We start from the raw sequence: 105,128 nt of genomic DNA, 5'->3' as shown, positions 1-105,128 counted from the left end.
ACCACAGATTTCTCTTAGATGCAATGTGAGCTGTAACAACCTGTTTCTGGAGCTGAATACACAAGACCTCAGTTTTCCGCTTAAAAAGATGCAATGAAGTTGGGGAGAAAGTTTTGAAAAATGACCAAAGAGAAAACAGTAGGCTCAGACAAGATACAGAAAAATATAAGAACACATTTTTATTTTGGTCTAAGCAAAGACCAAAGCTCTCGGCATGTCTCCACTACAACCCTCAGGATGTCAGGCCAGAGGTGATGCTGAGCAGTGCCCACTTCGTTGTCTGGAGTCTGTTCCCAGTGGTGGGGCTAGCGTCACCCCTTCACTGAACCATCACAGAGACTAGGCAGCTCTGGGAGGTGCTCCGAGTCGCAGCCCGCCTGGGGCAATGCGGTGCTGGATCGGACCAAACGCTCAGCACAACCCCTCGCAGAGCTGCAGCACCCACTGCCTCACGCAGCTCTCACTTCTCCAGATGAACTCAACATCCTGTTTAGCACTTCATTTTGTGCACAGCCAATTGGTTTTCACTGAGGAAATAAGCTCTCCCTGTTCAGCATGACACATACATAAATACATATACACATACACACACGTGCATGTGCGCAGGCAGACATCAGTCGTTTAAAGTCCTGTGGGTGTCTTCTTTCATATTTCCACCTTGTGGCTTGAGGAAGCCAGGAAATGTAAAAAGCAGTCAAAATGTTAGGAGGAAAAACAGATAGAAATGCCTTTTCCACAGAAAATGTGGAGCAGCTCCCAGACTGACTGGCCCAGACCTGCCAGCTCACTTTGCGCCTTGCTTTCCTCCTCCTCCTCCTCTACTGTGGCTTCTCAGGGGTTTCCATGCCACAAGCGCCAGCCAGGCACTTTGCTGAATCAGAACCACTGCTGCCAAAGACACTTTCTGCCCATAAATTCAGACTTTTACCAGTGCTTATTACAGCTATTAAATCCACTTATTGTAGCATCACGCCTCTCTTATTAAGATTTTATTCAGCATTTCCAATGGAAAGCCTTACTCTCAAAGAGTTATAAAACTGCTTGTATAAAGTTGATTACCACTGAAATTCAGAATCCAGCTTCTTGGCTTACAGCTATGTTTCTTTCTTGTTTACTTGATCTCTGTTTGCAAAAGCTGATGTAAATTGGTTTGGCAAGTTTGTTTAATTCCAGGGATAAACAATTCCTGACTTAAGAGGCATTTTTTTCCGGTGCACAGAAAGTGATGGAATTAAATTATACTAAGTTACCCGACTACAACATCAAAAAATTACCATGGATATCTTTCTTTTTCTTTTAAATGTTATTTTTTACCTAGGAATGCAACTAATTTAACCATTCATGTTGTTTTTAAACACTGAGTATTTTTGGAACAGTGTACAGTGCTTAATGGGAAGGTAATCACAGGAGGTTAAAGACTTTAAAAATACATAGCAGCACCTCAGTGCCAACAACCCATATCACTTCAACGAACTGTGCAGTATGTGTTGGCATGATTTATGTAGCAATTTTAAAAGAATCTGTAGTGTTTGTTTATTACCACATCATGATTGATGGGTTCCTAAGTGCACGGCGACACAATCAGCTGAGCTATTACAGTTGGGAGTTTGATAATTTGTGAGTTACAGCCATTACAGCATGTCATTTCAGTCAATTGCCAGAAGTTGTTAGGGTATCAGTGACCTCAGAGAAACCGCGCTGAGACGAGACCCGCTGCTGACAGTGTCACTGTCGGACCACTTCTCCTGCATGGTCACACTGCTGGCCGGCTTCCCTGGCTCTCCTACTCTCCCATTCCCTGACCCTCCTTGGTAAAGAAAATACACCCCCTGCTTCGGGACAGGCAACTGTATAGACAAAGCCACCACGTACCCCAGAAACACACCCTTCACTGGGAGCCACTGGAACAACCTCAGCTCCTTCCTGGAAAAAGCATCCCAGGCTTAAGTTTACATACAATACCTCTAAGTCTTCACTAGACTTAGGCATTTATTTGCAACACAAAAAAATTGACTATGGAAGAAACTGTATTTATCTTTTATTGGTTTTTTTTTTACAAAAATAAACAATTTGAGAAACAAAAGCACATTTTTTTTCCTGACTGTACAAACTACAAAACAGTATGACATTGGTCACTTTAGCATTTACTTTATTGCTTTCACTGAAAGCAAATTCTCTAGACACACCATGCCTGTAAGATGCATTTTGTATAGAATTAAGGCTAGCATTCATTTGACATTATTAAGGTCATTTACTTCATTCATTCTAAGAATTAGCAAGCGGTGCCTTAGAAAACCAAGGATTTGATCATAAAAAATACTAATAACTGCAAGATAGTCATTAAACTAGTACTGTTCCACCAGCTGGATTGCTTTGCCAGTCTGTCAAAGATGTGGCTTCCTGAACAATTCAAACTCAATTCAACAAAAGTCTTAAGCACAGGCTTAATTGTAAGCATATGCTTAGGCCTATCCCTATTCAGCAAAGCACTCGGCACTTGGGTCCAAGTCCCTACCCTTTCAGTGGGACTATTCATATGCTTATGTGATTTGCTAGACCTACATAATGATTCGCTCTTTTAAATTAAAAATTAAACTCTATGATAACATTGGAAGCAAAAATGAAAATTAGCTACAGTCTTGCAATTCTAAACATAACCAATTCCTTCCTTTTGACAAATACGCTGGCACTGCATATTTGATAGCTTTAACACAAGTGCTGATTGTCTTCAGTAACGTTTGCTATTCAGCTTACAAACTGATATGCTTCAGTTGCTCTGTTGTGATTGTACGTGCCCATATAAATATCAGCGTGGAGGATACAGACTTCCCATAGAAATGATCAACTTTCATCCCTGTACACACATGTATAGGTCAGAAACATTATGCTAACCTTGGTTAGAAAAGCCAGAGCTGCCAGCTGATTTATAACCAAAATTATATCCTAACAGTGTATCATATCTTGTATTTTGCTTTGTTCTAAAAAAAAAAATCACATTTTCAAAATGTTGTTTTATTGCACATTCATCCTGGTCATGCAGGTTATTTCTTTAAAGTTTTGTTTGGCACTCTATAGATTAGAATGAGTAATAGTGCAATTATCTCTCCAGCCACAGCCTCCTTCTACCTAACAGCTGCCTATATTTATACACAAACAGCTCTTGTCACTCACATGTCAGACTGAGCCACTTTAGGTGTCAGTCTGTCACCTTCACATATGTTATCTTGTCAGGATCAGGCATGATATGATTTGAGGCCATCTTGAAGAAGACAAGTTGCCGACCTGCACCGAATAGGAGAAGGGGTGGGGGGGAGGGGAAAAAAAAATTAGAAGTGATGAGCAAAAGGTTGCCTACCTTAAAATATTGACATTTCATATTCTTCTTCAACCTACGCATTCTTCAGGCAACCCAAGACTGAACTCTCTCTTAATGTCAACTGGTACAAACCTGAAATGCTTTTGTCTAAATTGACACTGAATTTGCCCTGGTTTCAGTACCTTTATCTAATTATGGTCAAGATATGGCTGTGCACAGCTAATACAGTAAATGAAGGAAAGGTCTGAAGACACAAAATTCACATGATCTTTAAAAAAGTATTTAAAGACTCTCCCACTGATAAAAACAGGCTTGAGTTCAGGGCTTAAATGAAGGACATTAATTTGATTGTACAGGAACAGAATCACCTTTGCATGCTTGAATCTTTACAAAACTGATCAGTGCGATGTATGTTAAACACAACTTTCTCTGAAATAGCTCTTGCTGGTCACTTTGTAGCTCTGGGTTTTAAACAAGCTGGAACAAGGTTTCAACTCCTCATACGAAAAGCACCAGCAAGGGCTAACAGCCTATGGCACGTGCCATATACACATCCGAGGGCAGTGGGGCCTGGATTTGGTAAGGTTTCCCTCACCAGCTTTTGCGGGAGCCACAGCACAGTTCTTGTATCTCTCCATCCTTACTGACCTGGCATCTTATTCACACCCCTGCCTCTTGCTGAGTACCTGCCGTCACACAGACCTGCACTGTCTTGTCTTTCCTTGAAGCAGAGGCCACAGAGATCCTTCCCACATCTGATTAACCTCTGCCTTCCCTCTCTCTAAACTTTAGAAAATCAAATGCTATTTACTCCCAGCCTGCCTCTCTAGGGGGCTCCCATAACACTATTTTCTTAAAAAGTATCATATGGCAAACAGGATGCCTCAACTACTGAGCAAATTTCCATGCTGCGGGTTTCAGGGACTCAAATGCTCATGCATCAGAAATGACACAGTAAAGGGAGTCATAAATAAGACTAGAACCATTGCTACTACATCTCATTTGCTTTTAATATTGTAACCTGAGACAGGAGCTGCTCTAAACTTCCCATGAATTTCCCTGTGCTATAATAATTGCTTTTTTAGTATATTAATTAACTTCAATAGTCTGACTACAGGTAGTCTGACATGATGGCCTAGTAGTCACAGGTTAGCCACAGGCAAGGTTAATATAAATTAGTTTTTTCTAGGTTCCATGAAAGTCTCTGTTCACACCTTCCAGAAGCACATAAAAGACAGAAAGCCGTAGCAGTAACTGCCTAAAACACTCTGAAACATATGAACCATCTGTAGTTTCTACTTGTTTGTGATGCTTTCAGAGCTGAGGACCTGGCTAGGCATGTATGTAAGCCTGGCTGTGGTGTGTATTTATGTTGCTCAGCTAAGCACAACTAAAGCACCCAACTGCACACAAGGTAGATTTTGACTTTAAGGTTAAGGCATGTTGTGATCGCAGGTGTACAGACAGAAAGCTGAGCCTCCAAGACCAAATAACTTGCCACACTGAAGTCTGTGGCAGTGCAAGGACTTCAATCAGCTTTCCCAAGCTGTGGCTAGCATCAGCCACCCTTCCTCTCAAAGACAGGAGCAGAAAATGGCAATCGCAGGCAGGGGAGCAGCCCTGTGCGCGGGGAGACGACACACAGCAGTCACGGGATGGGAAAGGGCACGTGTCTACAACCAGCCACCACAGAAGAAAAACTCAGCCTGACTCCAGTGGGGGTTTTATCTCTGGGGAAGATTACGAAAGGAGGTGGACTTGGTCCACTGCTCTTAGAGGCACAAACACATCTTTTTTCTTTACCCTTCAGGGGTTGCAGCATGCTCAGGGGAACACTGCTGGATGAGCTGCAGGGTCCAGCCGCAGGGGCATGCAGCTCCCCTGGGCACACGAGGAAGGGGTGCAGGGTTGTGAGCCGGCTGGGGCACCCAGCTCTTTGAACCCCTCAGCCACTCCAGAGATGCAACTACTGGAGATTTGTAGCAGAGACTTGTAACATTTTTGTTTCTCAGATTGCTCTGGAGTTGCTTGAAAGTCTGGTGCAGAAGCAGCAAGCCAGGGCCAATTCTCTGCTTGATGTCAATCGGCACCGACTGCCTGCCTTCAGGGGAACCACACTGGGACTGCCAGGCCCACAGGCCTTTTGGAAAATGTATTTCTCTTTTCAACGAGTGTATTCTTTTAGACAAGAAAATGAGTTGTGGTAGCAAATGGGATTTTCCCCTGGAACTACTGCTATTTCTACTTCTACATCTACCTGGTTTTAAACCCTCCCTTCTCGCTGTCCTTTAGCCAAAGCCCTACTGCTAGAAGCACAGTGTTCCCACCAGCGACAGGGCATCTCTGACACCAGCCGGGAAGTCCCAGCTAGACGCACAGGAGAACCTGTTTGGTTTTGTGTCAAATTGCAACAACCATATGGCTTGGAAAGATTTATTTAAATCCAGATGTTGGACCATGTCCTGCACATTTAACTGCGGAAACAGGTCACTGGCTTTTGCTGTTGTTTCTGCTGCTTTTAAAATAAAGTTTCAGATCCCGCAGCTTGGAGACCTATGGTCCATATGCTGTAGCCCCCTGACGTCAGCTCCTCTGAGCCTGTCCGCAGGTTCCTGCTCCCCTGGCAGCTGGCAAAGGGAAGCCCCACCAAAACCAAAACTGCCTCAGCTGGAGCTTCAGAAACTATCCCACCTCTAGCTGTTGCTGGTGGCTCCCACAGCCCATCACAGCACACTCCCCAAACTGCATTAAAACACTTAAAGCAGCCAGAATACATGACTGCTGCTGCTTCTGTTCTGCAGCATCCACGACCTACCTGTCCAAGTTGTCTCGTTAGTTAGGACGAAAGCTTTGCACTGGGAGTAGCTGTCACAGATCTCAATGGCTTCGTTGACGTCAAACACGGAGAGAAGACAGCCCTTATGATGGTAAGATGGCCAGCATCTGTAGTTCTCATCGGGAATAAAAGCTTCAGGCACCCGTCTGTACTCTGCAAATAACCAGAGCAAAGCAATTGTTTTGAATGCTCCAGCAAACTGCCTGTTTTTAACAAGCAAGGTTTATTATAACAACTTAGAGGCAGGATATATGATGGAAAAGGTGACGGCCTAGACTGTACCAGCCCTGGTTTACTCCCAAACGTGTTTATAGCTCTGCACCTTACTTTTCTTTTCCTTTCCTCCTTTCTTCTTCTCACCTTTTTTTCCAGAAAGCGCCTGTAAATAAACAGTCTGTGCACAAAACCCTTTCCCCTTCCCCACTGCGTAGGCGAGGCTTTGGTTTTATTAGGAGTTTTACAGGAAGAATGTCCCATTGAATAAACAGCATCCACTTGAATGAACTGACTCACTGTCCTAGTTCTTAACAGTGAGTGGGATTGTCGGGGTGAGACCTGACCAGGCGTTCCCAGCCCTCCCTCCCCCTCAGAAGAGCATGCTATTTTCCTCCAGCTCCTTTAGAGATGGAAGAAAAGACAGGCTTTTAATTAAGCAAACTTTTTTTGCTTCCTCAGATTAGCACAAAAGGGGAGTCGCTTGATGGGCCTCCGAAGAGAAGACAAAAAAAAAGTAGCGGGAGCATGTCAGCGCGGTCCTCGCCCAGCGCCTCCGCGCTGCCCTGCCGATTACTCCTCTCCCTTGGCTGCCGTTCAGTCTCACTTGCCTTTATGAGCTGCCTCTTGTTCTCTGTTCACAGCTCCTCTCACTTTCCCAGCCGCTGACAGGGGGTTCTCTAATGAATGCATCAGCAAATTCGACTAATCATTTATAAACATTTCTATTTAGCATCCAGACGCACAAATTGATGGTTCCCCCCTGTCTCTCCCTGCCACATCCTTTTCAAAAAAATAAATAACATTCTATATTTCTTCTAATTGTAACTATTATGGAAACCAGACCTGCCGGCCCTGACTCACAGCCTATTCTTAAGTCACTTTGGTTCAGACATTTTCTGCCTGACATTGCAGATTCAGCCTGCTAATATTTCAGGCAGCACATTGTATGAACACCACCAAGTCAGAGGCGAGTGCGTCTACTACTCTAAACCGCCAGTATTTCAACTGGGAAAAGAAGTACACACCCACAAGTGCTCATTCACTCCACACAGTCTGAAATAGTGGGAAATGAATGCAGTGAATGCATTTTTCTTTAAGCCTAGCTCATTAAAAGCATCATAAGAAACATTCACAAACAAGAGGCAAAATCAGAGCTGATCATGTCCCACTTAAATCAAAAGCAAAAAAGTTTTCATGAATTCAGAAAACACAGACTCACTCTGACAAAGAAAAAACAAAACAAAACAAAAAGACAGTTTACATTTCACATGGTCATGTCTCCATGAAAAATACATATGTATTTTTCTGAAGAAAAGTCACAGCATCAATCAAACTGCTACTGGCTGGATTTTTTTTTTTTTAATTTCTGTATAAACTGTAGAGTGTAACAATAGCTGAATGTAACTGAACAATATTCTCTTATCTATATTGTACCTCACACCCAAGGTCAGTAAAATGGTATGTGCAAATGGAATGCAAAAAAATTAATTCACGATTGTCAGCATCATATACAACTATCTGTTTCAGTGTGCGTGCCACGTTGACTGGATATAAAACATGACTACTCATAACTTCTCTGCATGGCTACAGAAGCGCCACCTAACACAGCACTGTGCCAGAGCCCACACCACAGAGGACGTTCACAGAGTGAGGGCACTTGCTGCAGCACAAGAAGATGAAGCATCTGCCTGATTCTCCACGTCAGCAGGGAGCGTGCCCCAACCCCTGGACTTTCCCGAGTGTGCTCTCAGAGCCTGCAGGGCTCCAGGCCAGGCCCGAGAAGGAGCTGCAGAATCCCTCAGTATGCCGTCAGGGCACTAAGCCGAGCAGACCCACGTCACATAGTGTATTTTTCTCCATGCAAGACAGAAGCCCATCTGGAAGGCCCTTAATTTGGATTATTGTTCAATTTTTAAACTCTTCTCTGCAGATATGCCTTTTAATATGCCTATAGCACTTTCCTTCTTCTCAACACTGTCAGGGGTTAGGCTCTCAGCTGACATAAACAAATTTCAAAAGAGCAGCAGTGATTTATGTGACCTCAGGCTCTATGAGAGGTAGGAGATAAAGTTCTCCCTTGCCATTGACTTTTTTCAAGGTGACTGAGCCTGGTAAATCATTTGGGCAGCTCGGACACATTTATGGATGGAGTTGGGCCAGCAATAACTGTGATGGTGAGGTCCTGGCTTGCGAGTGCAAGAGAGGATGGAAACCTCCACGCCAGTACTTAGGGTGGTCTCATCATGCAGCAAAGCCCTGTGGCTGTCCTCACCCTCCTTGCTGCTCCCTGCCAGCTCCTACACAAGGGAAGCCACCACCATCTGCAACGACTCATGGGAACAGGGTAGTGTGACAGGTACACAGCAGCATGACTTACAAACAAAGAGCATTTTCCTTGGCTGGGAGATCACCAAGCACCAGACAGGTGAAAATACAGCCACTGGAGTCTAAGTAAAAGCACAGAGTCACACAGGCTGCACAAAGGCACCTTCTGGCAGCTCCCTCAAACTGGCACAGATTGCTCAATACCTGCAGTCTGGGGATTGGAGCATCCTGCCTACGCTGCCTGTGGGGAGGGGAGTGGGATGCAGTGAGGGGGAAAGGCAGGAAGGCAGCCCCTCTCCGCATTTGCATGGCAGGCAGCAGGGGCGGCTGCATGGGAGTGCCCTCCCCCAGGAGCATCCCAATGGGCAGGTGGCCACAAGAAGCAGAGAGCAGGACACACGATGGCCCCACACCCTGGCTCATGCTCCCAAACCAGCCAGGTGTTCCCGCCGCCCCGGGAAGCCTACACAGGATCTCCCGTTAAACTATTACAGTCAGAACTGATCAGAAACTCACTGCAACACCAACCAAGCGCTGGTCTGAGGAAACCACACTTCTCTCCAAAACTCACTTTATCTCGAGCAGAGCAAGATAGCTGCCTTACCCGTCCACATGACAAAGGCAAATATCCCTGGAATCTCTTGTTTACACAGCGACAAATTAGGGAGCTGACCCCTTAGCCCTTATTTGTAGAAGCTGTGAAGACATGCACTCCTCTCACGTGAACTAGAAGGATGCTCCTGAGAGATGCCCCTCTATCAAGATGTGCCCCAGCAGTGACATTAGCCCCAGCCCACAAGAGAGCTGGGCTTCCCCTACACCTTTAAATGATCATCTTGATCACTACAGTTCAGTTACTTGCTCCATTAAGCAATACTCCACTGGTTTAAAGACAGCTCCAGCTCAGGTTTTCGCCCTGCCAAGACCTGAAACTTGCTTAAATGGAGTCCGTGGAATTTGAAGGCTCACAGCAGTAAATCACATCATAAAAAGGTCAAAGTTCTGGTCAATTTCCAGACTAATGGTGTTTAAAACCAATAAATACTTGCCTAATACTATAAATGCAGTCATAAATTTACACTTTTGCGTACATACACATAGCTTGACACACAGTACATGAAGTCTAATCAAGGTAATGGCAAGAAATAGATCAGAGAAATGCAAGACGCTCCTACCAGTATCACAATGGAAAAAGAATCCTTTTCTCCATCTATTGGTCTTGCGAGGATTGAAGCAAATAAATGCAATGCAGTAAACCTGATCTTGATGTCACTTACAACAGATTTACTCCAGCTTCACATATGAGAGCTGATTCACTGCTCAGTTATACAAATAAACCCTATTAGGAAACATTTTTCCTGCCCTGTAAACATTTTGAAACTTCAAAATATCTTGCTATGCTGAATCTGGGCAATCCTCAAAAGTTTTGAGATATTTTTAATAGTTTTAAAATATTTTTACAAGTTTGTTCTGGTCAATCAAAACATGCTGTTTCCATCAGGCCAAAGTCTTCTCAGAAGTTTCTTACAGTGCTAGCCAGCCCCCACAACGGCCACAGTGATCTACAAACTGAGCACCTTCTTGTGACAGGTAAGAGAGGCATCTTTAAAAGCAATCTGCAGCATCACAGACCAGTGCAACAGCTATAACAGAAAGCCAATGCTTTAAAATCTTATTCTAAATTGTTTCCATCAAAAATCACCTGCGTTGTCCCAAAGCCGACTACAATCTATAAACATACTCATTTACACTGTACTAGACTGAATCATATAAAGAACTCCACAAGTATATAATAAACTATGTGAAACCGCCTGTGGTTTCCCCCTTTTAGCTTGTTTGAGTCACCCTGAATCTGACTTTAATCAGTCCTAATGACCATTTATTTCAGCCACAGCAGCCAGATTGCATTTTTACTACCAACTACAGCTACTCATTGGAAATTTGCCCAGTTCTCTTTTCTAGTTATCACCTGCCAATACACCGTGGGTCAATGACAGAGACACAGTAATGTTCATCATGGAGAGAGAAATCATGCTGCTCCTTTTCCTCCCTCCTCTTTACCTCCACTCTTGAGAGGAACACTGGCAGTCGCCTCTGGATTTGCTTTTAATTACTTTGCTTACAAGTAAGCAGAAAGAGCCTAATCTTGCCAATCTCAGCAAAAAGTGGTATTGAGCAGTGTTTTGATCTACAAACAGTCCCCACCGATTGCCAGGGAGCTTATGGAGAACATAATCAGATCCTAAATAGACAATAATACACTTATGTTTTTAGTATGCTTCATTTTATGCTGAAATTTTCCTCATGCTTCAATACCTCACATTTAAACATGCTTCTGACAATGAGCCTCGCAAAACCGTATGTGCAGTTGCGCTACGGAAAGCTATTTTTTGGTATGTCTGAGAAAATGACATGCTAGGCGTATCCCGTGTGTCTCTGCTTTCAATCATTTCTGACGAATCCCAACTGTTTGGAAGGACAGACAGGCCTGGCAGGACACGGGTTTGCCGTCAGACCAGGAGATAGCCCTGCTTCTCTGGTGAGTATTTCAGTCCTTTGGCTCTTTCCCGCGTGCAGGCTGGAAGCGAAGTAAGGCTTGCCGCTTTTTATATGCTTCTATTGTGCTTACAGTAGAGCCATATTTAAATCGGTATGCAGGCTGTCACCGAAACACAAATAAATAAGGAGAAGAACGACATGTTCCCTTACATTTTATTCCCATTAACATGACACAGCTGGAGTGTTTTTCCTGCCTCGTGCCCCACGTCCCAGGGCCGCTCACCGGGCTGTGGAATTGCTCTGCACCCGTGGCCACCTCTGTGCTGCACACCAATTCACTGAAGGCAATGAGCCCAAATTAGTGCCACAGATGCCTGTAAGCTGCATCTGGCCCACTCGCTCATAAAAACAATGATGCTGATGATGGATGAGCCAAAAGGTGTCTAGGGACACGTGTGCAGGGTATTTATGCTTAAAGACAGATGCCTACAGGATTTGTAAAAGACAGTCAGTGACTTCTTTAGTGTTCTTCAAAGGAGCTGAGGATCAAACCCACCAGCAAAAAGCATTTTGCTGTACGTTGCCAAGTCAGACCTGTAGAAGTTTAGCAACAGCAAAACACGTTGCTCAGTAAATAGTGTATATGGTTTGCACGACAGTGGAGACACGTTTGAGCAACCACCAACTGGTCAGTATCCAGCTATACAGCCCCACTGTATTTCCAGTGCTGTATGGGTGCAAAGCAACCTGCTCCTCTATCCCTCTGTGTGCTGGGACTGCCCAGCTGCTGCTGCGAAAGCCCTCTGTGCAAGGCAGGGCGTAGAGGGAGCCTTTCTGCCCATGCTCGCAACCCTGTGCACCTTTCCCCCTCAGCTGGCCACCAAGCAGCCTGAACGTCCCTGGGAAAGAAACACAGAACACACGAGTGCCAGACAAAGCACGAATATGGGCTTCAAGGACCGGGCTGGAGGATATTCCTCCAAGCACCTTCAGCAGCATACTTTTAGCCTTCACATTGTGGCCTGCCATAGGATACACAAACTGCCTCAAACAATATTCCAGCAACCTTGCAAAATTTCTCTCTTGCATATACACACGTGTGTGAACACCACCCCCCCCACACCACCCCGATTTCAGTAATTCTTGGGTGGATTTACAATTTCCTAAGCAGGTTGCTATAGTGATCCTGCAGAATATTTTTTTCAAAACACTGTTGTACTGTAAATGTTTACATACAGCATAATCCTGCCAAATTGCCTTAAGACAAAGGAAAACACAAAGTGTCTTTGCTTTATGTCCAGCCTTGCAGCTTTTTTAGCACTGAGAATGTACTTTCAACTAACAACAGCAGCTAATTATGCCTTTCTGTGGGCTTGCACACCCTCAGGCCTAATAATGGGTCATCTATTAGCTTTAATGAATAACAAAGCTATCCGATTTACTAGTGTTAGCTGATTTCACGCATTTCTGAGTAAATTCTGAGTTAACTGAAGGGCTGGGGCTTAGCTCAAGGGCCAGACACCCAGTTGGTACAAATCAGTGTCACTTGATTGTAGTAATAAAAATGTTGATACTAGGGCAGGACTTTACTGATGAACACCAGTAGATTTTTTTTATAGTCCTCTTAATCTGGATAATTAATGGAACGATTTAATCATTTTTAGATAACATACGTCAGAAGAAATACATGGTTCCTGTTTAGTTCACATTCTTCTGGATTCCAGCAAGAGAGACCAACAGTCAATGGAATATAAAAGTATTTGTTCATGGTGTTGTTTTAAACACTGTAATGTTCCTATATCAACATTAACAGTAGTGTGATTTATGATTACAGAACACATACATAGCTATCAAATGTCTCCCGCGCCTCTACTCTGTTTCTAAGATACTAAAGCAAAGTCCAGAGCATAATATAATTTACAGCACTATAAAATCTTTTACAACTGAAGCACAGTGAAAGCTTAATATCCAAGACCTTCTGTAATATGACTATGTCATCTTGTTAAATTTTATTCATGGGAACACTAGGGTTGACAAGAACTTTCTTCATGTCACTTCCCTACTGATTATCAATATTGCCTTTCTGCACACTTCATGGTGCTCATAGGAGGAGGTCTTCCTTTCAAAAACATAGGTCCAAATAGATAACAGACTGTTTCCTGAAAATTTACGTTTTAGCTATGGCCTTAGATAACTTGTCCAAGATGATGATCTCTTCTTCCCTAGTATGAATTTACAATGCTCTCTCCAAGACAATGTATAATTCAAAGCATTTAGACCTAAGACATATTCTGAAGACTGTTACCTGAACCTTCTGTGGTTTCCTTTCCCAAAAAAAGAAAAACCAAAATCTTGCAATTCTTGGATCTGGATTCTCTTCTAGTTCTGCTTTTAGGATTTCAAAATAGATCACACACCAGAAAGGCCTTATTTTGTCACAACCCTTTAGATGTCAGAGGAGACTGGCATAGTTAATTCTTGTCATTTCTACTGTTTGAGAGAGCAAAAGTCCTGGGAGCCAAGTCACCTTGTGAGATTTCCATCATCTGCAGTAAAATCGATGCGAACTTGTGCCTGCTCAATCTCAGCACACCACCCTATGAACACAAAGCTCTGATTAACTCTGATCGAGCCTGAGAAGCAAACCATCATCTCTAGTTTTATCTTAACCTAGCACTCTCCTTGAACTTTCATTATGCTGTAGGGTAAGGCAGAAAAGATTTTTTAAAATCCCATAGTCTTAAAAATGTTTCTTTGCTTTCAGAGTAACACAGTGTCATCCTAGACCCCAAACAGGGCTAGAGCAGCATCTCAGCTGACAGCCTGGGAAAGTATCAAGTTGTGCCTTTTCACCCTTCTCTCTTCATCTCCTACCCACCAAGAGTTATACAAAATATTTGTCTGCTCAGCTGTTCAGCCCTGATTTCAGAGGTCAGGACACCAGCTCAGCTGGGAACATCCTGACAGCAGAAGAGGTTGATCACTTGGACACCAGTCCCTTTCAGCACCACTGTCACCCCCTCCTGCAACTTCACTGTACCACAGAGGTATTTCCCATTCCATAATCTCTGGTTAATTTCTAATTAATACTTTCTAATTCCATAATCTTTGGACTGAGAATATTAAAAATTAATTCTAGCATGGTATTACCAGACAAATACCAGTTGAGGAAGGAATATTCGGAATAAAAGTGATATGAATGGGTAGGTAGGCAGATTTGCACCCTCACAATATGACTTCTTCATACTTTTCTGGCAAGGAAAGGGAGCCTTAAAATAGAAATAAATTACAACACCTTTTCTGTTTGGTTAAAGTAGCCTTGGAACAAACAAGAAACAGGCCTGCACGTCTTAAAGGTGTGGCAGCTAAGTCTGAAAACACATCTCATCTAAGTGTAATTCCCACCAAGATATCTGATTCCTCAGGCTTGCCATTGGTTGAGAACATTTTCCTATCAAGTAATTCAATATCACACTCATGGTCCTTAATGTAGACTGGCAAAACATGTTACGCAAAGCATCTACAGATTTTCAACATCTTTGTTCATGCTGTAGAGTGCCTAAGTCCATGAGCACTGTCCTACAAATAAAAAGGGCTCCTTGCACCAGAAGGGTGTTACTAACCATGAACATGGGTAGTGGATTCTGTGTTATATTATCCAGAACTCTACGGAATTAAACTAACACAAAAAAGTGTAATTATTACAGTAGCCAAATATACATGGAGCTCTGCTCCATATTAGTAGAAACCTGCACTGTTACATTTACTACCACTGTCCTAAGTTTCCCTCCCTGAGATTCTTTATAAACATGACAGCCCTCTAAAATACAAAACTTCATCTTGTCTTGATATGGCAGTTAAATCTGGAATCAACCAGCATCACAGAAAAACTTCAGCCCTCCTGGCACTTCTTCAACAAAGGACGTGTTTGTACTATTGATTGTACTGCTGAAAATAATTTTGCTGTGTTGACAGGCATCACTCAGCACAGATTGTGATGAAAAGCTGAAAATTAGAAAGTTAAATGAACACCTGCAACAATTTTCCTGCCAATTTTACAACAAAATAAATATTGAATTATTCTGATAAGTGGGTCAAATTCATCCCTGGTGTCATGGCCCTTTGAGGTTAACAGCACTACGACAGGAATGAATTTGGCTCCCATGTCTCTTTCACAGAGCAAATGCTTCACTGAACTTTCAAACCCCCTGTGCCAACATTCATCTTCATTTAGAACCCATCTTTCCCTCTTTACTGAGCTTTTGCAGCAAAGCCATAATTTTCCTATCAACTTGCAGTCAATTATGTTGACAGTTTGACATGAATACTGTACATACACAAAAATAATTTGCAAAACAGCTTTTTCAATTGTTAGACTTAACAGTCATTTCCATCATACATAATCTTCTTTGACATGTATAATTCCACCAACTATCCTTCCGGGAAGAATACGCATCCCTCCGTATCATAGCTGCTTAAATAGCATTTTACATACCTGTGGTGCTGCAGAGATTTTATGAAAAAGATACTATTATACAGCTTCATTTTCATCCCACCTTTTTTTTTTCTTTTTTATTCTATTGCTAGCAGACAGCTCAGGGACACCTTATTTTTCTTTTGCAAAGCAAGCAAAAAATTTATTTTTTCAATCTAGAAGTGCTTATGTAGCAAGAAATAAGTAAGTCCCAGGAAATCCAGAGAGGGCTACAGCGTCTTGATTAGATTGTCTGCAACTCACGTTTGGGGAGGTTCTGACACTCCAACAGCAGAGAAGTGTGTAGATGTGATGAAAAACATTTTCTGCACATCTGCTACAGAGAGCAATGCTCCATTGGATTTCCTTATCCCTATTACAGCCTGCGCACACCTATGGACGCGCAACTACCTCATTTAGTAAGGAGGGCTTCAGAAGGCTCCCAGGAAAGAATAAGCAGATAACAGATAATCACATGCATTATTTCAAGGGCCACTGAACCCAGTCTTTTGTCTGTTTGCCCTTTCAAACCTCAAAACAAAAACAAAATCTCTGATTTTAAGTTTTGAGAAAGACCACTTTACCAGCTTTCGGCATCCGGGTTGTGTTCTGTAGGTACTCTCCACTCTTATACAGATTCAAAACTCTCTCTAGCTGAGCAGCTGTCTCATCTATTCCCCAGTGAAGTTCTCCTTTAAAAGCACAGGAAAAGAATGAGTTAGATGAGGAGCACATGACAAAACAAGGTTGCATTCAAATAAAGCCCTGAGCATCAGAGCCCAGCGGCGCCCTGCTCTGCAACGGTTGTTGTGATGTGGACATGAAGTCCACGAGTTACTACAAATTGGGTTTCATACCTGCCATGAGCCAGGCATGTCAAAGGCTGGCTTGTCCAGCTGGGAAACCCTGGCAGAAAACACTGCAGTGAGCTCCCAACAAGAGACAAACTTTAGCCAATATAGGGAACTCCAAAGCCTTTGCTTGTTACTTAGCTATAGCCCAGCACTCCTTGTTGAATACACACAGTACAAGGTATAAAACTCCTAGAACAATGCTCCAAAACCCCTCAAATCAAATTTACAGGCACATGCAACTACTCTTATCCCAAAGGCCCCACCTTGGTAATTAGTAAAGATCTATGATAATGTCACTTGCCTCTGACTTCTGAGGTATTAAGCACCACTGGTACCATTGGCAATGGGGAAGTATTCTGTTTTAATCATTAAAATTCCCCCCGCCAGAGGCAGGGGTTCCTCCAGATCCTGCAAGGAATTGCATTCTGATGCAGTTCACTGCAGTGCTGAGGTGTTAGGAGGAAGTAAATACGTCTGTGAAGCCTAGATAAAAATCTCAAAGTGGGATTTCTCTGGTACATGAGGCCATTCTTGCCTTCTCTGTATTGTGGAAACTTTATCCTGGATAGAAACAAAATCTGGTTCTATTGCAGTGAACATAAAAGCAGCATCCTCCTCATCCCAGACATGATAGTCACCTTAAAAAGGAAATACTTAGCATTACCATGTTTATTGCAATTACCTGTTGCATTGACTATCTTATCCAGTAATGGTCTCAGCGAGGATGGAGCACTGTGTGGAAGAAGATACGTAAAAAAGAACCTGCAATGGAAAAGTAACCCATATTGAAAAATTTAAAAAACAATTTACAAATGTCTGGTAACTACTGAACAACATAACGAATAAAATTCCTATTGCTTATAAATCACTGACCCATTCAGGAAATATAATGATATTCTATAGTCAAATAAATACATAGCTGAGACTATTCACACAGCTGTCTGGCATACCTAGACCACGCTGTTATACACAAGGCTGCCTTGTAACTACATGTAAATGTTCCATTAATACAGAAATTTGCTGTGAAGCCCTATGGATTGTGACTATTTGCAAAGTTGTCTGTACTTCAACAAACTAAAAGGATGCCATCAAGTCTTGGGGTTTTTTTCAAAGCTTGAAAGTGCATAAATCAAATTTCTGCTAATTTCAAATAATTTACTATTATTTTATTTTCTGCAGTTTTCTTAAGACTTTCAAATGAATTGCCAGGAAAAAGCCGCCTTCTATTGTTTTAATGTCACTGCAATTCAGAATGCCTTCTCTGTTCTCATCATTTATCTAAATTCAAGATGCATTCATGTAGATAGTCACTGATGGATGTATATTCTCCATTTTAACATTTTTAATTACAGAAGAAAAAAAATATGCCTTTACCATCACTTTAAGTACACTTAATTTTCACACTGTTCCTTTAAATTTCTATTACTCTGCCAATATTATAACCTATTGCAAACTCAGTGTCATAGCAACCTAAGATGGAGATGGACAGTTCAGGATCTGACAATATAAAGAGAACTATCAGACATAAATATTAGGTAATGAGCAGAACAGGAACACAATTGGGAAATTGCCCTGCTTTACATCTAACCTGCAAAGCAAAGTAAATGCTTTTTCATAAACAGAGACCATATGGTCAAACATAAACCTCCAGGGACTCATGCTGAGGAGGGAGACTAGCAGACGTCTTACATAAGCACAAATTAAAAAATTAAGTTACTGATAGCAAAACTTGATCAGACACATGTATTATCGGGCTGACGTATTCTGCTTACACAATGAATGTTTCCCTGAAATTGTAACTCCCTTTTTCATCCCTTACAAAAATAGTATTTATGATTTTCCCAAGAGAGATTATCCCCAGGTAGGTTTTCTTAGCAATGACTATGAAACAGCCAGTATAAATACATACAGAAGTCTGAAGAGCAGCATCACATCTGTAATGAATATTTTGTCTGGTAAATTTTACCTCACTTTTTTTGCTTCGAGATTATCTACAAAGCAGAGTCTGACTGATTGTGAATAGTTCTTTGCAAAAATTCAGTAGCTAAATTTACTTTGCTAAATGATGGATGGATGAGAGTCATAGACGTTACTGTTTTTGCACGGCTATAGAAATAGATGACTTGTTTTAATGCAAACACCCACATGTGAAATTCTGACATGTAGAGACACTGGCATCTGCACAGCTTAATTGCAGGAACATTTGCTGTTCATTGATTCCAGGGCCAGTGGCATGCCTTGTGATCTGTATTAACACACATTGTCAGATCCTTTTACATTTGTTCCTACAGCCTTGTTTTTCCTTTCTTTTTTCTTTTTCAGAACTATCTGATCTTAATTTAAGAACTGTCAATGATGAAGAATTCATCTCAGCCATTGGTTAATAGTTCAAAATATTAATTATTCTTGCTTTTAAAACTGTCTGGTGCTTTGAAAATTGTTCCTCCAAACATTTGGAGGAAAACCCATAGAGACACATTTGTGACAGAAGTCAAATGAAAGTCAAGATGGGTCAGTTCTTATAGAGTTTTTTCCAAAATGTTTTCTCTCATTTAATTATTTACCTCATAAGCAAACCAGCTAGATAGGCTAATTATGCTTTCAAGGCTAGGGCCTGCTATATTTTAAAATTACAAGGGGTTTATGCATTGTTTGACATATTGCTGCTTTTAACTTCTAAACAGCACCAGCAACCCTTTACCGAGGGCGATCTCTACTCCTACACAGTGCATCCACAAAAATATGAAATTTAGTAGCCTACTCTTAATGAAGTGAGGATTTAGCCTTCCAAGACAAGTGCACAGAGTTTGTTGCAAAAGCCCTACCTAGCATGGGTGGTCGCAGCCTACTATAGCATGAATCAGCTGTTGAACAAAAACTCACTGTCTCTATCGAATTAAGCAAAAGCAGGGTCTGAAAGCACTGAGGCACTGTGCGTGTGCTACACACTGGTGCGTGGTTCCAAGGCAATATTAAGAACTGTAATAGAAAAAGATTGCTTCCTTCAGTGAGACCAGCAACCTGCCGCAAGCCCACCACACCACAGACATATCCCCACTTACGACCAAGATGGATGAGTGCCTATTAAAGGTTTCTTAGCCAGACAAGTAAAACAGTCTTAACCAAAAGCTAGCAAGCTAAGCAAGATCTTTAAGCCAAGCAAATGGAAACGGAAAATTTTGCAGGACACACTCAAAGCTGCACTGCACAACTGCAGATGGCTGTCATGTGGTGCAGCCCATTTCAGTGTGGTCAGCTAATGCAACACATATGCTGGTGAGCACCCTGGGACCAAAGCAGAAGACTCTCTTTGGAGCAGCCTCTCCTCGCTGTGGTCTGGCAGGCAGTGAATGGCATGATACTTGAAAGGGAAGTCTAAGAAATAAGCACACCATTATGGCATTGCTTTGAGATCCTCCATCCTCCTATCTGGATCAGACAAGGCGGCCGCCTGCCCCAGTGGCACCCATCAGCCGAAGCAGCGGTGGTCAGCCGAAGCAGCGGTGGCAGGAGGAGCACGGCATTGAGCATCAGCTACTGCCTCCCTGGAAAGCAGTGACATGGCTCTCCCAGCATCCCACACAGCCCTCGGAGGGGAGTGATGGCCAACGAGGGAGAGCTGACACCACAAACACAAAGCCATCGCCCAGAAGGACTCCACTGTAAGTTCGAAGAAACCATTAAAATCAAATTTGGAAGATGGACGTGTCTGTTATAACCCTACCACGGCAGGCTCTGGTGAGGCAGGGAGCATTGAGCCACAGTGCAGGATGAGAGTTGAGCTCTAACTCTGCGTCCAAAGCCAGCCTTTTGCTCAGCCAGTGGTGAAAAACATGAGATGACTCCTCTTAACTCACACCAAAGAAGAGCTGCCTGAATCGTCTCATCACAGAGCCAGTGGGCCCGCATCTCCACAGGCACCTCTGTTTCACTACTGTGAAACTCTCTACTTGTGTGAAGAATTCAGTGGGATTAAGCCAATGTAAAATTAGACTGAGTGGTGAATCACACTCAAAGCATGCAAAACATTTCCAAAGTTATAAATGCTGTTATTTTCACAAATGAAATAATTATTCATGGCTTCACTTACTCTTGGTTAACAGTTCTGAGACAATATGTACTCGTTGATGTGAGTAACTATAAAGGGTGCTGGAGACTTTTTGTGCCCACTTTCAGTTCTCTTTTACCTTATTTGACCAGGTACCTGTAGGCGTTGTAGAGATTCCTCTTTTCGTTCATACTCTGACACCGTCCCTCAACCGAACAGGGCAGGGTGAAGTTCCTCGCGGGGAATTCCATGAAGCAGTCACTGTTACTGGTGCAAGAGCTCTCCTCAATGCTGGCATCATCCAGATCCGTCACCTTCAGTTCCCCATCCACAATCACAAACTGCCGAGGGCGAAAATCCAGTAATGTCACAGAGCCAAGCGGAGAGTGAGCCAAATAATGCAGAAGCCGAACTAAGCTGAGACATATCTGAAATGCAAAAACGCAGGTACCTTGCATTATTTTCTCAGCACAAAGTATATAAATGAAACCACTTTAGCTGAAGATATGTTCATAAATACATGACTTAATGTGTTATAACTTATTCTTAAAACTGAATCCTGCAACTAAGGTATTTTTCATAGGATTAACATAGTTGATTGCAAAACCCTTAGAGACTTGAAACAAAAATAAGCTTCTTTACCAGTGCTTTCCCACACTATTCTTGAAGCAAAGCTCATTGCTCTTGAAGCAAAGCTCTTGCTTTTAATAGAAATAAAAGCATTAAGTTTTAATAACACATTACGCACAGGCCTTGACCACGCAGCCTGATTCTGCTCTTTTACAAACTCCAGGTCTGGAAGTTCTGGCCCAACTGCTCTGCGCCCACGCCTGGAGCTCCAACAGCAGACAGTGTCTGTATTGCCTCTGTACTGATCCCACCTTTTGACTACTTTTATAATTTTTTTTTCCACTGGTTCCTCTTACATTTGCCTTTTTCCAGAGGAGAAAGAAGCAAATTCCCAGAAAGAGGAGCTCCACAGTTCCTCTGTAACTCTTTGCTGTGCCTCAGGGTAAGTGTATATGTCCGTCTACCCTGGTGGACCTTCATGTGGCACTTGGAGGCTGGGGTGGGAGCTCTGTGCTGACGCTGCACTTTTCAATTGCAGGTTAGAAACTTGAGTAACTATTACTAGGCAGCAAACTCGATGAATGTTGAACTCAGCCCCCTTACCAAAGTACTGTTTTCAATTTGTGCATTCCTTTAGAGTCCACTATGTAATGTATTAATGTAAATGTAGCATTAATATGAACACAGTTAAATGCTGGAATTTTTATTCTATGTATTAAATTAATAACAGGTCTTATTCAGTCTAGCAAGCTTTTTATTGTTTATACATAATCTTTGTTTTCTGTTAAAACACACTGTTAAGGCCACGTGCATTGAAGTAGTCAAATCCAGACTCAGTCTCGGGGCATAAATGGTATACTCAGGGAAGAACCTAAGTGCGTCCTTCATAAGAAAGCTGAGCATGTCTGAAGTTATCCCTCACAGACCCTTCGCCTATAGGACATTAGGACTACCTTGCACTTCTATAATCATTTCCTTTCTTGACCAGACTAGAACATATCCTACTTAATGGATACTACAGTTCACATGGAGGTGCCTGTAGGTGCCGATGAACACAGGCCCAGTTATGGGACGCCAGAGTTGACCACCCTTCCTTCCTCTGGAAGGATACAGGATTCGTGTATGTGCCATCCCACAATATGCTGTATATAAAAGGCACATCCTGCCCAAACTAACCTATAGTACACGTATCTTCAATTGCCAATGAACCCAGAATTTAGGTTGAATAAAAACATAGGTTGTCATCTGAAATTATTGCCTTTTCTCAAATGCCAACAAGCCCCTGCTCCTGTGCTGGAAACTTCTGTGACAACCCCAATGGGCTGCTCCCTCTGGGCCTGCTGTCAGGCTGGGACTGCAAACGTCCCTGGACCACAAGCTTTAAGCACACAGATGAAGGCTTTGCTCAGTATCACACACCTCTGCTGAGCATAGTAGTGCTGATCCGGGGAGCAAGCTTACTGCCAAGTCCTTCAACACAAGGAAATTATTATTTGTAGGAATAAGATCAAATATTTACGCATCTGATTTCAGGACTGGACCACAAACAAGTCTCACTTGTCAAGAAGATATGATTTTACTTCCTCCTTCTTCTCAGCGTTGGTTGCATCCTAGACAAGCTGATGAGCATGACATTATCTAAGACCTCATTACAGCAGTCACAGGAATGTTTCATAGGTAATTCCACCTCTGTAAATCAGCTCAGCACCTTCATCCAATTCTTCTTCATCTCCCCTTGCAATTGCTCACTCAGAAATATCCATGCTGGAAGGAAACTTCCCTGTTTATTACCCATAATCTATCTCTTGGTCATTTACTTTGTATGCAGTTGCCATCACAGTCCGTTATTTGCATTCCCTGGGTGAGACGTGCTGAAGACAGGTCCTGTATTTCGGGAGCTGTGACAAATACCGTTCTACTGCTTATTAAGACTGTACTTCTTTCAGGAAAAGGGAGCTGAAGCTTAGCAGCAGGAACATACTTGCTCCATCTATATTAGTAAAATAAACTCTGCCAAGGAACATTCCTGGGCACAGAAACTTGATCCCACACGCACACTTGCTAGCATGGTCTCTGGCCCGGGTCTGACCGGGGCCAAGGCTGTTCTCCTGCACAATCCCCAGACGCAATCCAGAAGGCAGCACGGCCCAGGAATCATTTCCAATGGGCATCCTGTGTGCAGCCTGCCACCTTCAGAGCGTGCAAGAATTCTATAGCACAGATGTGGGCTGCAACTTGCTGGTTCGTCTCTGAGATCAGTCAGGCACACTTTTAATTTTCTGGTACAGATGTAGCTATGCAATCCAAAGTGGTTTAGATGAACACTGCTGCTGCCTTGCAACGTCTTAGGGAGTTAACCTCAGCCAACAACACATCCCAATATACACTGAGTGATACAGCGCTGTCTTGATCAAAGCATTGCTGCAGTCTGGCTTCATTTTGGACAAATTAAGTGTGACCTTGGTAAATTGCCAATGCCGTGGTCAACCCAGGTTTGAGATTGGTGTACATTTAGTAACAGATGAACAGAGCATGAAGCAGTAGAAAACAATTCTAAAACCAACCTATGATAAGGATCAGGAGAGAAACCTAACATCCTTCTATTGTTTAAATCCCAGTTGCAGAGCACAATGCTCAACGTCAAAAAACCTGTGCCTTAAGCTTCCACAAGTAAGAAATGTTTGAAGATATCATGTAAAGAGCATATAACCAGCTACAATGACAGACAAAATCGTACAGTATCGTAAACACCTGCAGAAAGGGAGCGCCAAATGTTGTTTCTAAACCAAGGTGTAATCATATGCAAAGCAAATGTTTAATAAATGTGAATTGCACTGCATAGTACATAACCCCTGGTTCATGCTTGATGCTATTTTGTATTCATCACTCTCTTAGAAGTCCTTTTAAAACAGTTGTTACTCACTCGAAATCTGTCTTCCCAGGAAGTCTGTAAAAGCTGAATCATCTCTAAAGGCGAGCCTAGTTCAGTGATGGTCGTCAGTGTGTCTGGAATGTCATTGCTATCTTGGTAGCAATAGCCATAGAGCTGAAAAAAAATCATGACCAGGCAATATCAGTGTAATGTATCTCAGCATGCTTTTACATTTCTCTGTGGATGAGGTGCAAAGTAAGCATTTCTTATAAGGCTCTGAGCTCTACACATTGTATGTCGCCATCAATAGCTTTTGTGTCCTCTCATTTGAGGAACACTCCCTTGAAACTCCCAAATTAGCTAGCAGAGCCTCTTGTGGGCATCATACAGCACAAGGCCAGTGAGGTGCCCCCTGCATAACCTTCTGTACAGGATCTTATCTCAGTTAATGTTGTATTGGGTTTGTATGGCAAGGTAGTGGGGGGGCTTACAGGGGTGGCTTCTGTGAGAAGCTGCTAGAAGCTTCCCCCATATCTGATCGAGCGAATGCCAGCTGGCTCCAAGACAGACCCACCGCTGGCCAAGGCTGAGCCCATCGGCCATGGTGGTAGCGCTTCTGGGATAACATATTTAAGAAGGGGGGAAAAAAAAGCCTGTACAACACAGCAGCAGTCAGAAGAGAGGAGTGAGAATATGTGAGAGAAACTGCTCCCACGCTGGAGCAGTTCATGAAGAACTGCAGCCATGGAAAGGACTCAGGTTGGAGAAGTTCATGGAGGACTGTCTCCCATGGGAGGGACCCCATGCTGGAGCAGGACAAGAGTGTGAGGAGTCCTCCCCCTGAGAAGGAAGGAGCAGCAGAAACAATGTGTAATGAACTGACCACAACCCCCATTCCTTTTGCCCCTGCACCGCTTGGGGTGAGGAGGTAGAGAAATCAGGAGTGAAGTTGAGCCTGGGAAGAAGGGAAGTGTGGGGGGAAGGTGTTTTTAAGATTTGGGTTTATTTCTCATTATCCTACTCTGATTTGATTGGTAATAAATTAATTTTTCCCCAAGTTGAGTCTGTTTTGTCCATGATGGTAACTGCTGAGTAATCTCACTGCCTTTGTCTTGACTCACAAGCCTTTTGTTATATTTTCTCTCCCCTGTCCAGCTGAGGAGGGGAGTGACAGAGCAGCTTTGGTGGGCACTTGGCATCCAGCCAGGGTCAATCCACCACAAATGTTTAAGAAAAAAAAAAAAATTTAAAATATCCATGAATGCAGAAACAGAATTCTATCTGAGAAAAATTAGTTTAGCCTACGCAATACCTGGCTAAATAAGACTGATTTTCTGCTTAAAAGACATCACAAAATAGCTTTTAGTGACATTGCCCATAGGACTACTGTTTGTGCATTGAGTGGCAATGTGTATTTCAATGACAGGGGAGCTTGAAAAGCAATTGAAATGCCCAAACTCATCTTTTTCCAGCCAGAAATTGCCTCTCAGTATACTTGATAGACTTTTGTGTGCAGTATCATTGAAGAAGGGCAAATACTCCAAAATACTATCTGCCAGTAGCTTCTTCAATTCAAAAGCATTTAAATGGCAATTTCAGACACGCTGCAGCTCCTTCTTGTATTTGCTTTCCAAGGACATTTGAATGATTAATTTCCACTTGCACAAATAATTTCAGAAGAAGAATATTTAAAGACTGTGGAGAAGAGATATCTTGCTTTATATGGAGCGGGACAATGTCTGACAGGGCTGGAGGACAGACTTTTACAAACTCCCTGCCAAGCCCTGGCAGAGAGGCAGTTAAATGAGCCTGATAAGGATCTGATTGCAACTTTCCAGCCAGAACAGCATGCACATGAAATAAAATTAAATGTAATCTCTGCCCCCAGTCAAATAAACAATACAGTTAAAGGGGCTGTGTGAAAATGGAGCATTAAAAAATGCTTTGCTGCTACTCCTCTACTGCCTTGTCCTGAGTCATCTGACTTTTCAAACCTCTTTCAGTTCGAAAAAGCTCAGGGAAGATGATAGGGGTCTCCTCTGAGCTGAGGGGACTCGGACAAGGCCCTGCAGAAGCAGCCAGGCTGATGCAGACCTTTTGGGGACCAACCCCAATTCACCAGGAGAGCAGAGAGCCAGACCAGCAAGTGCCATCGCTGGAGGGAGCGGGGTGAGGCTGAACACAAACCGCTGCAAGCAAATTGGAGTATCAAGCACATTCTTACAGCTTGTGACCCTCCCAGACAGAAAAGCAAAGACCAGGCTAAAGTCAGCAAATGCAGGATTTGTTATGAACCGTTCTGCTAGCTCTGACTGTAGCTGTCTACATTTAAAGGAAAAAAGGGTGCCAAAAAATGTAAAAGAAGTAAACAGTTTTTCTTTTTGGTGTAAAAATGGCACTGTATTTCAAAACAGCTGCTTAATCATGGACATTAACCTAAACAACAAAAAAAAAAAGAGCTGGAAGATTTTATTTTAAAACATGCTGAAAAGGTTTTGGAATTGATGCACAACAGAGAATTTGTGATAGATGCCAGTATGAACATTTAAAGTAGGAAAAGGGACCTTTCTCTTTACTGCCACTACCATGACAAAGATTGCAACAGCAATCATTTCTTAATCTAGAGCCATTCAGGCTATACTTGGGTTTGTTCCTTATGGTCTGTGGCACCGTTTTTGTGCAGCTTATTGACAGGAGTTAAGTCTTTGTATGCTGCAAACTATCTTAGAGGATCACATCAGCACAATTCTGTTTAAGCCTTCTGAACTAACAAAAAAATAATTTAAATGAAAAGATTTAATACAATATATATATATTTTCTCGGAGACAAGCTGGATTCTGCAGTTCTTACTAGGTATTTTACATCTCCCTTGTGTGGGGGCAGACTAAGGAGGCAGGATGAAGCTCAGTAGTTTTGAAAACCCCCACTTCTCAGTGTCAAAATCTAACATCTGTTTCTGTATCATCTGCAGAGTTCAGCTCTTCTCTTTAGCACAGTAATACTATCCATTGGGGGAAAAGCCGTAAGGGAAATTAGCAAGCAATCCAGACTGGGAAATAACAGTATCACAGTAACTGTTGGTTCACAGTAACACGGAATACAGAAAAGCTATCAGTCTTCCTTAGACGTTCTCAACGTTTGTGAAAAACATTCCAGGAACAGAAATACAGAAGATGAACAACAATTACACATTCATTTCATTAGAAAAACATAATATATACATATCTGTACATATAAAATACTGAGAAATTAGTCTTATTGTCTATTTATGTGCACATGAACAGAGAAGTAGAAATGAATTATAGTATCTATTTGTGTCTTATTTTTTCTCAATCCATGAATGCCAGTAGTAATAATAATGATTTAGATTTGTTCTCAGCGAGCTGGAACTTTGCTCCTAAGTAATTCTTTCATTTTAGTATCCAATTTGTACCTTGGCAAAAGCCTTCACTGCCCGAGTATCTGAGTATTCGGTGTATATTTTACTATATTAATACCCATTTAATCACTTCAGTCATTGTGGAAGCTTAAATGACCTGATCCAGTTTTGGTTTCATATTAAATTGCTCTTTATTCTCACAAGAAAATTTTCCTGCATGAGTACTGCTGAACTTAATCAATCTCACAAGCTGAAAAACACAGTACTGAGCAAGTTAGTGTAGGTCTAACTCAAAAAATATATAATCTAACCTGAGCTCTTTATTGCTTTTACTTAAGTGAAACCTCTCCAGATGCAGTGTTATTACATAATTATATAGAGTTATAAAAGCACAGAAGTCTGAGATATAAAGGATTTATTGGGCTGCATTTATACTTTTCTAAACGAACTCCTGAAACTAAATGCAAAAATGTACATGTAATTACATGGCCATATTTGTATGTGCAATTACCATGATTACAAACTGGGCAAGTCCCAACAGCCAGTTAAGCATCTAAAATGGTTACATTCATCCCCTCCTGATGAACCCAGCATACAGATGTTACAAAATGCAGAACATATATAGATGCAAAATATTCAAAGACACTAATTTTTAGGCCTTTCGTTTCGGAAGCCAACTTATTAAGACACATGTACAGAGGTATTACCCAAAATACTTTTTTTCCCCTTCCTTTTGTTTTTGTCCAATCCATTTTAAGGTCTGAAATGAGACAAAATGGTTTGTATTCCCAGACAGTGAAGTAAGAAACAGATAGCTGGATGCATACAATAACAAGAAAAATAACCACACGGGGAAACTGAATATAGCTGGAAGCAAAAGATGAGCCAAAATATCTCCTCTATCTGAAATTCTATTAGGTTGGACATCATTCTCAGCTTCACAAAGCTACACTTTAGATATATTCAAGAGTGATGGTTTTCATACGCCTTTTCAGCATGGTTCCAATTAAATGAATGGAAAGAAATACAATCCCACATCTTTTTGGTATCTCGAGTCACTGCATTTAAATGCCACCCCAATATATTTTTGCGTAGAATCTAATAGCAAACAGTCACAACACTGGGATGACTTTCTGTCTGTTTAGAAGAACGTATGCCAGATATGAAATGTTGACTTGTTCTCACATCGTGTGCCGTAATTCATTTCGAGTAGCCCTGTTTACCGAATCCTTCCCTCACTGGATTTTCTCAGTCATAAAGGCTGTGTCCTGCGTTAGTCTTTACGCACCCAAAACTCCCACTGACTTCAATAGTTTCTGGCACGCTGGGCATACAGGGTCAGCCCCTGAAAAAGTTATATTGCTTTGTGGGAGCCCATGTCCCTACAGCCGGTCAGTTCACCTCCCTTTACAACTCCCTTTTACTACAAATTATGGGGACAGAGGTGCCCCTTTCAGAGGAGCTGGGGCAGGGGGAGGGCAAAAGCAGAGGTCAGCCCCTACACAAAAGCCGACAAGCTTACTGAATAAAAACACAAAATAAAGGAGCTTATTAAGCTGTCATCAGCAGGGTAAGTCTGTGCAAACAACAAGCCCTCCTGCATTAGCGTAGGAACCCTAGCTGGACTTTTAGAAAAATAAATGTCAAGCCAGAACCTCTGCCGAAGTGTTACATTTCATTTATAGAGGTTGCTCAGTCAGGATCGGTAGGACTGGCCACCTTCCCCAAGCGGGGCTCCGGCCACTGTTGCCAACCAGGGCTCTGCCAGCTCAGCTCTGCCCCGCTGCCGGGCTGCAGCAGGATTGCTGCCCCGGCTACTGGAGGGCAAAACTCTCTGTACAGAGCATGTGATTTCCCTAAAAATTACAACACGTGGTGAATCTTTTTTCTTTGCCTTGTTAGTTTTTAGCCCTTAATGTTCACAATCTTCAGATTTTCTCTACAACCACAGAAGCTGGAAATTTCCCCCTTTTTTCTTTAATGAACATGAGATTTCCATTACTTCAGGAACAGGAACTTCAAGAACACTATTACCAGCCGTAATACAAGTGACAGGCTCAACTGCATTATACCAGAAGTAATTTCTACAAATCTAATCCTCTTCTCTTTTAATTTGGACTTGCCCAAATTTACTACAATAAGACCTAACTGCTGCCCACAACAGAAAAGAGCAATTAAAAAAAATCATCTCACTTTTATGAAGAGCAACAGTAGTCAGCTCTTGCCACAGACCTTCTTTTCAAAAATACACGGACACAGGGTTACTTAATCAAAACTGGTTGTGTCGAGACTGTATTTGCTAGTGACTTGGTGCCCAGGGGAAGTAAAAAGCTCCCACGGATATTGGTAGCCATTTGATGAGCCATTTGGTTGAGCTGCTACATGTCCCAACCAGAACAGCACATTTTAGAAGCTCTTGCTACTTTATTGCTATCAAAGCGAATGTAGTATTTTTTATGCAACCAATCCTTGGATTCACCTTTCGTTCCTGGAGCACTGGGACAGTCCCTGCAAGAGCAGGAACTCCCAGCACTGCCGGATACATCTATGATTTACCAATACATGATTTGAGACATTTATGTCAGTCTAAGATCTATTCATCCCTCAGGTTTTAAATATTCCCCTTCATTGCTGATTGTAGATACATATATAAATATACACCCATATACATACAAGCACATATATATGTATATATTTGTATATGTCTGTTTCTATATATAATATATACACATGATATTTGCATCTATATTTTAATATGTTGTTTAATATATTTTAAAATATATTAAAATATCTTTTATATATTGCCACACCTACTCGGTCTAAAAACATCTGCAAACCTGCAACACGTATCTCCCTGGAAAAAGGATGAGTTCCCTGAAAGGCCTAAACTTAGTAAATATTGATCCAATGTCAGTCTTCCTGCTACAGGATATATAGAGACAGTGCATGAGAAGTGAATTGATTTTCCTCATTGAAATCTAACAATCAAGCTCTGCCAAGTGCCCAGCCTCATAGGAAAAAGACTTTCACACAGGGCATCCCCAGCACCACACAGAACCTCTTAAGAACGGGACCAAAACTGTGTGCTGACAGCAGTGGGGCAGGATTTCCTCTGCTGCTGGATACTGGAATCAAGAGCAAGCAGTGAGTAATTCAAATGTTAAACTCTAAATTCACACTCTGCCTAGGCTTTTATTTATAAATGCATTATTATGATTAGCACTAAACTCCAGAAGAGCTAGAAGGTACAAAAATCTCATACCCGGCAGCATGTTACTAAACATGGAAGTTCATTAATAAAAAAATTGGAATGTATTATTTAGAAACACACATATCTATATCTAACCATGTCTGTAGGTATATCCACAGAGGTCCACAGAAATCTCCATATATTTTATATGTATGTGTATACACATCCATACATACCTGCCATTATGACATATTGGCTATAATCTTATGATTTAGTAACATTATCTCCCTTTTACTCTCCCTGCTTTCTTTACACTTTGAAGTGGAAAATTCTTCTACTAAAAACATTTACAGCACTTTGAATTTGCATTGCGCTGCACAAGCTCAAGGCCCAACCCTGCAAATATTTAGTCACACAAGTAGCCTACTCTTACAAAGCCTTCCAGTGAAGACAAATAGATCACTCATAACCATGATTTCAAGGGAAATGGGCTGGTATCACTGGAGGCTCAGTTCATTATCTTGTAAATAGCCAGACCAGAAGCTCCCCTGACCTCCATCCACAGCCACTGCATTCAGTTCCACTGCACCACAAGTTTAACCCTTCGTTATGATGTGATTTTGCATTACAAAACTATCAAATAACCTCTGTGCATCACGTTTGAGAAAGCTTGACTTGGATTCATTACACCCATCTGTATAACTCTTCTTTCTTAGGTATGAGTCATATCACTTTGCACTTTATCACGGTGAGCTTTAAAATAAGCTTGGAATCTACCTGCAGCTACATAGTCCAAGAACAAAGCAACTCTTTCCAAACTATGTTGTTCCAAATTTGGCCTAAACCGATACAAAACACCCATGTTTGATGTCTACTACCTAAACTGAGTGGCTCAGCCAAGTGTGACGAAAAATAACAACTCCTTTAAAATTAGTCTAGTGTCAATATTAGTATTAGCATAGTGTCTGTGAGAACTAGTTCTTGTCAAGTTTTTCATGGCCATCATAGAAATGAAAAATTGCAAAGGCATCTATCTGAACCATCAGATGACTGTGTTGGCACAAAAATCCATGAAAAAGACCATTAAAAAACCCAGCTTGCATATCTGGCACAGACCTCTGACTTCATAAACCAGGGCTGCAATACTTCCAAGCAGGGTTCCAGCTCACACCTGAATCCACCAATGCTCTCTGTGTCCATGCAGTGAGCAGAGGGCTGGAGGAGCAGAACTCTGCCAGCCCTGGTGTGCCCTTCCAGGGGTCACCTCCTGCATCCTTGGCCAACCACCACAGCCCTACCTGCCCTTCCCAAAATACAGCTGCAACCAGAAGAGAGCAGATGTGCAAAAGGGCCACAAGGATCTGTTGCAAGAATAGAATAGCATAGCATAGGAATAGCACAGCATAGGAATAGCAGAGCATAGAATATTTCAATTGGAAGGGACCTACAGCAATCACCTAGTCTAACTTCCTGACCACTTCAGGGCTGACCAAAAGTTAAAGCACGTTATTAAGGGCATTGTCCAAATGCCTCTTAAACACTGACGGGCTTGGGGCATTGACCACCTCCCTAGGAAGTCTGTTCCAGTGTTTGAGCACCTTCTCGGTAAAAAAATGCTTCCTAATGTCAAGTTTGAACTTCCCCTGGTGCAGCACTGAACCATTCCCGCAGATCCTGTCACTGGATACCATGAAGAGGTTTACCTAGATACCCCACATTTGGGGGGGGGGGGGGGAGTGAAAAGAGAAGCTCTAAAAACCACATGCTTTCCCTTGCAATTCTGAATTGCAGAATTTATTTCCAGGCCAGGATATTCACAGGGTGGATTGGCCTTGTCCACTCATTGTCGCCCCTCTGAAAAAGGCAAGCTGCAAGGGAGAACTTGATCAGTGGTGTGGTGACCACTGATCTCCCTGAGCCACTGCGCAGAAGGAGCAGCGCTGGGCTCCCCTGAAGGAAACTGGATGAGGTTGCAAGTCATCAGCTCCCATAAAGGAGGCAGAAATTCAAACCAGAGTCTTCTGGAATGATTTACATGGCACATAAAACTGAGAAGCAATCATAGAAATCATTCAACAAATGATTGGGATTAGTTTTATGAATGCTGCTTTCAAAAGGATGGACGATGTAGCCCTTTTAACTTACGTGATGGCACATGCCTTAACGGGAAGCTGTTCCTGCCAACAGCTTTGCAAGTTGAACACCCTCTGCCATCCCATGAAATTCAATGGGAAAAACTGTTATTTGGTGACTTCAGCATCAAGACGTACAGCTTGCCTTCCAGTGACATGAACAGTTAAGAGTTGGTTTGCAATTGTATCAGCTCTGTGCTTCCAGCAGCTCCGGAGCTCTTGTTAACAGATCCTTTCTTCACTCTTAAAAGTGCAGTATAACATCTGGGCCTTTTGGGAAGCAGTCTCGCAATAAAGAAGCACTTTGTGTAATTCTTCTTTCCTCGCCAAACCGCATCTGTCTGCTCTCTCTGCCCTTCTCCACTCCACCCGGAGCTCCTTGGGGCTGTGGGGACATCTGTTAGCAGCAGTGAGCTGTCTCCACCGAGCCATCAGTAGGTGGCACTGCCTGCTTTTTTCTCTCCACCCACATAAGTGTCCAGTGCTGACACCCTATATCGACCAACAACAATTTTGAAAGATGCTCAATTGACTTAGACACCTCATCTCCTGCAAGGTGTGTCTATGGGAACGTCAAGCACTGGAGTGACCTGGACAAATATGCAGCTCCATCTCTGCTTGCCGGGCAGCGGCGGTGGCAGCTTTTCCAGAGAAAGGAGGTGGCGAGCAAGGAGTGCAAACCTCTCCTGCTGCCCCAACAGGATTTGGCAGGCTCACCTGCCCAGGACATGAAGCTTCTAATGCCAGTTAAACAGATGGTGTCAAGCTTGGTCTTGTACTGTGTGTGGTGGCCTCATTCATCTTTAGCCAGCCTGTCCCAAGAGCAGCTCAAATGAGCTATGTCAGAGAAGTATTAGAAAAAAATCCCAGTCTAAAATGACCGTCCTATTTGCAGCAACCCCCTAGAGATGACTGCATGTGGAGCGCATGGTCAGACCCCAGGCAGCCCCAGCCTAGAAGGTTAATTCTCATTAGACACTTGGTTTTGGAAGGTTTGCTCCCAAGAGCTGTGAACCTCTGCTGTCCCATCCAAAATTCAGAACAACAAATTCTCCCTGTAGTCACCCACCAGCTGGTATCAGCAATCACAGTGGTCTTCTCAGGCCAGCAGTTCTCAAAGTTGTCACGGTCAAACTCCAGCCAACTGCAGATCAAGGCTTGCTGCTGGGAATCCTGCACCATCGCCACCACAAAGGGGATTTAATGCCCACCCGCTGGCAACAGGGAAGAGGTCCCTGAGTAGCTGTTTCCACCATGGCTTGATCTCCCCTTCCCCCCTCCTTTCTGTGAAAACAACAGTGGATTCACACAAGAAGGATGGGGAAGGACCAGACCTTCAAGAGTCCATCCGCTCCCTACGCAAATGTATTTGCATTGGAAATTAATTGTATATTGACTTTCTTCAGACTTGGAAAGACTGTCTACTTCCACTTGGAATAAGCAAACTGTATACAAAGCTTCACTATTTTAATTATCACATTAAAATTAAAACTGCCCTATCTTGCTGGCTGTGCATATGTATAGGGAAACCATCGGGGTAAAGCGTCTGTTAATTATCACATGTAAAGAAAAGAAAATCGTATTTAAAAATAGGTATTTAAAAATATCATGACCTGCTACACATCTTAAGTCTCTTGAACTTGTCAACAGCAAGTGATGTATTATTTTCAGTACTATTTTATTCAATTAATTTGCTAAGTGATAAATATTTTCACTGTAATCATGACCATTTAAAACAAATCAATAAAACAAAAAAGCTAGTGCCAACTGAATCAATTAATGTAGAAACTGCTTTGCCAGCACAACTTGGATGGTGACTTTTTCAGTGCTGATGCCATCCCAGTATTTCATCTGCGTTATTTCATCTGCATGTTTTAACTTTACACTAAAGCTAAATAAGCCAAATGAAACGGCCTTGTCTGGGCAGTCAGCAAACCGCTGGTTCTGTTAGCAGCTGGTGTCTTCCACTGGCTTCAGACAAAGCCAACCCTCTTCCTTCAGCTTTTGTGGTTGTTTTTAAGAAAGCAGTAGCTCCTTCTTAAATGAATCACTGTGAACTCGCACTAGCAGTGCTGGTAAATAGCTGTCACAGAAATAAGCTTGCACTTTTCCAAACGTCTGCAGTTTCAAAGCTTCCCTCCCTCCTCTTCAGCTTCAGCAATGCAAAAGGAAGAAAGAATGCCTCCAAAGAACCGCTTATGCCCATGAATGGCAACACCCTTCATTCTGATACTCCAGGGCTATAATTACAGTATTACAGTAAATCAAACATTGCCTTTGTGTCTTTACAATCGCGCTCATTGTTTGAAATTAACTGCAAATGGTTTGATTTTCTTTTCTTCCTCAAATACGGGCAGGGAGGAATTAAAGCACACTAAATCATCTTCCCCGCTAAAATGCACGGAAAGCCAGGATTCAGACAGCAGCATTTGAACTTTGTGAGAAAAGAAACCACAGCACGGAGGGAAAGGAAGAGATCAGGCACCGCATTTGACACAGAGCGACTGCAGAGCAATTAGCGGGCCGCTAAATCCTCTGTTACAATAAATCAGTGACCCAGTTCCCCCTCTTCCCCGGTGCCCTTCATTATAAAATCAGCTTTAATGAACTAGCCCACTCTTCCCCGCTCCAAAGCAGAGATTTCCACCGCAGCCTGCACCTGCCCTGCCCAGCGGCTGCCGCGCCAGGGAGCCCGGGGCAGGCCCGGCGAGCTGCGGCGGCCACTGCGGGGTCACGGGGGGCCACGGCCCAGCGCTGGCACTCCGGCGGGCGTGCGAGTGATGGGCAGAGCACGGGAATAAAAAGTAGGAAGGCAAGTTGCCTTCTCCTCTGCGCTGGCTAACGCGAAAGCACTCTCCCTCTTGCCGGTTTTCCACGTTTCTTTCGACAGACTTGATTCGCCACATCTGCCGGAGCTGACACATCTGGCGCTCTCCCCAGGCGGAGGGCACAGTGGATATGTCAACATGTTGTCTGAAAGCAGTGGTACTTTCTGGAAAGAGCTCTTTTCCCCTCTATCAAATATTGTACAATAATCAAGTCTTTTAAAAGGATGGCTTAAAAAAAAAAAAAAAAAAAAAAAAAAGCTGATTTTGACAAGAGACAGGCCAGAATGGGAACTGCTGAGACAGTAAAGAACAAGCCTGTTATCTTACAAGCTACACTTCAGGCTGTCAGCTGCCAGAGATTTACAGGAAAACCCCCTTTCCTAGGACTGAACCCACACGAAACTTTATTTCCAGCAAAAGAAACTCATGAACGCGCTCACCCCGAACAGCCCCTGCCCGCGATGCCCGGGAAGGGGGGGCCGGGCGCGGAGGAGGGCGAGGCAGCCGTCGGGAGGAGGGCGGCCACCGCGCCCCGGCCCACGGCGCCCTGTGTGGACGCGGCCGCGGGCCCCGCGGCGTGGGGAGGCGGAGGAAGACCTCCCGCCTGACTCGGGCAGTCCCGGTCCCCCTCCGTCGCCGGGAGGGGAGCTGAGGGGACGCCGCCGGCCCCAGCCGGGGGGGTGCCGGGTCCCGCCGCGGCGCGGAGGGAAAAGCATCGCCCGTCTCCGTACCCCAAACCCTCCCGGCTCCCCAGTTCCCGCCCCGGGCCAGGGCTGCTGCAGGCTGCCCGCCAGCCCTGCCCTCCCCCAGCACCCTGCAGGGTGGCAGGGGGGTGCCAGGTCCTTCGGGCTATTTATAGCAGCCGGCTCGTATTTGGGTATGCCTGGAGCCGCTGGGGAGGCGGGGGTGTGTGAAGGAGCGAAAAAAGAGGTAAGGAGCAAAGGCAGAAAAGCTCCCGGCCTTTGCTGGCCCAGCAGATGTTGTGTCGTGCCTTTGGCATCTGTTGGCAGTACACTGGTCCGAGTGCTCCAGTGAAAGCTGAAGCGCCTGTCAAAGGCCAGAGGAGGGGGAGATGTTGGCTTCTGAACCGATCTCCTCTCCCACGGCAGCAAACCCTGGACAGTGATTTCTAAGCCCTGGTCTGGCTTCCGCTGAAAACAAGCTAAAAATCAGTCTTGAGGTCGGTAGATCCCATTCCCTTTAAGATTTTAATAGAGGCATAATCAATAAATTTCACACTGCCCGCTGGTGCCCATTTTCTGCACCGGTTTCACCACTCCAGCATGACACCAGAGACCTATTCCTGGCCCATGCAGCAGCCCCGACTGTGCCTAGATAAAGCCTGTCAGGTCGATTTGTACAGTCTCCTCTCAAGGTAATGTCTTACCAAAAGTTTAGCCCTCACTCACGCCGTAGTAACCTCGCCTCGTGCCTCTCTAGAATGAAACACCTTAAACAAAAAAGGTGGGTGATGTGCAGGGGCTCAGGGCTCTTCTGGTCCTGGCCAGGCAGCTCTGCCAGAGGCTGATGGAGCCAGAGGGCAGACAAAAGAAAACTCGATGACAAAATCGGAACGAAACGGGAAACGTGTTTCTGATTTAAGTGTAATCTATTTTTAAATTGGGTGGCATGTAAATATGAAGCCCTAATTAACACCCGGGATTTTTGCCCATGAGAGTATTCTCTGGGCGTGTTTCCTCTCCTCCCGATGCTTGTGGAAGCGCCTGGTCCAGCCCCGGCCCTCCTCGCGGAGGGACACCCCACGTCTCGCCTTCACTTCCCCCTCCGGAGCCCACCCGACATCACAAAACGGGAGGGGGGGGGGGGAATCGCTGCGGCTCCCCCAAGCTTTGCTGCAGAGGGAGCGGTGCTGCAGGCAGCTGCCGCAGCGCTGCCCGCCCGCGGCCAGCGTTCCCCCTGCCCGCACACGCGGAAACACCGCGGCGGCCGCTCGGGACCCCTCACAGGCAACGCGGCCCCCTTCCATTTTGTGAGGAGGGTTAATCCGAATGAATGCCAGATTAATCTCTCCAGAGCGGAAAACCACACGCGAGTAACACAGGAAAGAAACACTAGTGTCTACCAGAATGACCCGCAACTTGAAAAACACACGCTTCGAGCTCAACCTGGCCAACTCGCTTCCACTGAGCAAGAAAAACAATCTTGGTAGAAAAAAAAAAAATCCCCTCTGCGTTTCCAACTGTAGGGTGTATTTCCTGCTGTCAACTCAATCAGTAACGATGGCTGCACCCGAGCACGGGTTTCCCAAAGAGAATTCATCACAGCAACAGAGGCGCAATCAACATCCTTACTAGGAGCCCAGCTTTTTGCAGTCTCCTAGGTGGTGTTCTCCTCGCGTATTATAGACCGGGCACCTCACAGGAAAGAATATGGAAAGGGAAAAGAAGGAAGGAAGCAAGCAAGCAAGCAAGCTTGGGTAATATCTATTTTCTTGTCGTGGATAAATCATGACTACCCTTTCTTTGAACAGTATATGAAACTCGAGAGCTTTGATCGTTGGGATCTGAAGTTCTCGTGGGGGAGCTGGTACTCCTGTTGCTGCCGCTGCTGAAGAAACACAAACCTCCTTTACTCGACTCAGTTCAAAAAGCACCTACTGTGAGACCGTCTGGTCCAACGTTCATTTTTTATTCTACTGCAACGCTCACGCTATGCGAAACGCAATAGGAATTTCCATACCCGCATTTACATCCAAATGGACCCGTTGAGATTCATGCTGATGCGTAACAGTCCGACTATGCAGCCCTGCTGGCAAGTGCCGCGCTGCCGGCGCGCTGACTAACGAGCCCAACACCCAGTCTGTCCCAGCTGGTCGCCCCGTGGGCCGATCCGTGGGCCAGAGCTGCGTGGATCCAGCAGGGCGCCGGCCAAGAGGCTGCGCCCGCCGGGAGCCCCGCAGAGGCTGCCAGGGGTGCCCCCTCCGCCTCCTCCTCGCCAGGGGTGCGCGGGGCGACCGGCCCTTGCGTTCAGGACGGCCTTTACCTCCCCCACTCGGGGAGTGCTCTCGAATCTCCGAGTCCTTCCTCTGCCCCCTCCCCACCTCGGTATTCATTTTCTTGAGGAGGAGGAGCAGCCGGAACGCCAGCCGCACGGCCGGCCGCGGCGGGAGGATGCCGGGGAGGCGGCGGGGGGACGCGCCGCACCCCGCGCCCTTCCCCGGGCCGGCGCGCCCCGCCGGGGCGAAACACTTGCCGGCGGGGGACCGGCGCCCACCGACGCGCCTCCAGCCTTCCCCGCGGACCCGCCGCGGGGCGGGGAGGCGAGGAGCCGCCGCACCCGCAGGGGCGTCGGTCCCAGCAACCGCCTGCCCCCTGCCGCGGCTCCCCATGGGCCGTGGGGGGACGGTAGACCCCCGGGGGCTCCGCGGCCCGTCCCCGTCCCGCCGGGGAGCGCCTACCACCCCCCCCCCCAGTCCCTCGTCCCGCTCCCCGCGGCCGCTGGGGCCGGCGGGCGGTAGCACCGACAGGTTGCGGGCAGCGGGGCCGAGTAGGCGGCGGGGGAGCAGCGCGTCGCGTCCGGCCGCGCAGGAGCCGCGTACCTGCAGGACGTTGGCGTGGCGCAGCCGCTGCAGCAGGATCATCTCCTTGACGATCTTGTAGGCGGCCAGGCGGTAGCAGTCCCCCAGGGCGGAGAACTGCCGCACGCAGCGGGCGATGTCGTGCCCGCCGAAATCCACCGCCTTCAGCGCCACGGCCAGCGTGCGGTTAAGGACCGCCTTGTAGACAGCCTTGGTGTACCCCGAGCCCAAGTACTGCACGCCGCTGACATTGCGGATGTCGCGACAGCCCAGCAGCGGCGGCTCCAGCGAGAGCTCGGCCGAGGCGCCGGCCCGCGGCCCCGCCGCCGCCGCTCGGCCCCGCGGCCCCGGCGGCCGCGGCTGCTCCGCCGAGGTGCGCGGCGGCGCCAGGTCCATCAGGCGCCGCTCCCGCGGCCGCAGCGCCCGCCGCCCCGCCGCCGCCGCCCGGTGCTGCCGGTAGCGCAGCACCTCCTCGTAGCGCTCCCGGATCTGCCGCGCCAGCGCGGCCCGGCCGCCGCCGCCCTCCTCCGCCGGCGGGTAGAGGGGGGCGCCGGGCGGGGAGGGGGGCGGCGGGCGCTCGGAGCCGGGGATGAAGAGGACGTTGAGCAGGGTGCCCAGGAGGAAGGCGAGGCAGCAGCCAGCCGCCACCGCCGTCTTCCTGCGCCTCATCTCCACTTCGCTGCCGGCTTGTCCAGCCTTTCGGGCTTCGCTCCTCTCGCCCCTTCCCCGGGATCCAGCTCCGAGGCTGCTTTTTTTTTTTTTTTCCTTTCCCCCCCACCCCCTTCTTTTTTTTTTTTTTTCCCCCCCTCCGGGTTGTGCCGCCGGCAGAGCGGCCCCGGGCGCTCAGCCGGAGCTCAGCCCCTCACGGCGCGCCCGCATGACACTTGCCTCCCTGCTTTTAAGCCTCTGAAGCACTTATTATTAGCGGGACGCGGAGGAGGGCGGGGGGGCGGGGGGGATCCCCGGCTCGCTACCCCCGCCGACGCGCACTGATTGACAGCCCGGCCCTTCCCGCGGCCCGGCCGAGCAGCAGGGGGGCCTGGGAAACGTAGTCCCCCGCGGAAGCCCCGGCGGCCGCCGGCGAGCCCGGCAGCCGGGACTACATCTCCCAGGCTCGGCCGAGGCCCCGCGGGGAAGGCGCGGCGGGGGGGCGGGACGGGGCGGAGCGGGCGGGCCGACCCCCCCCTCCCCGGACACCCCCACACCCCCCTCCCCGACGGACGCCGCGGCCCCGTCGCCGCCGGGAGCTGCTGGGCAGGGCGGGCCCCGGGCGCTGCCGCCGGGCGAGGCGGGAGCTGCGCGGCCGCGGCCCTTCCCACGCGTGTCCGCGCGGCGCGGTGGCAGCGGTTTGTGCGGGATGCTCGTGTCACCGACCCTGTCAGCCGCGGAGGGCGGGGGGCACAAGCACCCCCCTACCCACAGAGCCACACAAAGGAGGGGGGTTCGATGCCTTTTCCCCACCTCCTTCCTCTCCTCCAAAATAAAGCGAAACGAGGCGGCTGCAGCCAAGAGCTGCGGGTTCATGATTTGGGGTGAAAACTGCATCGTTGGGGTCTGGGTCGCGCCCTCCCCCCCCCCCCCCCCCCCCGCCGCGGCACAATGCGGGCGCGGAGGAGGGCTGGGGTGCGTGTCACCCACACGAGACTACAGCCACAAATCACGGTCTCGGCATGGGGTAGCCCCTGCCCTGTTGGAAACGTGAATTGCAGGGGTGAGTGCTAATGACATGGTTATCCATCAAGCCCACATTACGATGCTGTTAGCAACTAATTAACAAATACAATCAGCCCGCGAAACTTCCACAAAGGAAAGACCATCAACAAGAGAAAAGCCGTAAAGAGCCAGGCGAGGCAAAGTTCACCACAATGGAAGCGGGAAATCATTTCCAATAAGGGAAAGGGACGAGCCATTTAGGTAATACACATCGGACATACTGGGGGGGGAAGAGGAAAAAAAAGGGAGGGGGTGAAAGAAAAAAGAAATCGGCGACTGCTGCCGGCAGCCAGCCTGCTGGGATCGCCGGCGTTTCCTCCAGCACCGACAGAAAGCAGAGCTCGGGGCAGCTCAGTCCCCGGCCGGCCCCGGGGCAGCGCTGGGGGACCGGCGGCAGCCCGGGAAGAGGCGGGGGCCGCCTCCGGCGGGATCGTGAGAGCCCGACCGTCCCTCCCTCCCTCCCTCCCTCCCTCCCAGCAGCCTGGCCTTTCTGCCCCTGCCTCCCGAGAGGCCTCCGCAGGCACCGGCGGCACGGCACGGCGCGGCCGCGGCCCCGCACACCGGGCGGGCGGAGCCGGACCGGCCGGCCCTTCCCAGCGGGGCTCCCGCAGCCCGGCACTAACCGCCACATAAAAATAACGGGGAGGCGCGTAATCACCAATTAAAATAAAAATAATACGGGGGGGAGGGGGCTGTGCCCGGTGGGGCAGCAGGTCCCGGTCCCGTCGTGTCGCCCAGCCCCCGCACCCCGCTGTGCGCACTTCCGCGGCCGCTGCGCGCCGCCCCGCGGTACTCGCTCCGCCCGCCGGGGAGGTGCTACCTGCCCCCCGCCCTGCGGCTGCGGGGGACCACGAGGTGGGGGGGAAGCACGCCACGGGTGTTGAGGAGCCGGGCTTTTATGTTTGGTGTATCCCAGAGGAGTTCTTCTTGTGGGTTTTTTTCCGCCCCTAATCGTTTCTGTTCTTACCTAGCGGGAGCAGCGGGTTCTTTACCCTTCAGCCATGCCAGGGCAGCTGCGTGACAGACTTCCCGAGCCAGCCCCTGTTCCTGCTGCGGCCAGTGGGATTTCACGGGTGTAGAGGAGGACGAGTTGCGGGCCGGGATAATTTTTTTTGCAAAGTAAGCGGGTTCATATGCAGTGCATTTCCAAAGCTGTTGGGGACACCTGCAGCCCTCCCTGTTTTGAGTGGGACCCACCCAGCCCCGCAGGCGGCGGGAGATCGGGTTCCCTTCCCGCCGTAGGTTTGGGAGATCTCAATGTACCGGACCTCCCCCGGTGTGGAGCCCTTCCCCCCCAACCACCCCTCCCCGGCAGGGCGAGGGCTCCCGAGGAGACACAGTGCAATATTATCCAGCCCTTCATCTTCAATCGCACGTTGCAGGTCAAGTCACCGCGGAGGGGGTCCTGCGCGTCCTCCGGGGAAATCCCGGCGGTTTGCCCGCGGGCACTGGAAATGTGCGGGCTCGGCGGGATTTACGGTTTAGCCGATGCCGGCCGACGCGCTCTGTGACTGCGCGGAGAGAGTCGGAATAAAGCGGGAGCGGTCGTGCGAGCCCAGGGAGGGGGCGGCGCTGGAAGCGTTCACCGCAAGCCGTGTGAGCTCAGCGGAGTGTTTCTTACAGGCCAAACCGGGGGCGACCCGAGGCCAGCAACCTCCTGGCGAAAGGGCGGGGAGCCGGCTCCTGCGAGGGGTTGTGCCCGCCACGGAAGCGGAGTGTGCCCCGGTGGGTGCGGGCAGCCCCGGGGGGGCGGCGCCGAGAGAGGGGGAAGCTTGCTTTGCCAGGTACCTCGCACGGCACCTGCACCCCCGGGTGCTTTGGGCAGCGGGTGCGTTTGGGGGGGGGGGGGTGCACATCTCCCCCAGGTGGAGGCAGCGCTCGCTCTTCTCGCAGGACGGGAAGGGGAGAGTCTGCAGCGAAATGGGGGGGTCGGGCGTTGCTGGTCACCGAGAGGAGGCAGCGATTGAAGGAGAGCAGCCCCAGGGGCCGGGGGGCAAAGCTGCCCGTCTTCTGCCTTCCCCCCAGAAGGGCGCCGGGCAGCCGCGGAGGTTGCGCGTCGTCGCTGGCGCGCCGTGTTTGCGCCGTTTACGGGAACACAACCGGGCTGCAAAACAGATGCTCCGCGACCCATTAAAGCGGGCCACCTGTTTTTCCCATCACACCCCATCTCAAAGCCGGTTTTCTTCATTATATCCCTCCCGACAGATACCATGAAATACATCACTCCTTTAGATATGGGAGCCGACCTCTGGAGGACGACTTGCGCGGAGCACTTTGATGTCGAGAGCCAGATTTCAAAAGACACAAAGCCCCTTCCATGTTTCTCATTACCCCGCGCCCGGGGTCCGCCGCTGATGAGGGCGGCGATGCCGGGGCGAGACGGGCGGCTGGTCAGGGAGGGGCTGCCGCCCTCCTCAAACCGCGCTGCCAGGAGCGCCGACGCGGGGGCATAAACTGCGCTACTGACTCAAGCCAACGGCGAGCTGCGGCGAGCAGCCCGTGGCGGCGCGGAAAGGGGGCTGGGGCCTTTTCTGCGCCCGTAGGCGCGGCCCCGCCGCAGGCCGGTGCGCTGGGGGCCCTACAGACCTCGGCAACACTTCTGCTCGCATGCGAGGCTTTTATCTCGGCAGCGCAGTCGGAAAAGCTGAATCACCGCGGAGAGAGTGAGGACTGAAGGGTATTTTTTTCATAGGCAACAGGCTGCTCTTGATTTGATCTTCACAGTCCCTATTTCTATCAGTATTCCTCAAGCTGAGGGATCAAACACGGAAAAATTAAAACCATGCCACCACGCTAAATAAGATTAAGATCGTGGCAATGTATTGACTGCTCCTTGGGGAAATCATTTTGTTGCTGCAGGAGCCATGGCCGGTCTGGAGGCAAAGCTTGTGTTTCAGGAATGGGCGACGGGAAAGAGAGGTTTGGGAGTCTGCATCCAAACCCAGCCAGTCTGCATCCAGTCGCCAGGCGGCCATCCTCCCGTCTCCCTCCATGCTCCCAGTCCAGCTGCATCGGCATCGCTCACCGATGGAGTCAATGAAATTTGCCAAGCTAAGCTCAACTATCCCTGTTTTTATACCCACAAGCAAGCACCCTTAAGTGAGTTCCACTGTTGGTCTCAGGGGATTTTGACTCCAGGCCTCAAAAAGGAAGTCCCGCATTTTCAAGCATGGGTAGCTTCAAGATCTCGCTTAAAAACCACAACTGGAAACATGTTTGTGGGAGCTGGAATTCTTCAGAGCTTCTGCTGGGGAAGTTTGTTCTTCCAGAAGTGTTCTGTGCTCACATCACTGCCCTTTGACACTCAGGAGTTAATTTTTTTTGAAAGGACTTCATAACCTTTTGAATTCCTGGCCACCTGTTCTGGCTGCTTATGTGGAAGGAGAGCTTTTTTTGGAAAGCCCAGTCTTAGCCGTGAGGCCAGAAGTCCCTTGAAAACACGAGTCCACGTCCTGCATGCCTTTCTGCTGAGGGCTCCTCCATGTCCAACCTCTCCGTCATTCCCAGCTTTGCCAAGGTCTTGTCAGCTTTCAGGGCAGGGTGGAAAGCCTCTCTTTCCTCAGGGATGTGGGGCCAGTGGTGGGCCCTCGGATGTGTATATTTTGTAGCCTTTTGTAAGTTTTCTTACCTGGCAAAATCTTTGTAGTGCTTTTTACTTTAAACGAGATCTCTTTTTTTTGATGTTGTTTCTTCCTTTTCTCTTCAGGAAACCCACTCCCTTGTATATTTGAAGCAAACTGAGATGCAGCCAATTGTATTAGTTCTGGCTGGAGCAAAAATGCATAATGAAACACTGGATGTGTGGTGTGAGTCCAAAATAAATGGTCACTAGCAGAGCCAGCAAAAACCTGCAAGCACAGACAGTCTGCAAAAAAATGGAAAAGCTTGGACTCTACCTGCGGTGCTCTGCATTTTTCCAAAGGGAAAAATGAACTTTGGGGTTTAGAGAGCTTAGGAAGAAATGCTGGGGCACTGTGCCTTTTTGATTACATTTGTGAATTGTGATGATTCTTGCATTTTTTGTGAATACAGCATCTGTAAGTGAGAGAAGGTGTTTTATCTCCTAACCTGTATTCTCAAAGCAGAGCAGTTTGGTTTTTATGTGCCAGATGTCAGTGTGCCCTGATTCTTCAGGCAGTTGGGATTAAAGCTTCGCTGTATCAGAGAGGTGTTACAAGGGTAACTCCATTAATGCATGTGGAAATCTGGTACCACAGTGATAAAGACCCTGTAAATATTTACACAGACAGGCAAGCTCATGGAAATTTTACATTAGCTTAACTTCATTACAAGGGAGTAGTTGAGAAAGTCAGCAGTACATTACATTTGCTTTTATTTTTAATTAAACATTGACAACATAGCTGGTGCTGCTTCAAGCCACAAGATTCAGAGGGTCACTGCTCTAAATATTTTACAATCTGCAGGGAAATATCAGGTCTCAAGCAAAGGAAAAAAGTAACATAGCCGCTATAAAAATAAATCTTGCCAGTCAGACCTTTTACACTTTTAAGAGTTAATAAAATAGTGGGTAAAGAACAACCAGAGGATATAATTTATTTGGACATTCAAAAGCCTTTTGATAAACACCCATACAAGCAACTGTTAAGGAAACTTGGTAACCACAGAGTGAGAGGTAAAAGTCCTGTCATGGATTAAAATCTGGTTATAAATGGGTATGGAATAAATGGCCAATTCTAGTAAGGAAAGAGATTAATAATGAGGTGCCCTAGAGAGCAGGACTCAGACCAATATTGTTTAATGCTTTATTAATAACCTGGGGGTGAATAGTGAAGTGGCAAAAGTTGATGTCAATAGAAAAGTACTTAGCTTAGGTCAGGAACAACTTCAGAAGAATTTAATAAAATGGCAGGACCATGTGCAGAAGTATGAGGGCAGCTTGGAAAGTGCCTTCAAAACCTACAACAGCACTCCTGCTCCTCCTGGCATGTGGGGCTGTCGCACGTCTCTACAAAGGTGAGGGGATGTAAACTGAGGACAGGCAGATGTTTCCAAACATCCCAGGTTTTTCACTCCTCCCAAGCATTTCACTCCTCCCAGTTGCTGCCCAGATCCCCTAGTTCATTATGCCAGGAGGAAAGACTGAGCTCCCGCATGGCAGACCCCTCTACCAGTCTGTGAACAATATCCCCGTGAGCTCCTCCAGTAACTGTTAAGAGTTCTCACGGCTGATCCTTCCCTAAGGATGTACCAGAAGCTCTAGGTCACCTCTCACAGGCATTTCAAAAATTACATGTTTGGTCTGATGAGCATGACATGGCAGCAAGCCTCAAGTCTGCTTAGTCTAAGAACGTAAGCTCCTGGGTGCCGCCTGGCACCTGGAAAAACAAAACCTGCCAGCACAACTGCGGTGCAAACACCTATATGAAAATAGTAGTCACACCATCTAATGTGTAACGTGGTAGAGGCACAGGCAGTTGCCAGAATTTACAGCCATTGAGCTTCTGGGTGAGTTGTTTAGGTGAGTTGCTTACTCTGTGGCTTTTTGCTCCCACTGATTTCACTCTTGCGTTGTGGCTGTGTCTTGCTGGACCATGTTGATGTGAACTGTAACATCATGACCTGGCACAGGCCTGCAACCTCCTTATTTGAGTGCAAGCTCTTTATTTGAGCCTGGTACATGGTCAAATGTACTTACCAGCAGTCTGGATGACGTTCGATGGTATCTTTATGTTAATCTCGTTGCTGCCAGTCCTCTGTTGCAACTGTTCTGTCTTCTCCATGATGCCACCCAAACACAGTGCAGGCTGTGATGGCTTTTGAAGGTAATGACATTCATGGAAACGAAGAAATAGCATTCATGGCTGTTTTCCACAGGGATTTATTATTGTTTTGTTTTTAACCAGTGGGTCATTTCCAAGGATACTATTCTGGAAAAGAAAGTAACTCATAAAGAAAGATTTTTAAAAATCCTCTTGATATGACTTGGAAAGTATTTTGAAGTAGCAGCCACAAAAGAAATTGTTTTTAAATCCCTTCTTTCATCTCATGATTTATATTACATTACAAATGCCCCATGTCCCCAGTGTTGGTACCCCAGAGTAGTAGGTGGGGCAGCAGTGCTGCTCACAGAGGGCTCTGTTCCCAAAGGGAACTAGGAGTCGTCACACCCTGGGTGGCAAGTGGGAAGTCCACATGCACGTGGGAAGTGACTTATCTCTGATCCTGCAGCACCCAAGAGACAACGCAGGGCTCCCCCCGCTCAGTGAATCACACCACCTAGCCTTGTCCCCACATTTGTAGTTCACTCCAAGCTCTTCATGGCTTGTGGGCACTCTTGGGATTCTTAATTTTTCTTTTTGTAATTTGAAATGAAAAACCATACACACATGCACATAATGTCCATTCAGCCTAATAAACAATAACCTAATACTTTAACACAGGGGGGTGGGCTCCAAGTGTGAGTAGGCTTCATTTGTGGAGCTTTATGAATTGACATCAAATGAGGACCTTCTCAGAACTGAAGGAACAGCTTCAGCAGCACTGGTCTAACCACCCAGCATGTGTAACCAGGGCTTCTGCCAAGGATCAGGTCAGAAAAGAGTGATTTTGCAGGCCAGGAGTGCATGCTGTATTTGCTGCTCAGCCTGAGGTGTGATTCTCTCTGGCCTTGGTTCACAGAGTTATTATGGGAAGCAAAATCACGGTAACATCTGCAATAAGTATGATACTACATGAGCATAGTGCACGGTCATGCAAACGTGAAGGTCAGTCACTGCATGGATTGGGATTGATGGTTTAAAATCAGTACATTTTGCCATTAGCACTATCACTTTTCTCCATAAGTACCATCCAAAGAAGAGCTTTGGGAGCTTGTTCTGGAGAATCGGGGTAGGCCGGAGTCTGGGGCAACCCATGGCTGTGGGCAGCTGCAGCATTAAAGCAAGAAAGACTAAATCTCAAGTATTTGACTTCAGTGCGTGGAGGCATTGCCCCGGCGTTTCCCTGGAAGTGGCTGCCCTCTGCCTGCCTCACTGCCCCGGTGCTGGGGGAGGTACAGCTGCCTCCGCTGTGTCTTTAGTGCTCACCTCTCCAGGCTCTCCTTCGGGTCTCTTGTCTTTCCCATCTTCACCACTGAGTCTGCTTCTCCCAGCACACCCCCTTTTCCTTCCAAGCAGCAAACCCCTCCAGTCATCCCTTCTGCTTCTCCCTCCTGCCAGCAGAGAAAATGGCAGTTTCTCAGCCCTGGCCTCCTCCTCCTTCTCTGGGCTTTTGGGGGCTGCAGCGTCCGGCTGCAGCAACTGGGCCACTTCCAGCAGGGCAATGCTTATTCCCTTCTTCCTGAATCCCAGAACAACTAGCAAAGGCTGGCATTTTGTTAATCTGGGCATAATTAATCACCACCAATGTTTTTATTTAAATTCTTCTATTTCCATAGTCTTGAAGATCTTTAGGAGCTGTGAGCTTTTATGTGTGATTGTAGAAGATACTGATGCGGATATTTTGCCAGGCCGTAAAATCCTTTGCAGCGGTAGTAGTTTTTTTAGAGGGCTTAAACAATTTTGGATTAAAATCAGGACAGAAATACAAGGGCCAGACTGGAGAGGTCCAGAGGAGGTTGTCTGAATCTTAGTTGTTCCAGCAGCATAGAGCAGTGGAAAGGATCAGGAGCAGAGTATTTTGTACTCAGAAGACAATTTCTTGCTATCTACCAGTTCACAAACACATGGCAAAGAGGAAGACGTGAATCTGTAATTTATTCCTGTGCCTTTGGTATCTACCTCCAGGGATGCTGGCAGGATAATTGCAGTAGTGGTTCTCAGAGAGGGGAATGCGGTACTTTCTAAGAAAGAACCCAAGACTGTCCGGGAAAGATGTCAGGTCGCTTTACAGCCTCCCGTTTGAATAGACAAGATGTTTGAATTATTTCTGAGTCACTTAAAAAAAAAAAAAAGGCATGTGAAAATGTCAGAGAATTTCCTCTTTCCCTTTCCCACCCAAATACAAAATCAAATAAAAGCAAACACATGGGACACAAATATAAGAGCAGCCCCCTCTGCACATATTCTCTGAGATACACAGGCTGTTTCCAGATGTATGGATTAGACCTCATCCAACTACTGCTTAAAGCTCAGCCTTAGCATATTGATTGAATACTCACCGAGTTGGAAACTTCTGGGAAAACTAACGCACTCGGTGGTCAGGCTCCCACCTTTGGCTGTGATACTGGTTGCTGTGCCTGTTTTGTGACGCTGTTGCCATCTCTTCCTTCCAGCTAGGTCATTTTCAAGCCTGCTAAAGTATAGATTAAAAGTCCTTGGAGTGTAATTAAAAATTAAAAATAAATTACATGATTTTTTCTTTTGCCTGAATATTTTAAAATCAACTGTTGTTATAGTATAGGAAATGCATAGCCCTGTGTGAGCAGTGAAGCACACTCATGGTGAAAAAATCACAGCATCAACAGTGTGTCGTGTATAAAAAAAACAACTGCATCATGTGAAAAAAAACCAAACACAAGTGTGTAAAAGCACTTCAGGATCTGCACTAAACGGTTCAGGATTTTCACACATTGTGTGGACGAATATAACTACTTTTGCTAACTGAATATTTGTGTGTGTGGTTGGACTTCAGAAGGGAATTTTTCAGACATAAATACGCCTGCAGTAATATTAAGTACATGGGCAATAGGGCATCACTGTGCTTGTGCAGGGCTCATGCCCTAGGCTGTAGTTGTTACTGCCTAACATGGTGCTTAGTATTTTTGGTCCTGATTCCAATCCTAACCTGCTTCAGCACTGATCTCTTATTTTTGAGTGATATTGGTATGAATAAGGTTAGACCAAGGTTCTTGGGGCTGTGGATGTACAAGAGGCAAGATGGCTTTACAACAGCCAACTTTACAGTGCCTTGTCACTCATAGGATTTTTATCTTCACATAATGCACCAGAAAAGCCTGGGCATCCCAAGAGAGAGAACTAACTGCAAATGGGGGGCAGGACAACTGTCAGGCTGAGAAAAGAGCCACTTAAGCTCATCAGCAAGTACAGAGTGCAATCTAGAGTTAGGTCCCTGGCCTAAGGCTGAAAGGTGACATCTCTGCACCTGGGATTCAGACACTGAAACACCCCTGGGCAGGTAGCTCCCATGAAAAAGCAGAGTCTGAGGCTCAGTACTGCTAGCTCATTGTGCAGCCTGGTAGTTAGAACTGTACTGCAATCCAGGAGACCTCCCCACCTGAATCCCTGTACTGCCTGACCGGAGTTCCTCCCTTGTCCCTCACCAGGAGTACTCTGGCAGGAGAGTACATGATGGGATTCCCTCCATCATGACTACTCATGATGGGTTGTATATTAGTTTTATTACAGAAATTATTCTGTATTCTGGTGTCTTTTATCACCTGCTGCATAAAATAATGGAGACTCGGTCCCTGGTTAAACGGTGGACAGAAGAAGCAGAGACACACAGCAGGCACATTTCCAGCAGCTGGGGCACGTTTAACACTAACAAGACAAAAGGTGGATTTAAAGGCCAGCCTGCTGACATCAGCTCTAGGAAAGTAGATGCACTGACTCACAGACCCGGGGGAGATGCCCTGCAGTGCTCTGCAAGGCTGGCTGAGCCCCCAGGGTGGCTGCAGAGCCAGGCCCTCCCCTGGTGCTCAGGACTGCATGGCTTGGCATGTGCCCCGTGGGAACCGGAGCACCCCGTGGCCTTGGCTGGCAGGGACTGACCTGCTAATGGGGTTTGGGCACCCCTGGGTTAAGGGCCGAAAGGATTTCTGAGGATTTTTCAAGTTCTGAAGCTTTCAGGTACTTAGAGAGGCAGGTAATGACTACATCTCTCTGTGGAGGTGTTTTTCTCACAGCATTTTGCAGACAGATATATCCTCAGTTAAATGTGGTTACACATTCCAGGGGGCTTTTTATTCCCACCTTCCTCTAAAGCATAATAGATACCAGCCAATAAAGTCAGCAGCATTGTTTTGCAAGTAGAAAAACTGGATAATTATGTGGGCAATCCCTTTATTATTCATAAAATATTCCTTGATAATTTGACTCTATTTATCTTGAGATTTAAAAGAACCTCAATATGCTGTTATTCAGAAAAAACAACCAACCAGCTTTAAAAATTTAGTCCTCAAATCTAGGTCAAAGACCGGAGCCACCTTTGAATCGAGCAAAATCACATTGGTCTCAACTGCTTTTCCAGAAATGCTGAGAATTTTACATTCTTTGAGCACCCCGATGGGCTGAAAATATTCCTGAGAGATTAGCAGGCTCTCAGCTACTGCTCCAATTCATAGAAATTAAACCTTCCATCATCTGGTTTTTATATTTGGAAAATGTCAGCTATACTTCCTATCACGTATATTGTTGCTTCAATGCACTGAGCCTTCTGTGAATTTCAAAACACATAACTCAGCTCTCAAGCATTTCTTTTGTAAATATTGATAATGGTTTCAAGTTCTTTATTAAATAACTTTTTAATGAGTTTGAGGACAAAGAACTATTTTTTCACAGTCTCACGAAGATAAGAATCATAACATATCTTTCTGTACCATGGAACACATGGTTTTCAATACTTCATTGTGCAGCACAGGTTTTCCTCACTTTTAAAAAGTTTACTTAAACAAAAAAAGCCCCACAATTATAAGAAATAAAATCTAAGCAGGCCATACTAAAATGTCCGAAATCGCATGCAAATGCAATGTGACAGCTTTGCAGGTCAGTGCTTGCTGACATTTGGAGCAGCATTAGAAAGGTCTCTTTACCCCTTTAATCTAACAGCAAGAAGAACTACAAAATGCCACCATCACTCCTTAATAAGGTTCAATGTATAGACGTCTCCTTGCTCAGTGTTATTTATTGCCCACGTTTTTACCAGAAAGGATCCCTGTGTATACACTTAGGATTGAAGACAATAAAATATTATGGCGAGGTTCACCAGGGGAAGTTTCCAGGGAGAGGTTTTTTATCAGTTTACAGGCATGGTCAAAGTCCTGCAGCGGAGCTCCTCTTTAGAGCGGGCTGTAAACAATTTACATGGAAGTCTTCAGGGTGCCTTGAAAAATATTAAGTTATAGAAGTTCTGACCTCTGTCTTCTAGACCTGTCCCAGAGGACTGATGTTTACTAGCAAGCATGCAGCTCTCTAGGAAACTGCATACTGTCACTGGAAGTAGGGTTATTTTTTTAATACATTTCAATTAAAAGTTGGACTGGGTAGCAGTATACTAAATCAAATATGCTGTACAACTAATTTTCTCTATATAAACCCAAATGTTTACCTTTGAACTTAAAAATGTTGCCTTCAGGCATATAGCGTTCCAGCCAGCTGTAGTTTAAACGCATGGTGCAGGTTCTGTAGCTTGCTTCTTCATTCAACACTCAAAATCATTCATGTTTGCTAAGCGGAATTAAAAGCCAGCTAGGAACAGATTACTGGTCCCCTGATATTAGCCTTTCTTCTCACACGTTCCCTTGAAGACTTTCAGGTCTAATAATAACATTTTCCTGTGCTGGTCCTATTTACAGCTTGAAACCTTAATGACGATCCATTTGAAATGTAAATACTTGGTCTTATTTGCATGTTTATTCAAGGGAATTTGTATTGAATCATTTAGCTGTGACTACAAACAGAGGTCAAGAGTCAAACAAAGAAGTTTAGGTGAATTTAAGGTACTGTTTTAGGCCTGGCCCACAGCTGGACATGTTGCCAAAATTGTGCTATCCCAGAAGGCTAAGAGAAACCTCCAGCCTCTCCAGTCTCCACCTGCACAATTCTTCTTGTTAAAATTAAATACAAGGCCACGTATTGGCACTTCTGGTTGTGTTTGGTTTGGTTTGTTCTTTTTCCCTGCAGTCAGGATGGCAACAAAGCCACAGAACATCTCTATTACACATGTAACCAAAAGGTAAAGGTTGGTAAAGGAGCTGTTGTTGATTACTGGCTAGCAGGTTCTTATTTGCATCTATTTTGATGCTGTGACTTGGCTGCAGGGTTTAGGATGTGTTAGGACACCAAGAGCATTCCAAAGGTATCTTTTCAGCCGTTTCCAGTTAAGGAGTATATGTTACTGAGTTGTGAATTAGAAGAACCATTCAATCTTCCATCTTTGTCATTGTGCCAACACACGGGAAATGACCTCGTCCTAAAAGCTGAGCACCTGCAACTCTCATTAAGATCCATCTAATGTCACCCATTGCTTTTCAGATTTCTAAAAGGGCCTCTTACAATCTACCTGCTTCAAATTCCCTGAGGATTTATTGGCTCAGAATGCAGATTACTTGTCTTGGTATCAGGGATTTCCTTTCTTTTGAACAGGAACATAAAACCACAAGGAAAGTCTAAACTCAAGTAATGTGAAAATATTGTGTTTGATTCCAACCCATACATTCAAAGTTACAGCTGAATCTCTGACTTTAACTTGAAATGCGATGCCTTAACTCTGCATATGATCTTACAGCATATAAAATGTTTGGAAGCCTTTGAAAAACCGGAAATATTCTTGGCTTTGGTTGTGCTTTTATTATTATACTTTCTTTAATGCGTTTATAGTTGGTGCAATAGATCTTTACATTTATCAAGCTTGGGTAGCAAGACTCGTGAAATCTGTGTCGTTACTGATTGTAATGGCAGTACACTGTCAAGTCTGGTTTGCACTTTAGAGATGATGTATCTTTAGGTGAGAAGATTCTCATGTGTAGATGGTATAGTCCAAAAGCTTGATCTAAATCTTACTGGAACCCTTCCAGTTTATTTCAGTGACATGCGGTACTAAAAGTTTGAAACGCTGAGCTCCTCTTTCTTGAGAGGTGAGCAGTAAAGTACAGGCACCTGCAACTTTACACTAGCCTGAAATTGCCCTACTTTCACCCTTTTAAATTCAGACAAAGCAATAAAATTTAATGTATATGTGCACTTACTGCATTAAAATTAATGGTTTCATTTCCAGACTGATTACTGACCATGATCTTAAATGAAATTAGTCCTCCTAGAAGATGGCTAAGAACCCTTAAAAGTGAATACAGGTTTTTTTAGACATAGCAAAAATGCAACATAGAGAGCAATGAAAATTTCATGCACAAATGCCTTAGTGATCTCATTTTTTTTCAGTAGGTCCTGACAAGAAATAATCTCTGAGCTCCATTCAACAGCTGACTCAAGTTTGAGTTAAATGGAAAAAAACCCAGTCGTCTTGAAAGGTTTAAATGTAATCCCTTCTAATGAAGAACTTGTTTTTTCCATTGTTCTATGTTCACTTTTAATCCTATCAGAAGTCTTCTGTAAGAACACCTAAGCAACTTTATATGTAGCTTATGTTAAAGAAGAGATCATACATTTATCGAGCATGCTCAGCAATGTTCTCCCAGGGGTGACTTTTGTATTATGAGAGTAAAACTTTAAAGCACGTAATTAATTAGCAGTCAAAGCTAGCTGCATGTGAATGGAAGTGAAGACCTTGTAATCAGACCAAATTAATACAGTCATGTGGTTTGCAGAGCCTGCAAGCTTACAGTTCCATTCAGCCAGATGCTGGGTGACTCTCAGAAGGGGACAGTCCCTATCCTACAAGTCTGTTATTGCAAAGAAACCCTTTGCCATTCTGTGAAACAATCTTCAAGGATTTTAAATGATCCAAAAGCTGATGTTGTTACCCATACAAGTACTGATCAGAGGTTTACTCTTCAATCAGTCAACTTGAAATACATGGAATTCCTTCAAGGCTGAAATACGAATCAAGGGGAATTAATGTGTTCTCAGGTAAGACTTTAATAGATGGGAAAAGGTAACTGAACTAGGAGGTGACTGGAAAACATAGCATCAAATAACCTCGCTCTGAAATGAGTTCCGCTGGATGCTGCCAGTCCTTGCAGTCCTATTCAGAAGTTGGCAAAGCATTATATTCACAGCTAGTCATGGTGAACAGTTAAAGTATGATGGCATTGTTTATGCATGGGCTGTTTATTACACTTGCAGTGCTTTCTAATATAGTAATCTTTCCTGTTTTCCATTCATTATATGTGCTCATAATAGATGAGCGAAGTTGTGAAATGTGAGTTGTGTATCAAGCTTTGCAGAAACATCAAAAATATAGGGGTTCTCCCTGTGCATCTTCTGTCTAACATGTTGCTAGATATACATGCAGGCTACATACTTAGCCATCAACATCTAGCAGCCTTTACAAGTTTAGCAATCAACATCTGGAAAGTTGGCAGTACCAAACTCGGGATTTGGATTACAGCTTTTTTCACAAGGTGTGCAATTGTCCCAGGCAAATAAAGCCCTTAAGCCCCATAAGGAGCTTTAGAGTATGCAATTACTTTAAAGGACAACCATTTAAAGGACATTGAAAACCTCACAAAGTTTTACAGCCTTAGTGGCAAGACCTTCTGACTCTTAACTGCCAAACTCAAACCAATGACAACAGTTTGTCTCATGAGGGAAAAAATACCCTGGATGGATGTTCCTAATCCTACACATAGTTCAGTACTTGGGGATCTCTAGATAGAAGAGTACAGGTATTTTTCTTTAGTTCCTTCTATTAGTTACCTGTCAGGGAAAAAAAAGTTGTGTAGGTAACCCAACATTCCCCTTCTTTTGTCCTTGAATATCAGCTCTGCAGTGGTGCCAGAGAGCAGAAGCATGTTTATATTATATTGCAACAATGAACTGAAGGACATATACCTGAACCTGATCACTCTGCATAGAAAAGGCAGCACTGTAGCTAGATCCTAGAGGGAAGAAGCCCTTCTGTAGGCTGTTTTCTTGTGCAAAAATAAAAACAATGCTGGTGAGCAGCTACTGCCATATTTCCTTTCCCAGACTGTCTTATGTAAAAAGAGACTCTCAACACATTCACCCAGTTCTTCTCACCTGAGGCAATGGACCTAGCAATTTCATCTATCAGTTACACCAAACCACAGCACACTCTTCTAAGCTTAGCTTGTTATTGTCTTTCAGGCTGCAGAATACTCAGGGCAATGGAACAGTTACTGGCACTATAAATGTTGTCAGACACTGAAGCTAGTAATATGCAACCTTATTTGAATTAAATTACCTCTTTAAGAGAGTCTGAAACCGGATGACTTCATATAATTCATTATGTTTAAGAAGGCGGTTTAGTGTGGCAAGTTAAAACCCATTAAATTGCTCTGTAGTTTTCTTGGCTGTGGTTGTTTTTCTTAAGTGAAAGTAATTAAACATAAATATTTACTAATATCCCAGGCTGTGAAACTCTATAGCCAGTAAGAGGAACAAGGAGAACCGACCCAGTGTTGGCTTCCTATGTTAATACCCCACGCTGGCTGAAACGTGCTTGCCGACTTTTCCACAAACAGGGCCAGCCAATGTGGAGCTCTGGTGGGGAATTCAGAAGCTGAGCAGTTGAATTTATTTAAACAAGGGAAGGAAACCGCTACTCAGATGTGATCTTCTTTTTATACACAGGATTAATGTCATGGGCCGTAAGACACCACAAGTAAATTGGCTTTTTCCCTACTGATCCTGTCCAAACACCTGCACTGAAAATCTGTTATGTCAATGGGAAAAGTCCTGCCGAGTTGCATGGGTCCTGCATCAAGGCTGTGCTTTTACAAGCACTGCAGATGAGCATAGGGGAGCCCAGCCACAGAGGCAGCACTGCCTTCTCCTTCTGTAGCCACCCCACCTCACTGCTGCTAAACCATCTCCCTCTGGCCAGCATGAGTGGTGCTGTGCCCACGTGGAGAACCGATACCAGCAGACCAGGGTTGGTGCTGCCAGCTTAGCTTAAGGTTTCTGTTGCTGTAAAGCAAAAGCTCCCTCTTGCCAGACTACTGTAAAGCTGGTGAGATGGCAGACACTGGCAGAGGCAGCAAACTGTGTTAGTCTGAATAATATAAACTCCCAATATGTATGTTCTTTAGAGGCCTGTCAGGATGTCAGCAAATGGGTCCAGACTGGCCCAGCATGCCCAGTGAACATCTCAGGGTTAATATTCCACCTGAGACCTCTTCAGAACTGATTTTCGGAGACAGGTATAGCCTTGCAATATACTGTCTACTCTCTCTTTATACTCTATTTGAAATTAAGGGGTCTCTTGGAACTGTTTAGGACTCCAAGGTAACAGAACTAAGCAGAGTTAAATTGTTTATATACTGTGCTACTTCACTAAGTTGATCTACGGACAGATTTTGCCCTTTCACAGACCAGGTCTACTTCACGCTTATAGTGAGACCTGTCTTCCCCAGAATCTGATAAAAGGACTCTCCTAAAAGTCCCAAGTCCTCCTATGTTGTCAGAAAAATGCAAATCTGCTTAGCTTGAAGAAGATATCAGTTGCTGGCCCAGGGGCACTACTCCCAAAGTGAGGTACCATGTGCCGTGAAAAAGAGCACAAAACCTTAAAACAGATGGTGACTAGGGATGGACATATGCCTGATCCTCCGCCTTTCCTGTACCTGATGCTTTCTGTCACACATGCACAGCGGGACATGCGGGCACTCAGTGCCTCACAGCATCAGGCTGGGGCAGCGCAGCCTTTTCAGAGCAGGAGGTGTGGGAGGGTTTCCCAGCCCCGCGGGAGGGTGCTGAACCCTTTACCCCCAGTGCAGCACTTCCATCACCTGACCTGCAGTGGGGCACTCTGGGGCCACAGCAGCACCCCTCAACTGAGGCCCAGTCAAACAACATTATTGAAAATATCATGGAACTCTACACCCAAGCAGCTCCGCTCGAACAGGTGTCAGACTTGAATTACACAGACAGGGGAGGTTTATTAGCAAACTCTTTGCTTGAGCTTTTACCTAGAGATCTTGTTGCTGCATGTTTAATACTGCTGATGTGGCTGTGACTTTTTAAGGCGAATGAGGAACACTGAGTTTTTGCATTCATATTTGCCATCCACACCCACCCAGAACAGACCATGGAAGGTTTGCCTGACAGGGTGCCCAGCGTGCAGGCAGAGAAGAGGATTAGAACAAGTGTAATTAATTTGTGAAGTGACTTTTTTTGTCCTGTGAAGTTAACAGCCCCATAAACTATCTTCCCTGTCAAGCAAGGAGATGTCGCATGAAGAGTGACGCTGCAGTCTTCCCCCCTTCCCACTGACCCCTTGGAAGACACACCGCGAGGGTTCAAGTCACCCACGAACCCATGTTTCATTGCATCTCCTGCCAAGCAGGGTGGCAGTTCATGCAAAGCATGCTGTTAAAACACATGATCTATTTCAGTCATGGTTAAGTCCAAAACCTTCTGCCAAGAGCGAGCTCGTTAAAAGCTGCTTTAGTCAGAAAGATGAAATACTAAGCTGCCTGCCTTTACAAGACAATAGCTCATAGGAGCTGAAAATCAGACATTTTCCTTCAGAATAAGCTGGCTGGATCATTTCAGTCTTTTTGGGGCTGTAAAGCTCAAAGAAACTGCCAAAACGATTAAAAAAATGAGTTATATACGTGGCTGGGAAGCAATCTGTGCATTCTGCTGAAAGAGCTGGCCCCACGCGTGCTGCCAGCGCTGCCATGCCGGCTGGGTGCCCGCAGCTCCGGGCCTTCTTCCTTGCTGGGCTTCTCCCTGGCACGCTGCTGCGGGGGCTTCTGGTGGGCAAAGCCTCATTTAACACAGGGCCCCTCTCTCTTTGGCAGCACTACAGCCATGGGCTAATTTTTCTGCCGATAAGGATTGACAGTAAAAGAGGACATCTGATATTTGCTAAGGCTGTTGGGTATATAGGAAGAAAAACAGTTAAAACTGTATTTATTGAATGAACTAGCCCTTATCTAATTTATAAATTAGTCAGCCAGAGTGGCCTTCAGCCATATTACCTCAGGCTGAATCTTTGCCAGATCTTTGTCACTGATTCATCAGGATTTGATCAAATTGATACCTGAAAGGCAAATTGCCAACAAAAATTCAGGTCCAAAAGTGATAATTCAGTAGATGGCATGTTTTTATCTGAGGTACTACTAAGTGAATACCCAGAGCCAGGCTTAATACTTTTATCTGAAATCTAGAAGGCAGCTTTCCATAATCTGAGAGTCATCTTCTTTCGGCCTTCAACACACAGAGGACTCCTGGAGTCCAAGTAGCTTCATCTAGGAGCGTGCTCCGATTTTAACCCTTCCTATTCATACAGGAGATGGGTACAGGTGGAGCAACCTCTGGCTGGTTCTCAGAGCCAGGGAACAAGCCCACGGTTGCCCTAAAGCTGTTGGTGAGCGTGAGCACAGGGCAAGCCTCTCATGAAGCTGGGCTCCACGCCTGAGTTTCCGTGCCAGGGCGGGATTGCTGGGCAAGACCTGGCCTGCTGCAAGTGGCACTGAGAGCAGTGGCCCAGCCACAACCCTTGTGAACTGCCATGGCACTGCTGGGCAGAACAGAGAGAAGAATCTCTGCTAAAACAGAAAACATTCACACATTTATGTCCCAGGCAAATTTGGTTCCTAGTGCTGCCTAACAGCTGCCTTTTTTTCTCCTTTTCTTGTGCAAAGGCTCTAACAAACCCTCGCTAGATGTTGTAGCAAATCTGTTGCCAGCAAATTTGATAATTTCTGTACCTTCAGGGATTCTTCTACCAATTTATCCTTTTATTCTAATTGCTGTGGGTATTTCGGTGCGCAATGTAATTCAACCGAGCAAATAAGGAGAAAGATGAAAAGGATAAAAGTTTCTTTCCGTTGCTTTTAATTGGGAGTTTCCCCACAACCTGTGTGGCAGTAATAGGCTTAGAGTCTTATTTGTACAGTAATGCTTGATTTACTTGTTTCTCCCTTCTTCTTCCTTTCTCTTCCCATGGTGGCACATTATTGTTTCAAACCGCTGATCTTTGCTGTGGTCTCTTGTTTCCCACAACTTGCATTGCTGGGATGTTTACTTCCTGGATTTAATTCTAATTTAGCTACTACACTAATCCTTAAATAAATCTTTTTCAGTTCAACTCTTTCCCTTAACCCTATACACCAATGTTTACACTAATTTAAATAGGCAGGATATTAGATTAAAGTTAATTGAGGGAGTCAACATACTAACCCAGTTTCTACAGGTTTACACCCCTGAAGAAAATATTAAGAGCAGCCATATAAATTCCCCTTTCTCATAGTCAGAGTGAGGGGGAATACATTTGGAGAGTGACCCACTATTAGGCTTTGGGAATCCAAGTCATTTGTAACATAAGTTTCTCAAATCATCAAACATAATGTAAGACAACACATGTAGCTAAGCCGAATTCTCTTTTCCCATTTCAAGGCTGACAGCTCAGACAGCTTTCCTGAGAAAAATAGCCGGAGAAACTACAGGTTTCCATGAGAGCAAATGACAACATATTATCAGAGTGTAACAATGCATATAGTATTTCCAAACAGTACAACTAAAATGAAAAAAAAAAAAAAAAAATCTAAGAACTTGCATTAAATGTTTTGAATGTTATGTTTTTTTAAAGAGACAAGACTGAATTTTTAAACCAGCTAATCTAGTAGTCCTATTTCCAGCTCACAAGTTATTAGACCACTACCTGTTGGTGCAAATTTTCACCTATAATTATGTGCAAGTATAATCTAAAGCATATAAGCATCTAAAAGCCAGTACAGTGATATCTAAATGATAAAAACATAATCAGATTTAATACAGACCAAAAAAACCCCAACAAAAACACATCAAAAAAAATTCTGTTCCACAGCCTTTTTTGTCTGAAGATAAGTTTATCCATCTTCTTGGTGTGCTGCAAGTTTCTTGTATAGTGAGGGAATGGAAGACTATGATGGGAACATTTTTGCTGGTTGCTATTTTTTTGTGATTTAGCACTGGCACTGAGATAGCAACTTCAAGTAATAACTTCATTATGTTCTGTATTGCACAGGTGTCTAAGAAAGTGGTTTATGAGTATTACTGCAGCTGTGTATTTAATTTCTGGTTTTAAGACATACAAAATGCCTAGCAATGGAGAGGATGCAGAGCTCTATATAAAATAAATATAGTTAATTCCACTCTACAAATCAATACCTATGAAATATGTCCTTTTGAAAAATCAAAATCCACTTTTGACTACAACAGCCTGGAGTTCATGGAGCTGAAAGCCACACAGAGTCACATCCCTCTCCTTTTAAACTGCAAACACCTACCTTTCTTTCATATTTCCTTGTAACGAGTTGGATGCTGACTTACACCAATTAATAACACGGACCCAGGGTGAAAATCAGCAGTGAATGGCAGCAAATCAAATTCCGAACTCCTCCTATCAATCACTTGTCCATAGCCCACGCACATATTTATGTCATAAATTCACTCACTGTACTACGCTGAACCCTGTTAAACACTGAACGCTCTGGGGCAGAAGTTGTAGCTTTTCCCTGCCAGGTAGGTGTTTACGAGCCTGGTAGCACCAGAAGCGTTTCTGGAGCCCACAAACATAATTTAGCTGCAGTAATGTGAAATTACTGAGCCTGTCTCGTGCCGACATGTGTTATACGCAATTGTAAAAAGGAAAAAAAGTTTAACAGCTTAGCCACAAAGGAATGTTTATATCTGATTACACTAACTGCTAATTTAATGGTAGTTAATCAGTGGCATGTAATACAAGCCGAGCAGCCCAATGGATTTATTGATGAATGGCATTTAAAGTTGTTGTTAGAAAACTGGTGCAGTTGTTACATTCAACAAGCAGGCACAGAGACCTATCAAGCAGTAGCACAATTGCTAAGGGCAAATTTCTGCTTCAGTTCACAGTTTACAATCCTGAGTTACTCCAAATTTACACCGAACCAGTTGGGCCTGAAGCTCACACACTGGCCTGTCCTGCACAACGCAGAAAAGATCCCCTGAGGTTGATACCAGTAAGTGCCACAGTGCTGGGACAGGCTCTGAATTTCAGAAAAAAGCGGGCACCTTCCTGGAGCCTGTGTGCCGCTCCTACCTGCCTTCAGCCACTGGAACGAAAAATACCATAAACAAGAAGTCACCAGGGCTGCAACTTGAGGCTTAACTACTGGAGTGGGATTTTTACTCTTCATTTTTCAGGTGTGTCTGTGCCGTTCCCTACCAGCTACAGGTATATAAGCTGCAAGGGGCACATTTCTTCCCCCCAAAGCCAGAGGGGACTGAGGGATGGCTGCAGCCCTGGTGCAAATGCAGCCCTGGCAGCTGTACAACAACATCACTTCCCAGTGTGTGAACCTGCCTACACCTGGGCTGAGGGGGGCTATTTTAGGGGAGAGGGAAAGATAGGTACAGTAGAGCTGCCTTATCCCCTCTGGCAAACATTGATTTTCCTGGATGCACACTCTTCACCTCCCCAAACCTGACCCATACATCTGCCACGTACCACACAGCTTGCTTTCCTTAGCATGAAATATGAGCAAAGGGAGTCTGCAAAGCAGCTCTGGAAGCAGATTCCCGTGGAGTGCATCCATGCCTGAGATTAAAAAGCAGATAAAAGTTCTTTAAAGAAGATCAGACTGAACCTTTTTACTCACAGAGGCTTCTCCGAGTGGCTGCTGCTCCCTGCTCTCCCCCGGAGCGCTGCAGCGTCCAGCTGTCCAGCCTCAGCCTCCTGACCCTTCAGCCAGCTGAAATCATCGGGAGTTTTCAGTCCTGATTTGGCTGGGATGAGGCCAGCTGCCAAGTGAGAGGCATCTGTAAAGGAGTAAAAAGTTGAAAATTGTGTCAGTTATTTATTAATGGGAGATCGTTTACTGAATGCTGCCAAAATTTAAGAGCTTCTGTTTCTTTGCGAGCTTCAGTTCCTTCTTGTGTAACTGACAGGAATGTGTCCAGCATTGCTTATTTTATGAACAATTTTCTTTTATCATTTAACTGGAAGGTTTCAAAGACACGAGATGGTGAGTTTTCAGGCTGTTAGCAGTGGCCACAAGAACGTTAGGTAGAGAAAAAAAAAATCTGCACTTGGAGAGATCTGCTAAATGAGGTGCCTTGTGACCCAGCATTGTAACGATGGGGTGTTTGAGAAGGGCTTGCTTGAAACATAAAACCTGGTCAAAACCTTGATACTGTATTAAATTCACCTCTATGATATTATTGCAGGGAAAACAGAAAAACTGGCATGGCAATAATTTCTTGTTCAGAATTAAGAGTAAGCCAACCTTTAGAGGAGGCAGTTCATTAAATCACCTCTCTCCTTGAGGGCAAGCACAGGGAGCCCCAGTAGGCTTCCAGCTCCTGATGGAAATAGTAAGCTATGCTAAACCAGTTGCACCTTCCTGGTGCAATTTACTTATTTATAAAATCTACCATTAACATTATAACTCATGTTTGATCCTGCCTGACACAGGTATAGAAATGCAATCTGAAAGTAAAAAAGAACAAGATACAGAAAAAGTAAACAAAACACAAGTGAAAAAGAAAAAGACGGGGGAATTAGGTCTGTCAGATATGGGAGCTTGGCTGGGGAGTTTCTGGATGACCCTCCCGTGGCAGCAGGATTGGGCACATGAAGTAGTTGATGGGGCTTATTAGTAAGAAAGACTTGCAAATTCTTCATGGATCTCAACAAAATTTACTTACTACCACCTTACTTGTAGCCCCTGTGAGGCTGGTGCATGCAGGCACATGGACGCTCACAAAGGACTGGGAGAGGTGGGATGAGATTCTTCTGTCCTCACCTTAGCCACTGAGAAGTCAGATATCTAATGCAAGCTATGCATCTAGGCTTCCTTCCTCTGTAATCAACAGTCCATAGATGAGGTGGGATGAGACACTGCTCAGATGCTTTTTGCCCATTTCTGTGTCTAGTTGGAAGAATCAGCCACAGGAGATGCCTCTTCAGTGTGCAGAGCTGACTAGCTTCAGCTCGTGTGGCTGACTAGCAGTAGGTGAAATAATCCCCTTTGGATGGGTATTGCTCAACCTCACGCCCTTCCTCACTGCACTGCTCCCTAGGGTCACAGCTGGGAAAGCACACAGGCAGCTGCGGGCCCAGAATCAAAAGAAAGTCAGAATGCTTTTGGAGTTAAATGTCAAATGCAAACAAAACTGCCGAGGTGTGCAAAAAAAGTATATAGATCTGAAGGTTTAGGCAACAAGCTTGCATTTTCCAGAAACAATGAGATTCTGATCTCCTGGGATCCACACTCAGCCAGCACAGGTCTAAAGTCCCCAGCAGCGTAAGGACAGTCATCACCTTTCTTGGCGGGTTTGCTGGGACCAGCAAGATAAGCAAGTTAAAGACAGGCTTTCTCCCTTCCCACCAACTGGCGGCACCCTTCCTGAGAAAGTGCAGGAGCAGAGGAGGAACACCATGGTGGGGAGCTGGGGCCCAAGACAACCTTCGTTTTGGGATGAATCCCACAGAGATGGACCCTGGCAGCTCAGATCAGCACAGGGATTGCTGAGAGCAGCAGAACAAAAACCCAGCTTCTCCTACAGCCTTACAGGAACCCACCGATCTGTGGCCAAGAAACTTCTTAGTAGCATCACAAATATTTATCAATGTTGTGAAGGATTCAAACACCAGTGTATCATCCAGTGTGGGAGACCTGAGCTCTGTACATAGCTCTGTCAGAGCAATCTATGAAGTCCTTTAGAAGAGAAACACTTGAATTAAATTAAACATAGGAATCTTTGCATTACTATAGCCAGAACCAGCGACATCCTGAGCGAAGTGCACTGCAAACCTATACTTGCAGCTGAGGTAGAGACCAAGTGCTTACAAACAGGTCTTCTGTGTCCCCTGTAGATGGAGACAAACATAAACCCGGACCCTTCACTTTCTTCTCAGCTCTTCCCCATCATTTGCCATTCATGTTGTGCCGGGCTAATTCCCTGTTCTGTGTATTTTTGTACAGATCATTAAAAAGTTATAGTGCTGGTCACTTCTCAGGCAAGAGGGAATATTCCGTACATAGGAGGTTTTGTTGCTTGTTTATTTCCAAAGCCAAATTTTTATTTCTTTCCAGCTCCACACGTATAAAAGAGCAGCAGTGGTAGACGCAGACCATGCTGTGGAATTTGTTGCTGGTCTGGTATAAACAGCCCATCTTGTGTATTGCCCTAATGTAAACAGCCAGTAGCCTATATAAACAACCAGCAGTTGAGCTCAGGCTAAATGAAGCCTCGAAGTATGTTTGAGCAGCAAGAAATCAAATATCAATACATGTATTTCCAACTTGTAAACTGTTGTTTCTCTGCTTGCCAGAAAGAATTCTCTTTTTTGCAAATTTCTTGGAAGTTTGACATTGTGCGGTTTGCAGTTTCCCCAAAGAGTGGGGTTGCCGGGGGACATTGCTGCTGTCTCACAGCCCTTCCTGCACCCGTGGCTGAGCATCTCCTAAAATCAGGCTTCTCGTGGAAGGAGGAGCACAGCAGCAGGGGCTGAAGGAGTCTCAGGGGACATGGGTTCAGCCCCAACATCCCCAAGGGGATTCTGCAAGTTTCAAAACTTCCAACTGAAAATAATTAAGTGAAACTGATTTGTTAGACCACATTTGCATATATGAATATCCATATCATCATCTTTTAGAACAGAACAGTTCTGAAAAGTTGTCTCATTTCTTAGAAAACTCCTCTTTATTTGGGGTAGAAGTCTATTAGAAAACAGCAGTCATTCAAAATTATGCCTTTTTTTTTTTTCTCCTTTGAGATACAGCGCTCTCTGAAAATCCCAGCCATTCTTAAAGAAATATACAAAATATTCTTTAAAACTCAGTTCACAGATCAAGATTAATCTTTACTATTGATTTGAGTACACGGCTGTTCTGCTGCTTTACTCTAAGGCAAATACTGAACTGAGCTGGAATTAAATGGAAATGGTGAAAGAGAAGGGAGGGAACACAAAGGGCAAATGAAAAGAGGACTAAAAGGGGGTTCCTTGTATAGCTATACTTAGTAACAGCAGAAGAAAAAAATAAATAGATGCAGTTATTTTGGGTGACTGAGAGAAACTACAGAAAGAAAACAAACCTTTTATCTTGAAATAATCCATCTGACTTCAGCCCACCTTGGCAGATAGCTGTTTGCTCTCTGAGGAGAAAGGAACCAGATGGTTCTCATATTTCTAATGGCTGCATATCTACATGACAAACACCATCTCCGAGGTTAGCAGTAACTGCTGGAAGCATCATTGCTGTGTGTGGGGGTGAATGATTAAGAGAACATGAACATTTTCTTGTCTTTTTTTTTTCCCCCCCTCTTATTTTTTCCTTTTTTTTTTTCTTCCCCCTTCTCCCCTAAACCAGTCTGGGATGAGAAACACCCTCCCAGCAAGGGCTGCACATCAGACACCCAGGCTATATCTGGACCTTCATGGGATGGACGAAGGACTCTGGTTTAGTGTCAGTTCAGCACTTTTCACTAACTGGATTCATTGCAAGTGTACAGAGATGGTCCAAAAACAAGCTGTCTAGTGTAACCATGCCTCTTGCAAGACTGCTGACTTTTTGCATCATACCAAGAATGAAAATCAGACAGAATTCAGCCTGAGGTGAACCCTGCTGGGGGATAATGCATTAGGTTTCTGTACTGCTGAACCATGTAATGAATCCCAGGGTTGGTGCTAATGCAAAACTAGTGGTGATGTGCTAAATGGTTTAACTGCTCATAAAATGGTGGCTAACCACCTGCCCAGTTTTTATCAGGCAGAGAAAGTTTAGCAGTAGTAATAAAACCAACTTATATTAAGGTATAGGGGCTAGTTCTAAACAGAAGGAGAAAACAAAACATAGTTATGTTACAAATAGGGAGTCAGAGGGGAAAGCAAGCTGAAGTCTTTCCCTTATTGTCCTGAATGAAACAGGCTGTCATTCAGAAGAAGGCTTCACAGCAAAAATGACACTTCACACTACCCTGAGCTCTCTTTAACTATTCATAGGAACTGACTGGAGTGAATGTTAAGACTCCACATACCCTGAAGCCTATCAGGATAGCTGCACCATTCAACCCTGCTTGGGGTAGTAACTGCATTTTCATTTCAGAAAAAAAGATATTGCCTCAAATTGCAGTGCTGTGTGAGAGAAATGCTCTAGGTGGCTTTTGAGAATGGAAACCTGTGTCTATCCTACTTTGGTTACATTTTTACAAAATGAAAGATAAAAAGCACTGTTAAAATAAGCTTACTTGAATATCAAATAATAACAGGAGAAAAAAAGAAGAGATGCCTTAGCAAATATGAAATCTCACAGGCAGAATGGTTACTGCCAGAACAGGACTTAGAAGTAATAAACTAAATTTAAATCTTTAAGACTGACTGAAAATTAACATAGAAATGTTACTACTCTGTTGTAGACTATCCAGTACTCCCTGTATCAGAACCCAGTAAATACATTCCCCCAGGTACTCAGAGAAGGAAAGTTGTGTATATTTGAGATTCGGTGGTCTCCTGCATCACCCCATACATACCAGCTTACCCTTATATTGCAAGAAATGTTGTATAGTGAACTGCAAGATCATCAGTTATTAAGAAAGCTTTGCTTAACTTCATTGCTTAATCCTTTACCCCCCATATTTCTTAAACTGCAGGTGAGGACCACCAATAGAGTCAAAGATACCCAGAAAAGTTCAGAAGCATCTTATAGTTTATGTAAGGCTATACTTTTCTAAAAGTACTAGTTATAATTAAGACCATTATTATGTAATTTAAGAAGCAAAAAAGTTAATTTATATAAGCTCTTATCGTCAGCAACTCTATTTCTTAGATCAGAAAAAGTAAAAAAATCAGGCACCACTGTAAATACTTACACTAACTAACCATGGCATGACCACTTATCTTTAACCACTAGTAAATCCCAGCTTCTGGAGGACTCTGCAGTGGGTGTATAAATTCAGATCTATTAATTACAGCTGCTTCCTATTTCCTCTACAGTATTAAAGATAGCAAGCTACTAGCAGACAGTAATGATGAGGGTCACCTGAGAAGAGGTATGCTCCTAATAGGTCACACAAAAAATTTAGGAAAAACTCATCAACATAACTCTGAAGAGAATCTGAAAACCTGGATGTTTTTTCCAATAATAATATTATCTGGTGTGTGTATATATATATAAAATTATTCTTTCTCCTTATACATTTTGTTCACATTAAAAAAAGATGTCCTTTGATTATTTCTTTGCTAAAGGCTGGAAATCTAGAGTAAGACCTCCCAGATTTGGGAGGGGAGCAAGTAATATTTGTTCTCTTTTTTACAGGTCACTATGACCACCATCACCTCCCTGCTGCAGTTGCCTTCCCTCGCAGGTGATACACTGCTCTCTGCAGATGCTGTAAGGATGGGCACTCTAGTGCCAGCCACATTGGGATCCTGGGCACTAACATCCCTCTCTAAACTGGTGCTGAAAGCAATTACTTGTAAGCACACCAGAGCTGCTTAAAGCTGTTTCTGTAATATTCTTGACTTTATGGCCAGGGTTTTTTTAACCTAGAATTTCCAGAGGGAGTCTTCAGCAGCATCTTAAATTCAAAACAAGTGGATATAGAAGTGATATAACGATTTTAAAAGAGAATATTGGTGAACTAATTATCATTTGTTTAAAGGATGAAAGTACCATTAAGACACTTTTCTGTCACAGGAATACAGATTTCAGCCAAGCTCAATGGTCTTCAAGGTTTTCTGTGGATGAATTAAATCTTTTAAGGTCTCAGATGAGCAGGGTCATAGCTAAATATATGTTGTATCAGTATAAATTGTGCAACTGAAAAATTTTAAGTAATCAGTCTGGAATTATCTGCTTTTATTACTCACATGTTACAGAAAGCCAGCATGAAACTGCTTCTGAGTTTCAAACCATGGGTAGCCTTTGGGGACTATTTCAGGCTGCAACGGAACTTTCTGACACATGCAGATGTTTTCCCACACAGGAGCAAAGCATCAGGCTAGCTGGGGAAGGACAGCCTTGCTCTATGTCCCATGCCAGGCTTGGCGAGGGCATGTCTGAGGGTGTCTGATTTGCTCAGCGAAAGGGGCTAGGAATCAAGCTCAACCCCGCTCCTGGCTTGCCTGCACTGCCTCACTGCTGGCTTTTCTCGGGCTGTCTGGGGGGCTCCAACTGGCAGTCACCATGGAAGGGCAGCTCTGAGCTGTGGGGACCCGAGCTGGTGTGCACCAACCACGCTCCCGTGGGGCAGGAGTTTGACCCCAAACCTCTTAGCAGCACAGGCGTGGCTGGCTGAGACCCAAACCAGGGCAACATGTTAGCACAAACAAGAAATGATCATGCCTAAAGATAATCTTTCCATTGGCTTTTTTCTAGGCTGGTGAGGTTTTGGGCATGGGTTACTAAATCCCAGTGCTCACCTCGGAAGGTCAGTATTTTGGCATTACCAGAGACACTAAGGCTTATAGAAGCAGTCTGTCCAAGCTGCACTGTGGGCTGGGGTGGTGGCAGGTCTCAAGTGTCCTCAGGATCTAACAACAAATGCACCACCGTACTCATATTAATTAATACTCATTGTTTTAATAAACTTGCAGATGAAAAATATTGCAATGATTAAGGTATGCATTCCATTAGAAACATAGGGGTTGGAGATTTTAATCTCCATCTTTAGGAATCAGCTTTGTGTTCTTTTGTGTTTGTGATTCCAACAGCTCTAGCGTGATGGACATGCAGCAGAATGTAATTTAAAAGGAGAGGTTAAATAGTGTGAAATCAGGAATAACTGAAATTAAAACTTGACTAGAAAAGCAAAACTTTCATAATTAAACTTGTTTCAGTATAATGGATGGTTTTGATTTGCATAGACAACTCTGTGAGCATACATCTGGGTAACACCAAACTACTGTCCAGAAAACATGTCAAATGCTTTAAATTAGGGATTGTATTTTTAGTCTTTCCTTAGTTCCCTTATTATACATGTCATTTCAAGACAGTTGATTTGCTAGTTGCCATAAACCCTCTTTAAATATTCTCCACATCTAACAATATCACCAAAGGAAAGCTGAGTACTGAAAACCACCCCAGCCCAGTGTGATCTTTTTCCTCTGGAGAGCCTGTAAATGCTGCTCTCACAGCAGCAGCACCTGGCTCTATAGTGGACTTTCCAGAGCAGTTGTATTTCTGACAGTTCAGATGGTTCAGACGTTTGTATTGTTTCAGAGGTTTCAGTGACAAATCCATATCCTGAAACTCTGTACCGAACATCATGCTTATCATATGGCAAAGGAGTAGAGATTCTTGTTTATTATTAATAGCAGCCCATATAAACACAGGCCAAGTCCAGTCAGAGATGCTGCTCCCCACCCAGCATTCCTGTAGATTGCATTTGCCTGCTGTTTTTTACATTATCATTATTCATAGTCCTTCATTTTGCTCGGTTGTGAATGATGGACAGAAATGGACAATGCAGGAGGGTTTGGTGAGTGGATTTTAAAACATGTGGGAAGAATAGAAATGATATATCTACGGATACTCCCTCAGAGGTCTCAGCTCTCACACCATTAAAGAGGGACTTTTCCCAGAGAAGTGTGTCCTTTCTGGCAAGGAGGCTGAGGGAGGCAGAGGTTGGACTACCTAGTTTACACTTTTGGGGACTGGGCAGATTTTCACTTGACAGACACTTGTGGCATTAATACAAGTCTGGCCAATGTTACCTGCCTGGCTGGGTCTTCTGCCTTCAGTGCAAGAAAGTAAAGATATATTTTGATCTAAAGATATACATGCATATGTGTTTATACGTACACATATGTATGATTAATCCGTGCTTTTCCTTGTTTATAAAATACTTATAAAATGCAAGGTTTTCAAGCCTAAGCTTGACCCTTTTTACTAGGCCCTCTACTTCATTCTCTGAGGAGCCCATGGTCTCCTCTGAAACATATTTCTTCAAAGGACATCACCTGAATGTGTACATATTCATGTCTCTCAATATGTATCTATATTTATATGTCTCTTTCTTTTTCCATATAGGTATTTAAATGGTTTTAAGTACTTATTGTTAGCTCTTTAGCTGATGTGCACCACCAACACAGGCAGTAGAAATAAATTCATAATTTCTCACAAGGATCAGACCATTATATCTGTAGCTACAAATTCATCTTACTGAATTTTATTTTTATAGGCCACCTATCATCTAATGATGATATATCTGAATAGATATAATGCTTTGAGATAATAAGGTTAAGCTACCACACTGAGGAATGCAGTATAAATCTAGATGGGTAGAAAAAATAGAACGGGATTAGTGATGTTTTACAGCTTCTGTAAGACAGGAAAGTATATATCAGTAACTTCTAAAGAAGTACAAAGTTCCAGGTTCAAAAATTGGTATTCTTGCTCAATTGCCTGTGTCCTTTCAGCCTTTCTATTTATAAATGTTATTGTGTGTGTCTTCATTAGCCCCTTTTGAGAATAATCCTTAAAAGGTCAGTGCATTCATATGATATTAATACAGCATGTTTAAAAACATTTAACACTCTGCTACCCATAGGAGTAGGTAATTCTGATGGGTAAATATTTCAAGCAAAGCACATAAATTAGATTTTTCTGAGCTGGCAAGATGCATTCAAAAATTGGATGTTTTGGAAGACAGGCTCAATGAAGATTTTGTACCTTAAAATTCCTTTTATTTATAGCCTGTGATTTGATTACACTGTTGGATACCAATTATTCCAGAAGTTAATGAGCTGTGTAATTTCCCATAAAACAACAATCTCATGCAAAATATGCTAGTAAAGGAAGCACTATAATTGTGTGGAGAAGTGGTTTTTTCTCCTTTTTTCCCATAACATAAACAAAAGGAAATGATTTCAAAGCAATTTTTTGAAATTATGTATAGTTAATAATTAACTATGCAAAGCTGCTCAGCATGAGACAGATTCTCTAAGGAAGGGTAGTGAGAAAGAAAAAATCCTCAAAGTTAAAGAGAGAGTGAATTACATCCAGCAAAAGCTGTGGCCCAGGCTCTGAGGACTCTCCCAGGAAGAGAGGGATGCTGTGTAAAAATGCTTTCAATCTTCTCCCATGACCTTTGAGGCAGCAGGTCTCTAACAGCTGCAGCTTCTTCCTTTCTCTGAAAAGGAGCTACCATCTTCCCTACGTGACAGATCCAAACTGGAGTCCATCTGGCTGCTGCAAGACATGTTTTTGCTGTGCCCAAGGTGAAATAAAGTGCATCTGGGAGTACATTTCCCCAGATTTCCTCCTACCACGGGTGGCTCTGCACCTGCTGCCTGGCACTGTGGAGTACATACCATGACCGGTGCCTGCGCCCCAGCCCAGCAGCACTGGAAATAGACCACTCAACATTTGTTCAGAATACCTTACTGTGTATCTGGACATTTTTAAGGTAGTAAATTATACCCATCGTTGCCACAGAGAAAAATCACCAGCTTTCTTCTCCAGATAACTTATGGGAAGGGGCTTGAGCTGAAGATGCTCAGATGAACAGGATGCTCAGAGTAGAGAAAAGATAATTTTTCCCATTCAAATGGCACAGACCAAAATACTCTCTCAAACACCTCATTATTCCTATTAAGGTAACATTTTGATTTGAAACATCTGTGGGTTCTTGAGATCTGACTGAACCTGACATTCTCAACCTTTGGCAACTGTATTACGCCTGGCATGCATTTGTGTGTACATTTACCTTGGGGGAAAGGCAAGGAAGGGGTGAACATATTCTGGTAAAGTGGGATCCCTCTCCAAATTCCTCCTGGGTATAGCATACCAGCAACATCGCAGTCCTTCTGTTTGTGGGCAGTCCTGATGTCCATGCCAAGTAGGACTTGGTCTACAGCAAGTTTGAAGAACACATATTATACCTCCAGAATTATTTCCATAGATATAATTTCTAGCATTTCACCCAGAAGGGGCTACTGCCTTCCTTTACCTCTGCTAGATGACTGGTCCAGGCTGAAGCCGATCGAGCTGCTGTAAAACTAGATCCCTGCATTTCCTTCCCAAACAAATAGGTATCTTACCTACCAGTATCATCCTTCTTTTCCAAGATCATGAAGATTTTGACTACAAGCAGAAAAAAACCCCAGAAAAACCCAAGCAAAAAGCCCCATGAATTAACAGGAAAAAAAAAAAAGAAAAAACTTCTTTCTAACACAACAATAATTTAAAGCCCTACAAAATGAAGGAATTTCTGAAGAACTAACTAGACTTATCTCTGGTTAGCATAAAGGTATGCCTACTGCTAGGTCTTTGTATAGAAATCGTTGAGAAGGAAAAGATATATTCTCAGCAAAATAAAATGTTGTCAGCTCTTTAAGCCTTAGTGGGAACTGAAAATGTCAAGCTTATACCTGTTAGGCATCATTTAAATTGAAATATGGACCTCCTTCAGTCTTCAAAGTAATGCACTTCAGGTGATAATGATGGATTAATGTTGAGAGAAAATGACCTAGCAGCCTGTTAGTTACTTTTTTCAACTGAGTGGGAGCACACCAAATTTTTCATCGATCTGCCAATTGGAGACAGCTGAGAAATGACGACTGCACTTACTACATGGTTCGTACATAAATATTCACATTAAAATATGGGAAAGCAGAGGAACAGTTATTTCAAACTCTGCTGCGTTTAGCCTTGTGTTCAAACAGCTATATATTTCTAAACAGTGAGGGTTTACAAGTTCAAAGAGCTGCTCCCTTCACAGTCAAGTTTCTTATAAGTTTCTTACAACATCACACAAATGCATTTTACAAGGCAACTCCGTTACTCACAAGATTAATTCAGTGCCCTTTAAACTGTGGGAGTCGTATTCAAATGTGGTTTAGATTAAAGTGATTTAGCATTATTCCAACATCCAACAACATGAATGTATGTTTTCAATGGATGAATCTGAAATCAGCTGTTCTGCATTGTTAAGCCTCTTACAACAAGCTGTTTGGATTGCTGGCTGCTCAGCACCCCAAAGGGACAGATTAATCTCTGAACTCTGTGGCTGACTCCTATTTAGAGTTCTCAAGTGTCTGCTGTTCATCTGGGCAGCCCTCAGACAAATAAGAGAATTTACAGGAATCAATAACAAGCAATTCCAGGCAACAGTGTGTTGGAGGTAACTCTTACCCTAGGCAGATGCAGAGACGGTAGCTGCACCCTTTGCTTTGTAAAACCCACCCTTGAGGTTGTCAGGGTCATCTGGAGTACTGAGGACACACAGTCTCACCAAAGTAATGAGGATTTTGCCTGAAGTATGACATGTGCCATGCAGCCCAAAGTGATGCTGTGAAGAGCCCGCTCGCTTGGGAGCATAGGAAAAGGCCCATGAATGCACACTGTGATACACCCGGCCAGCAAGAACAGAGATAAAACAGCAAACCCTTCATAATGTTGTTAGTCATAAGTAATACAGTAGGAACAAAAAGGGGTTTCTTTCTGAACAGAACAGTTAGCTTTTCCACTTCAGAGACCAGAGAGAGATGACTTTTGTTACCTGGAGCACTGAAATGTGCAGGAAATGGGGCTCTGTGGATCACTCAGGCATTAAGCCTGTGAACATGAGATCTTTTCCAGAGAGACAAGTGAAAAGCATGAGAAAATAAATGTAATTCAATAACTGTTCAGAAGAGAAAAACTTTGCCTCTGCTCATCAGTGAAACCTAACAGTAATAGCAGGTGCATGAAAAGCAAATCCACCATGCGCATAAATGTGAAACATGGACACCTTTGACCTTTGGGTCAAAATATGAGAGAGAGCCCATTAGATCATTAGTAAACAAAATCACCAATCTGTTGATGAATAAATAGTTTGAATTCAAGCTGGTGGTTGTTTCAGGGAGTCCTATTACTGACTATCATTGGCCACTGAGATGAATTCCTGTTTACTAGTGCAAATGTGAACTCCACAGTTGCTTACTGCAGTTCCTGCAGGTTGGCATGCACAGGAGTTTTAAAATGGAGGATTTTCCCAGCAGGATCTTCCAGCAATGTGCACATCACCTTTTTAAGGGGTCCTGCCAGCATTCACGGTCCTCTGGGTGCCTCACCCAGATTTTTGAGATCTCTGAAAAATGGAGAAAACAGATAAATCATGAGATAAAAAATAGACAGGAGATCCACGGTGACTGCAATAGCTCAAAGAACCACTGAGGCTACAGGGCAAATAAGCAGTCTTTCTTTTTTGAGTACATATTAGCACAGATGACATTAAAGGTGACTGGTAAGAAACAGCTTTCCTAGATGTGAGAGTAAGGGGTAAGTCAGTGATTGCACTGCTCTTCTGAACCTGGTCTTTCACCCACCTGCTGGTGCTTCCCACAGATTTGCTCCCTGCAGACACAGGAGATGGGCACGAGGCTGATGCAGCCAGGCGAAGGCACTGGGGCTCTGATGGAGCCTGTGGTGAAACTCAGAGGTGAGGTACCTGATCCACCAAAGCAGGTGGGGACATGCTATGTGATCCAACACAAGGAATATTTCTGTAGACCTAGTTTGGCCCTTTAATGCTCTAGTTAATAATTAATGACAAACAAGTTTCTAGTGAATAATACAGTGAATAGAAAATAAAGGCAAGCTGTAATAAAGCAATGAATGTGACTTCTTATCAGGCAGAGGGGGAAGTTTAGTACTCTGTCCTTTACTGCTATTTTTCCCAAATGTTTTTTTTCCTGCGGAATAAATGATTTCAAATCAAGCTAAGGGGAAAATACTCAAGCCACAGACAGGGCCCCCAGGATGTCTTTCTGATTTCTCGCAAATGTCAGTTTCAAATTCTAATAATCCACTGTTTGCTGGAGAGGCAGGATGAGGAACAGACAGGATTTTTTGCAGGTTATGGAATTTCTTTGGGATGCTGAAAATCTTATCCCACAGCCCTGCATATTTGCATAGGACATCCTAATCATTAGTCCTTTAAGCTGTCTTGTACCCATGCTGAGATTTCTGCTACCTTCAGTTATGTCAAGGAGACCCTAGGTGGCAAGGCATGATGCTGGCATTGCTTGACATGCAGATAACTCCATTGCCATTTTGGTATCGAGTCTGGCCAGGGACTCTGTGGGGAAGAACAACTCTTTCTTTGTATTCAGTGGCTGAAACCCAGCCCTTGCTGTCTGCATAGCAGGTCCCAAAACCCCCAGCAGGACCATGGTGATGACACAGAAGAGTCCCAGCATGTTGGCTGGGCAAAGCCAGTGTCAAAAGTCCAGTGGAGGTGAGAGGCTACAGGAGAGACATATACTTCGGGCAAGAGCACAAACAATGGGCCTCATCAGAGAGGTGCCACGGTGATGGAAAGATCAGTGCCTGAGATTTGAGAAGGGCTTTTTCTAGGAGCTGCACCAGTTTAGAGAGCACTCCCGGTGCTCTGCTCATGCTGGTGGCTGACTTGGCAGCGAAATGCACGTGGCTCCACCTCAGTCCCAGGGGAAGAGTGAGGTCATTATGAAGCTTTTGGCTTCTTCCCTCTATGGCGTGCCTTTCTTGGAGGACTTTTCCCTTTGCCTTGTGGTACTTATCCCAGTGGAAGACTAATGAGTCCTAGCTGTGGTACACAGAACGGCTCATTTTGGTTACCAGCTGCCATACCTGAGGTGTTGGTCCTGGTCTCAGCATCTGATCTTAGCAGAGGTCAGCTTGAATGCAGTTGTGAAAAATGCTGGCAGAACCAAAGGCCGGGCCGTTTTTTCTTCAGCACAGGAGTTTGTGTCCTTCATGCCCAAGGACACCACAGCCTGATATTTCATGGTTTCAAAGAAGGCTTGGAGATGAGGGAGGTAAGAGTACAAGGCCACAAAGTGGAATATGGGCTTTCACCAGCTAGATGGGGAGGTCACTCTATTGCTTAGGGGATTGGTCAGCCACAGGATAGATGGGACCAGAGGCTCAGTTTCAGTTTTCCCTTTGGCAGGACGTGCTTGGAGGACTTGTGTTGAGGGGTTGTAAAGGCTGCCGGGCAATGAAATCTGGTCCAGGCACTTGTCACTTTATGAAAGCAGGACACAGTATCTGAAGATCCGTACATCTGAAGATGTACAAGAGGTGCTTATGCTAAAAACAATGAACAGGTCAATTAGACGGTGAGGTCCTATGTCTCTACCACGGCAGATGGGAAAGGACTGAAGGAAGACCCTGCTGCCTTCTCATTGTTCTGAGTATTCATCTGTGAAGGATCCAGAGGCCGAGAGCAGACATGCAGCTCTTGATGAGGCTTATAGCTACCCCATTGTCAGATGCATGCTGCCCATGTGCACCAGGCCTGGGATCTCCATTCAGGTGCTCGAGGAGGAGCCAGCAGATTTCCTGAGTTTGCGCTGAAGAAGTGTTGTGCACTGCTCTTTGCTGTGTGCTCTGTGTCGGTGTGTCATCACTCTCATGCTAGTTTTTGGTTATCTACATGGGGAAGGGAGAACCAGTCTCCCACCACAAACAGCAATTGGCTAATTGTCCATAACTAAGTCTCCATCCGTAACTCCACACTCTTTCAGGAGTAATGGCAACACTTTAATCACTCCATGAATCAAAAAGGAGATCACAACATTAAATTAGTCCCTTTAAAAAAAATTTGCCATCTAACCTGTCCCAGCATTACTCATCAGTTATCGGTTCAGCTCTCCACTCAGAGCTCCACTCGCCTTCCTCACAGAGACGGGCTGGTAGAAGGATGGGGAGAGGGAGAAGCAGCAACCCCAGAACAACACTAACAACTGTGAGTGTGAATGAATGGCAACAGCCTTGCTCGGTGCTCAAGACAACACAGATAACGCGGAGCAGGGCTGAGGGGCTAGCCGAACACTGCTGAGGGGAGCAAGAACTGCAAACGCAGCCTGTCATTCTGCCCCCACCATGTCCATCCCCTTAGTTCGTTAGGCTAAATTGCCCCACAGATGCCAGCACACTTCTTCAGGACTTGCTTGTGACCCTCACAAGAGCCAAGCAAAGAAAGAAGCTGAGCTCCAGCTGTGACTGAAACATTAGTTTCTCTAAGAATAGCAATGGGAATCAAGAACACAGTTATTTTCTCCTATCAAAAACTTTCCTCAGATTTGATACAGTAACTTAACTCTGCTTTCATACTTCCACTCCCACCACAGGCACCAGGCAAGACCTTTTGGGGCTGATCAAATGTTGAACTTTCACAGTAGATCTTGCTAGAACAACGTAGGACAGTCATTTTGATATGCTGGAAAAAGTCACAGTCTTAAACAGTGATAAAATATGCTTCTGTGGCTGGGTCTGTGTTTGCATTTTTGTTCAGATTTCTTACCATGACTTTCCCTCACCCCCCAGGTCACTGTGCTAGCAGTTGCAACAGTAGGAGCATTTTTGTAGACCACTGAACTGTTCACAGCTGGTGCCTTATCACATGGGTGCTTTTCCCACTTTTCCCATTGCTATAATGAATGCAGCTTATGTGTAGAATTGGATACCTTTGATACACTGGCCTCTAACAAGTTTTGTAGCTCCCATGTTTTTAACTGTCTGGTTTCTTTATGAAATTACCAATTTTGAAACCTTTGATTTCAAAATAAATGTGAAATATGGCCAGAATAAATACTATCCTGAAACAATAAATAAAACCTGTGCAGTAATGACAGTCTTGTTCTTCCCAGCTGTGTGAATATTCCTGTGGGAGTCAAGCAGGCATAAGTTAGACCAGCCTTAAGGCAACTCTAATATGCACCTAGGAGTTGGATGGGTTGAACAGCTGGCATAGGAACAGAAGAGTTTCAGGATTACCATAGTTACTGTTTACTCACTATCCCTGGCCCTACACAAAGCACAGATCATGTGAAACTAGGGGTGAAAGCCAGAAATTTTAATATAAAATTAAATTATGGCTAGCAAGGAACCAACATCAGAAGTTTGGCAATTAGTTCAGCTTACATAACCTCCTCAAAGTCCAGCTGCTTAACAGAATTATCCAAAGTAAACTACCACTGGTATTCCTTCTTTTTACAAAAAAAAAAAAAAAATTATTTTAATAACCAAAAATAATCCCCGTGTGCAGACTTTGTGCCTAATTGGACTTACCTGTTTATTTTCACCCAAGCAAAACTTCTCAATTCAGTGAGAGGTTTGTCTTGGAGATGGTTATGCATCATCTTAATTTTTGTCACACATTTTAACTTATCATGCCACTCATTAAAAAAAAATGGGCATTTGTCCTGTACCTAAGACGCATCAAGCCCTTCATGAGCTAACACAATCAATATATTCTACTAGATAGAGGAAACACAAATAGGGAGGAGAAAGACACTAAGTAAATTAATTTTTTTAAAGGCAAGTGCAGACAAAAGCAATGAGAAAAGACTTTGAGTCACATTATTTCCACATACTGCCCTAAACTGGCTTATGTTGGTATGTGTCTGAGTCCTGGGCTGAAAAGAGACTGGTGAACCTTGGAAGACCCAGGGCTTCTTTTAGCTTTGAATTTCAATTTGGAAGTGAAATCTGACACTGAACGAGTTTCACCTGGCTTCAGGTTTCACTGCAAAAAGGGGGAAGCGGATGAGGAAATGCAGGTAACTGTCAGAAGGCAATTACAGTGAAAGACATGAGATTCTGAGCAGCAGCAGCGTGGGGGAGTGTGTTTGTATTGCAAACAGAAAAGCATCATCAGGTGAGGAGCATCTGTATCCCTGAGCGTATGATGCTGCTGCATCTAGTAGGGACATGCAGACACTGGGCTCAGCAAAGTGGATTTGGTGGTCTTTAGCCAAATGCCTGTCTGTATGTGACCTTTCTAAATAGCGGGGAGACAAACAGCTTCATCCCATAGCGTAGCAGAAGGCGCAGCCAGACTCCACAGATTTTCCCACAAATATTGTCTGCCCTGCAGCCCCATTCCAAAAAAAGTTATGGGATGATAAAGTATTTGTCCAATAGTAAGATAAATGCACAACAGCTGGAATGTGAGACCTGGCACCAGAGGGCTTTTGCCAGCAGGCCAAGGAAAAGTGTGCAAAGCAAGTAGGAATGAAATTACATGCCTCGTCTGTCCACGCCACGTAAGAGTGCAGGGCCAACTAACCCAGAGTGATAGATCAGTAATTCATCATTGTAAGGGAAGCACTTTACAAAGAGCACCAGAATCCTTGAAAGATGCGTAACACATTGATTGAATTCCCTGAATAATATTTTACCAGTAAGAAAAACCCAAATGAGATTTAATTATATACCCCACCAAAAAAAAAAAAATCATTAAGCGTTACAGCTGCTTCATTCCACCCTTCCCAATTGCTGATTTTTATCAGCAGATTAAAATGCTTCCAGCTGAAAGGCTAATTAACTGATTTCATGTTTTCTGCCTGTCCTGATCACAGGGAAAGTCTACAAAACAAGGCAAGCACAATTATAAGTGACTGGAAGGATTACTGCCTATGCTGTGTGATTTCTGAGAAAAGAAAATGTGTTGGCCTTCAGCTCTCTATTCTGCTCTGTTACATTCATGCACTCAAAAGCTGCGGTGTCTGTCCCCTAGCTGATAGTGCTCCTTTGTTGCAAGCTCTCCCTCCTCCCCATTAAACACTTTCTCTCTCTTCTCTCTATGCACAGATCTTATTCTTAGAAGAATTCAGTTGTAAACGTGGAAAAGGTTGGGAAAAAACCCTGCTTTTGCAGGTATAAATGCGTGGCAGGTTATGCTGCAGCCTTTCAGAGAACAAACTTGTGCTTAGTACTATAGCATCAAAGCACTGCAGGCATAGAATCACATCCCAGGGTGTGTCTCTGCACTTGAAAATTTTCCTACCAGCTTTTATTAGGCTTTTTACATTTTCCAAATTTGACCAAGTGAAAATCTTAATTCCCGAATCACTCTAAATGCGGAGATGGTAGGGATAGATCATTTTCTTATACCCTTCAGTACCCCCAGGAAACCATCTACATATATATATAAAAATATCTAAAAATGTTTAATTGTATAACAGTTCACAAATTCACAAAACTCCTTTCTGGGAGGCATAGCACTATGTGTGTTCTGGACTAGTGTTTATTTGTCTGTGTGTTTTTTTATATATATGTACATATATACACACACACCCCAGTCCAAAACATTCACAGCCTGCATAAAAATATCCTGGTTTTAATTTTGAGAAATATTTTGTTTCATTTTTGCTCTGCTTTCCTCTTTTTTTTTTTTTTATTTCTTTCTTTTTGGAGCAGTTGCATTTATAGCACAGAACATAATCTTTAATGAAAAATGGGAAAGCTCCACAAAGGAACACTCAGGACTAAAGCATATGAGCTTTTGACTTAACAAATTAAGGCCTGGTGCTGCATGTACTTTATTTCATGTTCTGTGTGCAGCAGTGCGTCTGTTGAATGTGTGAAGTCAAGCATATATTTTGGTAGTTTAATATTAAAAAACCAGATCCTTAGTATATATTGCATAGCATTCATGGAAATAAGACCAGTATTGCACCAGTTTGGAATATGGTCCAAAACAATTATAAATAACCTGTCTAAACATATATATGTATTAAATATATATACATACATATATAAAATATATATACATACATATATATTTTATCCATAAATAATACATATGCTGGAATAATATTGATATAATTATTTGATACATCTGGTCATTTCTGAGTTTTTCAAGCTATACTGTTTAAAGCAGAGCTCAAACTCAGCATTCAGACAAGAAAACACACCCTGGATGGCTCTTACTTAACAGATTTGTGACACGTAAACAAATAATTTGACTACGTGAAAAATTTTGCAACACAGAAGTGTGGATCAGTTGAATTTTCCTTTACATACTAGAATAAGCATAAATTTTTCTTCCTCTAATATTTTAAAGTGAGAGAATGGTACAACGGCATTTGGCAAAATAGCTTTTGTCACCTGATAATGTCTTTGTTTGCTGAAGTGAGGTACCAATTCCCAGGCACTCTCAGGCTTCCATTATTTCAACTTTAACAATTTGTGCCTATGGCCTATCCCCCAGATACCTGCACGTGGCAGCCCCGCCTGGCTGCTCCGGGGCAGGACAGAGGGGTTTGCACAGCCTGGGCTACCATCCAGCCAGGTTAACTCTCAACATGGTACCTGGCCAGCTAACACATCCCTCCCCAAAATCCCCCAGAGTACTTCAGTACTTATCATGGGCCAGCCCATATGGCTGCCTTGCTGAGGGACCAGATCCAGTGCTCCCAAGAGCCCCAGCCCAGACATTATCAATGGGAGGACTGGGAGGGATGCACTGGGCTCCACAAAATCCTAACGTACCCCAAGCACAGCTGAGGCATGGCAGCCTCGCCACCCTGCCACCAGTACTGTATACACCAGGAAAATGTTACTCCTTACATTGGTTCAATATAATCTAAAAAAATCCTTAAAAAAAGAAACACCACAACATTTAGAAACCACGCAGTCTATATTTTGCCAAAAAAAAAAAAAAATGTTATTTGCACTCCGCTACAAGATGTCATCATGACTGCAGCATGGTGTGTAATGACAGAGTAACTCCAAGCTGCCAACAGAGATGATCCAAAATAAGCAGCACACTGTAAATCCACAAATAGAAAAATCAGGGTTTTCACTTACTTTTTTCCTCTGGACACAGCCTAAAATTGGGATGAAATTACCTTTATCAGCACAGCTCTGAAACCCTGATCTAAACAAGTCAGTGGGGGTGAGGGGAAAGAGTAAGCATCTCTTACTACCCTTCACAGCCATTGCTCTGGAAAGCTACCTATTTTCAGCATGCGAGTAAAAGCCATGGAAATGTTGAAGACCTTGAAACACCGTGTCTAGATCCTAATATTCCGTGACAGAGAGGTCACACAAGAGTTTCAAGGTCTAATTACAAGCCAGCTGCTTACATGTTGCCAGCCTTGCAGAGTGTCTGGCTGAGGAGGGTTTCGTGGAGGCACTGGCCTTCACACCTCTGCTGTCAGCCATCCCTGACATCTCACAGGCACCAGCCACATCCAAGCCACTTCTGGAAGTGGGATGGGAGAATTTTTGAACACAAAATAACTTTTCTTACTTTCATATCTATCTAATCCAAATGTTTTGGATAGAAATTTTATGCTGAAACAAGCATTTACAAGGATCTGAGGCTAAAATGTCAGGGGACAATTTTTACGACACAGTACGAGGCTAAATCCTGCATCAATTCAAAATAAAATGTGTTCTCTACCCTTAACTCCCACAAACTTCATGACAAATAGAGTAACACATGCTGGAAAAAGTGGCAGTGTCTTCTAATTAAATCTTAATGGGAGCTATTTTCTGGGAATTGCGTTTAAACTCACGATAAATGAAGCTGTTGTTGATGCAAGGTATTTTCTTTTGTACCTAGCAAAAGAGAGAAAGGTTGCAAATTTGGTGGCTTCCAGCTAAGCAGCATTTTATACCTTTTCAGCTCTAAGACTCCAGGCCTGCAAAGACAAAGCATATGTTAAGCTTTATTTATTGCATTGACTCCAGTGTGGTTACTTACCATATCTAAATGTTAATCAATTAAATAAGCCTCTGCCTGGTTGAGATTAATTCCCACATATGTGTTGTCTGGGACACATATTATAGTTTATTTTATGAGAAACAATAGCTATCTTAATTTGCTGATTTTATTTTTAAAAATATTGACAGCTGTGCTATTCAGCAAATGCAGAAGTGCATCACAAGAAATAATTTGTTCTTGGATGTTGGATTTTAGCCCTGCTAACATCAACCATGCTACTTGCATACCCTGGTGTAAGACAGGGAAGAATCAGATATAGGGTCATTTAATTCTAATTTAAAGTCTGATTCAGTTTTACGGACACAAAATGTCACTGCCTGCAGTCATGGCGAAATCAAGCATTAAAGATGAAGCTTTACTTCTCGGCTGCATTTTTTTACTGTTGCTTGCATTAAAAAAAAAGTATTCTTTTGCTTCCTGTGGATTTTTTTCTTAAGCTATTAAAAAATTCTTTAGTGATAAAACTCTGCCTAAATGTTCATGTTTCATTTTGACGCTGTTTGGCTGTTTATTTTCATCATCCACTTCACTGAACTATTTTACCCTCCAAAGATGACAGTACGTCAGCAGTTTTTCCCCCTCAAAAAGCTGTCGGAAGCCTGGTTTAAAAATGTCATGAGCAGAAAGTCTGACAACTCTGGGGAAGAAGAAAAAAAAAAAACCAAACACAAAAGCAAAAAAGATGCAAAGTGATGTCCCACTGACTTCCTCATCTGTCTGTCAGACATCAGCCCTGGCACTGGCGTAGCCAGGCCACCCACCTCCCCGAGGAAAGCTGTGTTAAACGGGCCCACCTCCAACAGGGAGACTGTCACTGCCTCAGTGTGGCGTTGACCTACTGTAACAACAGGAGGAGGAGAACCAATAAATCAGACATCGGAGGGAGGTGGCTCTCAGTGGGGCTGTCAAGGGAGCTCTCGGAGGGTGCCACAAGATAAGAAAGGGGTTGCAGTAATCCTAAGGGCTGTTTGGACTCTTGTGCATGCACAAGGAGAGCCACCAGGAAATGCAGGTTTTGAAGGCTAGAGAGCAAAGCAGGCAACAGTTTTGCTCGGGAATAACAAGAAGAACTATTTTATGGCCTATGACTACTGGAGGCTTGGTTAGAGGAGCCTTCTTGAGCTCTGGAAGGCAGCTGAGAGCTAAAAGGAGGTCCCAGGAGGGCACATGATGGGGCTATGGTGCCCTGCATCAGCTCTCATCAGCCCTCTCTAGCCCCGCTCCAGGGCACAGCTTTTCACCAGAGTCCACCTCCAAACCATGCTCACATGGAGGAGCATAAACCCAAGGAATTCCAGGCCAACAGCAATTTGGCTTGGTCCTGATGTCTTAACATCTGACATTCACAGGGAAGGGGTTTTTTTTGGCCAGAACTGCAGAATCACTCTCTTAACAGCCAAAATGCCTGATTTTATAAATGTAGACTTTAAAAACACAATACAGGCAGGAATTTATAGGAATCATATATTCCCATTGAGAGTTTTAATATTTGTAAACAATAACAACAGGCTTATGAAGCGATCCTGGGAAAAAAAAAAAAAAAAAAAGATACTTGAGATGCTTCCTGAAGAGAGGAGGAGGTTAGGAGAGCTGACAGGCAGAGAGAAAACAGCTCCTGAAAACTTTCAGCAGAAATTAAATAAGTAAACAACAGCCTTTGATTTTTCTGGGGTTTTGTCAAAAAGTGATTTGAGTTTATGTTTGGGGCAACAACAAAAAAATAAATAACCCCACAACATTTTCAGCTTTCACTTTTTTATTTTATGGAAGCCTTTTAAAAAGAATTATGTGCATGCATTCTCATAAGTAAGAATTCAAGGGAGAACTTTGTCCATCTCTAGGGAGCATCCAGGAGACATTTCATGTCCTTACTTCATATTGAAAAAGTGCCTAATGTAATAAGTAAGCCCTGATTTTTGCAGGCAAAAATTTTTCTTGCCAAGTTTTACACTGGAACAAACTGCAGATCTCCCATATATTTTCTTCTTGGGAATTTTTGCCAAATTAGAAGATACAGTTTACTTGCAAGTACCACCTGCTGATTTTGTGGAAAACAGGAAAAACTCAAGTTTGACATACAACCTCTGAAAATTTTTCTTTTTACAAACAAAACAGAAAACACTTCTCCAGCATCATCACATCCCAAGCCAATATAATTTGCAAAAAGTTAGAGCATTTTTTCTTTTAACTGAAAACACTCTTGGGCTGTTTCCACAGAAACCACATGCAAATGTTTGACAACTTTTGTCTTATACTTTCAGACAGAAGTCAAGAAAGAAGTAGTACTTTTTCTTTAATTATTTTAATGTGATATAGGAATTAACATTTTAAAAAATCCTATGTAATTCATTGTTTTTTCTTTTTAAACACTTGTGCAACTAACCAAATGTAATAGTTCAGTTTTTAAAAAAATCGTAGACTGTTTAGGTTTTTTTCCTTCATTTAAATGTATTTTGTTCAAGTTTGGTTTAAATCTTGTAAGTGCCTTCATTTCTAGCACTCTAAAGTGGTTGCCGTGGCTGCCATAGCTTCACAGCTCCCTCTAAATTTTCCTATGTATGGACACTGGCATTTGAAAGAAGAGCTGCAGTGTTTCTGCCTAACATATTAATCGCCTCTGCTACTAGTAATTTATCTTTTCCAATGTCTACATAAAATAAATTACTTGTAATGGCAACAAAAATAGCTATCGAATATATGGCACTGTCCCACTCTGTATTATTAAAGCCTCATTTTAACAACATGAGTGCAGATCCTGTTGGTCTCACCTGCTCAGCTATTAGTTTCAATTTGTCTCCCAACGCTTGCCAACACACTGGGGTGTGTGAGCAGTCCCAGAAGACCTCTTTGGAAAATCTCACTACATTCCCACACCTCTGACAATATTTCACTATACCTCAGGGTAATGCTAAACAATCTTTGCATTGTCCTATGCCATCTGTTCAGCATTTTTAAGCATAACTGCTCCGTATTGGCGTCTCATGCGTTGTAACCAGTTTCTGTTATACCATACCATACCATTCGTTTTTGTCATGCACTTTCCTTCCAGTTCATTTCTTTTTCATCGCTAGCCAGCACCGAGTATCACACAAATGCACTGCACGATGCACACAGCCAGGAAACTGAAGTAGTGGAGGGAGCATCGTCTTGCTCTTTATTATTGCCAGAAGCAGTATATTCTCAGCTCCCTACCTAGGGGGACCAGCCCACATCACTTCCAGGAGAGCCAGCGGGTATTGTGTGACAAACCCCACAGCTAATAATATGATAGCATGCCCATGCAAGAGGAATAGTGCACAGGCACTGGACCAAATACAGTTAAGGCACTGCTGTTGCAAACTTAGCACGGACCATCACAGTCTAGTTGTGCCCAGGTGTCTTGCACCACAGGGAGGGAGCACATCCAGCTGGGCAATACTTCCAGCCAGCAGCTGCAAGGTTAAAGCCGGTTTGGGCTTTAAAGCTGCTACAGTTCCAGGGGCTCAGAGCCAGCTGCAGGCACTCCCCCACCAAGCAACCCCCTGCTCCCTGGGCTCGGCACTGGTTGGGGAACGTGGAGACCAGCGCTCCCTCTTGGCCCTGCTAACAGCTGGCTCCGGATCTTTAGCCTTGCACTTAAACATAAATAAATTACATCAGGCTTCCTCATTCATAAAATGAGGATGTGTATCCTTATTTGGGAAGTATTTTGGAGCTGGGACTGAGGATATTATATAAATGCTAAAAACATTACTATTGAACTTTTGCTGCTTGAATTAGTCTAATGTTTTAAATCGAAGTATTTTATTTAAAACCTCCTAGCTTTCAGACTCTTCAGTAGACAACATCAGTGACTACTTTCCCTAATAATTCATGTCTTCAAGTGCTCAACAGGTATCCTGAGTGCATTTCTAGTACCTGAGAAATAATAAAAAGGTTTCATACTAAGTTGAGATCAAAAGACCCCTGGAAGAGACAAGAGTCTGTCTGTAGTCATACCTGAATTCAAAAAAGCTTTAATATTAATTAAAAAAACCCCTAAAGTAGTTCTGAATATTCATACATTGCTTATTCAGTTCTGGAACAAATCACAAGTTTGGCCTGCTGAATTTGCCTAATCAGCATCCTGAACAGAGATTTTTGAAATCCTGATCATATCCCAAACAAATAAGTTGGTTTATTTTTTTTTTAATTTATTTGCCTACCCATAACACTGTTTGCTAACCTAAAGCCTGACCATCACTGTTTTTCCAAATGAGCACATGTGGTGACATCCATCTCCCATAACCGTTGACCTCAGGAAGTTAAGAAAACAAACGGTTTCAAAACCACACTGTGAAATATGGCTGCTAAGATGGCCGGCACATTCTTCTCATTTTTCATTATCCTCTCCTGTAGCTGTCACACGACAAATCATCTGGCAGGAAACGGCAGCCGGGTCTCAATACGGCAAAGTCTAGTTAGGCTTAGATCTATGGATAGACTTTTTCCATAAGACCTCATGGTAGGAATATAAGATAGCATCTCTTGGGCACATCCTAATCCTGGCATTCAGAGGAAAGCAAATTTATTTGGGCCAAAGGCTCCTGAAGGGTGTATCATGGAGTCATCATCCCCCTGGGATTCCAGAGCTGCCCCCAGAGTGAACCAGGCATCCTACACTGCTCATACCCTGCCAGAAGCCCAGGGAATCACCTGGGCAATGTCATCTTCAGCTCCTTACAACCCTCTGCTTGAGCACCCATAAGGGAAATTTGATTTGACCATTTTTTTTCCTGCATTGGTGAGGTTCTCTTTTATATATGACCATGCTTGTGCAGCTCAGTTTCACTGTGATTTTTCATCCAAGACAGTAAGATGGAAAAGATCATTTGCTATCTCCCACTCCCTAGTTCTTCACATTATATACATTGCCATAGCATCAGGTGCCTAAGAACTTATGTTCCTCCCATTGTCAATACTGGGCTCTAAAGTATACGAATTCTTGCACTGGCTGTGATGCTCTGAAACTCTCACCATGTGTGTAAGCCAGTAAAGGTGGAAAGGATATCAGCCCTCAGTTTGCAGAGGGAGAAGCGAGATGCATCACCACCCCTGGAGGCATTTAAAAGAGGTATAGACGTGGCACTTAAGGACATGGTTTAGTATGGAGTTGGCAGTGTTAGGTTAATGGCTGGACTAATGATATTAGGGGTTTTTTCCAACCTAAATGATTCTATGATACAGTGAGAGGGAGGGAGCAATTTCCTGGCATTTTCCCAGGAGTGTGTGCTGTAACCAGCAAGGTGCCCCAGCATCTCAATCCCTGCCTGGGGGCCCAGGCACTGCTGGGGAACAGATGTGGAGCCAGGCAGATTATTCTGCAAGGAGATGAAGGAGCACTCTACTTGCCTGCAATAGGAGGGGTGGGTGGGGAAATGCACAGGTGGGGAAATGCAAAGCAACCCCAATAGGAGTTAATGGTTTCAGCCAAGGGGATGCTTAATGGCATCTACTTAGCTTTTCTCCCAATAAACAAAGATAGCTCTGCTCTGGTGTGACTCTGTGTACTTATTAATTGGAGGGTTCATTGTGTCCTTTAAGGCAGAAGCCTTGTGTCTGGGCTTTTTTGTGGGGAGGAATATCCATAGGGAATCTAGTGAGGTTTGTTGTTTAATTTTTTTTTTAATCTGAACAAACAGTGGCATTGTTGTTAGGTGAGTCCCAGAGGGAATATCAAGACAGCAAGGAAGGATGGATCAGAGCCAGCCACTGAGGAAAGTAATGTACCTAACACCTAATGAGTGGGAAGTTCACAGACAGAAAGGTTTCTGAAGCTGTATGATTAATCCAACCCATAGTTTCAGTGTAAGTGCTGAAAGGTAAGCAGGTGTTCAGATCCACTTGAGATCATCAGTTTTTCCATAGTCAGAATTGCCTTATGCCTTGCACAGAGTAAGGGACTAATATTCTTCTAATTGCTTGTGCTAACCAAGGTGAGAATCCTAGGTCTAGTAATGTCCGATATTGTAACTGCGGTGCCAACTATACCTATTCACAAGCAAAAGAGCTAAAGACAACACCATCAATATTTTGAAATATCTAACCTGAATAATGTTGCTTCCACATCAAAAAGTCCTGTTTCCAGAAACTACTGCTAACTGTTGGTTTGAATTGGAGAATTCATTTGACTTACGTTAGGCTGCTCAGGATGATCAGGTGCCTGCTATTATTATTCATATCCAGGCTTATGAGATACGAAATGCATAAATGTGAATAATTCTGTGCAAACCCCTTGGAAATAAAACACATGTATTAGCCAACAACATGTTTTAATAATTAGAGGACAGCAGCCAGGGACTAGCATAGTGGTATTCAGAACGTATCACAACCACTTTTTCTTTTTTTCCTAACTCTCTCTTCCTCTCTCATTTCTATTGCTGTCATCTTGCCTTTCAGGAGGGAAGGGAAACGTTTCTAAGCCTCTAACCTTTGGTGCCTGAGGAAGTCTCATCTCCAGCTTCCAAACTGTGCTTCAGCCTCCCCAGGTGGGAATGAGGATTCCTATGAAATGCAGCAAAACCAGATCAGAGAGAACACACGACAGGCCCAATTCTGCGAGTTTGTGTGATTCCTCTTTCAGAAGCTTCTCAGAACCAGGCCAGAGAAAAGGCAAAGGATTCAAAAAATGTTGAGTCAGTCTTAAAAAATTCAGGACATTAGCCTAAAAATCTCAATGTCTCTGAAAAACAAACCAAAGCAAAACAACAACCTCTTCTGATTCTTTCATTTGCCTTCTGGTTTGAGTAATTTGTATTCACACAGCATATTTAAGCTTTCCTTCTTAAGGACTAGACATACTTAAGAATAACAAGAAGAAATAAAAACAATCCTAAGAGATTCTCATACAATTACACATGTCCAGGAAATAAGACTTTAAAAACCCACAGGGGAACACATGGATACCCTAATAAAATTGCGAGCCAGCAGTAACCAGCTCACTTTTTGTTTGGTCACCTTTCAGTGTGGTTTTTGTTCATGTGACAAGCAGTGTCTTCTCCTGGCATTTGCACTGAAATCCATATTCTTTGATGTAACATTCCATTATCTCAGAATTACATACCCCCTTCATCCATACATCCATCTAATAGTGTTTATAGAGTGTCTTTTGGGCCAGCATGATAATCTTAAAACTGGTTATTTTTACAGTCCACTAATTGCATCCTTCACAGTATGGTAGTTAAAATTCAGACCATCTCTTCTCTCAGTGGTTTTAGCCCAAAACCCAGTTGTCCCCTACATGTTCAACTCTCTCCTATTTCACCTAGCTGCCCCATGCCACCTGCATTGTCATGACAGAGCTGGCAGACTCCAGAGTCCCTGCTGGCAGGGCTTGTTCATCAGCCAGCTCCTTCATCCCATGGATCTGGTCCTGCACCATCTATGTCCAAGAGCTAGGATTTGACTCACAAGCCTTGATCACAACCCCACTGAAACTTTGGGAATTTTGCTAGAGATGTCAGGGGGTATTGGTCTGCAAATCACATGTAATTGTGTGAAAAGAGAACATCAATGTCATTTATTTTTTATGTGGACTATGGACAGCATATTGACTTGTCAATAGAAGAAAACATGCTTCTTTCCCTTCTGTTGCAAAGCCAAGAAAAAGTCATATAATCTCTGCATGCCTCTCTATGCCCTTCCTGTTTTTTTATTTATCTTATATTGCAAGCTTCCTTAGGGTATGGGCTATCTCACTATCTGCCTTTGCTATGTTAACACACCAGGAAATCATTTGTGGTCAGATTTCTGGACACTGCTCCATACTGCAATACAAGTAATCATAATGAAGAAGAAAAAAAAAAAAGCCCATCAACTACAAACACCTCTTTTCCTCAGATTCCTGGCTGGAAGAAGCTCAGTGATAAGGAGACCTGCACTGCAAACTACAGAAAGTTCAAACAGCAAGAGCCTGATGCAAAGCCTTATTTACTGCAATTCTAATCTACTTCTAATCCACCTTGCTCTAAAGACCACTGCACAGCATAACACAGAGCCTTCAGATAACAGTTACAAAAAAACATTGATTTCTCTGAGCAACATAAGCTGCCAAAAATGCATTCAGCCTCTGTGGAAGAGACCTTCACCTCTGGATATATCCCATCGGTGCACACCCTGTTAGCAATTGCCAGCTCTTAGAAAATTACTTTCATCTGGCTGCAGAAAATGCGTATGTAAAAGTGAGCCTGGCAGCCCTTCTCAGAACTTTATTCACTGGAGCTTAAATGAGATAACCATCCATCATCCCACTGTGCACACCAGTCCTGTATCTTGATTACACACAGAATCTGCCATACAGGAGAGATGCTTTGGGTAGCCTATCCCTGCTACTATCTTTTTACTAACTTTCAGGCAAATACATGCCTGGCATTTATTTCCTTTGCCCTACACATAGAGGCAGGAGAGGGGCTTTCAGTCTCCCTTACTATTCCCATTGATAACTGAGAGGTTTTGTTGTTTTTTGGTTGTTTTGTTTTGTTTTGTTTTTTTTTTTTCTCTTATAGAATGGTGCAGAGTGAATGAGTCCTCAAAGTGTTCAGTTGTTGCTCACTTGGGCATTGCTTTGACTCATTAAAGATAAACATCAAAGGACTGAAATTTGGTTCTTAACAGCACACACAGGTAAATATAAAAGTAGAGTAATAGAAAAAAAGTATAAACTTTTGCTACAGCATTACTGTCATGAATAGTTGCTTAACAGTATACGCTCTTCATGAACAGAGCATCTGGGTAGCCCCTTAATAAGAGGTGCCCACAGTGGGTGTCCCACCACCTGGCTCTTCTTCCTGAGATGCCTCCAGCTTGTCTGCATCTCAGTGCCAGTTCTAACTGGACATCAGTTTTCCTTAACTGATGTCCAGTTCCTCAACTGTCCTTGGCAGCTGTCTCCGATTGCCTCCCTTGGGCTTTGCCCAGCACCACCAGTGACAAAGAGAGCTCAGGGACAGAGCTGCAGACCTGGCCCAACAAACCTCGAGCTGTTAGCTGTTTCTTGCTCACAGAAGGCAGTGAGCAAACCTTGTTCACTGAAGCTGGGGAGCTCAGACTTTTCCAAGCAGCTTGACCTTTTCCAAGCAGCTTGAAAAACACGTTCATGCCATGAACAGGCAGAACTTCACACTTGTTAAAACATCAGTCTTCAAACTTATGTATAACGTTATCAGTGCAATACTGCCTTTGCTCAATGAGGCAACTCTTTTACGTAAGTAAAAGCAATAAATGCTCAACTACTGTTTGTCATTTATTAATTTCCTAATTCACTTGGAATGGAGTGGTAAGATCAAATCACACAGAGGAAATGTTTGGGATAGCAGCAAGAAGTCTCTGTGAGTTCTGAGAAACTGTTCGCACCAGTGTCATGAGTATTGCCAGAGAAATTACTGAAACTTGGCTGAGTTGCTTAAAACAGAACAAGCTCAATAAACACACAAACAAATAAATTACCCTGCAGCCATCAGAGTTTATGCTCTTCCTCACTATCCTGATGTAGATGGAGAACTTACTAGCCCATGATGGTCACCAGAAGATATCTGGTCCGCCTGAACATCTATCTTACCAGTATGAGTAACTATTTTGAAGGGTGCCCTGGTACACTTTGGTTTCCCCTTGGAACACTGGGTCAAGAGATTGTGCATGTTCCTGTATCCCAAATTTAAGGAGACCCACACTGAGAGAATGGAAAGTCTTTTCCACTCATCTTAATGTAGTTTGTAGTTTACCAATACAAATAAATAACTTATAAACTCCAAATACAGATATTTCTTCTTCAACACTTGCACACACAGGTGAACAGACATGAAGAGAATACTATGTGTGACTAAGGAGTATTTAGATTTATATATGGGTTTCTCTTGCCCTGCCTTTGTAAGTTGAAAAATTAACAGATATTTCACATTTTGCTGTCTAGGGAGCTAGTTTTTGAGCAACCCTTTGTTCCTAGGAAAGTAATCTGTCTTAAATAACACTATATTCATGAATGACTATTATGACTTAGACAAATATCCTTCATAATACTTGTTCTAGCCCTAAAGAGTATTAATATTCGTGTCTTCCTCTACACCACCCCATCCAAAGATTTCTTCACCTGTACTCTCTCAGGAAAGAGTTTTGACATTCCATGCACTAATTCATTGGCTGCTGTGTTCACTGACTATAACTAAGTGCAATTTTCGCCAGTCCAGAGAGGAAATGGACATATTTGGGTATGGAGTATTGACTAAGACTAAGTAATTGACTAAGTCATTTGGCAGCTGAATCCATGGAGGAACAACCTATGTTGGGTAATGGGCTAATCCTGGAATGAGGTTTTTCTTCATGTTATGTGCTTCACACCCCCTGCCATTTTATACCTCATAATCATACTTTAATCTCATAATCAGGCACAATGATAACTAATCCCTCCAGAGTGATAATAGATTTACAGCTCACTCTTGAAAGATACTGTAATGGAAAGGAATTAGGGAATAATCTTCAGCATCCCATCTTGCGTTAACAGGGAGAATGGTAAACCATGGGCATGTGTGCACATAGTCGTTTCCAGTCTTTGTTCCTGTTGCTCTCACTGAGTAGTAACAATTGCTAGGCAAGACAGTAATCACTGAAGGTACATGAGAATTAAGCCTGGTACGAACTGGAGCTGAAAGGTTCAGATCTAATTTGAAATTAATGTGGGTCTTCAAGTCACAGCTATAGGTGAAGATCATGTGGAATAATATCAGTCCACTAATATTAGTATGCAGGATGGGCCAGGCTGTTGCTTGACAAGATATGGTTTATGTATTACACATCCTAATCCTACACTGTGGGCCAACATGGAAAGGGTCATGGACTTGCTTCCTACCTTTAGGGTGTTACCATGGTCAATGAATTACGAAACTAGAAATAAAAAAGAGCTTTCTTAGCAATGCTCAGACCTTTTAAAAAAACAGATTCCCAAATTTATGTTTGAACATAATTTTGCTTTATGTATTTCTGAAGGCTCTCTGATGTGACAAACCCCTATTCTGCTGCTTGCATCCAGATACAGTTTTGCAATGAAAAGCTTTGTTCTCCTCCAATATTGGAAGATTTGTGATTGTTAATCTACTCTGTTATTCATCTCTGCATGAAGTTATCAGACCTTATTCTTTACTGGCTTCCACTGATGTACATCAGGAATCTTTCCAAAGATATGACACTCTAATATTGGTAAGTGAAAGGAGGTCCAGACCTTGCATGCTTCCTAGAAGCTGCTTCAAGATGAGGGGACTTTGTTCTTTATTTTGTGGTGATTGTCCTTCTGCAATGAATCTAAAAAAAAAATAAATTAAGTTTTTCGAGGCAATTTTAGCTGGCATTCAGCCACTACTCTACAGGGAGCTGCAGAAGGCAGGCAAGGTATTGTGTCACTGCTGCAGATAAAACAGTAAGATCATAGTCATATTTTCTTTTTATATTGTTAGCTCTAAGATTTGACCAGTCTTAACATACCAGTGATTCAAAATGTCTTACATGCTGGCATTGCTCACAGTAATGCTAACTCATTCCTGTTGAACCATACAAAGCAGATGACTGGAAGCGATTAAAGTCTTCATCTGCCCTCCAGCCCCAGCAGTGTCATTCAGGCAAGAGGTTCTGAGCCCTTTCAAGCCCACCACACATTCCCCAAATTGGAGATTTTTGAGGAATAAACTCTCATTTTTAGCACAAAGCCACTGGATGCCAAGAACTGCCATTGTGCAAATTACATGCTCCAAGACTCGTTTTATTATTCAGATCCCAAATCCCCCATTTCCTGTTGACTCTCATTGCTTAAGCTAATATCATTCAGCCTACTCTTTCAACTGGGTAGAAGGGCTTAGTAAAACCCCACTGCACTCAGAGGAACACAGTGCACATGTGTAACAGAGTAGAAATTGTTGGCTCAGAGCATATTCATTTGTTGTGTGTAACTCAGTAATAAAAAACAAATGCAGAGACTTCATTTTATATATAATAAAAATACTGCAATATTTTATGTGTCTCATTTTAGCAGCCTGTTTTTAAATAACAACCTTATTTTTTTCCAATTGCAAATCTCTGAACAGAGGAGCAAAACATTAAAGTATTTTTAGTTTATGGGCTAAAAGTCCAGCCCAGCAGTTTGCTAGTAATATACATATACTGATAATAACCACAACTAGCAGGGGATGCAATGCAGCCTCAGTTATTTTGCTCTGCAAGAACATACTCCTCCTGTTACGAATTCAGATGTCAGCCAGGATTGCTAACTGCATCGGTTCACACTTCCCTGAAGAGAAGCAAAATGGTAGATCGTTCTTTGAAATACCGCAAAGCCTTTCTGAACGCCACAGCTCAAATGCTCAGGGAATTGTGTGAACACCACTGAAATTTTAATTTCTCTTCAGATAGTTGTTTTTAAAATCAATAAGCAGGGTACTGTTGGAAACTTGTCATTTTGAAATAAGTACAATTCTCTGAGCATGTAGGGTTGTTGATCTTTCTCCAGGGAATGTCAGTGATACCAAGGAACCTCCTGGGCTTAAAATATATTCAATAGAGTTTAAAGATATGTAAGTGGAAATCACTTTGCACATAAACACATCCCACTTTTCCAGAACGCTTGCTTTTATCTCCTGAGAGCACACCAGTCTCCGCAGAGCACAGTGGGTATCTGACCCACAGCCGGCTGACGTGAGAGGAATCCCTCCTGAACTGCTCCATGGGCAGGGACACCCAGCAACACAGATGGGCAGGTAAAAGGTTCTGTTTTGCTTTAGGTAAAACGTTAAGGGTGCTGTGCAATGAATGCACCATGAGTGAAGTACCACCAGAGATGTCAGCCCAGAGCTTCCAAAAAACACAGAAAATTCAGTGTTAACTATGATATGTTACAGCAACATTTTTGTACTATCAAACTGAATTTGCAATTTCCAGAGAGACTCTCCAAATCGTCTTGGTATCATTCTGGTAAAATCTGTAGTGAAAGACAATAGCTTTCCTGGAAGCAGATGGGCTTAACACCTTCAAAAGTGAATTTGTAAGCAGGGCCAGACACCAGCTCTCCCTAGTTTACTCCCAAATCACATAACCAGTGTTGACACTACAATACTTTTTTTCCCCCCGCTCCAGCTGCTGTATTTCAGTTAGGGTGTGTTTTATTCCATTCCTTATTGGAAAGGAATACTCATCATCCTCTAAAATACATACTGCAGTCCCTATGGAGTGCATTGGGAGAACTGAAATCGAGTGGCCCTTTTCTGTTTCCCCAGCCAGAGGGTTTGGAGTGAGCAGGGTGTATTGTTTCCCTCCGGTCTTCAGAGGTGAAGACAAATTAGCTTTTGCTTCTGACAAATTGGTTTGTTTTCAATAACAAAGTCTCCTAATTGAAAACGTAAACCCTGATTTGAAAATCTCTGGTGCCTTCACACTTTGCTTTATCTTATTTGTGCTTCTTCACTTCATCATCTTTGAAAAGTTCTTATGAGAAGTGAGACAGTCCCAATGTCTCCCAGTAAAAATAATTATAATTATCATTGATAGGCATGACTTAACAGGTGGAGACAGGCAAAAGTATTCAGAACCACAGACAGAAAACAATTTCTACCACCAGCCTGACTTTCCCCTACTGTTTACTTTCAATAGCAATGAAGTTGTCCTGTTTATACAGAGGGGAGTGTCCTGGAATAAAATACTGGCTGAAGTGGGAAGACACTGGTGAATCTCTCACCAGGAAAGTACTATAGCATTGTTATTTTCTCACACTTAGGTGTCAATACCAGAGTCACACGCTACAGTAGAGCATAGCTGGAAAGCACTGCTGGGCTCAGCACTCCCAGGGCTCACTCTGCCTTTTCCTTCTCCTGATGCCAGCAAGCCAGCTTCTGACTTCTGATTGTTGCTTCAAGAAAAGGCTCTGAGAGGGCTCTGCTGAAGTTTGCTAGGTCAATAAGTGTCTGAGAAGTGCTCTGGGATCCAAGGTTTAAGCAACTATCTGGAAGATGGTACAAACCAACTCACTCTTCCTCCAAAAGAGAGGAGCAAGAGAAGGGTGTTCTCTCCCCAGTGATTTGCTTGTCATGGGGAGATAGGGTCATCGGAGAGAAGACCAATGTCAAATCTTCCCTTCCTGGTTTTCGGGTCCTGGAAAGCCTTCACTAATTAGGCAGTTGCTCTGTCCCTGAGAAACAATGAACAAATGAACCAATTAGTCCTAATTCATTGTTAAGCTCAAAGCCAGCCCACAGCAACACTTTTCAGAGCAAATTTCCTCAATGGTGACTTTATTTTGTTACCATTTTAACTGCCATCTAATTGAAGCCACTGATGGCTAATTGCTTCATTTATCATCAAGTTTACAGGCCACACACTGCAAAGTTAATTAGAGACCAGACATTGTGTTTCAGCCTCCCTTTGAAATATTGCTGGCATTTACATGTAATTCCAATTCATTATGTTTCAAAGAAGCTGAGAGAGTGGGAATGAGAAGATTATTTCTAAAAAGCAGCACTGAGATTAGGCAGGACCAGATTGTGCTCTAAAGCAACTATTTTAAGCTTGTAGGGAAAGGGGGTGGAGGAGAATTAGCAGTTTTGCCCCCAGTTTCTGACACTACTGAGCACAAACCCAAAACCCACATAATGAATCTTGTATAAACACTAGCAGTGAGCTCTGCTCCGCATGCACAGTTCTCAACCGTACCGATTTTCACAGGGAAGTGGTGAATTTTGCACTTGAGATGAGAAATACTGCCCTAAGGATTTAAATCTGACACGTGCCAAGGTCTTGTGAAGGTTCCTCTGTTTGGCATGGAAAGAGGGGAAGGCAGACCTCGGTGTTCGCCACACATTGATTCAACAATAAATCACCCAAAGCCTGCAGACATTTGGCAGGCCTGCAAAGAATTGTTGTTATTTTAGCTGAAATCTGATAGATTTTCTACTTTTAAGGCATTTTCAGATAAATGCCTCCAATTTGGAGCCAGCTTCACTCTTGCCTTGTACAGGTTTCCCCCACTAACTTCACTGGGGCTACTCTTTGGACTGAGGTACACAGCACCTGGCTCTGAGCAAGAATAAAGCTTATTCTTTCCTCCTTGTTGTTTGATATTCTCCTGTTGCAACTATTCCTCTTCCTTCCCCTTTTTAGGTCCCCTACATCCTGATGGGCTCATTTCTCCCTAAATAAACATAAAGCACAGAAGCAAAATGTATTTGTTGCCTGGGAAACATGCAATTCAGCATGCAAGGTGGCCATTCTAAGAGTCATAGACCTCCAAGGAAGTTTTTATATCAATAATTGTAACCAACCAGAAGTACCAGGTTAGTAAAACATTCCCTGCTACTTGCTTGTCAAACGTTTTGAAAAGTAACAAGTTCCCCATTATAGCCCATGATTTATTTTGGGTTTATGTAGAGTCTTGGTCTTCATTTCAGAAATGTTTTAGTGCAATAGTGACAGAATTTCTGAAAGGAGCAGAAATCACTGCCTGAGGATTACTAGTGAACTCTTCATTGTATCATCACTCTGTCTCAATAACTCCTCTTTTACACTTCAATGACTATTTTGTGTAACACTGTTCCTTTGAAACAGTCCTATCTCCTCAGGCCTTCTAAATGCCACTAAATATATTGCAATAGCATACGATATCCTGCTTCTGGCACTGATAGTACACTATTGACAACAAAACCCCTCTCTCCACCAGGAAAATATTCACACCACTAATTTCCTCTAAGAACTACATGAAGGGGTGTCCCCCCTGGGGAGACTGACTGGGTGTGCTCCAAGAAACACTCCACCACCTCACACTATGGGGTTATTTTCTAGTTAAGTTATGATGGTTCCTAAAGAACAGAGCAACGATCACTTTACTTCTTGCCAGATAAGGAAACTATTATTAGCAGGGCAATATCACATATTTTCTCAGATATGAATCTAGGGACACACATTAAGTTCAGCCATGCATCAGCCCACTGTAATGCAAATTCCAGGAGTATCCTATATGGCATATCAGGGAAATAAACTCTGTATCAGTACCTGATTATTATACTTATCAAGGATTTTTTCCAGCTAGTTCACAGTGCTTGCTAATGAAAGCAAAGCCAGAAAGGGCCTGTATTGACCACTAAGAGCCAACCACAACCTCTCAGACAACGACACCAAAAAATAAATGCAGAGAGCCTTGCCTTGTGCTTGTAGTAGAGAATCTTGCAATAGTCAAAGAAGCCAGGGTAATTGTACCATGAACCTAGTCCCAAAATAAGGGTTATAATGGGTTTAAAAGCTGATCTTGGTCTACAATTAAAAAAAAAAAATCACATGTAAGGACTCATCCTGGTTGAATGGGGTGTTTTCTGAACTGGGAACATGTGATCAAATGGTTTACAGGGCTGCCTCCAGCTTTCTTTATCAGCGAGCACCCTTTCCTCTGTCTTTTCTTTAAGAGCCAGCTCTAATTCTTTTTGGATATTTTTTTGTGTGTGTATTAGTGTTATTGCCACAAGGCCGCAAGACAGTATCTATCTGAGCTGAATGCAAGGCTGAGGTGCCATCTATATATAGATTCTGGCACAGTTAAAAATCTCAACTGCTCTGTAACCCTCACAGATATGCTGGCCATCACAGGCAATGATAACAGCTTTAAAAGCCTCAGCATCACACATCACCTTGTGATAGAAAAGCAGTTTTCCCAAACTACCTTGATTTTTGGGACAGTTTCACAAACTACCTTTTCACTAAAATTTATAAGAAAAAAAACTGATGGGCTTTATCAACAAAGCAGAGACCTAACCTTCCCTGCTTCGCCCAGCCTGAACCAGTTTACCACTTCAACATTCTTCGCCAGCATCCAAGCTCCATGCCGTAATTTGATCCCTCCAGTGACAATAAGAAAGCAGTCTATGTTGCTTCGTAAGAAAAATAAACCAGCAATTAACAAGTTCCTATATGCTTCCTGTTTACATAATACAGCCCTTTTGCAGGGCAAAAGCCCGGAAGAAACTGATAGGCCTGGAAAAGGTTTGCAATAAAGGCTATTTGAAATATCCACCAATGCAACTAGACCTGTTGTTTCCTCCATGAAGAGTGTAAAGGAATGGATTTAAATACTGTCAGGACTGGCTAGAGGTGGCAGCAGGGAGAGCTCTCTATAGATGATACCTGTGGGAAAGCTGTTCTGCAGCACTATTAGTGAATAAGGACATTTCCTATCACAACTACTTTATTTAAGAAAGACTATGTGCAAAGTGGATACACAAACACATTAGAAATTATCATTTTTCAAACAGGATACTAGTAAAGAGAGGTGTCAATTGACTGCTGCTTATTTTTTAAGAGGTCTCAATATAACATACTCCTCTATCAGTTTTCTCACTTCTCCAAGAAAAAGTTGTACTTGCTCTTCAGTAAACACTACTACACACGTTGCCATTTGGCTTCTATGCTTGAGTACCTAATTTAAACAAACTAAACTGTGCTTGCTGTTATGCAGGACATGATGTTCTAAGGCCTTCAGTGATACCCATTAGAGTTTACAGGTCTCAAAGGTTCTTGGTTTCTTTCCTCTTACTTATGGAGCCTTACACAAACTGCTAGCCACTTGAAACACTCTTTATATTGGGTACTTCCCCCTCACCCCAGTCACATGTTTGACATTTCTAGTTTTAGTTTCCTCTTCAAGCAGAATTTTAAATTGAGAAGGTGCCTTCTCTTAAATTGAAAGCTCATGAACTGCAATAGGAGCTTAGACAGCTCCCTTCCCCTTTAAGTAGGGCCATAGGACAAACCACATAGGAGCAGACCAGTCCAACTGTCTCTGATAATAAGCAGCACCGGTGAGGCACTGGTGTAACAGCTAACTCACCACATGAAGCATCAGCTCTAGTCCCATTCCTGCCATTAGTTTGCTGAATAACCTTTCCACCACACTGTACCACGGTTTCTCATTTAAAAGGAGCTTAGCATCACCAGTCTTTACACTTCAAGAAGAAAAGTCTTGTAGAAGATTCAGGTGTGATCTCTTTGCTACAATTGTATTAGCAGAAAATATTAAGAAACCCTACTGCTGGAAATGTAATTAGTGCTATTATTCCTGGCTTGCCTTAGTTTGAGTTCAGATAGTTCCAGTCACGAACAAAGTTTGTCATCATCCCAGAAAATTTAACTACATATCAGAATAGCTGCAATATTGTTTTGTGTTTTCCAATTATTTTTTTTAAAGCACTAACTCAAGAAGTAGAAAACCATATAAAACCACCCAGAGTTCAAAAGAGCTACAAAGTTTCATTCTGAGCCTCACTTTAAGATCAACTGAGCCATGCAAAAAGGTTTGGACTAGTCAACTTAATTTTGTTGAAGCTGCAAGCCCAAGGACAGTTACTGTGTTCAGCATCCAAACCTTTCTGAAGGGATAACTTCATGTGCTTGCACAATAGTAAGTACTGTAACTTCAGCATTTTTTTTTGTCTTTCCAAAGATCTTTTATTCCACTAGTTGTTTGTTAGATTTAATATACAAGCCAGCAGTTTCTCCTCTTGCAGTTTGCTTGGGACTATTATTAACAAAGGTTTAACATATACAAAATTATTCCTCAGATGTCCATGCCAAGTTTGCAGACTGTGCATTAAGAGGTTTTCAAGTAAACTGCTGGCAAGAAATGGCTGGATAAATTAAAAATGGTAAAAAGATTAACTTCCCATATTCTAATTCAAAAAATGGTGGAGTAGATTTCATTCACATTTCCCAGGACACTACTGAAGAGAATGGTTTCAAATCAAAATGATTGCTTAACCTTAACTGTAGAGTTATGACATGAAAAAGCTATAATCATCAAATTAAAGGGGTAAAATTTAGGAAAAGTGTGGGTTGAACCATCCTAGGATGTATGGTCAGTCCTATGATGTGAAGTGGGATATGGAAAAGGAACAACATAATAACATGCATTTTTAGTATCTTTCATCCACAAGAATTTCAAAATACTTCCCAGACTAAACATGAAAGTCCAGATTCTGATTTCTGCTCCCCTGGTGTAAATCCAAAGCGATTTGACTGAAGTTATTAGAGTCAACTCTTCATTTACAAAATTGAAATTGAGATCAGAGGTTTGGCCCTATTGTAGGCATACACTAATGGGTTTCATTTGTGCACTGGTCTCATTCAAACAGCTATAATTTGAAGCAAATTCATTTTCCAGCATTGGGAAAAACAGAACTGATAAATCTGGCACTCAAATACATACAGCAAGAAAGAAGAAAAAAAGCAGTAATGCAGCTTTTTAACATTCATCCAGAGATGTAAAACAGGCAAGTATCCCTGTGTGCATAAAATATTACTGCTTTAATTCAGATCAGTAAAAACCTCTCCAAGAAAACACTGAATTAAAAGTGGGAGGAGGCAGAAAGAAGCAATATATTAAAGCCCAGTAATTTAAACTACAAAGATGCTTTCTGTCCAGTCCACTCAAGATCTCTTTTTTGACAATAAGCTTTTTTTGGTGTAGCACCCCTCATTCCCAGCCACACACAGATCCTTTCTGAAATGCATGAAGATCTAGTTTTCTTAGCTCTACAATCACTGCCTCTATAACTTTATTGTGCTGTGAGAATTAGAAGCAAGACATCCTTCATGACTATCAAGAATTTCCAGGTTGGCTTGGGAAGACATTGCAGCCCATCTGCAAGTTTTGGTTTGTTTGTTGAGTTTTTTTTAAAGCCTAAGCCGTGTCCTAAAGTTTTGCTTTCTGGACCTGATCTGATGCCTGCTGAAGTTCACTACAGTTTCTCTGTTAATTCCAGTGAGGTTTAGACTGGGGTCTTCTATGACCACATTGCTGAAGTAGATTTTTTTTAGGCATCTTCATGAGATGAAAACTGCTAGACCTTTTTACACACCCTGCAAAAGAGTTCCCTCAACCTTTTTTCCAGGGCAAAGACCAAGGGTCAAAGATCTTTCATGGAGAGGAACATCTATACTTTTGTCTGCTTTTGCACAAAATTGTACCCTTCCTAATCCAACTGTGTGCCAACAAATAACTTAAAACTTCCCAGGAGAGTATTTATCTGATCTCAGGTCAGTAAGAGTGGCTTTAGAACTTAAACTGCTGGTATGTAAAGAGCAACAAACCCTGCAGTTTATTTCAGCAGTAGGGTCAGAAAGCAAGCATGAACCTAGAGGAAAAAGTTACAAAAAGTTCCCTTTGAATGATGAACATTAAACTATCTGCTGTTATTTAAATAAACAGGGTTTACAGACACCGCTGATCAAGATTGAAAAAGTCTTCTTGTATTTCTGGGCTTCTGATTTCAGACAACCAAGGGTCACCACCAATTCAAGTCACCATCTAGTAAGTGAGTTTGCCAGTTCTTGGCCTTCTGCAATTCATCTTTTTATAAAAAAACCCGATACTGCAGATTAATAACACTACCAGTCCACAGCTCAGTAGCCTAAGATTTAAATTAGTCACAGTCAAAAAGGGGACAGTGGTAATTGACACAAATTCTTTAGAAGTTTTTCACATCCAACAAAAAAATCCTCATCTAATTAATATCCAGGGAGCAATTCCTCAACTGCATTACTATACAACTAAGCCCTGAAACAAAGACTGTGAATTTAAGAAAAATACAGTGATTTATATACAGGCTGTTGTGGCAACTGCTGAAATGAGTAAAATTTGCCCTTCAGGGTGAGTTTGTAGTGACTAATGTTAATTAAGATACAATTTCTTTATACTGACTTTGGGAAGCCCCTAATAGCCTGTCCCTTAAATACATGCTTGCCAACTAAAACCACACAGAAATACAGAGGAATAAGATTTTTAAGCAAGGCTTTCTCTGTCTGGCTCCTGTGCTTTTTCCAGTCTGAATCAAACACAGTCAAGGGTGTATTTTATTTGAAGAAATAAAATTCTTTAATAGTCGGTCCAGCTGTAACCTTGCTTTTATCACTCAACATGGCAATATTTGCTCAAGCAGGGACCAGTGCCTGAGCATCTCTACTCCTCCAACAAGAGGAGACTGGACTGATTTTAGCCTCTACCACTCTCTCACCAGGATTTTACCTACCTTGACTCTGCTGTTAGTCTCTACCAGCCCCAGGACACAAAGGAGCATGCAGCAGCCAGAGGGAAGGAGCAGGGAGAGGCACAGCCGAGCTGTAGCTCTGCTAACGCGTCACAGCCCTCTGGGCTCTGCTGGTTCACAGCTTGACTCCCAATCCTTCAACCTTGAATGATGCTAAAAGCAAGTGCTTTCTTGAGCAAGGTACCCTGCAAAAGCAGGCTTCCATTTTTGAGCAAAAAAACCCACCTGCTGCTCTTTGCTGTGTGCAGAAACACAGGACTTCCCATACACTCTCAATAAAAATACAGGATTGCAACAAGGAGGAATGTTTGAATTATACAGTTGTGGGTTTGGGGGTTTTTTGCTTTTAACGAAACAATTCTGACAAGGCCTAAATATTTCTCAAATCAAAAAGAGATAACACTAGGGACTGTTAGGTTCCGATTTGTAAGGTAAAGCATCTGGAGTTCCCACTGACTTCAATTAGATCTTCAGTTACCTACTCCTCCCTCAAGCCAGACCTTCCCCTTGATGTAGAGCTGGGAACTGCTCTGAGCAGTTCAGAGAATTTTCAGAATGTAAAAAAGTCACCGTTCTCCTATTCATTTCTGCAACAAATATAACAAGCTGGATTTTTAGTTACAACTATTTTTAAACAGGGCAAAGGAGCTTAAGACCTCAGTGTGAATGGCAATGCTATAGGCTAACAGAAGGGAATCTGGATAGAGCTGTCTCCTCTCCTGCACTAAAGTAGTACATGATTTCAGCATGTACAAAGGAAAACACACACCCCATACATTTGTTTCTTTCCCTGGCTCAGGTCATCATCATGAGTAACAAAAGTGAACAACAGATTCTAGCACCTCCCTAATGGTCTCCACCTGTCTCTGCTGCACACAGTATGGAAAGGAAAATATTCCCCAGCATCCCTGGGGGTAACAGCGTCAAAAGATATCAACACACTCCCATCAACAAAATCCTTCTATCCTGGGCTATTCATACAAAATGAACAAAAATTTAGTTGTTATACCCACTGCCTTTAACTGGG

At 43.6% G+C, this 105,128-nt stretch overlaps 1 protein-coding gene and 1 long non-coding RNA gene across 2 annotated transcripts; both read right to left on the bottom strand.

The window, feature by feature from the left end:
- Positions 1-2,021: 2,021 nt before the first annotated feature.
- PKDCC (protein kinase domain containing, cytoplasmic) lies at positions 2,022-39,844 on the bottom strand. The gene is made up of 7 exons (XM_074820642.1): positions 39,100-39,844; positions 24,062-24,184; positions 20,725-20,996; positions 17,203-17,282; positions 16,251-16,358; positions 6,132-6,305; positions 2,022-3,282 (listed from the first exon to the last, which is right to left on the bottom strand). The coding sequence occupies exons 1-7, from the start codon at positions 39,745-39,747 to the stop codon at positions 3,197-3,199; spliced, it is 1,491 nt and encodes a 496-aa protein (XP_074676743.1). The 5' UTR covers positions 39,748-39,844; the 3' UTR covers positions 2,022-3,196.
- An 8,504-nt stretch (positions 39,845-48,348) lies between these two features.
- LOC141921728 (uncharacterized) lies at positions 48,349-62,209 on the bottom strand. Its single transcript, XR_012622754.1, has 3 exons — positions 62,198-62,209; positions 48,911-49,041; positions 48,349-48,686 (listed from the first exon to the last, which is right to left on the bottom strand). It is a non-coding gene; the product is annotated as an uncharacterized LOC141921728 (long non-coding RNA).
- Between the last annotated feature and the right edge of the window lie 42,919 nt (positions 62,210-105,128).

Source organism: Strix aluco, chromosome 3, assembly GCF_031877795.1.
Source record: "Strix aluco isolate bStrAlu1 chromosome 3, bStrAlu1.hap1, whole genome shotgun sequence".
Taxonomy (NCBI): Eukaryota; Metazoa; Chordata; class Aves; order Strigiformes; family Strigidae; genus Strix; species Strix aluco.
Note: the sequence above shows the minus strand (reverse complement) of the source record. Positions and strands in the feature narration are given on the sequence as shown.

What these genes read in the sequence shown, in the direction of transcription:
- PKDCC (XM_074820642.1), bottom strand. Translation starts at nt 39,747, where the DNA reads ATGAGGCGCAGGAAGACGGCGGTGGCGGCTGGCTGCTGCCTCGCCTTC. An exon ending in GCCACGCCAACGTCCTGCAG is followed by an intron (nt 24,185 to 39,099) that starts GTACGCGGCTCC and finishes ATTTTTTTTCAG; the next exon opens with CTCTATGGCTATTGCTACCA. An exon ending in TAACGAGACAACTTGGACAG is followed by an intron (nt 3,283 to 6,131) that starts GTAGGTCGTGGA and finishes TATTCGGTGCAG; the next exon opens with GTCGGCAACTTGTCTTCTTC.